General features: G+C 42.0%; 2 protein-coding genes across 2 annotated transcripts in view; one reads left to right on the plus strand and one right to left on the minus strand.

The window, feature by feature from the left end:
- Positions 1 to 16,307: 16,307 nt before the first annotated feature.
- On the plus strand, positions 16,308 to 72,405 carry ONECUT2 (one cut homeobox 2; the record flags this gene model as incomplete). The annotated part of the gene is made up of 2 exons (XM_081316215.1): positions 16,308 to 17,481; positions 72,119 to 72,405. The coding sequence occupies 2 exons, from the start codon at positions 16,308 to 16,310 to the stop codon at positions 72,403 to 72,405; spliced, it is 1,461 nt and encodes a 486-aa protein (XP_081172341.1).
- A 69,805-nt stretch (positions 72,406 to 142,210) lies between these two features.
- The window catches only part of FECH (ferrochelatase), a 25,536-nt gene continuing 23,567 nt past the window's right edge, over positions 142,211 to 144,179 (minus strand). The window contains exon 11 of the mRNA XM_081320516.1: positions 142,211 to 142,414. Within this exon, the coding sequence (XP_081176642.1) occupies positions 142,280 to 142,414 (135 nt within the window). The 3' untranslated portion in view covers positions 142,211 to 142,279. The remainder of the gene's footprint in view (positions 142,415 to 144,179) is intronic.

Consider the following 144,179-nt stretch of genomic DNA (forward strand, 5'->3'; position numbering starts at 1 on the left):
TGCCACCGCTTTAGCTCGGTCGTCTGTTATCTTGCTGACTAGTAGGTAACCTTCAATTTGGCCAAGGTGCGATTCCCAACGCTCGGGAAAACGAGTATCGAACTCACAAATTTGACCGAACGCTGCCATACTGTCTCGGTTCTCCTTCGGCTTGCTTGTGGTGGAAGTTACAACTTCCAGTGACTTAGCTCAGAGCCTCCAGAAGGAACCCTTCCTAAGCTCAGTGACTTCAGCTAGCAAGCCGATCCCATCCTCGTCGCCAGTGGTTTGTCTGACCAAGGATCACGCGGAGACAGCAGGTTCAGCTGTTCGGTTTATTGGGGAACACCAAGGCAAAAACAGTGGGGTTACAACTCCCTTATATAGTCCACAGAATGTTGGTTCCACCAATCACTGGACCCGCAGCTTCCCGCTTGACGGCAGGGCCAATCGTCTGCGTTGGTTCTTGACAGCGAGGGACCACGTGTGGAGCTGTCAAAAGCTGCGCCTGCGTGTTGGCTGCCGGCAATTTGACAGCTGTCAAATTGCCGCGTGCTGAACTGTCAAACGGGAGTTTACCTCACGAACCAATTTCCAACTTGCTGTAATACAACTATTTCATAGGTTAATAATAATTGAACACTTATAACCATAACAGATAATACATATCAGGACTGCTGTGCCAAATATGCTACAAATCATATGGTGAAGTATGCAGACAACACAGCAGTGGTGGGTCTTATCCAGGATGTCAGTGAAGATGCTTAAAGGGAAGAGGTGAAAACTCTGGTGGACTGGTGCAATAAAAGTAACCTGGTTCTAAATGTTAATAAAACAAAGGAGATCATTGTAGATTTTAGAAAGAGCCAGCATAGTCATACTCCACTCATTATCAAGGATGCAGCTATAGAGGTAGTCAACAGTATTAAATATCTGGGGGTGCAGATAACTAACAACCTGAATTGGTCTCTCCACACGTTATCCTTAGTGAAGCGTGCAAACCAGCATCTGCATTTCCTGCGTCGGATGAGGAGAGCACATCTTTCTCCTTCTGTCCTGGCCACTTTTTACAGAGGCACGATTGAGAGCGTTTTAACAAACTGCATCACTGTCTGCTTTGGTGGCAGCAGTGCCTCAGATAGAAAGTCCACACAGAGGATTGGTAAGGACAGCTGAGAAGATCATAGGAAGCTCGCTTCCTGGTATTTAGGATACTGTTTATAACCACTATGTGCTTAGAGCTCAAAGCATTGTTAGAGACCTCACACACCCACTTTACAGTCTGTTTCTGTTGCTCCCTTCTGGGAGGAGGTTTCCAAGTATTTCTAGCAGGACTACCCAATTCTGTAATAGCTTTGTTCCCTATGCCATCCGTCTGGTAAACTCTCAAGATTCGTTCTTCTTGCCATGCACATGTATACATAACCCGAACTAGACTGTTTGTTTCTCTGTGTCATATAATATACAGTATGTGGGTATATGCATAATTCTGTATTTATTTATTTATTTATTTTTGTCATATTTATGTAGTGTATATCAGGGGTGGTGACCCTTTGAGAGCTGTATGCAATGAAATTTCATTTTAAATGTATGCCAATTAGTGTACATTCAAAGTGACAATAAAGTTATTATTCTATTCTATTCTATTCTATTCTATTCTATTCTATCCCTACTCCTACTCCTACTCCTACTCCTACTCCTACTCCTATTCTATTCTACTCTGTTCTGTTCTGTTCTGTTCTATTCTATTCAAGGCTGAGTCAACCTTGAGCCGTTGAGAACTGACCTGTCGAAGTGCTGGCAATCGGCAGTCAGCAGAATTAGTCTGCAATACTGCGTTCTAACCACTGTGCAACCACAACTTAGTAAGCGGGTTGTTAAGTGAGATGCCTAATTTTATGACCTGTTTTCTATGGTCACACAATTGTTAAGTGAATCCAGCTCCCCCCACTGACTTTGCTTGACAGAAGCTGGCTTGGAAAGCTGCAAATGGCGATCATGTGATCCTGGGACACAACTCTCATAAATACATGCCAATTATTTAGTGCCTGAATTTTTAATACTGTGGACATGGGGATGCTGCAATGGTCCTAGATGCCGTGACCAGTCAAAACTCACTTTTTTCAATGCTGTTATAGCTTCAAAAGATCTCTGAATGGTTGTAAGTTGAGGACTACCTGAAAATATATGAAAATATTTGCTTTTATTAATTACAAGACACCATCCAGCCAACATTAATATGTTCAGTGCTCTCACAATTTTTAGTAGGAGCATTAAAAACCTGCACATTGTCCCACTGATGTCACAGGAAATTAAGGCGGATTCCCTATGGCCAGATTGTATCCCAAATTGTGTTCTTTGTTCATCCTCTTTTTTTAAAAAAAAATCTGCATAATTATTGTGGTTAAGAAATTAGTTGAAACAATTCTTTTCATTTTTTTCAACAATGTACTTAAGAATGCATTGCTTTTAAATAAAATGCTTTATTATGTACTGAAAACATAAGATGAATAACAGAATAACGGAGTTGGAAGGGACCTTGGAGGTCTTCTAGTCCATCCCCTTGCTGAAGCAGGAGATCCCATACCGTTTCAGACAAGTGGTTGTCCAGTCTCTTCTTAAACCTCTAGTTTAGGTTTTTTTTCATCTTGATGCCTGAAATGGCTGCAGAAGATCAGCCAGTTGCCATTATGGTATATTTTAATAGAAATACTCAGGTAACAGATTGTGAAAGCAAAATTAATTAATTCTGAAACTCCTCTCCACTGTCTGTGTCTTCCTTTTTTTCCTTGCTTATCAGTCATTTCTATAGCAAAACATCTGGGAAACAATGTCATCAGAATTATCACAAACTGGTAACAGGCAAGCTTCCAAATCAGACATTGTAATCTGGGGGAAAAGGAATCCAAAAAGCCAAAACTGACTCAGAAAAGGAGCTAGGATTTTTGCCCAATATGTACAATCTGGGATTTAATCATTTTCAAGGGAGCACTTTTTGTGGAGTAAACAGCCTTGCAAATTTTACCACTTAAAATGAAAAAAAAAATGTGTGTGAATATGTTTTCCAAGGGAGACAGATACCTTTTAAAATCATCAACCCAAAGGTATCTCCTCTGTGTGTGTGTGTGTCTTGTTGCTGTTGTCCTTCTTTAATTCACTTTAAAGGAGAATGTGTCATTGGCTTTCTCGCTCAACCTGCTGCTGTTCAAAATAAAAGCCGGGAGCACACTGAAAAACTGCCTTTGACTGGCCAGTTCTGCTGAAAGGACCTGACCTTTGTTTTTTTTTTCTCTGCCCGAGGAAGCAAAGGTTAGAGTGGACTCGGCCATCGATGGATAAAGGCAGCTGATTAGATCATCACCTCGGAGATGCTCCATTGAAAGAGCAGCAAGATGCATCAAGGACTTCCGGAGGCTGGTCTCTTCAAGGCGGGAGCCATTTGTATCCGATGACAGTGGGGCGATCTCATAGAAGAGGTCAAACTCAAGTGAGGTCACCAAATGACCAGGAGGGGAGGCGGAAAGAAAGGGAAGCCACTTGGGGCCTGAACTGAAGGAGAGTCTTTTGGACAATCTGCAGATAGGCCTAATCACCTGTTAATGTGTTGCTGGTCAAGCTGTTGTGGATATCACAACTGGTGCAGGCATGCGCGTGCACACACACACACACACACACACACACACACAGGACTTCCCTTGTGCCTGAAAGGAGAGGAAAGGAAAGGAGAAGAAAGAAGGATGAGCAAACAGGGGCCCATTGGATTGGGAAGCTGGACCAGTCTGTTAAGCTCAGAGGGGAAAAAAGCAGAAGTTTGAAAATGAGAAAGACAATTGTAGCAAAAGTCTTGGATGGACAGTAGCCTATTCACCATCTTTTCCTTATCCAAAATATCTCAAGCATATCTTCTCAGTAAAACCCGCCACAATTCTGCCAAGCAGAGGAGTGTCAAAGCCAAGAACAGAAAGGCTTGCACAGAGCTTATTTAAGGCACTTCTGGGAAGGGTTTTAACCCAAGAATTTCCCAGATCTTTACAGGGGATTTTGACTAGTCGTCTTACAAGACAAACCACATGTGTAGAATTCCTGTTCCCATGGTCTTCAGCCAAGATGACCATGTGCATACTGGTCGAGGAGTTATGGAAATCAAAATCCCAGACATCAGGATGGTGCGGGGAGAATGTGATTTTTAATATTAGAAGACAGACATGTTATTCTGAACAATCTAGTTTTGCTAACAACAGCAGGAGCATGTAATGGTGATGATGATCTAATGAGATGGCTCCATGATTGGTTGATACCTGACCTTCTAGCCTTCAATAATAATTTTAGATTTTGTATTGGCTGAATCTTTAAAATTGTATCTATGGTTTGATTATATGCTGCCCAGAGTTATATTTTGTGAGATGGATGGTCATATAAATATGAAAAAGAGGGGGGAGGGAGAAAGGGAGAGAGAGAGGGAGGGAGGGAGAGAAAGTGAAAGGGAGAAAGGGAGAGAAAAGGAGAGAGAGAGAGCTAGGGTTCCCATAAGACATGTAAGGAAAAGCCAGGTTAATGCTGTTGTTCACATACATTATATAGATTATTTAGAGAATTATAGCACCACATTCAAGTGAAGGCAGGAGGGAGGGAGGGAGGGAGGGAGGGAGGGAGGGAGGGAGGAAGGGAAAGAATAGATAGAATTCCGCATGCTGGCTGGAGAATTCTGGGAGTTGAAGTCCACACATTTTCAAACTGCTAAGACTGAGAAACCTTGCTTTAGGGCCATGAGGGTTTGTTCTGCTGTCAATATTTAGCCAGAAATTACACTCTTATCCCTTTCCTCCAAATTTCCCTGGCCTTTGCAATTGTGACTTGGGATAGCCAAGAGGACTGAGAAGGAAAGCTCCCTTCCTTCCTAGCTGGCCATTGTATTCACACTGCATTCACACTTTACCAGGTAGCTAAACTGACACATTTTGAGTTCACACATTTGCACATCAGCTGAAATACCAAAATACCGACCACAATTAACCACAACATGGTTCACATGTTGGGGGAATGCATCTGCTCCAATTGATTTGGTTCAGCCAGCTATGGGGTCACTCTCTCTCTCTCTCTCTCTCTCTCCCTCCCTCCCTCTCTCTCTCCCTCTCTCTCCCTCCCTCCCTCTCTCTCTCCCCCTCCCTCCCTCCCTCCCTCCCTCCCTCCCTCCCTCCCTCCCTCTCTCTCTCTCTCTCTCTCTCTCTCTCTCTCTCTCTCTCTCTCTCTCTCTCTCTCTCTCTGAGACATTTGGCCATAAAACTGCATCTGGGACGCAAGGGAGGGGCTGCCACAGACACAAGACCCTAATGAGGGGTTTTTTTGTGGGGTTTTTTTCTGTTCTCCTTTTCTTTCATTTCTGCCCTCTGCTGTGCTTCTCCTTTTTTTCTCTGGGGCTTAAGGAGCACTCTCCTAAAATCCTGAACTAAGGAAGTAAGTCAGTCCTAGGTCTTTTCCACCAATGCTACTAACCATAATAATAGCAAAACCAAAAGCAACAATTCAGAACTTGTCGCTGTGTCAGCCTTAAGGGGGGTTGCCCATTGATATATAAATGTTTTCATAGTATTCTTGACATTGTCCACAGCAGACGGGCATTTCCTCCTTCGGTGCCCCTTGACCCATTTAGACAACATCATTTACAAAGTCCACCCCTGGAAGGCCTCGCCTTAGCCTGGCATGAATTCCCAGTTTCCTGGAGGGGGGGGAAATCAAATTTACCAATCTGAGCCAGGAGTATAAATGCTGGAATCTGGATTACATTCTCCTTGATGAAGGACCACATTGCTTCCTCTTATACACAGAAACTTTCATTCGCATGCACATCTTATTTTTCCCTCGTTTCTCAATAAAATGGAGTTGGCAGCATTCCAGTATAGGTGGCTTTGATTTGGAAGGACAAGAGCCGGTTGGAAACACACTTGAGTGGTTTATGGGTGGGTGTATTGCAGTTGTAGGTGGGTGGGTGAGAGCAGAGGAAGGAGAAACTTTCTCCCCGATCTCCAACTCTTGGGTTTTCTCAATTCATTAAAACATGATGGATTTCAGCCCAAGTGAACATCCCAGTGGTAGACCTCAGGCTTCGTTCCTGGACGGTAGAAGGGAAGGAGATGAAGTCGGGCCATCAAGACATTTCAGATGTAGAAATTTTAATGGCTGTATCCAAGGTTTCCACTGGGACAATCAAAAGCTGCTCTAAACATCTTACAGATGTCTTCCAAACAATTATTAGTCTTGGCCCTCTGAAAGGTAGGTAGGCAAATAGGTTGGAGGAAGGGAGGGAGGGAGGGAGGGAGGGAAAAAGGGAAGGAAGGAAGGAAGGAAGGAAGGAAGGAAGGAAGGAAGGAAGGAAGGAAGGAAGGAAGGAAGGAAGGAAGATTTGCTGGATTTTATTTCTCTAAATGCAATTTCTTTCTCACAATTTCTTTCTCACAAAGTCAGCATTGGATTCTCCTTTTTCATAAACATCATTGTCAAAAGGGAAGGGAAGGGAAGGGAAGGGAAGGGAAGGGAAGGGAAGGGAAAGGAAAGGAAAGGAAAGGAAAGGAAAGGAAAGGAAAGGAAAGGAAAGGAAAGGAAAGGAAAGGAAAGGAAAAAGAAGTGATTTTCTCCACAAACAGCAACCCCTGAAGGGTCTATCTGCTGCCCGCTTGGAAACACTTCCACTTTAAGGGAGTTAAATTGGTCCCTTTGACAATCAGCAGCAACTTTTGCCTTTCTTTTGAAAAGACAACAAAAAGATTTCACGTCCAACTTGACTGGAACAATGAGACCTCGTGCTGGTTTGCTTCTCACAGACACACACATGCACACACCCCTAAAATGAAGGGGGGGGGAGAAATCAGAGAACTAAATGATATAAACACTATTTTTAGGTGGCGAAAATATCCTATTAACATCGGAGGACTAGATATCAGCAGGGGAGAAAATGTACACACTCTCTATAGGTAAAATAATACAGACAATATTATTTTATTTGTAAAATAATACAATAATAAAATAAAATAATTTGAGCCTCAGATGGGCTGATGGTATATGAGAAAAGGAAAGGAAAAAAAGAGGGGGGGGAAACAGAATGCTCAAACTATTTTTTTAAAAAAAAACTAGAAATAAACCAGAAATATCAAGGACTATGAAACAGTGCACGTATTAGACAAAAACAAGTAAAATAACTGTGCTGCATATAAATCTGGACATATAGACAGACTTAGGGGGAAAACATGAATGTAGTAAAGCTAAGAATATTTCGCTAAAGATCTGCCTTACTCTGTACTTATAAACTATAGGTTACAATAGTCATTCATTCATCATTCTTATTGTAATTGTATTGTATTGTATTGTACTGTATTTATATTATATTATATTATATTATATTATATTATATTATATTATATTATATTATATTATATTATATTATATTATATTATATATTAATTATATTATATTATTATATTATATTATATTATATTATATTATATTATATTATATTATATTATATTATATTATATTATATTATATTATATTATATTATTATATTATATTATATTATATTATATTATATTATATTATATTATATTATATTATATTATATTATATTATATTATATTATAATATTGTTGTTATATATTATAATATAATATAATATAATATAGTATTGTATTATATATTATATTATATTATATTATATTATATTATATTATATTATATTATATTATATTATATTACAATACAATATAATATTATTATACTATACTATACTATTATTACTATTACTATACTACTATACTATACTATACTATACTATACTATACTATACTATACTATACTATACTATACTATACTATACTATACTATACTATACTATACTATACTATACTATACTCTGTGATCCTGTTGTCTGTACATGTGGATTTTAGATGCTCATGAGCCCATTAAATGCATGCACAGCCATCAGCAAGAGGACACACCAGGCCTAAGTAAGACACAATCCCCGAACTATTTTAGGCCACACGAAATTTCATCCAGTCGCTGGAAAATAGAAGTGGGCTAAAAATCCGAGCACGAGGCCAAACAGGAGGCCAAGAAGCCAGCCAAACCTGCGGTGAGGTGTTTTTTGTTTTGTTTTGTTTTTTGTTAACGGGGCGGGGGGGGGGGGCAAAATGTCTTCACTCGTTCCGCTTCTTCTCTCAGAGCGGAAGCTGCACCTGTTTTCGGCTTCGGCTTGGGCTGCTTTAGTCCTCGGCCGGCCGATACCCTCGGTGCCTTTTCCCTTTTGCGGAAGGTGTGCGTCTTTTTGCGCTCCCCTCCACAACCTCGCCTAATTGAGCTATCTTGCTGCAGCGACGGAGGGTTGCGTTGCTACTCGCCCCCCCCCAACCCGCTCTTGGTTTCTTTCTGCGCCCGCCCTCCCCCGGATTGGACCCCGTCCCCGAAGCTTCTTCCTTGGTGGCTCAGAACAGAAACGGGATTAACTTTTTCTGACCTTAAGGGAAGGTGACATTTTCATCTGGCGGGTCTCAGCAACTGCCGCCGAGGCAACCCAGAAACCCGGAGCCAGGGGGAAGGAAGCGGGCGGGGGGGGACCCGCATGAATGGGAAAGAATGGGAGGGCAGCTTTAGCGAAACAAAAGGTGGCCATTGAGTTGCAAAGGAGAAGCTCGGACGACGAGGGAGGCGACAAAGTAAAACCCAACGGGCCTTTCCACCGATTCAAAAGCCCCCCGAAGGAAAGGCGAGGAGACCCGCCACCAACTCCTCAAAACGCCTTTAAAAAAAACAAACCAAAATACGGTGAAATGTGAAAGATCCGAAATGGGCTCCCTCCGCCAGTTATTACCCTTCATAAATACCCTAACGCTCGCATTTCGTGTGGACTAGAAGCTTGGGATGAAACGGGGACTGGCTGTCCGCAAGACCTACTCTGCCTTAAATGTGTTAACCTTTCGGGTGTCAAGAGAGTTTGGACCGCCGGGATCTTCTCGGATTTTGTAGTCCCTGCAATTCAGGGGTGGTGGAAAGCGAGCTGGGAGGGGGGGCGGATTAAGGGACTCCTGCTTTCCTTTGTCCCCAGGATTGAGAAGAGGGGAGACGGTCAGCACCCCGATCCATCCGACAGCTGGCAGCCAGAGGGCCCAGAGGGGCTCTTGGAAAGAGCCGCCTCCCAAGCGGCTTTACCAGAGCAACAAGTTCCCTCTTCCCGGTCACTTTGCTCCTCCACCCGCCCCGTCTACCCTCCAAAACGTGGCTCCTCTTGCGTCCCCTCCGGGCTCCGGCTGCCCTTGCTTTTCCCACCCTCCCTGCCCGCGGGCCGTCAGCCGGCCCCTTCCCTCACCAAGAAAAGCGAGCGGCTCCAGCTGCAAAGGAGAAAGGTGGCCGGCGGGCCGTCAGCCTCTCCCGGTGCCGAGGCTGAGAAAGGCTTTCCCGGCCCGTGTGGGCCCCGCCGCAGCTTCCCCCAGCGACACCCAAGCCCCGCCGCTCCCTTCCCAGGCCCGGTTGGCAGCCCCGGAAAAGCTTTGGCTGATCTTAAGCAAACGGGAGGAGATAGAGCCTTACCCGCAGAGGTAGGAGCAAGCGCGCCGAGGCCCGAGCAGGCGGCGGCCTCTGCAAGAGGCGAAGAAGCTGGCCTGGCGGCCGGCTAGCAAGAGGTCACTAGCTACACGGACTGGATCGATGCCGCCCCCCCCCGCCCCCCAATGCCAGATGGCTTCTGAATGGGGAGGGAGAGAATGAGAGAGAAGCCCTACAAGAGTTCGGATCTAGTTCCCCCATTTCTACAAAGACCTGTAGGAGGCAGAGATGGGTGGGTGGGTGGGTGAAGGTCGGTAGATGGTTGGATGGTTGCATGGTTGGACCGAAGAGAGTCAGAGAACGAAAGGCTGAAATATGTAATATTTTACAATAAGAGATTATATTTGTGTGTATACACACATACATACTGTCTGCACATATAAGCGTGTGTGTATATATATATATATATATATATATATATATATATATATATATATATATATATATATATATATATATATATATATATATATATATATATATATATATATATATATTTGTTTTCGTAGATATATATGAACAGTGTGTATATAAGTGTATAGTAAGTCTATCCACATGTGTAGAAACTTAGTTATAGTGTGAAATCTGCATATGTCTGTATAGTGTATGTGTGTGTAGACAACGTGTTTACATTGTATATGTATATTATATATACAATATGTGGCTAGTATATATGCATATATCTGGAAATCTGTTGTATGTATGAGCATATAACAAATGAGTGTATGCATGTGTGTATACATATTTGTGTGTGTGTTGGTAGATAAGTTAGAGTGTAACACAGCTATATTTTATGTAATTTATCAACACACACACAACTATGATGTGGACAATATTTGCATACACTCATTTATTATATACTCATACATACAACATACACAATATGCACCTGCATGGTAGACATAGGGTGGGTGGTTATGTGTATATAGTGAGAGTTCTTATGTGTTTCTCTGGGAATAGTAGGGTAGGCTGATATTTTGCATTAGCAATCAAAAATTTAAAAGGGGAGTGGTATTTAAGCGAGTACCTCAAGCACACGACCAAGGCATAGGACACTACCCAGTTCCTCGTGTTGGGAATAGCGGTCGAAGGTCAGTTGTCCGGGCCCGGCGGAGTCTCCAAGCCCTAAGATCTCTCGGAGGCACCGGCCCGCTAAAACCCGCCTCGCGGAGGCCTTTGGCTGGGCCTTGTCGGCTCTTGCCCTTCCAATATTGCGCGTTTGTAAAGGCGGTTGAACTTTCCCCCTTGCTTATTCCTACCGATGAATAAAACATAGCCAAGAGAGCGTAAAAACAGGATGCTTATTTCATTCTCGTACATACGAATGGCGCGCAACTGCCGAAGGCTCCGGTTCTTCTTCTCCCAGCTATATTAACAGAAGATCGGGCAGTTCTTCCCAACTGGATGGGGACGGCTTTCTTAAAAATGAACCGGGAGAAGCAGGAAAGGGGAGGGGGAGGGGGGAAAACGCGCAAGGCAAAAGGGATAAATCTCCAGTGCGGATCAAAGCCATTTGAACCTGCTTTAATTATGCGCGTGTCATTTTACTGTACGAGTACTCGATGACACGAATCCCCTGGAACCGACCCTGGGATTAAGATCGGGGGAGAGGACGCACAGGGCGGACGCGGCCAAGATCGAGGCGGAGGTGGGGACGCGCAGCCCCTCACCTTTCAACTCTTCCTCCACGTGATCCTGGGGCTCCCGGCTGCGCTTTCTCGAGACCCCCCTCCCCACCGGCTCGCGCGCGCGCGCTTCTGCCCCCCCTCCCCGAGGAGGGAAAGGAGCCCCGCCCCTTCGGGATAGGATGATGGGGTGTCAAAAGCCGAAGGCAGGCGGTCGAGCCCAAAGGCACCCCCTCCTCGCGCGCGCATTTCCTCCAAGCCTTCCCCAAACGGAGGGGTTCGCCAAAAAAAAGCTAAGAGACTTGAAACCAAGACGCGGGAAAGCCAGCGGAACGGCCTGCTTGACCCAGAGCGACCGGCCAAGCTACGTAGTAGCCCTAGCGTCCCGTGTGAACGCGCTCTTCTTTGGAAGTAAGTCCCATCGAGCCCAGTTCGGCCCATTTTATAAACGCAGACGCCTTTGGCGTAGTCCTTTCGACGCAAGGCACAGCCTGCTGGCCCTAGAGCAGATCAAGGGGAACTTCCGCTCAGGGGCGAAGCGGTCCTTCGGCCACTTCTATCACTGGAGTTGGTCGTCTTCCAGAGCACGAAGGCTGAATCCCGGGGTTTTCCAGAAGTCTTGGGAAGTGGGGGGTGCTTCATTTTTAATAGGCAATATCAGGCTTCTGGTGGAAAAACGGATTCCAACTCAGCCGTCAAAGGGTGAAAAAAATGGAAGGCCAACTTTTTTTTCCCCTGAACCAGCTCTGCCGGAAGTGTGAAAGCTGTGGCAAGGTAGAAAAAAGGTGGTGGTGGTGGTGGTGGTGGTGATATTTTAATATTTAATATTAGCTTAGAAAGGTCCCTAAAAACTTAGACTGGTCCCCAAAATATCCTTAGAATCAGCGATGTGAAATAGGGGAAATTCTAAGAGGCTTTCAGGCAAAGACTTAAAGAACAAACACTGTGATCTGAATTCTTTCTTCCCAAATCCCAATTTAGGGTCCTCCTAATATCTTAAACTGATGTCGGTCTGTTCTAGTCAATTTAAACAGAAAAAGAATGGTAGTATACCTTCTCTACAAAATGCCAACAAGTAGAATATTAATAGCATTGCTTATTTTAAAAAATATAACTAACTTATAAGTAAGAGTCATTCTTATTTAACATTATAATGCAACATAAATGAAGGACGAAGCATTGGTAGTAGGAGCCTAAACGATTATGGGAAATAAATGTGATTTTTGTTGAATCGATCTACAGAAATGAAAATTAATGGATTAATATTCTCATATTCTTTCTCTTTCCCTAGTATGTATGTTGTGCATGTGTGTGTATATGAATGTTTTTGTGTGTACACCTACATATGTAATTTATGCATGGGGGAGAGAAATTTCACAGCCCCTAAAAGCCAGAAAGGCGTGGAAATCTCCTCCATAACTTAGCTGGACAAGGAAAGCCAACTGTGAATTTACAGTTGCCATCCTTATAACCTGGTTATATGTACTGGGCCTGAAAAGTCACTTCCGAATAAGCCCATTCAGGACTACATCATAAGATTTCTATTTTGATTGCATTTTAGGCCAATTTAATCGGAAGAAAATTCCAACCCCCCCCCCCTGGATTTTATTTTAACTAAAGAGATTTAGGGTTTGTTGGTTTTTTTGTTTGTTCCTTTTGGCCAATCTATTCCGTGATCTGTGATCAATTTGTGATCTTTAGCTTTACCTTCGAGGAATCACTCCCCAGCCTCACTTGGAAGCAAATCCCAATTAAACGTACACAACGTACTTCTGAGTAAACTTGGCTTGCAAGTTTCGTGTTGCAGAAGAAGGGGCTCGGCGAGTCCCCTACACACACACACAAAAAAAATGCTTCGGGCTGGCCGGTATTTTTCAACGCTGATTTTGCAGGCGACCCTTCTAATCTCCTTTCTCCGCAGCCCGCCCCAAATTGTTTTCTAAGCAAGGTTTTCTCTAACAGCTGGAAGTAGTTGGAAAGGGGCCGTCTTGAGAAGACCCCCCGCTCTTCCGTTGACAGCTGATCAAAAGAAAATAGGTCACGCTTCTCAAACTTATGCGCCCCCCTCTCCTTAATTGCTGTCTCTTTAAACAAAGGCAACATCTGCGCAACCTCAGCCGGGCTCAACCCTTCTTGGGGGGGGGGGACAACCTGTTCTGACACCCCACGCCTTCCCCCGCCCTCGCGAAGAAGCCGAAACTTTTGGACTGCCGGCCGATTAGCCAAGCAGCAAGTTTCCAAGGACGATTCCCTTCCTCTTACTCAAGACACTCACCAAAGCAATGGAAGTAGACCAGACTGGACCAAAGCGAGCTGTTAAAGAGTCCAAAGTTGGCCCAACCCGTGCCGTATCCAGGGGGATTTACTTTCCTGTAAAGCTAGTCCGAGTTGCCCGCTTACCGGAGAGAGAAACTGCAGGCGCGAGCACTAAGCTGACAAGGATGAATTACAGACTAAAAAAAAGGGAAGCTTTCAATCTGAATACTCAACCAAATTGAGCCTTACTAAACCCAATGAGGTTACTTTTAAGTAAAAGAAACTTAGGACGGGGCTACCGAATCGGCAGATAACACCGAGGGTATTAATAGTCCTGGACGCCCTGCTTACTCAAATGTTATTATTTAATATTGCATAAACAGCAACTTTGGAAGAGGGGAAACATGCCACTGTTGGGAACCCTTCCTTCCCCTGAAGTTATTTTACAGCCATCCGTTTGTGCCGGATTCTGCCATTGCCGCCTCGACCACCACCCCGCTTTTTTTAAAAAAAAAAATTGTGCCGAACTGGTCTCTGAACAACTCCAGGCCCAGGCGCGTTTCCTGGAAAGAGGCTTGGGCCCAGCCTGGACAGGAAAGATTTGAAGGGATTTAATTCCTAACCAATTAGATCAGTCGAATGCAGTCCTCTATTGCATTTCCTACAAGTCTTCCGAATCAGATTCTCCGGCCCTTAAGATTTTTTTACTTAAAGAATAACCTCGATCGTTTAAAACAACACGGATTGGTCTCTTTATTATTATCATTATTATTGTTGTAATGGGTCTAGGCACATTTTTTTGCCCTTCAAACGTAAGAATTGACACACCTTCTGACTGCGAAATCGAAAGACCTTAAAGAAGCCAAGCGACCCAGCTAAGCCTTGAGATATTCCAGTTTTCCCCTTTCGACGGGTGTAACTAACCTGGATAAGCCCAGCCTAAGTTTATTGCCGAGTCAAGGTGCTTATATGCAGGGGGTGAAGAAGACTAAGACATTTCCTGTTTCCTAGAGGAAAGAGGGCCGTCAGAAAGGGAGGGGGGGCGCCGAGGTGCCTTTCAAAGCTCTTCTGTGCTGCCCACGACCAAAGCAGAATCAATAAAATGCACAAGCGGAAGTTAATTGTGAACTGGATCAGAACTTAGCAGCCGTTGCGACGAGCACAAATGTTTTAGGTCGGGGATGCGTTCGATTTACTACCCATCAGGCTGCAAAGAAAGCTTGGGTTAGTAATGTCCCCGGGGCAGAGACCTCCCTTTTCAATACCTAGTACTCGGCACTTCACGATAATGTAGCGTCCGTGGGGCAGATTTCCTTGGAAAGCGGCTTCCATGGTGATTTCATTTGGGCTTCGGCTTGAAACAGCAGTGGGGGCGGGGAGGGGAGGGGGGGCGATCCAAAACAACTCGACCTAAGGCCCGCTTCTGCTTTGCGCCTCTCCGGAAAGAGAGATCTCCTTCCTTGACCTGCACCTGCATTTACGCAGCTTTACCGGCGCGGTTGTTTGCCGCTGGCCTGATCGGAGGGTCAAGCCGGCCCGGCCGAGTCCCGCTGAAAGGCAACCTCGGCGAAAGTTCAGCGCCGCGGCCCCTTCCAGCCGCCCGCGCGGGAGGCGCAGCCTGGCAGCGCTCCGCAGCCCCCGGGGCTGCCCGCCTGCCCACCCCAAGCCCTGCCCGGAGAGGAGAGGAGAGCTCGCCCGTCCCGGTGACCGTGGCAGACGCTCGGCGGGAAGGCAAGACGGCGCTCCAGCCGGCGGCCCGCGGGGCTGACTGAGCAGGGGGGGGGGCTTCTGCGCAAAGGCGTCTCGGAAGGTCTTCCCTCCGGAGCGCCAGGATTTGCAGGATTCGAGCCGTTTGCCTCAGCGGCCAAGTTAGCGCAGAAAGAACGGCCTCCGTCCGCCTCCCCTCCCGACGGGAGGCGAGTCTGCGGAGAGCCGGCGAAGTGATTCCCGCCGCTACTACGGTTACTATTCTTATTTATTGTTACTATTCAGCTTCGGGGGTGTGGCTCGGCCGCCCCTCCGCGATGCCACGGCGGGTCTCCCGCGCTTCCTTTGTGCAAGGCACGCGTCCCGCTTGCGCCTTAAGCGCGCGGCCGACCTCCGGGCCTCCGGCCACCAGTCGGAACCCGCAGGGCGCTGCGTCTTGAAATCCTCTCGCGCTGCTTCTCCGCGCCGTTTGGAGACCAGCGCCCGGGGAAGCTTCAGGCAAGCAAGCTTGAAGCCTCCCGCGGCTCGGCTCCGCCCCTGGCGGCTCGCCATTGGCTGGACCTTCGCAGCTGCGCGACCCCTCCCCCCTCCCCTCCCTTCTCCCCGGCCGGCGGCTCGGAGGCTTTTCCGCAGATTGGGCAGAAGGCCGGTCAATCGAAGAGGAACGCCCGCCCCCACCCCCTCGCGCGCGCGGGAGGGCTGGGCTAGATGGATGGGTGGGTGGGTGGGTGGGTGGGAGGGAGGGAGGCGAGGCGCGAGCGCAACTCTGGACAGCTCCCGCTAGCCCAGCAGAAGACGGAAGGGCAGGCGAGGGCTCGGACATGGCGAGGAGGCAGCCGCGGCGTTGGCCAGGCTGAGGCGCGGCAAGGCCGGGGGCTTCCTTTCCCCCCACCCCGCGGGTACAGCTGAGAGGCCTTAGAGCGACCCCCAACCCCCACCCCCACCCCCTCCCTGCGCGCCCCGGCCGTCAGCCAAGAGGCGGCAAGAGCCTTGATCGGTGGGCTGGAAAGGAGCCGCCGCCACCGCAACAGCAGCAGCAGCCGCCGCCACCGCCACCGGGCGCCCGGAGCGCTCTCTTCCCCGCCTCCGCCCAGCACACCCCTGGAGCCACGGCCGCCGCCGCCGCCGCCGCCACCTCGCCCCATGGACTGAATGAAGGCTGCCTGCACCCCCTATCGATGCCTCACCAAAGAGCTGGAGAGCTGCGCCATGAACCCAGAGCTGACAATGGAGAGCCTGGGGCCCTTGCACGGGCCGGCCGGCCCTGAGCAGGAGTTGATGGGCAGCCCCAGCCCGCACCACCACCCGCCGGGCAGGAGCGCCGGCCCGCTCCGGGTTCATCCGCCGCCGCCAGGCCCGCCGCCTTCCCACCAGGAGCTGGCCTCCGCCTCTTCGCGTTCGGCCATGGTGAGCAGCATGGCTTCCTTGCTGGACGGGGCAGGGGACTACCGGCCGGAGCTCTCCATCCCTCTGCACCACGCCATGAGCATGCCCTGCGACTCCTCGCCGCCCGGCCTGGGCATGGCCAGCACCTACACCACGCTGACGCCGCTCCAGCCCTTGCCGCCCATCTCCACCGTCTCGGACAAGTTCCACCACCCGCACGCCCACCACCATCACCACCATCCGCACGCCCACCACCCGCACGCCCACCACCCCCACCAGCACCAGCGCCTCTCGGGCAACGTCAGCGGCAGCTTCACCCTGATGCGCGACGAGCGGGGTCTCCCGGCCATGAACAACCTCTACGGGCCCTACAAAGAGATGGCCGGGATGGGCCAGAGCCTCTCGCCGCTGGGCAACGGCTTGGGCTCACTCCACAACCCCCAGCAGGGTCTCCACAACTACGGGCCGACGGGTCCCGAGAAGATGCTGAGCCCCAACTTTGAGGCCCACCCGGCCATGCTGACCCGGAGCGAGCAGCACCTCTCGCGGGGCCTAGCCACCCCGCCGGCCCCCATGATGGCTCACCTGAACGGGATGCACCACCCCGGCGGCCACCCGCAGTCCCACGGGCCCGTCTTGGCCTCCAGCCGGGAGAGGCCGCCTTCCTCCTCGAGCGGCCAGGTCAGCAACTCGGGCCAGCTGGAGGAGATCAACACCAAAGAAGTGGCGCAAAGAATCACCGCCGAGCTGAAGCGCTACAGCATCCCCCAGGCCATCTTCGCCCAACGGGTGCTGTGCCGTTCTCAGGGGACCCTTTCAGACCTTCTAAGGAACCCTAAACCTTGGAGTAAACTGAAATCGGGCAGGGAGACCTTCCGAAGAATGTGGAAATGGCTGCAGGAACCCGAGTTCCAGAGAATGTCAGCCTTAAGACTGGCGGGTAAGTGGCTCGCCTGGGGGGGCGAAAGAGCTCCCAAATTTCCAGAGGTGGCTCTCGAGGGGAGGGGAGGCTTGTGTTCACCTGCCTGCGAACTGGCAAGGAAAAGTGCCCTAGACGTGCGGAAGGGCGACTTGACTTCTCCTTCTAAGAGCGCCCGGGCGAGCGTTTGAACTTGGCTGGGTATCCTATGACCCTTGTCTCGCGGTTTCCGCTGGGGATGCTAACAAGACAACGCCTTGGTCGCTCCCCGCTTCACACGCCTTCCCTTTCAGCTGCCTCCGACCTGGGCTTAGAGCCTGGCGCTTCTGTGGTTCTGGAGGGTGACCCCTTCTCTTCCTCCAGATCCCTGGGGTTTAAACCTTCGAGCAGCCGTCGTCAGAAGGCTAACCTCTTCTGGAGGAGCGAGGGTTGCGTTGGGTCAAAGGCGTGTGTGTGTGTGTGTGTGTGTGTGCATTGTCCCAATACTCTCTCTGTAAACTTCTTGAAGAAGGAGTGGGGTTGGTTTCTTTCCTCTCCTCTCCTCTCCTCGTAGGGCGAAGGTACGTCTGCTTGTGCTTTAAAAAGGAGCGCGCTTTTCTCGGCGGCGCCTTCCTAGCCTTTGCGCTCCGTTCAGCAATGAGTGTTTATGTGTGTACCGTTAGACACGCTTCACCTGGGCTGAAAATTAAGGCAGCGTTTCGCAAGATTAACGGGGGCGTCTGTGATTATGCGGATGTAGATTTTCTCCGACGACTCCCTTTCCTCTTTGTCTCAATTATTTCCGCGTATCATTTCAAAGTCGCCGAGGAGGGGGGTTGGTGAATCAATTAAAATTCACGAACGGGTTGTGAAAAATGAGGCGTTGAGTGTTTAAGCCACCAAATAAAATGCTCGAGGGGAAGGGCTTTGGGGGGGAAAGGGGGGGAAAGGAGGGGGGGAGGAAGAAACGAGCGCTATTTTCTGCAGAACAGATTGGATATATTCGAAACGGAGGAGGCGAAGAACGCGAGAACAATCATTTGTGTTGTGGGTACGCTATATATTGTTCTTTTGATGTGTGCCGAGTTGTTTGCCAGCACCCTCTAGCGGCCGCGGTGGGAAGTCGCCTCTCTTTCTATTGTTCTAACTCGGCAAGAGGTTTCGATCGTTTGCCAACCGCTACTGTATGTATGTCTGTCGCGAAAAATACCACCGTAACCCGTTTCGGACAGGGAAGGGTCCGTTTGGAGAAAGAGTAACGTGGCGAGGCTTACGGGGACGCGGAGATCGGCAGTCTTCCTCGCTGTAGCGTTGGAAGGTCTTAAAGCTGTTGAGACCCCGCACAAAAACGCGTGATTTCAAATAAGGAGCCTTGCAAAAACTAGGACGCCGTTCATTCTTTGGCCTCTCGCCTGGTTTGGAACAATACAAATAAAAAACAAAAATAAAAACAATGTGAATGTAATAAACGGGGGAGGGAGGGCGCAAGAATGCACAACCGACATAAACCTGTAATTCTTCCAGCGCCTCGTCTTGCTAAGAGGGTCGCCTGTGTCAAACGCAGCGCGCTGCCTTCTAAATCCGAGGCGATCTTTTGTTTATAAGCTGCAGAGCGAGGCCATCCAGGAATGTTTACAAATGTATTTAAGAAAAAGCGGGGGAGGGGGGAAATCCCGCCTATTTCTGACAATTGCTTCATTCACCTGTGTTTGATGGATTCTGGCCTGTAGCAATTAATCGTTGGCTGGTATTGATTAGTGTGGGGGAGGGGAGAGAAAGCCAGCCAGCGGCTTCCAACGATGCCTTTCGCTGAAAGGAGCTGAGCTCCTAAATCTTTTTTTTTTCCGCCTTCCGTCCTCATCCTACCCCCCCCCCGCCCCCTTCCCTAATTATCTCTTGTACATATTTAGAGGCGCTTGCATCCCCCGGCTGCCTTGCTTGTCTTTCCAGGCCTTGCAAAGCCTGCCCCGGAGGGAGGGAGAGAGGGAGAGAGGGAAAGAAAGAGGGGAGTTTTATCTGGCACGTCTGCCAGTGATTTATTATTAATTAGCATTCCTGCTCGTTTAATTACGAGCCCAGTAGCTCGCTTGTGGGAAACTCACGCTGGTGGTGGGGAGATGCAAACGCTGAGTTTGGCTGTGCTGTGAGCTTGAGCGTTAAGAGGGAGATGTGGCTAGATAGGCGTCCTTTGTTCGTGTGTGTGTGTGTGTGTTTGTGTGTGTGTGTACGCTTGTCACCCATTTCCTAACAAGACAGTTTGGAAATACCGGGCGTCCACAGATGAGCTCCTGCCTCTCTCTCTCTCTCCCCTCCCCTCCTCTTTACTTCCTCCCCCCCCTTTCCGCTTTCTCATTCGGTCTTAGCGATGATAATTAACGTGAGAAATGTCTGAAATGCATATCGACCAGACTTCTACGCGGTGTTATCAGCAAGCCTAATACAAGCGCGAGGACCAGAAAGTCGACCCTTTCCCCCCCCCGTTTATGGTCAGTTCCTCGCTCTCGGGTTAACGCCTGGTCTTCCGCTCTGGTGCTAGCCGCAGGGAGGGAGGTGAAGGATGCCCAGATTTTTTATCTCTCAGAATGCTACAAATAAGTGAAATGTAGTCTATTCCTTGTTGGGATTCCTCCAGCATTCCTGTTTGGAAGCCAGTGTCTTCGGGTGGGAGCTGAAAAGAAATCCTTTCGGTTTGCTTTTTCGGAAGACTTGACCTTCAAACGGCCTTATTCTAGAATAGGCTGAAGAAAAGCCGGGGGCGGGGGAGGAGAGAGGACTGGATCATACTTCAGGGATGGCTTCAGGGCAACTCTTGGGAGCTGCGAGGTGTGGTACCCTGGGGTAAGCGCCGCGGAACAGCTCCATTTCCCGCGGAGGGTTGTGTCTGTCGGCTGTCATGGGAGGCGAAAGTAGGAAGGTTGAAATAATATCAGGGATTCCCACTAGCACTAGTTTGGGTAATGAAACGTCTGCAAGAAAGGTCAGAGAGCACCGAAGACCCCTCATTTCAACTCTGATCAAAAATATTCTCCTTTATTCATCACCACTTTGTCTGCTGGACCAAATATCTGGGCTCAGAGACGGTTTGCGGGCTCAGGGACGATTTGATTTTTTTTTACCGCTGCAATTCAACTCGTGCTGTTTGTTTCCTAGAAGACGTGGCAGCCCTTCCTTAATCGACTGGTGAGGGCCAAGACGTCCACTCCACCCGGTTTGTGGATGCGGCGCCTTAGCCTCGGCTCACTTGTTGCGAAGCAGCTTGGTTCCGTTCAGAGGACCCACGCTGTCCAGTTCAGGGTTGCCACCCTGAGGGCAGAATCTTCCTTGGCGCCCCCTTTCCTACCTAAGTCAATACGAGATTTAGACCCCTTTACTATTCATGGCCCGGAAAACGGGAAAGTCCGGGAAGACCCCCAACTGCTGAAATCACCCTTTGAACGGATGAGGTTTTCTACCCCGAATGCAAAGCCCTCTGCCATCTGATGGTTTCAGATCTTTGGACCAGATGGTGGGGTCCCTTTCCTCCACATCTGCTCCATTTTTCCACCCGGGTTTTCCCCCCCCACCCCACCCCCACGTAGAGAAATTTGCAGAACTGATACAGGGAGTAAATAAATAGCGCCCGTCTGAATATAGTCTCTGCGAAGACCAGCAAAACAGAGAGGAGAAGCTGCGGGGGGGGGGAGGGGGAGAGGTGAAGGAACAAAAAACCCCCTTTTATCAATTATTCAAAGAATTCGCGGTGATTTCTGGTGAGCTGGGCCGAAGAGAGAATAATCGGGGGGGGGAGAGGGAATAGATTGGGGGTGCTCAGCAAGCTGGACCCGTGGCAGTTCCAGCAGCCGAAAGATGGCAGTGGCTGATCTCCAACCTTGAGGACATCCCCCAACTTTGGGGTCGGTCCATTTCCACGCCGCTTCGTCGGGATGGGGGCAAGGTTGCGGGACTGATGGGTTGGAGCGCCTGGTTGAAGAAGGAAGCCTTGCTTTCCCTTCCTCTTCTTCTTCGCTCCTGCCTCCCCCCTCCCCCCCCGGCCTTTCCTGGAGCCATTAAAAATGCATATTCGAGCCCCACAGGGCGAGAAGAGTCGCTTAGATGGGGTTGGTTTCTTTTCATATTTAATGTCGATTTAGGCTCTGCGCCCTGATAGCAACTGCTTTTTTTTAAGGGGGTGGGAGCGTCTGGTAGGTGTCATTTTAACAACAAAACAACAACAAAAATATAGTGCAGCTTTATACCCGACATGTAGGAGAGTGAATGGCGGTGGTGAAAGGTCCCTGGAGCCTCCAGTCTCTCTGAGAAAAGGCCAGTTAATTGTTTTCACCTTTGCGATAAATTACACTTATGCAAAACTAGCCCGCCGGTCTCTTTCCCCCCCCCACTGCCCCCCCTACCCTTCCAGGTCCTCCCTTACCCACCCACTCCCTAAAGTTAACGATTTCCAATTAGGAGAAACATCACAAGGAGAGCGAGAAGGCCGGGAGAGAGAAAGAGGGCCCCGATAAGCACAGTATGTGCAGATTATGTGCCCTATAAGGTAATAAGGTAAGGGCAAAACCTTTCTCCCTTATCCCCAACTTTGCGAATGGTTAGGAATACGAAAAGAGCCCCTGAGCTGGAGTCCCACACTTCTTAACACATAAACGCGCGAGACCCACCCACCCACCCACCCACCCCCCCACTGCCGGACCCGCGCTGATGATCAAGGAGTGGCAGCCTTCTTGGCAAGAACAACGGACAATACTGGCGCCCTTGAGGAGATCTGGAGTAGATTTATTTATTTATTTATTTATTTTATTTATTTGATTTGTATACCGCCCTTCTCCCTAAGGACTCAGGGCGGTGAACAGTGACATAAATAACAGAATGGACAAATATAGATATTGAAAACAAATTAAACCCTAATTTTGCCCAAATGCAGAAGATAGTTACCTTAATCAACACCCGGGGAGGGGGGGGTGCCTCAATTATCGCCCCTTCATTAACCTTCCAGCCACCCACCCCTTCTCCCTCGAAGGAGGTTGCGGAGCGGGCAGACAGGCTCTCCTCTTCCACGGGGCAATTCCTGGGCATCGGGTGGGCTCTTAAACCACAGACGAAACCCCTCCACCCCTCCACCCACCCCCCCCCCCCGCCGTTTGACGCCTGCAACCGCAGCCAAAGCGCTCGCCGCTTCGCCTCCCAGCTTGCAAATCCGCGTGCGCTTCTCACCTTCCGTGAGGTTTACGCTTTATAATTTCCTTTTGCCCTAGTTTTGCTCATGGACTGCTCAACCTGTAGTCTCTCTCTATATGTAGACGGATGAGATCAGTTAATAATGCATAGCACAGTTACGGTTTCAATTAAGCACGTTTAAGTCCCATTGATTGCGAGGGGAGGATTGAAAGGCAGGCTTCAGTCTTCCCCATTGAAATCAATAGGACCTGAAAGTAAAGAATAACTGGACTGTGTCTGGCTTTGTTTATAGCATTTGTTCTACTGAAAGCCTGAGAGTAACCCTCTAATTGGCTTCTTTGGGGCGATTGTATTATAATATCTGCACCGTGTTGCAATCTAACACCATCAGAACATCCAGGGTCCTTCAGACACAAATGCAGCAAAGTGTTAGACTGAAGTCTTTTTTTTTTTTTTTTGCTGTCTGCCACTGAACGCAAAGGGCAGCTGGCGATAGCATGTGTGAATACTCCTTAAGACACCTACAGATCTGTTTGTATACAGGGACCAATTAGTGAAATGATATCTTGTGGGAACCTTTGTTGACCGTCCATTTTTGCAAAGCAGTCTGGTACCCTTACATATTCATTTCCCTGGAGTTTCGGCAGAAGAAGCTATCAAAAATGTCATTTTAAGAAGGACTGCAAAACAGGCTTCCTTTGCTAAGGCTAATCTGAAAGCTACCACCAGAATCTAGATTTAGTGTTTATCTTCCAGTTGCTGTTCAATGACACTTTAAAAAAAACAAAGTCACAGAAGTGTTCCTTAATTAAGGTTTAAAGCTAAAGCACTTCTTTTCTACCTATTTCTCTAATGGCCACAATCCAATAAAACGTTAAGCTGACCTAGATAAATTCAACAGTGTCTTTAGAAACAAAGTTTTAACCAAGTTCTCCCTCTTGGTCTCTGTTAGGCCTGCAACGCTGAGTTCATTTTATCTGAATCATTGCTTGATTAAAAAGGGGACCTTAAACTGTCCAAGGTAAAGAATTCTGTATCTGCTTAGTGAAGGAACAGTTGATTATATATGTGCAAGATCTCCAGAGTACAGATGTGTATCTATTCCCAAACCCATTTCCCTGTGGTCCCTTCATAGAAATCATTGCACATACTGCATAGGTGACGGATCTCAAATTGTTCTTCATGCATTTTTCAGACTCTCATAACCATTTTTAATGTACATAATCCAAATATAATGAGAGAGAGAGAGAACTACCTACTTATGTCTTTACAACGCTATCAGTAATGTTTTTAGAATGCTGCATAGAAAGTCTCTCAATGCCCACATCAAAAAGTCTTGATAACCATACTATTCAGTAATATATTTTTGCCTTTGTGTCAAGGTGTGGAACCTTAATTTCTTTTCATCATAGAAAGTATTTCCCATTGTATTCATGTATGTTACAGATTACACTAACACAAACAGCCAAAAAATGCTTGATGATTCTGCCAGAATTGGAAAAGAGTTCTTAACAAATAGATCAGGTTGTTCTCCGAATGTTTGCCATATTTGTGAACATTATTTGCCAATATACCATCTAAGCTAATGGATGACACAGATTCATTGCCATCTGTAGTCTAATATTAATACCTGTTGTAACTACCTTTTGTTCATGGTCCAATGAGGGAAAAATATTTTAGTAGATCAGCAGCTGCCTTTGGACAGATTGACTGAATACATTAAATCAATGTGCACATTACCCAAAACTCTTTACAGATATTTTTGATTTCTTGGAGACTGTGAAGAAACAAAAGCTACCACTTACTATAAAAATGGACATAGCTCCAGAAATCTTAATGCTTAGGCTGAAGACCAAGATGGTGTAACTTCAAATCCTCACCTAGATGTAAAGTGACAGCAAGAATAAAACAACCTAACACCTGAAAACATTTTACCTGCTTTATGCTCCATGGTCCAGCATCTGCTTCCCAAAAGTATTGATTTTATGGTAGGGCCTAATCTTTCCTTATCATTACCTGATCCAATAATTCACTGGTATCAGAAACAGCCTGGCACAGAGAAATAAACAGATGTACCTTTAACTTTCAGTCACACTATAAAAATTACCCATTAACAATTAAATATCTGGGATCTAATGAAAAAAAGCACATATTTGTTGGGTGTGAACGGGTTTGTTTGTTTTTGTTAACAAATCTAATGCTGAATCTGATGAAAATTTGCCAATTTTTTCATAGCAGAGTTTGCTTTACTGATGCCAGTGTGAAGTTATTTAAATGTGCCTTCTTTCATAGTCATACAGTGTATTTTCTTCTTAGAAATGTACATTATTCATGACATAATTAATACAAAATAATAGCACCAGCACAAACTTTAACCTTCATAACTTGTATTTGTAAAAATGACTGCAAATGGGAGGACCTTGGTTATCCAATAGGTTGTCTCCATCATAGCCAATCAGAAACAAGTTATAAAAATAAGTACCTAAAGACAGCAGAATAAAAGAGATAGAACTTGAGAAAATCACAAAATACAAAGACCTGCAAATAGAAATAGAACTACTGTGGCAAAAGAAAGCAAGGGTAGTGCCAGCAATAACAGGCACGTTGGGTGCAATCCCAAAATATCTGAGCATCACTTGAACACCATCGGCATTGATAAATCATATCAGTCAATTGCAAATGAAGCTGTACTTGGAACAGCTTACATCCTGTGACAATATTTCTAAAATCATCAAACAACAACACCTGCTTATCTCAGGTTCTTGGGGAAAAATTGATAGATGGATAAAAAAGGTTAAATCCAGTCTAAACATTGGCTGATGGAGCAACCCACCAAAAAATAACAATAGTAATAATTATCCGGTCTTGCTTCTAATTCCCAGCAACTGACACTCAAAGATGTTCTACAGCAGGGGTCATCAAACTTGGCCCTTTTATGACTCGTGGAGAGGAATTCTGGGAGTTGAAGTCATAAAAGGGCCAAGTTTGAAGACTCCTGTTCTACAGCTACAGTAACCACTGATAACCTCTTCTTACAGGAAGACAACTTTGCAATATTATATGATTCAGTTCCACATGCTAAAATAATTGGAAACAAGGGCTTAATTCCTTTTCCCCAAGTCAATTTCCTCCTTTGGGCTTGTTTCGGATTCTGAGCAATTCTTCTAATTATGGCGGGGAGGGGCATAGGGAAGATGGAAACTGGAAAATGATTTAATACAGGCTTCCAAGGAAAGCTGCTGCTTGAATGAGGGTCAGAGGTCAACAGCTGAGCATCCGTGTATATGCAGATGCTCCCCAGTGCACACTCTGGGTATAAAAGAGCCCTGTAAACAGCACAGTGTGGCTTCTGCTTTCTTCAAAATTATCTACTGAATTAGGTGTTTGGCAAGAATGTCTAGTGGTCAAAATCAGCTTCGCTTGGATGTATTTGAGTGGGGATGACCATGCTTAAGGATGCCACATTGTGCATGCCAATCCATTACCTCAATAGGAAACATCATTCATCGAAATAATTCCATGCAATTTTCAGGAAGACTTAAGGATTTCTGTGATATTGTTTCTGCATATGTGCACAGGCTGATTTGTCTCAACTCTGGGGGGGCGGGGAGGTTAAATTCTTAACTCTGTTTCTCAGCCTCCTATGTGTGCTGTTGTTATGTTTTCTTTACCCAGTCCTAGAAATTGTCTCAACTCAGACTTCTGAGAAGAGTTTGGAAAGAGAAGTGGTATCTAAAGGCCAAAGTGAGGAACTTTTGAAACTGTTAACCTTGTCCAGGTCTCAGTTTTTGTTTTTTTTTTTTGTTTTGCCAGTGGAGGGGGGGGGAAGAGAGATTGGCTAATGATTAAATCCGAGCAAACATGCCCAGGTCTGAGTTGCAATAGTGACTTTAATCTGTGTCAGTGGCATCTGCGTAACTCCCATGTCAAGATAAAAGGTCTACTTATGAACCTTCACTAGCTTCTGTCCTGTGTATTTTCTCCTCCTCCCCTGTCTGGGATTTTCTCAGGCCCTCAATCAGTGTTTCTCCAATCAACTTGGAGAACTAATTGGTTGGGGGATTCTGGGAGCTGGACTCCACACATCTTAAGTTGCTGTGCTTAAGAAAAGTGCTGTAAATGCACTAATCGGTAAATGCACTAATAAGCTCCTAAGGCAGGGGTTAGGTATTGCAAATAGAGCCCTTGACACACATCTCTCTCTCTCTCTCTCTCTCTCTCTCTCTCTCTCTCTCTCTCTCTCTCTCTCTCTCTCTCACTCACACACACACACCACAGGAGAGATGGCAGTCGCAAGGGGGCTTCTACTAGCCCTTGGACTGCATCCTTATGCTGCTATTTTTGGCCACACCCTGCAGATGCCCCTGCTTCCAGGGAAAGACAATAATGTAATTAATGAAATAATAAAAGACAAACATGCCTGCAAGGCCCGATTGATTTCCCCCCCCAGAGATACTTCCCCCCCACACCCCACACCCCCACACCTCCGGTGGCTTAAAACTCTCTGAGCTAAATTAGTGAGAAGTAGACTGAACTGGCAATCTCGTTCTTTCTGATTCTTCCAGGCTGCTCAAAACCGAAGCACCATTAGCCAAAAGCAAACGAGCCGCTGTTTATTAGCCCAATGTCTGCCGCCACCCTTGAGCTGTTTGGGGATAAGGCTACCACCTTTAGCGCGGGGCTACAAATGCCGGCGCCTGCTTTCTCCGCGGAAAGTTCTAGCTATGAACCGAACTTTTTTCATTATTATTAATTATTATTATTATTATTATTATTATTATTATTATTATTATTATTATTATTATTATTATTATTATTATTATTATTAATTTTATTTGTATACCGCCCTTCTCCCAAAGGACTCAGGGCGGTGAACAGGGCAATACATATTAAAAAACAAGATACAAAAATTAAAAACGATTAAACAAATGCCCATGAATAAGTTAAAACACATTAAAACATAGATTAAAACAGATTAATAAAACCCAACCCCATTATTATTATTATTATTATTATTATTATTATTATTATTATTATTATTATTATTATTATTATTATTATTATTATTATTATTATTATTATTATTATTATTATTATTATTCCTCCTTAAGTAACACCAGCTGCCTGCAATTAGTGCAGGTTCGCATCCCACCAGGCTCAAGGTTGACTCAGCCTTCTATCCTTCCGAGGTAGGTAAAATGAGGACCCAGATTGTTGGGGGCAATTAAGCTGACTTTGTAATAATGCCGCTTGGGGTGTGTGAAAGCCCTAATAAGCAGGCATATACATAGAATGAAGGCTACTGCTAAGCTTGTAAGCCGCCCTGAGTCTTCGGAGAAGGGCGGGATATAAATGGAATTAAAATAAAATAAATAAAAAATTATTATTATTATTATTGCGTTTGAAAGGAAAATAAGGACCACTAGGCCGAAGGGCTGAGGCGCGGGGAAAAAAAACCACCCTCGCTTTGGATGGGCAGCGCTGGGCTAAGCAGAGAAAGTGCCGATCCGCTGCTTTTCAAGCGCCCCTGGTCGGAAAGTGGGATTTTGCGACGGGGAAAAAAAAAGAAAGCAAGCAAATATTTTGGCTGGACGACGACTCGAGACAACCCATCAGCTGGAGAAAGTGACACAGGCGCAGGGGAATAAATAGAGACAAATGGGGCAGGGGAAGGGGAAAGCCAAAGAAAGAAAAGGCAGGCGGGGAGGGGAGGGGAGGGGAGGGTGGGGAAGGGAAATCCTTTTCTTTTCCTTCCCATCCCCCGGGTTGTTTCTATTTATTCCCGTTCGCCTCTGCGCCCGCCGGCCCCCCCTCCCCTGCGCCCGTGTCACTTTCTCCAGCCGGACCTGCGTCTATGGAGGCGGATCGATGCTGATAATGTTGCGAAGATTAAAAGCGCATTAATGCTGGCAACAACAGAGGAACGCGCGGGTCTCCCCTCCCATTGATCGGCAAAACGGAACCCGAGAGCCCGGCGCCTTTCCAGGAAGAGCGAGCGGGAGCGCGCAGGGGCCGGCGGCGAGCGCCTTTCCCAGCAAAACCCATCGTAGTATAGGTCTGCGCAGCCCCATCCGTGCCTGGCCTGCGCCTCTCCTACTCGTGGCCGGCGATGCCGACCCTTTTCCCCTGAACGTCGCGCGGTTGCCGCGGAATCTTCCCTGCGAGGGCCCCAGAACCGTCCAGGCCAGGGGTAGGCAACCTTGGCTCTTTTATGACTCGTGGACTTCAACTCCCAGAATTCCTGAGCCAGCACAGCTGGCTCAGGAATTCTGGGAGTTGAAGTCCACGAGTCATAAAAGAGCCAAGGTTGCCTACCCTTTGGCCCAGGCCCTTCGCCGGCAGTCTTGCGAGGAGGCTTGTCAGGGTCTTTAGAACAATCCCGGGTCGCCTCTCCTTTCCCGGCCCCGGACCTCAGTGGGAGGAATAGCGATTTGGACGCCACGCCAGGAAGAGGCTCAAAACGAGCGATCTATCCCGGGGCCTCTCAAAGGCCCTGACGCCACCATTCTCCCCACCGACTGGTGCAACAACATTTTTTTTTTAACGCGGGAGAGAAGCGATTCTTCTCCACAAGCTACCGAGCTCACCTACCTAGCCTCTTTAAGCGGGGGGGGGGGGGGAGGGGGTTATTTCAATATATATAGTTTATATTTAATATTGGTTGGGCCAACGCCCTGTCCCCTAGCCTAGCCTTCCCTACCCGGAGTTCCACCCCACGCCGCGCGGGACAGGCTCTGCCGTCTTGATTTAGTTAAAGAGCTTAGCGTGGCGGGTGAATCCCGGCTTTACGGGAGAGTTATATGGTCAAATCGTCTCTCTTTCCTCTTAACCGATAGCCAGATCGCATAATCCTAAATCTGCCTTCCTAACTATTAAGCCGCTAGTCCTTTTAAAGTCGTTTTACCTTCGTTAGCTTGTAGAGTAGCGACACGGATTTGAAAGCACTGTATATTGTAACGTGTGTATCTGATTTTTGACCAAAAGTAGATCCCTACCTACCTAATAATAATAATAATTAAAAAAAATATCACGGAAAAAGACGGAATTCAATGCCATTTATTTTCAGATTCACGCGGCAAGAGACGGAGGAGTTAATTGCCTTGGGCAGCATTTCCGTAAGGTGAGCGATTCAAATCTTAAGGAGCTTTTCCCAACCGGATTCTCCCAAACGTGTCCAGATGGCGGGTTTTGAAACTTCTAGTCAGCGCTCGGTCAAGCTCAGGCTGGCTGGAGTTTCTGGAATTTGAAGACCTGGAAGCCTTAACAAAAGAACGCCAGAAGAAAAGAGGGCGCGAGGGCGCCTCCTTTCTTCGAAATCACGTGTGTAGACAAACCGCAAAATTCGTGTGGTAATTCTTGCTGTGCACGTGGCTCGCCGTCTTCCCATGTGCTGGTGATGCGGGCAGAGACATGCGCTGCTCTTCCTATACTAGGGGTAGGCAACCTCGGCTCTTTTATGACTCGTGGACTTCAACTCCCAGAGCTGGCTCAGGAATTCTGGGAGTTGAAGTCCACGAGTCATAAAAGAGCCGAGGTTGCCTACCCCTGATATAGTCCTAGGGCAGGGGTCTTCAAACCTGGCCCTTTTATGACTTGTGGACGTCAACTCCCAGAATTCCTCAGCCAGGCACACTGGCTCAGGAATTCTGGGAGTTGAAGTCCACAAGTCATAAAAGGGCCAAGTTTGAAGACCCCTGTCCTAGGGTGAGTTGCAAAACAGCCGATGGTCACCAGTCGGCAGCAGAGAAAAGACTTTGCTGAAAAGATCTGCAGCTCCGACCTGGTACTTTTATTAATACTAAGAGTTTTACTGAGTCAGTGAAAGATGAGTTTCTGTTCCAATCAATGAAAGCGAGGTCTACTTCAGATCTGGATGATCCGCCCCAACAGATCAGTGGAACCCAAACTCTTTTAAGTCCAATTCCACCAGTTGACCTGGCTGGGTGCTTTCCTAGGATCTGGGGCTGAGTAACAGAGCTTGCCTCTGAACTAAGTTGATCCTTGTTTGGTCTCTTCTAAAGTTGGATCCAGGCTCTGAAGAAACTATTGTAATCCAGCAGATGAGCCCAAGGAAAGAGAGCATTTAAGAGTCTCTTAGGGCAGGGGTAGGCAACCTCGGCTCTTTTATGACTCATGGACTTCAACTCCCAGAATTCCTGAGTCAGCTATGCTGACTCAGGAATTCTGGGAGTTGAAGTCCATGAGTCATAAAAGAGCCGAGGTTGCCTGCCCCTGTCTTAGGGCATTTACAGCAAGCGAAGCCAGGTGTGTATGTGAATATGGAAGAAGTTCATTGCTGTTAAGCCTGTTCAGAAGGTGGGAAGGAAGGGACCATAGTACTGTCTCTGTGTTTACAAAACCTTCCAAGGTAAAGGAACCATCAGTCAGAAATATGCTGCAGACTGGCATTTGATAGACCAGTCATGAAGGCCTTGGGAAAGATATTCAAATGCCAAGATGTATCTTAATCCTAGAAAAATCAGAATCGTGCCATATTCACTATGACACACTCTGGAAGCAAAAGTCTTCCAAAAAGCAAGATAGGAAGCATATTGACCCTTTTCAACTTTGATGTTGAAGAAAACTCCTGACAGGGACAGCCAAGAAAACACACCAATGGATCATTCAACCAATCAACCTAGAGACCTCACTTCGAGGCACAAAGAACCAGGCTAAGATGATCCTTGTTCAGACACATTATGTGAAGACCCAACTCTCTGGAGGAGGCGCTGATGCTGGGAAAAGGGGAAAAGAAAGAGACGAAAAAGATGACCAGCAAGGTGAAAGGATTGGGTTACAGTAATGATGAGTGCCCTGTTGGAGGACCTAAAAGACCAGGTTAAAGATAGATTGTCATAGAGAAAGTCCTTCTATGTTGTTGCTAGGAGTAAAAAAATGACTTGATGGCATGTGTTCAATCAAATGCAATATAAAGGTAATCCTCAACTTACAACAGTTCATTTAATGAGCATTCAAAGTTACAGCAGCACGGAGAAAAGTGATTTATGACTGTTTTTCACATGACTGTTGCAACATCCCCATGGTCACGCGGATCAAAATTCAGACCCTTGGCAGCTGGCTCATAGTAACTTAGGACAATTGCAGTGTTCCAGGGTCGTGTGATCACCTTTTGCGACCTTCTGACCAGCAAAGTCAATGGGGAAGCCAGATTTACTTCACGTGTGTAACTAACTTTAGCAACTGCAGTGCTTCACTTAACAACTGTGGCCAGAAAGGTCATAAAATGTGGCAAAACTTACTTAAAAACTGCCTTGCTTACCAATGCAAATTTTGGGCTCAGCTGTGGTCGTAGGTTGAGGACTACCTGTATAGGGTTGCTAGGAATAAAAAAAATGCCTTGATGGCACACATTCAGTGAAGCATAATATATACTTCTCAGAGCACCTGTAGTTCAGCCTTCCTCCTCTCAATGCATTGAAAGCCTAGGTTCAGGAATTCATGCTTTGGAAGAATTGCAGTGGTGCTGCCAGATCTGGGCAATAGAAATCCAGAGGTTTGCTAGGTGGCAGCCAAGGAACCATGTTTGCTGTATTGCTTTGCTGCCGTCTGGAGGTTACGTGGTCCTGAGAGCTCCAGAAGGTAGCACCCAGCATCTGAAGATGTATGGATTGCAGGGAGCAAGCCAAGCTACCTGAAGTGCCCCCAAAAAGAGCAGGATGAGGAGTGAACAGAATAACAGAGTTGAAAGGGATCGTGGAGGTCTTCCAGTCCAACCCCCTGCATTAGCGAGAGACCCTATACAATTTCAGACAAACAACTGTTCAGTCTCTTCTTTAAAACCTCCAGTGTTGGAGCACCCACAACTTCTGGAGGCAAGTTGTTCCACTGATTAATTGTTCTAACTGTTAGGAAATTTCTCCTTAGTTCTAGTTTGCTTCTCTCCTTGATTAGTTTCCATCCATTGGTTCTTGTCCTGCCTTCAGGTGCTTGGGAGAATAGCTTGACCTTCTCTTCTTTGTGGCAGCCCCTGAGATGTTGGAACACTTGCTATCATGTCATCCCTCGTCCTTCTTTTCATTAAACTAGACATATCCAGTTCCCAGAACAGTTTTTTTTTTAATTCCATTTATATCCCGCCCTTCTCCGAAGACTCAGGGTGGCTTACAAGCTTAGCAGTTCTTCATATGTCTTAGCCTCCAGTTCCCTAATCATCTTTGTTGTTCTTCTCTGTACTCTTTCTGGAGTCTCAACATGTTACGCCTCATAAAGGGTTGTTGTTTCTGATACACTGACACCAAGCAGTTGAGATTAAAGACAAAGTCAAGTCTTTGGTCCCTCCCTTTTAGCAGCTATTGTTTCTCAGCTTTTCAAAGGGAGGACATGAAAGATTCCCCAGTCAAGGCTCAGCTCCATGATTTCTGTCCCCCAATGGTGGCTGGTATCTTCCATGATTCACTGCATGCTTACCTGAGACCTGACCTTACCCCAGTCTGCAGAAGTGGGCTGAAAAGGAAATTATTTGGGAGCGTTTTTATTCAAATCTTAATCCATTATTGCACTCCCACCTTAAATATTAGATGACATAGCTTCCCAAATTGAGGTTAAGTATTCCATCAACTAAAGCAGTGGTGGCGAACCTATGGCACACGTGCCAGAGGCGGCACGCAAAGCCCTCTCTGTGGGCACGCCTGCTGTTGCCCCAGCCCCGCCTCCCCCCGTGGCCCCCTCACAAGCAGCCCCCCCAGGGGAGAGTAGCCCCTGGGCACTTCCTATGTGGAGCAGCGCAGCAAAGGACATAGCAGCCGGGCAGCAGGGACAAGACTCTGCCCTCGCTCCCCGTCGCGTGTAGATGATGCTGCAGGGCACGGGTGGAGGGCCTGGTCGCCATGATGCTGCAGGGCTGCCTGGGAGATCTGTGGCGGGCCGTGGAGATGGTAGCTGCCCGTGTGGGCAGGCAGGATGGGGGCGCAGCGGGTGGGACGGGTGGGCAGGGCAGTTTTTCGGCACTCGGTGTCTAAAAGGTTTGCCATCACTGAACTAAAGCTTCTGCTTTGGGCAACTTGAGCGATGAAATGAATATTTGTTAAACAAATGTGAAACATGATGGGGGGGGTGGGAAATGGGAAAAAGGAAAGCACACAAGTTTCTTTCCCAATGAAAAATATCGTGTCTCTCTTTGTATAATTCGAGCATCATCATTATCGCCAATCTTACCTCTATTGCTACATTCGAACTCTGTATCTCTGCTGTTGAGAATGTAAGTGCGCTGCTCTATTCAGAAGGACGGTAACAATCGTCTAGAAGGTCAAATGGGTTAGAAAAGAGCAGCAGAAAAAGCCAGAGCACTTTGGTAAATTTCTGCCTGCTCTTCGGAATTGATTACTTTGTGTCACGTGGAGTATCCTAGTCCAGTTGTGCCCAATGCATGCAGCTGAAGCTTCCGCCCTCCAACCAAGTTAAATTAAGGGGTTTGAAACTGAAATAATACCCGGGAATAAAATTCTATGTAACAATCACACACACACACACACACACACACACCCTTTACACACATACACGTTTTGAGTAACATGTACAAAAGAGGTGGCAGGATTCCCCTGGCTTCCAATTGGTACCTAAGAGGACCAGTAGAAGTCAGATCCAGGAAACAAATGTAGGCTGGATAACTTGAGGCTGCAGAGAAGAAATCAAGTTGTTAATCTATTGTGTTATGCAAGACTTCCTGAAAATAGGAAGCCAGCATATGAAGGAGAAATTATTTTTCTGGACTGGTTATCTGTTTGCAAGCAAGAACCTTGAGAGCAAGTCTTATTGAAGTCCTTTAGGAATTTGTTTTTTTGAAGTAGAGATGTGCACAGAACATTTTATGGAAGTTGGGTGAGAGTTCAGAAGTTGGTGATCTTTGACTTTAGAATTTGAATTTAGTTTCATCTAAATTTCAGTAACTCTAAATATGCTCAACTGAAAAGACATTTTTTTCTCTCTAAAAGCCATCCTAAAGCAGGGTAGGCTTTCTCCAAAAGCCATCCTAAAGCAGGGTAGGTTATTAGTCCCCTCTCTTAAGGAGGCCCAACTAGTGGGACCAAGAAGGGCCTTCTCTGTGGTGGCTCCCTGCGTGTGGATCATTGTCCCTGCAGAGTTAAGATTGGCGCCCACATTGATATGCTTCCAAAAACTCCTGAAGACATGGTTTTACAAACAGGCCTGGAGACCCCAGGTAATATGGAGCTCATCATGTGATTGGCTTGACTGTTGTCACCAGATGGTGGGGATTCATTGAGTTTTCTATTTGGGGTTTTACTTTTGTAAACTCAACAGTGAATGAACCGGGTAGCCTTGCATATTTTCCTAAATAAATGTTTAGCAGGGGTGACTATAGGATATAGTCAAAAAGGCTGAGATGGCAGCCATAATGGTGTGATTGAAGTTTTGGCTCTTTTCGTCGTGCATTGCATGTTTAGGATCATGATGCCAGGTTATCTGAAAAGCTGCAAAAGACAAAGTCAATTAAGACCAATTATTTAATAGATAATTCCCACTGCATGTCACCAATTTTCTTTTTTCTTTTTCTTTTTTACAATCCTGCTTAATTTGGGGTGGGGTTGGGGCAACGGGGTGGAGCTGAGCATTTACTGGCCAGATGCCCTTCTTGATGCCTACACGGAGTTCACAGCACCACCCTGAGAGAGAAACATCTGCCGTACCTAGGATCAAACTCTCAACTTTCTGAATGGGAAGTGAACTAAGCCACCGTCCTGCTCATGTCAGCAGTCTTCATAATGAGGATTAATTCCACATGATAGTCATGTGTCTTGCATCTGAAGGGCCTGCAGTCAACTAACTGCTAAATAAATTCTTAGTGATGGGAAAACTGTAATGTGTTGCGAATTATCTGTATGCTAATTATCAGATATGGATTGGCCTCCTACATCTTTCATTTGATTAGCAAGGATATCCATCACTCATCGTACTCATAGGCAGCAATACTATCACCTACCCAAAAAGTATATATCATTATTATCATCACGAGCTTTAACTTTGGCTTGGTTTAGGGGGTATTTAGTAAGTTGTGTGAATCTTTTGTGTGAACCTTTGGTTAGAGTAGCAGGGGTGTCAAACTGCCAGCCCGCGAGCCAGATGCATCATGCCGAAACCGCACCCACCCCATTGCCAGCAATGGCAAAAAAGTCACGATATGTCATGACACGTCACGTGACATTGCAAGCTTTACACCCCTGCAGTACAGTATGATGTCAGAAAATGAGTTAATTCAAGAAGCCAGTGATCCCAACATCATCCATGGTTGGTGAATCCTTTCTTTGGCCAGGAGATGATAGATATCTCCCAGACCATAGGTAAAATGCCCCTGGGAATTCTCCAAAATTTGATCCCAATTTTTACTGTGAAATTGAATTAAAATAGGGAATAAGTAATTGAATTAATTTCATTAATTTGGGGGGGGGCTCCACTTGCTTTTTGTTTGCAGATGACATGGGTAGCATCATTGAGACTTGAGGATAAATCTTATTGATTTTTTGGGGGGAGGGGGATTTTCTAGACATTAACATTGTAGACTTGATTGGGCTACATTGTACATAGAGAAGCATTCAGAAATGTCATTTTCCTTTATAGGAGACAAATATATATTTAGCACATTACTTGATCCTTACCTAGCTTGTTTTTTATGCATGCAGCTCTTGGGGTGTCCCTCAACCTCCAGTTGTGGCCTTGGAGCTTTGTAAGGTTGGTTGTTTTTTTTTTAGTAAACTGTCCTAATCCAGTTTAGAATAAGTATAAGTGTAAGCTTTTGTAAGGACATTGAATTCTGGCAGCCATGACTGGACTCCATATACAGGTAGTCCTTGAATTATGACTGCAAAATGGGGACCAGAATTTCTCTTCCTAAGCAAGGCAGTTGTTAAATGGGTCACGCCTAATTTTGTGACCTTTTTGGCTCTGTTTGTTAAGCACATCGTTGGCTTTGCTTGTCAGAAGCTGCCTGGGAAGATTGCAAATGGTGATGACCCTGGGACATTATAACTGTTGTTTCATTGTTGTACTTGCTTAGCATGTTTTTAATACAGTGTCATTGCCACTGTAGTTGTAAATACGTGACTTTGGGGATGTGCAAAGTACTGGTCATAAGTCACTTTTGAGCCGTGGTGGCACAGTGGTTAGAATGCAGTACTGCAGGCTAATTCTGCTGACTGCCAACTGCCGGCAGTTCGATCCTGACCAGCTCAAGGTTGGCTCAGCCTTCCATCCTTCTGAAGTTGGTAAAATGAGGACCCAGATTGTTGGGAGAAATAGGCTGACTCTGTAAGCCACTTAGAGAGGGCTGTAAAGCACTGTGGAGCCATATATAAGTCTAAGTGCTATTGCTATTACTATTTTTCAGTGCAATTGTAACTTTGACTCTAAATCAAGGACGAACTGTAATTATGCAAACTGAAAAACATTCAATCACACATTGCATTATTGCAAACTGTGATCAAGTTCACAATCATGCTAAATTATGTTTGCTTATTGAAGAAACCATAATCAATTCCATTCATACCCTGTACTAAGTTATTGTCATTAATAACCACTCTGGCTGAGTTCTCAGGATACAATAAGCCAAACCCAAATAAAGCACACTATGCAGTACTAATCCCTTGTACACCTCTTTAAAAATTGTAATCAGAAATGGCTATTGGGACTGCTTCTGCATTTGGGCCCTTTATTTAAAAGCAACAACCACAAGCACATTTGCTAAAGAGCAAATCCCAATCCATAAAGATTTCTTTAGAAGTAAACTCATTTAATATTGGGCTATGCCAATTCTTTTTGAGCCTATGATTGGATGAAGATGATAAATCTTACCTTCAAAAAAATGCATTAGCTCTTCTTTTCACATATAGTGAAGTCCATTTATCATTTCTATCTGGGTAGCATTGTGTGAGCGTACACATACGCATGTATTTTAAATTGAAATCAACATATTTCACTTTTAATGGGCATGGTAGAGGCTTCCACTTTTGCACAAGATTTATTCCACTAAATAAATGCAAAGATAGACTCCTAAGTCTCCTCTTACTTAGAAAGTAAGACTGAAGACTCTTTCTTTTAAACTGCTTATTTAAATAGCCTAATCCATTTAAATAGATTGCTTACCAATCCATCCTAGGGGAGCCACTGGGAATACAGCCTGCATGGCTAGTGCACATCCAGAAAACTGGCTAATTTAGTAAGCCATGGTTACGTTAACCGTGGATAAGCATGTCCTAAAAATACAGATTATGCCATCAAACAAAACTTCCCTAAGTGCATGTTAAAGGCAAAGAAGGGTTACTTAACCTGGCTTGTAATTTCCAGCAATGCGCCAGTGCTATTCCTTACATCTTGTTCTGCAAATAAGGCAAATATCTCTAGTTTTAACAGTAGCTAAATAAGGCTTTAATTGGACAACCAAGTGAATTTGGCATATTCAGCTAAAGGCAATGGGGCAGGGGGTGGTAGTTCAGAGAGCTAGGGGTAGTTAACTGGTTTAAAATAAGGCATCTGAGAGACACCCCGATTGTTGCTTTAGAATAAGATGCAAAGTTAAAATATGAGACAATTTGTTTCTGTTGTGCTCACTTTAATGTTTATCACTAAATGAATTCCTCTTACCATATTACAAGATAAACTTTTCCCATCTTGTTCCCAGATGCTTTTAGGCTGCAAGTCTTGGAAATCCCAGCTAAAATAACTATTGCAAAAAAGTTAACATTCCACCGATGCTGTGAACTTTATTCTTTAAGTAAATTACAGAAATAAAATGCTTAATGAAACTGAACAGTTTAATTCCTATTGATTTCCTACCTCATCCCAAGCTTTAGTTCTTCGGATTTTCATCTTTCCTGAAACTAAAGTCACATTGCATTTTTTTTTTCATTTTCTTCATGGAAACTCTCTCCTCATCTACCGCTTGATTTTTCTCTTTTGAAGCCAAGGTGTTATAATGCCTTGATCCCATCCCATCCCATTCTTTTTTATTATTTTATTTTATTTTTTATTATTTTTGTAAGGAGACTGGAAAGATGGTACTGCTATTCCACTGCACGGTTGTCAAGTTTATTCTTCCTCTTTGAGAAAGCAAATGGAAGAAGGAAAGAACAGGATAAGGTGGGAACATCAAGCTTGCATTTCCCAGCTGGAGAGCTAGATACCCTTTCAATCTCTACCCAGCCTCGGAGCAGGGCAGCAAAGACCCTTGACAGATTGCAAGGTTTTGCACAGTGGAAACAAAGGCTGCGTAGAAGGGCTGTCCTTCTCATAGGCAGCTTTGGGATTTGAGCATCTCTGGAGAAACGATAAGTGTAATAATTAGATAACGCTTTACAAGAAAACCAAATGGAAAATTCACATCTTATATATCAGTGATGGCGAACCTTTTAGAGCAATCTAAAAAGTGGCCCCAATCTTGGCCACTTTATGACTTGTGGACTTCAACTCCCAGAATTGCTGGCTGAGGAAATCTGGGAGTTGAAGTCCACAAGTCATCAAGTGGCAAGGTTGGGGACCCCTGTTTTAGAGACTGAGTGCCCAAAAACCGCCCCTGCTGCCTGCTCCACACACACACACACACACCGCTCTGCCGCCCTGCCCCGCCCACTCACTGCCTTCACGACCCACTGCAGCAGATCGCCCAGGTGGCCCAGCATCACCATGTCCCTTCCTGATAGCCCTGCCTAAAACCTCTGCAGGGATTCTATATGGGAGCTTCAGGGACTGTTACAGAGAAGAGGGGGGGTGGGGTAATCTATTCTCCAAAGCACCTGAGGGCAGGAAAGAAAGAAAGGAGTTAGCAAAAAGTCACTCTCCTTTCATCCCAGCAAGAGAACCTTAATTCAGAAGTTTTTCAAAAAGTGGGGAAACTCTACGGAATGCTATCCAGTTACGATCGTAGCTCTAATTGCTAAACAAATATCTGTTTTCTGGGACGTATCTCTAAGAAGCTAATCACAAGCATGAAATAGCTGTTGCCTTCTTAATTGACTCATAGGTTTTCTTGAAACTTGTTTCTTGTCATCTTTTCTAGGACCTATGTTTTAGGCTTTCACAAAACACTGAATAGAAATCATAATAATAGGGCAAATGGAAATCCAACAATTTTTAAGGATTTTCTAAAATACAGAGTGCAATAGTAGTTTTTTTCCTGTGTGCTTGAGGAATTGGCAAAGTATGGAGGAGGAGGAGGAGGAGAAGAAGAAAAAGAAGAAGGAAGAAAGAGAGATTAAAGGGAGATATTAGTATTCATGCCATGATGCACTGTATCATGTTTAAGATGAATTATTCTTATGGAAACAGGCAGACTTTGTTGAGGTTATAAACATACCTCCACCATAATTTAATCATATTTGGACTTTGCTTCCAGTAATTGAATATATATACACATTCAGCTTCAGGAAGAGAATAATTTAAATGTATATAGCCAGTATTGACTTTGGAGCATGTTGTAAGTATTAATCATATGAAATCAGGAAGGAGCAAAATTATATTAAGAGGAGGGGAATAACTGAAGATGATTTTCCCCTTACTAACAAGACAGAAGAGATTATTTCTTGGTGTCTGTTTTCCAAACAAGCTTTGGCATGATTCCCCACACCACATTCTCCCATTTTCAAGGCTTCTAAAGTTGTTGGTTTTGTTTTGTTTTGTTTTTTTTAAAAAAATCACATCTGAAGTTCAGCTGCCTTTAAAAAAAGTTAGTCCTCTACTTACGATCACAATTGAGCCCAAAATTCATGTTGCTAAGTGAGAAATTTGTTAAGTGAGTTTTACCCTGTTTTATGACCTTTCTTGCCACAGTTGTTAAGTGAATCACTGTAGTTGTCAGATTAGTAACACGGTTGTTAAGTGAATCTGGCTTCCCCATTGACTTTGCTTGTCAGAAAGTCCCACAAGGGCAGGGCTAGGCAACCTTGGCTTTTTTATGATTCGTGGACTTCAACTCCCAGAATTCCTGAGCCAGCATGGCTCAACTTGGAAACCTCTCCCTTTCCTCTCAGCATGGCTGGCTCAGGAATTCTGGGAGTTGAAGTCCACGAGTCATAATAGAGCCAAGGTTGCCTAGCCCTGCACAAGGGGATCACATGACTCTGGGACACTGCAACCGTCATAGATACGAAGCAGTTGTCAAGCATTCATATACAAATCACATGACCCTGGGGATGCTGCAACGGTCATAACGGTGAAAAACTCTCATACGTCATTTTTTTCAGGGCCGTTGCAACTTCAAAAGGTCACTAAACAAATTGTTGTAAGTTGAGGACTACCTGTATCTCTTTCCAACTTCCAACTCTGAGCATAAAACTCCTTGAGGAAAATTAAAATATATGCTAGAGCATGGAAGACGCTGGGATCAGCACTGGACCATAAGGTTTCTTCAAGGACAGACAGCACCAGCTGCATTGCTTCTAAGACGGGGTCAGAGAATCAGAGAAACAGCTATGGGTGGTGCTCATCTCCTTTTTATTTGCAGCTCCAGGTCCAATACAATTTCAATTGCCCCCAAAAGGCTGTACAGCAGGGGTCTTCAAACTTGGCCCTTTTATGACTTGTGGACCTCAACTGCCAGAATGAGGAATTCTGGGAGTTGAAGTCCACAAGTCATAAAAGGGCAGGCTTGAAGACCCCTGCTGTACAGGTAGTCCTCAACTTACGCCCACAACTGAGCCCAACATTTCCATTGCTAAGGAATGCAGCCTTGGTGGAGCAGTGGGCTAATGCCTCCTTAAGTAACACCAGCTGCCTGCAATTAGTGCAGGTTCGCGTCCCACCAGGCTCAAGGTTGACTCAGCCTTCCATCCTTCCGAGGTAGGTAAAATGAGGACCCAGATTGTTGGGGGCAATTAAGCTGACTTTGTAATAATGCCGCTTGGGGGGGGGGGCGAAAGCCCTAATAAGCAGGCATATACATAGAATGAAGGCTACTGCTAAGCACATTGGTTTGTGCTTAAATTGTAAGCCGCCCTGAGTCTTCGGAGAAGGGCGGGATATAAATGGGATTAAAATAAAAATAAAATAATAAACATTTGTTAAGTGAGCTTTGCCTCATTTTAGGACCTTTTTGCCACAGTTGTTAAGTGAATCACTGCAGTTGGTAAGTTAATAACACGTTTGTTAAGTGAATCTGGCTTCCCCATTGACTTTGTTTGTCAGGTGGTCACAAAAAGAGATCATATCACCCTGGGGCATTGCAACTGTCATAAATATGAGTCAGTTTCCAAGCATCTGAATTTTGATCATGCGATCATGGGGATGCTGCAATGGTTGTAGGTGTGAAAAATGGTCATAAGTCACTTTTTTCAATGAGGTTGTAACTTTGAACGGTCACTAAATGAACGTAAGCTGAGGACTACCTGTAGTGTGTACATCCTCAAATAAACATACAGAAGACTAAACAGAAATTTTGAAAAACCCAAATTCAGTTGTGAACCAGTCGTAGTTGTCCCAAACTGGGATTTACTATTCCTCATAAGATCTACAATTTAGGCAGTTCTTCACACTCAGATTTGGCTGAACTCAATGACATTTTGAGCAATGTCATACTTAAAATGTCCATTGAGTAACATCTGTTTGAGTCAGCTGCGTTCTTTACTTTCTGATAGAATAGATAAGGTTCTTGGATCTATGTGTATCAGTACTATGTTAAAGCTTGATTTTAAAAGGTTTCTAAGGATTGTCTGCCCATTGATTGCTGAAATAATTAATTCTTCTTTCTTGGGTGTGGAATCTTTAAAGGAGATGGTTAGTGGGGTCCTTGCTTAAGAAACCATCTCTGGAACCAATCATTTTTAACAATTTTCAGCCTATGGCTAATATTCCATATTTGGCAAAGTGAGTGGGGAAATTAGTGCTGTTGCTACTCCAAGAATTTTTAGATGAAATCAGTCAAATCAATCTTCAGTCTAGGTTAAGACCTAACCTTCACCTTGGTTACCCTGAGGGATAATTTATACCAGAGGTATCCAACCTTGGCAAATTTTAGACCTGTGGACTTCCACTCCCAGAATTCCCAGCCAGCCATGATGCCTGGGGAATTCTAGGAGCTGATGTGCATGGGTCTTAAAGTTGCCAAAGTTGGACAACCCTGATCTATACTAAGAAAAACAGAATACAACCCTTGTATCATCTGGCAGCTCCTGGTACTACAGACTTTGCTGAAATGTTTGGGCAAAATGGAATTTGGAAAATGTTCATCCCAATGTTCATCCATTCCATTCCATTCCATTCCATTCCATTCCATTCTAGATTCTGAAGATTGGATTACAGAATTCAGGAGACATGCCTGTTTTGGAAGAAGTTGCAATCTCATCCTCAAGAGCATGTTTTCAGTCTCTTCATTCCACTTTTGATAGATAGGCACAGTGGCAAGAATAGCCTTCTTCAGCTTTAGTGATAAATTACCTGAAATGATGCTATCTGGGGAAAAAAAACTTGGCTGTGATGTCTTTACTTAATTAGACTGGATTGCAGCATTCTCTTCCTGAAACAGCTCTTGAATACTATTTGGGTTCTGCAGCTGACCGAGAATATTGCAATGTTGTTCTTGAGCTGTTTTCTTTAAGGCTCTAAGTAACTCAAAATTTTAAATAGCTTCACTGCTGGTTGCTTTTTGAGTCAATTCAGTATACTCATGATTAAATGTAAAGTCACATATTGCTTTTGTCCAAGCAAATTGTAAAACCATCTTTTCCATACAAGCTACCCTGTGAAATGATCAGAGTGCCTTTTCAATGGTTTATACATATCATATTTCTCATATATAAACTGAGACTGGAAATGATTAATCTAAACTTTTCAAAGTTCTGGTCAATAACATTTATTACAAAGAAGATTAAGGAATAGCATAAGAATTCTAATAAGTTCTCTACTTTCAAACAAGGAACTACACATAAGCAAACTAGGATGGTCAAGTTTTCTCAGGCTTTTTTGACGTAAAGGGGGAAAATATTGTCTTAACCTATTTTGAAAATTACAACTTCTTATCCATTTGAGAACTAGCTATCATAACATATATACATTTGTACTCAACATCCAATTTGGCTTTTTCCGCATGGCTCCTGTTAGAGCTGAATATTGTTTAGAAGAGAGCTGAAATCATATTTATTTTACCCAATTGTTTAATATTCTTTTCATTTTAATTGTTTTATTCTCATTTTTAATAATTAATAGTTTATTGGTCAATAGTTTAATCAATTGTTGCAGGGTTGCCAAGATGTGAAAGATACGGACAGTGTATAAATCTTTCCATTAAATAAAATTTGACTCCTACTGTAGCATTACCCACATATGCGCAACATGGCTTGCATCATCGCCCACTATATCTTCAATCAGCCCCTAAAATATAAAATGGAGACCCCCAGCCATTCAAAAGGCTGCTCACCCCTAGGCTTATAAAAAGACAGAGGACTATTGATAGCCTGTCTCTCAGTAGCAGCTATGCTGGCCCAAGATAGTAAAGATAATTGGTGGATATGATTCATCCCTATTTTTCCCACTAGGCCAGGTAGAAGTGGGAAGTGAGGAAAACAATAAATTGAAGGACATGCCAGCAATCTGGGAGTGAGGCTGGAAGAGACAAGGGGGGATTAAATTGCCCTCTCTAAAAGGGCTCTGGAGCTGCTTTCCTTCCGTTGGAGAAACAGAATGCTTTGCAGTGATTGAGACTGTGCATGACATTCGCCTATATCCGTTCAGCCTGTAAATAGACTCATATTACCAAATGCCAGTACATCTCCAGTTATCTGGAGGAACCCAAATCTGTGAGAACATAGATTCACATCTACTGTGTTAACTGCTTAGATCAGGGGTAGGCAACCTTGGCTCTTTTATGACTCATGGACTTCAACTCCCAGAATTTCTGAGCCAGCTGGCTCAGGAATTCTGGGAGTTGAAGTCCATGAGTCATAAAAGAGCCAAGGTTGCCTACCCCTGGCTTAGATGTTGTGAGAATACGATTGCTTTGTTTGCTGAGAAGCTGATATCCTACTCTTCTAAGAAGAAAATCAATATACAGTACAGCCTAAACTCTTAGAGTAAATATGTGCTGAAGCACATATTTCTGTATTAATAAATTTCTTAGTAAGCTTCCAGAACAGCCTATCTTTATTTTCAGCCAACCTTGAACCAACACACATATTTTTAAACCAAGTACAATTGTTCATTTCTTTCTCTGGTTGGACCTCTGGGAATGTTGCCTGACCAAACAGAGTAGGATAGAGATCGGTTTAATAATTAAGAACTGATTGGCATATTGTCAGGGTCCAATCATACTGCTGACCAAAGTTTGCCACCACCCTTTGGTATTAGCTTCTATTAAAGTAGATTCTCTAGTCTAAACCAAATCCTCCACTTAAAGCTAGAATAATCAGATTAAAATGGAAAAAAATAGCTTTTACTTGTAGGGAACAAGACCTATTGGCTAAAAGGATTCAACTGAAAATAATGCTTTTAGTATATGTGATCTCAATATTTAATGTACCACAGCATTTGAAAGTTTTTACCATGTGGGCTTGCATAGAGTCAGCAAATTTTATAGGAAGATTACTGAAATCCAGAATGAGGCTACATTCAAGGGACAGAATTAAGGCAATAGTTTTAAAGGATAATCTGGCTGGTGAAGCTGGTGGAAAATTAGGAACAAAATCAAGAGGATTCTTTCATTTGAATCAAGGTTCAGACTGGACTTCAAACGATATGTTGGGAGCGGCTTTCCATAAGCCATGTGCCAAACTAAACAATTATAAGTTTGCTACCAGCTCATTCTAATCCAGGGCTTTTCAACCAGTGGTATGGGTACCACCTGTGGTACATTGGCACCTGGCAGGTGGTACGTGACCATCCTAGAAAAGTGGTAGCGGGGGAGGGGAATGAGCTGAACCGGTGGCAGCACCACACAAGCCTGAGCGAGAGATGGCTAGAGCTGCAGGGCTGTCAGGACTCAGTGGAAGCACCAGGATCAGCACCAGGTTCCAGCTGGAATGTTGCAGCATCTCCAGGGTCTTGTGATTTACATTCAGATGCTTGGCAACTGATTCATATTTATGACGGTCACAGTGTCCCAGGGTCATGTGAAGTGACCAAAACCTGCTGCAACCACCCAGCAGACGGGGGGAATAAAAACCAAACACACCCCCACCCCACCCCCACTGCCAATCCTCAACAGAAATGCTCACAACAATGAAAACCTCGGACAGGAGAAAGAGCACGCCCGGCCAGGCAGGCAAATGTCTTGCTCAGCTGTGGCTTGGGGGGCACTTTTTTCAGTGCCATTGTAACTTCGAACAGTCACTAAGCGAACTGTTGTAAGTTGAGGACTACCTGTACTTCACTTTTTTCGTATTTTTTTTTGGTCATCAAGTTTTTGACACCTTGCTAGCTGACTGGGTGGTACTCAGATGTTGCCATATCCTAAAAGTGGTACAATGGGTGAAAAGGTTGAAAAGCCCTGTTCTAATCAATACAGGTATTCCCCATGTATAAAATACTTTCCTTTTTTTAGTACAGCTTTAAACATTTGACATCTATTTTGGAGTCATGGGGGGAACACCCAGCATTTTAAAGTCATTCCTGAACCAGAGAGCAGTGAATGAGGGGAACATCCCAAACTTCAGGGTTAAGGAAATCTGGTTCAAATCTCTGTTTATTTAGGGTCACTTACCATGTCTGATCTTAAGATATCTCCCAGGCTTGTCATAAAGGAAAAAAAATAATGCCATAAAGAAAATAATAATAATTGGTCTCCTTGAGGGAAGGGTGTTACATAAATGTATTACAAATAACAAACCAAATTTGTCATGAAATGTGCTGGGAATTAGCTCCTCCTCCAAAAAATATTAATACCAAACAGTTCACTCAGTGTTAGTATCTACAAAGAAGGGTTGACCATCCATGTTGGGGATCTATTCTTAACATGATTTAATATTATTGTAATACTGCTGAAGGTAGTAACAGTTTGGTTCTTGTTCTGCCCAGTTCTCTGTCATACATACTCATTTTATTTGTATGCCTTCTTTCTTTAAGAAGCTCAATAATTACTACTTAGAGTCAATTATAATTTTATCCTTATAACAACATTCTTTGGGGTAGGTTGGGCTGAATTCAAGAGACTTACCCAAAGTCAATGGTTGACATTTTGGCTGAATGGAGTTTGGGATATGGGGCTCTAACTACTACATCATACTTATTGTCTCGACCCATTGCATGTTTGGTTCATCAGGATGATGATTACCCATTGAAATAAAATTTCCCGGAAAAGAATTTCTTAGTGTTCCTAGTGAATCAACCAACAAAGTTGAAGAATTTCCATAAAAACATTCAGCAAAATCCACAATATTTTCCAGTCTGTAGGTAAAGTAGAGAACTGGGGGATCCTATTTTCAGCCAGATGTTACTAAACAACCTAAGCCAGTTCAGAAAAATAAAATACTTGATTGGTTTGCCACTCTAAAGATGCTCCATTTCAGAAGCTTTATGGCTTTTGGCTAGGCTGGCTGGGAATAGAAGTCGGATTTGAACTGAAGCTTGAGATACCAATTTGGGATGGGTTGATAGAATAATTATTTTAGCAGGTAGAGTTTATCCCGTCACATCTGTCTTAGTTGATTTCACCACAGAAGCCTAAATTTATGTCCAGGTTTCCTCTTCTATATCAACACAGTTTTAAAATCAGAAGCATCCTTGATTTTCTTCCTCCCTTCTAAATATTTCTCTGCAATCTTCAGGATTTTAAAGCATATTCTTTAAACATGCTTTAGTCTTGAAGGTTTGAAATAATTCTTCAGCAGTTCCTATTTTTCAGGCTTTTACAACATAATTCAACCTGCATGCTATTCTGTGACCGCACAATAGCTTAGGCACTCAAAGCCATGCTGATTTGCTTCCAAGAATATGCTGTGAATTGTTTTCTGTGACGAAGAGCTAATAATAAATAATATCCATACAATTTTGAATCTCAGTCCAGGTGGTTGGTCTGCTCTCCACCAATGTGTGTTTTGCACATGAAGATCTGTTCACTTTTTCTTAACAGCATGAGTGCAAATTGTTTTATGACTGCATCTGTTTCAGAAAATACAGATTGACCCATCACCTACTAAATGCTTTGGAGTTGGGTCAGAGGGGCATTTCACCCTTCTCTCCCTGGAGCCTCTGGGTTCCATACTTTCCATTTTATGCAAATTGGCTGTGACCCAAGGACTTCTGGCAATTGTCCAGCGCAATTGTTTTTCCTGGCTTCCCTCTCCTTTCATTTTTTCTTCCAGCCACTGGCTTAAGTGATGGCATTCTCCTGTTTGAGTCTGTTAGAAGGATAAACATAAACATACATTCATTGATTTGCATTTGTTGGAGAGAGAAGTTAAAATGAGCGAGAAGGTCTCCTCTCTCTCTCTCTCTCTCTCTCTCTCTCTCTCTCTCTCTCTCCATGCAGACCCAGGGAAACCTTTTCTATTGATCCTATTGATCGAATCTTTCCCTTTAAGGAAACAGCCTAGTTAAAAGGCACCCCCTCCCTTATGTTCAATAACTTTAGCCTTTATGCCTGCAACAGTCTTTTAAGTGGATTCATCCTAGTAACAATGAATGGTATTTAAACAAGCAACCCATGTTGAAAGGGAAATATCCTGATAATATTTCAGCATAGGTAAAGGTAAAGGTTCCCCAGCACATGCGTGCTAGTCGTTTCCAACTCTAGGGGCCAGTGTTCATCTCCGTTTCAAAGCCAAAGAGCCAGCGCTTGTCCGAGGATGTCTCCGTGGTCATGTGGCCGGCATGACTAGATGCCAAAGGCGCATGGAATGCTGTTACCTTCCCACCGGAGTGGTCCCTATTTTTCTACTTGCATTTTTACGTGCTTTCGAACTGCTAGGTTGGCAGAAGCTGGGACGAGTAACAGGCGCTCACTCTGTTATGCGGCACTCGGGATTTGACCCGCCAAACTGCCGACCTTCTGATCGACAAGCTCAGCGTCCTAACCCACTGAGCCACCATGTCCCTATTTCAGCATAGCTACCCTGAAAAAGAAGGATAATATTTTAAGAAGAGATTGGGTATTTGTCTGGACTGGTATAGGGTCATTTGTAGATACCAAGGCACTGAAAAAAGTGATTTACAACCAGTCCTTGCATTTACAACCATTGAAGTTTTGGTACGGTCACATATTCTCCAAAGCACCTGAAAGCAGGACAAGAAGCAATGGATGGAAACTAGTCAAGGAGAGAAGCAACCTAGAACTAAGGAGAAACTTCCTGACAGTTAGAACAATTAACCAGTGGAACAACCTGCCTCCAGAGGTGGTGAATGCTCCAACACTGGAGGTTTTTAAGAAGAGACTGGACAGCCATTTGCCTGAAATGGTATAGGGTTTCCTGCCTGAGCAGGGGGTTGGACTAGATGACCTCCAAGGTCCCTTCCAACTTATTATTATTATTATTATTATTATTATTATTATTATTATTATTATTATTATTATTATTATTATTATTATTATTATTATTTACAATTCAGGTGCTTGGCAATTGACATGTATTTACAAATGGTTGCAGCATCCCAAGGTCACGTGATCAACATTTGTGACTGGCTTCTTTGACAAGCAAAGTCAATGAAGGAACCCAGACTTGCTTAAGGGCTGAGTGATTTACTTAACTGCAGCAATTCACTTAACAACCAGGACTAAAAGGTCATAAAATCAGGTGCGACTCACTTAACTGACCAGACATTCTGATCCTGATTGTGTTATAAGTCGAGGACGACCTGTATTCTTTCAACAGAAACAAACTAAGTCAGAGCAAACATACAAAGCCGCATTCTCAAACTTCAGCCTTATTCAAAAGAATCCCTGTGTTCCCACACTGTCCCTACAGAGGATCTTAAGAAATAAAAATGGAGGTTGCAAAGCCATTTTTTTTGTATTCATTTTCTCTCAACAGCTGCTCATCAACATAACAGTCTTTCCTTACTTGCAAAGAAGAGTGTAGATTACACGTCAGGGGCTGGGTTAAAAGCTGTATCTTATGCATGCTTTAAAAAACAGCACATATTCAACAGGCAAAAGAAATAAACATTTCTTTTTATTTAAAAAACAACAACAAAAGAATAGGGCGTCCATACTTCAGAAAGGATTTTTTTACTGTATTATTGATGCAGGTATTGAGAAAATTCTGGATTTTGGTCCCAATAGCCAACGCTTTATACCTGGGTAGCTAGCAAATTCTTGGCAGCTATGTCCCTTCAAACCACCTTGATTTGAGATGTGCTTCTTTAACCAAAGTTATTAAAAGAGAGAACGGAATACGTTACCTACAGCAGATCACAATATCTAACTGTATAATTTCACCCCTAGCACCCAATTTATCTCTTAATTTGCTGGGTAGAACTTTTTTCATTCCTTCTGTAATAATGCTATGATGAACAAAACTCTTTGGGGGGTCTTCCATAATTTAATTAAAATTGGGGAGGGTCCTGAGAGAAATTATACAGGGCATAATAACAGCTTAAAACTCTGCCAGAATTTTCCTTTGTCTCCTCTTACACCAAAGAGAATCAAATTGGAGTTATCTTTTGTTTCTTTTCCATTTCTTTCCCAAAATTACATTCACATTCACTTAATGGTACTTACATTCCTTCTTCATGGTTGATTTTTGCATTTTGCTACAGATACCTTTTACCTTTAAGATTACCAGGTAATGCTTTCCATGCATGTCTGTTATGTGGAAAAGTCAAGCTCAAGATTGCAGCCCTGGCAATAATTTGCAAGAGATGGGAAAATTTGATTGACTCTTTTCCCATTAAGTAAGATGCATGCAAGTAGGAGTTGTTCAGTATCCATCACATCCCACAAAATTAAATTAACTTTTAATGGTCAAAATTCAAAACTACCTTCCCTTTTGAGTATTTTCACCAGAAATCCTGTGAGATTTTGAATGAAATCATTATGCAATTTAATGTGAGAAAGTAAACTTATTGAGAGTTTTTAAGACAGAGATTATAATTGTGGATAATTTGGTCCAGAACTTCAAAAGTTCATGAGATTTTAACTATTTTTAAAGCATGTGCATTTTTATAAGATTGAAGATTATTTTCTTTCATTTTTGCATCCTCTTTGAGCCAACAATAGGATGTTTTTGGTTTGGTTTTGCTTTGCTGCTGCTGCTGTTGTTATTATTATTATTATTATTATTATTATTATTATTATTATTATTATTATTATTATTATTATTATTATTATTATTATTATTATTAATTTGGGGGGGTGAAGTAGAAGAGATTTTTGAAAAAAGAACTTGCAAAGGATAGTAGACCAAAATGACTAGTCATATCCATGTTACCTTCCATATAATGAAATATTCTTATGCTTCTTCCATTTCTCTGGGGAAACTATTGTTTGTCTCCACCTTTCTTTGATGTGGGTTTGTTTGCTCCATTTTCGTTTCCTTTTCTCTATTCTTCTAAAAATGAACAAAATACAGTGGCTCTCTTCATTGGTCAAAGTGCTGATGGTGTTTCTTCAGAGTTCAGAGGCCAGGATTCATTTGTGGTTCAGGTTAATTACACAGAAAGCCATTTCCTAAGCTTGGTGTGTTGTTGCCACCAAAGCATAAAGAAATATTCAAGTCAAAGGAGTTGTACCAAATCAGGATTGAACAAATATTTCCTTATTGGGCAATATCACATAGAATTCTCTTTATGATTAATTGCATTGTGAAACTGGCAAGCTTGCCTCATCTGCTTCCTTTTTTATGTTATGCTTGACTGAGTATCTGGTACTCAAGGATTACTTTTTTTGAAAGGCCAAAGCAGAAATTGGAATGGAGAGAAGAAATTGAGATGAATATTTCTGAAATAGACCAAGTGTTTTGTTTGTACAGTTAGTGGTTCCGACTAGTGTAGGTCAATCAGTTAACAATAAAACACCGAGTGATCATCTATACAAACAACTGATAGTTCATTGGAACAGCCAAAGACAGCAAGTTCCTGTTCAGCAGTCTACAAACACCATCTTCTGAATTTATTCAGCTCAGGTTATTGAGCAAAATGCTTGCATAACTTATTTACGTCATTTGATGGCAGAATCATGTTTTTTGATCTGAAGACAAATGGAAACCATTCTACATTTTAAGAATAAATTATGAGCAAAGAGCTTTCCTTCCTTCCTTCCTTTGTTTTGTAAATTAAGTTGGAATTTAGGTAAAAGAAGATCCTGGAGGTATTCAAGGTTAAACTGGAGAAAAATAGAGTATTTTGAGAATATACTTGGGCTTCTGTATGCATTTGTGCATGTCCCAATAACCACCAGAGTGTTATTGACTCCAAAGGTGAAAGATATAAATTTGCATGTGAATGTGAACTTCCCTAGTTTTGCATTTTTGAACCAATACACGAATCAACATATGATTTTCATTTAAAATTAGCACCTTTCCAAATGTTTAAATTCACCATTTTTTTTTTTTTTAAAAAAGTGTTCTTTAAAATAAAGTCCACACAAAATTGTATTGATTCATGAAAATACCATACACAAATTCAAACATTGCTTTAAGGGTAACTGTTTGCAAAAACTGTTCATATGAAGCAAAATATTGGTTGGTGGAAGATAAGGAGGGCACAAATGTTTATCTATTTTTGGTTTTCATGTCATATGACATCTTGGTATGTTAGTTTGTTGTAATTTAATGTTTGTTTTGGCTAGTTTTCTTGCCTTGGTGTGTTTTAATCAACACAGCCAGGTACTTTCAATGAGATATTTCACTGAGTTTTATTGCAGGATATTTAAGATTTGACATTTGAGGCTCAGAACTTGTATTCAATTTCTTAGAAAAAAAAATAGAGTTTAGAATGCCTTCTGTGAAATGGCTACTTGAGTAGAAAATGATGCATTCACATGAAGTGTGTTTTGTAGGTCCAATTCGCCCGTCAGTCTTGAACTTCAAACATAAGAGCCCTGGTGGTGCAGTGCTTATTGCAGGCTGACTCTGCTCACTGCCTGCAGTTCCATCCTGACTTGCTCAAGGTTGGCTCAGCTTTCCATCCTTCCACAGTCGGTAAAATGAGGACCCAGATTGTTGGAGAAAATAATCTGTAAACTGCTTAGAGAAGGCTATGAAGCGGTATATAAGTCTAAGGCTATTGCTATTGCTATATTATTTTTCTTTCAGCCTTTTGTTCTTAAACACAAATGTTTCCTTGTTACAAACTTTGTGTGTATGTCAATTCCAGCTGATATAAACTTATTTAAAAGGTTATATGCAACTTTTAATAATGTTTTCTAGAAGTTGAGAACTTTAGACTGAGGAAAGCTTGACTTCAGCTACTGCTGGTGCAGTCTGGTAAAACTGGATTCTATTCACTCTCAATGGATTCTGTGGTTGAATTCTTCTATTCTTGTGTTTCAGCTCATAATTATTCCATAATTATTTCACACTAAGACAGCTGCTTCAGTTCAATGAATTACTGAAGTAGTGAATTTTGGGTTTTGCATCCAACTGCTAAATCCTAATATAGTTTGGATTATCATGAGCAGATTGTGATGATGTAAGGTGGTATTTTAAAAAATGCTAGTTTGCAGTTTTACTAGAAATAGTTGTGATAGCCTTATGGAACCTTGTTCTACTGGTTTAACACTCAATCTCTCTAAATTCCTAGGTAGTCTTCTGCAACCCTGTGTTCTCCAGGTGTGTAGCAGATCTAGAATTCCATAAATCTCAGCCCAACTAGTCAAATGTCACATTTCCCAAGCTTTTAACGTGGGAATTCAATTCAGGAGAATTCCTAGAAGAGTCTGGGAAATACTCAAGAATTGGGGACAACCTTGTTGGAGGATGTCCAAATTCTAAAGTTTGCTCCAATGAGTGGAAATCTGAGAAAATAAACTCCAACTCAACTTGGTGGGAATGTTAGTAGCAATAGCAGTTATTTGCATTTTGACCCAGTTGAATGCTCAGGTTTCTTTGGGGAAGAGAACTGCTTCATATAAATAGTATTTGTCTGAAATAATATACAGTATGGCCTCCTGCTTGAGCAGGGGGTTGGACTAGAAGACCTCAAGATCCCTTCCAGTTTTGTTATTTCGTTATAGTATTAATCCAGTGTAATATCTGTGTCTGTACCTCCTACATTAGCCTTCCCCAACCTGGTATTTTCCAGAGATGTTCAACGAACTTCTAGAATTCCCAAACATCACCCTGCTTCCTAGAAATCTGGACATTATAGTCCACATATCTGGAGAGCACTAGAGCAGGGCTTTTCAACCTTTTCACCCATTGTACCACTTTTAGGATATGGCAACATCCGAGTACCACCAGTCACCTAGCAAGGTGTCAAAAACTTGATAACCAAAAAAAGGGAAAAAGTGATGAAGTACAGGTAGTCCTCAACTTACAACAGTTTGCTTAGTGACTGTTCGAAGTTACAATGGCACTGAAAAAAAGTGCCCCCCAAGCCACAGCCAAGCAAGACACCTGCCTGCCCGCCTGGCAGCGCTCTTCCTCCTGTCTGAGGTTTTCATTGTTGTGAGCATTTCTGTTGAGGATTGGCACCAGGGGTGGGGGTGGGGGGTATTTGGTTTTTATTTCCCCCCCCCCATCTGCTGGGTGGTTGCAGCAGGTTTTGGTCACTTCACATGACCCTGGGACACTGTGACAGTCATAAATATGAATCAGTTGCCAAGCATCTGAATGTAAATCACAAGACCCTGGAGATGCTGCAACATTCCAGCTGGAGCCTGGCGCTGATCCTGGCGCTTCTGCTGAGCCCTGACAGCCCTGCAGCTCCAGCCGTCTCTCGCTCAGGCTTGTGCGGTGCTGCCACCGGTTCAGCTCATTCCCCTCCCCCGCTACCACTTTTCTAGGATGGTTGCGTACCACCTGCCAGGTGCCAATGTACCACAGGTGGTACCCGTACCACTGGTTGAAAAGCCCTGCACTAGATTGTGGAAGGCTGACATGTAGAATGGCCTGTTAAGGAAATCCTGCTAAACTCAGTATTATTATAATCACTCTAGGAGCCTGCAGACTCAGGTCAGATTTCACCTTTGCGAGGAAGCAACAGAGTGAAATAATAGAGAGAACCAGGCAAATCCTGAGGGCGAAACAGGCCTGTACACTAGAGAAAAAGGTTCTTTTCTTTCTGCATCTTTTCTCTCTCCCTCTCTTTTTTCTCTTATTGGTTACTGGCTGAGATTTGCACATGAAGGGTGTCTGGGACAGCGCTCCTATCTCAAATAGCTGTAGTAATAAGGCAAAATATTGAAAAGTCAACCAGCTGTCTATTGATTTCAACTGTAACAAGAATGATTGCTGGTTATTTGGGAGCAAGTAGGAGATATGAACTGAAGCTGCTAAACTGTGAAATAGAAAGGACAGCCAACCCATCAGGCTAATTGTGATGTACACATTTTGTAGAGAGGGAGCAAAGAGTAGGAATCTCCTTCCTGGCATTAAATGATGGCTGTGTTCACACATCGTTCTTGATGTAGGTACTAAGTGAATCCATTTTCTAGTAGAACCTGGCTTCTATTGAGCCATGAATGAATGGGGTGGATTCACAGAATACACTAAACCATTTGAAAACTAAATAAAATTCACACTGAGAGTCAATTAGGTGGCTAGAATCCAGGAGATTGTGATGCTAGTTACGCTTTGGGCACAATTGCTGGTTGGGTGACCACGAGCACTCACTCTCTTTCAGCTCCAGGAAAGAGACAATGGCAAACCACTTCTGAAATCTTGCCAACAAAACCCCAGGGACTTCTCCAGGCGGTCACCAGAAGTCAAGACTGACTTGAGGATCCTGTTTGTACATGTGGCCCTTGATTTATAGCCAAAATGGAGCCCAAAATGTCAGTCATAAGTCATTGTGTTTGCAATTTGAGGCACCATATGAGCAGATTTGATTTTGCCATCATTTTATGATGGTCATAGAGCAGGTCACCATGGTTGTAAAGTGAATTATTTGGTCAGTAAGTGAATCACATTACTGTTAAGTGAATCCATTCTTCCGAATGGACTTGGTGTTTTTTTGCCGGAAAGTCAGCAAAAAAGTTGCAAATTGTAGTCGAATGCAAACTGATTTGCCAAGTACCCAAAATGTGATCATGTGACTGTGGGGCAGAGATAGCAGTCATAACTCTGAGGATGGGTCATAAGCAGCTTTTTAAAAATCTGTCGTAACTTTAAACAGTCATTAATTAACCATAAATTGAGGACTACTGAATTGGTTTTTAGATGAACAAAGCTATTCAAAGGGGTCCACAAGAATGAGAAATGTCCATGGTGCTGGATTAAATTTTGCATAATTACCTAAAAGATAGAACTTTGTGGGGTGCATTTTGGTAACCCAATCTGAACATCATGGAGGTATTTTTCACTATGGCCAACTCATATCTTCCAAATTTAGGAATAATCCCTAAACTGCAAAGCTTATTTTATTTTTTTCCTAAAAGAAATAATGGTTTCAACCAAAACTGGTTTCAGAAATGCCTCTTACCTGGATTTCATCTGTCATCATTTCTTGGGGATTTAGTTAAATTAATGACATAGAAAAAGATGGGTGCAACCTGTGTGTAGTGAATATGTCTTTTAAAAGCCGTGCAATGGGTAGAATTTGCACAGTGTAGTGGTTGATAGACTGAGCTGTGAATCAGGAAATGCCTGCAGCTGATTTCAGCAAGAAGAATAATGAATATTGATTGGTCTTAATAAGTTTTTGCAAGGATTGTGCATTTTTATCACTTCACTGATGTTAACACTAATGATAATGTGTATTATTATACAGAATAAAGCACAGCCTTCCGATTCACATATTCGTTTTGTTTAAAGCAATTTGATGCATATACTCCTATTTTTCTGCCAAAAATGTTATTCTAGCTTTGGTCTTCCCAGTTGCAATGTATGGCAGTGAAAGTTGGACCATAAGAAAGGCTGAGCGCTAAAGAATTGAAGCCTTTGAACTATGGTGCTGGAGAAGACTCCTGCGAGTCCCTTGGACTGCAAGGCGATCAAACCGGTCAGTCCTAGAGGAGATCAACCCTGACTGCTCTTTAGAAGGCCAGATCCTGAAGCTAAAACTCAAATACTTTGGCCACCTAATGAGAAGGAAGGACTCACTGGAGAAGAGCGTAATGCTGGGAAAGGTTGAGGGCAAGAGAAGAAGGGGACGACAGAGAATGAGGTGGCTGGATGGAGTCACTGAAGCAGTAGGCGTGAGCTTAAATGGACTCCAGAAGATGGTAGAGGACAGGAAGGCCTGGAGGAACGTTGTCCATAGGGTCGCGATGGGTCGGACACGACTTCACAACTAACAACAACAAAAAACATTCAGAAACAGTGTTGCATGTTAGAAGTAATGTTAGGTAGGCTTCTAATTAGTGCCTTTGACTTGGAATAGAAGAATATGAATGATTAAAGTTTTCATAAGCAACTTCCACTGGAGGTATGAATCCCGTTTTAAGAACTACTCATGTGGGTGGGCGAGTAGTAATTAGACAAGGGGCTTTTGTTACCAATACAATTGGTGAGCTGAGCCTGGAACAGAAAACATGTTAGATTGGTCTGTCCACAGCAACCAGGAGTCTTTGTCTAGTGTTGGACTACAATCTTCAGGACCTTGTAGAGGGCCAAAGCCCAGAAGTTTTTCGATGGTGGGCTGGCTCTCTGGCATGACCTCCCATTAAAGAGTCATCTATCCCCAACACTATCCACATTTCTGAAAAAATGAAAGACACCACTTTTCCATAGGGATTGTGGGTTGCGGCATTATGTTTTATCCTTTATTGTACACTTTCATTTTAGATGCCTCTAATAATCCAGGGATGGTGCCAGGATACAAGGCTTGTCAGTGTCTGTCTATCCATCTGTCCACCCATCCATAGGAGATAGGGCCTTTCCATCCATCCATCCATCCATCCATCCATCCATCCATCCATCCATCCATCCATCCATCCATCCAATACATATATACATCTGTATGATACAAGGCTTATCTGTCTGTCTGTCCATCCATCCATCCCTTCATCTATCCATCCATCCATCTCAGTCAAGGGGGCTTATAGAAGGCACATTTTACAGCTATATGTAAAGTGCCTTTGGAGAGTATTTATTAAGTTAAAAATAACAGACGTGCTTAATGTGCAACTAGCTGATGGCAATAAGCAGATATGTTTACCATCCTAGCCTCCCCCTCATGCTATGTTTATTTGTGTCTCCCTTCCCATTGTTTCTTGTTACATAATGGTTTTGTACACAGCGGAGTACTTAACCTAATTTATATCGATCTCAATTGCTCTCATTTGTGCATACTTAATTCAGAGAGGTAATCAAATTGATTTCTGGGGCCCACATTTTAAGAGATTGTACTAACACAGATATACAAGAGCTTGCTGTAACTAAATTACAGGGAAAAGGAAAACATTTTAAACCTTTAGAAGCCTTTTTTTGACAGTCGTTTCATTGCACTCAGCATTACTGACGTAATTGAATTTCCCTTCACATGGAGGTCTGTTTGAAATCAAATTGAGAAAAGGTTTTTTTGTTTGTTTTTTTTTGAGTTCCATCAGGCAGATAACTCATTTGAGCTATAGTCATTCAGCACACATATAAAACAACACAAAATAAATCAATATGCAACCTTTTCTTGTGCAAAAATGTAGAGTGCAAGAGTTAGGGATGAATGGCCTATTGAAATGATTGATTTGCTACGGTTCAATGAGACATTTAAGCCCTGAAATAAGCTGCAGTTCTTAAGCACACATCCAAGGGAGTAACTACACAGTCCCATACATTTCTACTGAATTTAGTATCTCTAATGTCTTCTTGGATTCAGTGAATTGATATCAGTAGGACTATGCCACATCGGTAGTGATGTAGCCTCTCTTAATCCTTTAATACGAATGACTTAAAAATGAAGTAAATGGTCCACCTAAATGGAGATGAGAAGATTTCTGAACTCCTTCCATTTCTGTTCATGATTGTTTTTCCCTGTTGAGGTTTTTTTTTTATCTGTTTTCTGTTTTCTATCCATTCTTGTTTTATTCAAGTAGTCTTCCCAGCCTTTTGGTATAGCATCAACCACAACAACCACTATTAGCATCAGTATGACTTTTCCCCCTCACAATCTCTTGATCTCTATTTAAAGATCTTTATATATATATTTCTATTTTTTCCTATTTATTTCTCATTGACTCTTGTATCTTTAGCTTCCCCTCCTCGTAACCAATACCCCACCTTTCTTCTAGGAGAATAGTCTATCCCAGGGTTAGGCAACCTTGGCTCTTTTATGACTCGTGGACTTCAACTCTCAGAATTCCTGAGCCAGCATAGCTCAGCATGGAAACCTCTTCCTTTCCCCTCAGCATGGCTGGCTCAGGAATTCTGGGAGTTGAAGTCTACGAGTCATAAAAGAGCCAAGGTTGCCTACCCCTGCTCTTTCCAATACTCCCTTCTCCAATTCTTTCTCCACAAGACAACCAATGTGTTTGGTTGTACTAAGAGAGATGGAGTAACCAAAGTCATCCAGAGAGCTTCTTACCTGAACCTGAAGTCAGTTTTCTTAGTTCTAATCCAGATATAAATCTTTATGCTAAACCCATTGGTTATTGAAGCAAGGAAATTGTTGTGGGTTAAGAAGCTCTAGCAGAATACAATGGCTGTGGAACCAGACCTCAAAGTGGATTATTGCTTTGCTTCACAGAGGTGCATCGTTCACTACTGCAGGTCTTCATGAGGTATCATAATAAATTGTAACCATTTTCTAACTGAAGATGGAGAAGTCCAGATCAACTAATGTCAAATGAAACCAAAATAACTAATAAACATGAATATGACTGTGGAAACAGAAAGATCAGTGATAGAAATAACTTAAGCATGAACAATCACCTAAGATTAACGTAATGCCTGAAGTGAGCAACTAAGCCTGTCCTCTACAGAAAAAGGTTCTGGGTACTAGGTGCTACTAGAGAAAAGGACCTGATAGGCTCAAGTTTGACTTAGGCTTCCATCCTTCCAAGGTGGTAAAATAAGGACCCAAATTGTTTGGGACAATAATCTGTAAACTGCTTAGAGAGGATTATAAAGCACTGTGAAGTGGTATATAAGTCTAAGGGCTTTTGCTATTGCTATATATTCTTCACATATTACATCATTCAACTAGAGAATTTTGTGACAAGAAAGGGAGGGAGGGAGGGGGGAGGAAGGGAGGAAGGAAGGAAGGAAGGAAGGAAAATGTGTATTTTTAGCTTAAGTAATCCATGGGCTCATTTAATTATTTACAGCCATGATAAGAACTATAGTATCTGAAGAATAATGTCAAGGAATGAAAAACAAAGGGAAGGGAAGACACCAACTCCATGCCCTGGATGTTTGCAGTTGGGGCCAAGGGGACTAAGTGATGTCATTCACATTATCATGAAAGAGATGCAGATTACTATATAGATTGCTATATACCGTGTTTCCCCGAAAATAAGACCGGGTCTTTTTTTTTTTTTGCCTCCAAAAGAGGCACCAGGTCTTGTTTTCAGGGAATGTCTTCTATACTCACCTCTGGCACCGACAGCCCCGCCCAGCTGGTCCACTTCTTCTGTGGCCAAAGAAGCAGCTTCATTCTGCAGCTGCAGTCCGGCCTGCATTTTGCAGTCAGGCCTTTCTGGAAGGCTTCTGCAGCCGAGTACCGAGCTATGGATTGACTCTATAGCTCGGTTCTCGGCTGCAGAGTCCTTCTGGAAAGGCCTGTGACTGAGAAATGCAGGCCTGGCTGCAGAAGACATGGCAGAAGAAGAGCTGGGCCAGGGAGGAGAGGCCTGGATGCAAGCTAAGCAGGTGCGGGGCACGTGAGGCAGCTCCACCCCCCCACCCCCACCCTAGCTTGATTTTTAGGTGTATGCCTCACCCCAAAACTAGGGCTTATTTTGGGGATAGGGCTTATATTAGGCCCACCCCCAAAAATCAATCTAGGGCTTATTTTCGGGATAGGCCTTACTTTCATGGAAACATGGTAGGTAGTCCTCATTTAGTGATCAGAATTGGGACTGCAAACTTGGTCATTAAGAAAGTGGTTGCTAAGTGAAACTCAACTGTGCTTATTCTATCTATCTATCTATCTATCTATCTATCTATCTATCTATCTATCTATCTATCATCTATTTTAGTCCCATCTTTATTATTTTTATAAATAAGTCGAGGCAGCAAACATACCTAATAGTCCTTCTTCCTCTTTCCCCCCAATAACAAGAACCCTGTGAACAGGTTGCACTAAGAGAATGCCTGGTCCTAAGTCACCCAGTCAGCTTTTGTATCTAAGGCTGGATTAGAACTCATGGTCTCCTGGTTTCTCACCTGAGGTCTTAACAACTAGACCACTAGCTTTTGTCTGTGTTACAGACCTGCAATTATTTTTTTCACCACCGTTTTAACTGTGAAGAGTCACTAAATGAGACAGTTGCTAAATAAGGACCACATCATGTGAAGATGTCATGAAATGAACGATATTGCTTTGTTTCTACTTTCCTTCCATGTCTTTGTTGTCCTTCAGTTTTTCTCCCATTTCATTTAGAGACTATTTTTACTGGGGTGGAATAAAATAATATGCAAGCACAGAGGCTCCAAATACCTCAGAAAGATAGGGTTATGATGTCTGAACTTCCCCTGCTGTCCATTAATTTCACAAGATTAACTAATGCACTAAAAGTTTTAGCACATTAAATGTTAATTTTTCTAGCATTTTGCTACAGTGAGCATCTTTCATTAAAGACTTCATGGTAATTGAACTCAGCTTCCAGTTCATACTTAAAAAAATATTCATTAATCACTCATGCTGTTACATGTCAGTTCAGGAATGAATTGTGCAATTAGTTGATCACAGCTGGAAGAGAATTTTCAAAGAGATATTCTTCCTATTCCTCTTTCCTATTATCCAGAAAACTAGCTAGTGTGGCCCTCAGTCAAGACACCTATTTTATCTTTGTCTCTCCACACAAGACAAGCAACTTTGAGTTTGCTAGCTAGCAAAGAGTAGCATTGGGGTACAAAAACATTAAAATGGTTTGCAGTAAGTGCAAAGCAGATCCTGGAAGTTCAGAAAGGAAATATATGATAGTTGTAGTGAAGTATCTTAGGATTTGCTGCTGTATCAAGGAGATGGATAGAAATTTAATAATGTGGTTAAGTGCTAAGTGCTAGTGTTATTGCTATTATTACATGTTAAAAAAACCAAACTAGAAACCAGGAGACTGGGAGTTCAGGTCCAGCATCAGCCACGAAAGCTGGCTGGGTAACCTTGAACCAGTCACTCACTCTCAGCCCAACCCACCTCACAGGGTTGTTGTTGTGGGGAAAATAGGAGGAAGAAGGAATATTAGATATGTTCGCCGCCTTGAGTTGTTTATAAGAATAATAAAGGTGAGATATTAGCAAACCAATGAACAAGCAAATAAAATACATTTGGATTTGTGAAATCCAGATTCGGAGAGCAAAAAAATTGAAATCCACTTTTCAACTGAAATAAGTTGAGGAATGGAGGTCCACCATGCCAGTGACTTTACTCTGAGAACTTGCACATCAGCTGAAAATTCTACTATTTTATGTGGTTGTTTTTAATTATTGCTGTCATTAATTACTATCTGTAACTCTTTTGGGACAATGACAATAAGGGAGAGTCCATGGTTTAAGATATGAGAGGCTTGTATGAGGATTGGCCAGTTGGAAAGGGTTGTAGCCCAGAGGAAGGGGTGGCTGTTTACTTCTGGGGGAAGGGGATGTCTATCCAATTTCCTTGTAGCTCCCAAATTTTTCAAGAGCATCCTCCCAGTCCTAAAGATGACAATTTTGATGGATGTAGACATGATTGTCCCCAAGATAAGTCGTGTGGCAAACCTAGAGCTGGTTCAACCTACCTTTCAAAGTATCTTGGTTCTTCAATATTAAAGTTTGAATTTGGCACATTTAGGACATGTCCCAAACTCAGAAACATAAAGATATTTGGCTCAGAGGTTGAGTTCCCTTATTCTCTAAATAATATTCCATATTAAGGTATTTAGCCCTTGTGGCATCTTTGATGTACAAGGTTTCTTTATTGTTGATTTCTATTATTATAAATATTTAATGAAATTTTAGGACTTTTTGTATCCTGTCCAATATCCATTAAGATTGGGTAGGCTATGAATATTGTAGTAAATAAATAAATAAATATGGGATCTATTCTGAACCAAAGAGACTCAACCCAGAGTTGAGTTTGCCAGCCCACATCCACTGCAGCATTATTCAGAGCCTCTTGTTCCCAGCCTCCTTTAGATCTGAAGAGAATGACAGGCACAGTTTTGGGTTACAATTATTACATTCCATCATTTAACAGTTTCCTGAGGATGTTCACCAGACAATGGGGTAGACTGGAATTTTATGGCAAAGATGTCAAGGAGCGAAGCTGAAAGTCTTCACTGTCATCTTTGGAAACTGTCATCCAACCAACAAGGAATAGGCAACTTGATGTCCTCCAGTTTCTTGGGACCTCAACTCCCTTTAGTCCCACTGACTGAGTTCAGTATACAAATATCACACCTACATGTATGTGTGAAACTTATATTGACGATTCCTTTTGCTTTCCTGCAGCCATGAGTTCTTATCCCAAGTTTGACATGTCTAAAATCATAGGAAGCCAACTTGGTGCCCTCAAGTCCCTTTTGGCCAACTTCCAAATCCTTCCATCACAATCATACTACCAGGATTTAGGCAAATTGCAGATTTATGGCAATTGTACAGGTAATCCTTGACTTACAAGCATTTGTTTAGTGTCCATTTGAAGTTATAACAGCACTGAAAGAAGTCAGTTATGATTGGTTTTCATGTTTATGACTGCTGCAGCATCCCCACAATCACATGATGAAAATTTAGGTGCTTGGCAACTGGTTCATTTTTATGACGGTTGCAGTGTCCTGGGGTCATATGATTGCAACCTTCTGACGAGCCAAATCAATGGGGAAGCCAGATTCACTTAACGGCCACATGATTCACTTAACTGTGGCCAATAAGGTCGTAAAATGTAGCACTGCTCACTTAACAACTGCCTTGCTTAGCAACAGATGTTTTGGGTCCAGTTGTGGTCATAAGTCAAGGAGGGTGTATATGTATTTTAGAAATAAGAATGTCAATTTTTCTCTTTTTTTAAAAAAAAAACCCTGCACTTCCCTGCACCCCAGGACCTCAGAGATAATGAGGAGGAGGAGGAAGATTATGATGATAGTGATGGTGATGGTTACAATATTTATTTTTGGCATCAAGAATTAAAAAAAACCGCTCCCAAATAACGGAATATCTGCTCAGTCTTAATTCACGGCTAAGAGCCGGCTAGTGACAGAAAAGTGACTCAGAATATTATATGCTGTGCCCTCAGCACAAATTCTTCTGCACTTCCTCCATCATAAAACATCTCACCATAGACAAATGCTTTCTCTTTTTCCCTTTTAGAGTCTCACATATCTGTGGCACACGGGGTGGGGGGGTGGGGGGGGGAAGGGCAATGGAATCAGAGCACAGTGATTTCTTTTCCAGGGTAAACTTAACAGCTAAAGGAAAGTATTTACCGAATTGCACTGAAAAGCATGTGGCTGTTGCATTATTTATTATTAGCAACTGATAAGTATAAAATGCAGGATGCCTCAGGCCATGAATTAGTTATGTGATAAAATAAACTCCCCAAAACCCTTTTAGGAACTACTGTGAATAGGTAAGAGCTCCTGATCATATTCCATAACTTCTCTTGGCTTCTGAAGGAACCGTATTGGAGATAAGCATCATGAATAAATAACCTATCTGAAAGCAAGATGAATGAGGCCGGCAGGGAGGGGGAAATGGGGAATTTCATATAACCTGATTAAACCTGTAATAATCCCTCAGACCCCCTGGATAAGAGGCTGAGGCATTTCCTGGAACAAACTGGAGTCTTTCCCAGCACCTGGCCTATCTAAATGCTACCTCTCAATCTGAAGCGGAAAAGTAACAATAAATAAAAGCAAATGGTAATTTCTCAGAATTCAGGTTAAATACAGGTAATCCTCAACTTACAACCATTTGCTTAGTGACCGTTCCAAGTTGCAACGTGGCCACAAGGTTAAAAAATTATGTGCTTGATAACTGGCATGTGTTTTTGACAGTTGCAACATCCCAGGGTTACATGATCGCTATTTGCAACCTTGCCAGCCAGCTTCCAACTTAACAACCATTTTACTTACTTACTCTGGTCCTAATTGTGGTCATAAATTGAGGACTACCTGTACACAATAATTCAAGTTAAATACACTATGGTTCAAATTCATTCCACATTACTACTTTTACAATATTATACAATAAAGCTGTTTAGGCTTATATACAAATTTGATTTAAGGACTCTTGGGAATAGAACTTGTTCTTGATCTTGGGTTTATAAAGGTACCTTGGTACTCATCGTTAATTGGTTCCAGAAGGTGTGATGAGTACCAAAAACAATGAGTACCAAACAAATCTTTTCCATAAGGAATAATGTAGTGAGTCACAAGGCAGCCGACACCGACAAATTCTAGTTTGTGCGTTGAATGCCAACTGATGAGTACCAGGACAAAAGGCTGAACTGCCTCTGAAACTGTCCTCAGTGCAAAATGCAGCTGCAGGAATTTTAAGTCGAAGAAAGTGCAGAATCAACTACAGGTATTCCTCGACTTATGACCACAAGTGAGCTCAAAATGTACGTTGCTAAGTGAGACAGTTGTTAAGTGAGTTTTGCCCCATTTTATGACCTTTCTTGCCACAGTCATTAATTGAATCACCGCAGTTGTTAAGTTGGTTATTAAGTGAATCTACCTTTCCCATTGATTTTGCTTGCCGAAAGGTTGCAAAAGGAGATCACATGACCCCGGGACACCGCAACCGTTGTAAATATGAACCAGTTGCAAGCACCTGAATTTTGATCACATGAGCATTGGGATGCTGCAACAGTTTTAAGTATAAAAACCCGTCATAAGTCACTTTTTTCAGTGCCATTGTAACTCCAAACAGTCACTCAGGGGCTACCACAAAGAAGAGGGAGTCAAGCTATTCTCCAAAGCACCTGAAAGCAGGACAAGAAGCAACGGATGGAAACTAGTCAAGGAGAGAAGCAACCTAGAACTAAGGAGAAACTTCCTGACAGTTAGAACAATTAACCAGTGGAACAACCTGCCTCCAGAGGTGGTGAATGCTCCAACACTGGAGGTTTTTAAGAAGAGACTGGACAGCCATTTGCCTGAAATGGTATAGGGTTTCCTGCCTGAGCAGGGGGTTGGACTAGATGACCTCCAAGGTCCCTTCCAACTTTATATATTATTATTATTATTATTACTAAATGAATGGTTGTAAGTCAGGGACCACCTGTAACATTGAGTTGGACCTTGAAGAAACTGTTCCTTCAGAGAACCTTCACCTTCCTCTTTGCAGGACAAATGCCTTCAGAGAGGCCATATTTTGGTGCTATTCCACATATGGAACATTCACCTTAATTTTGTGTTCCATCAACAATTTGTCTTTGAGCAGACTAGGGCTTTTGCTTAATTAGGCTGTTAGGTCTTAGGCTGTTAGGTTAGATTCTGTGCTTTTTATATTTTGTAAGCAGTTTTGAGCAACTCTGCTTTCAGAAGGGGAAAAGCAGGGGATTTGATAAATAATAAATAAATGTTAAATAATAAATGAATAAGGCCAGAAGATTCCTTCCCCTTCTGACACCACTCATTGATGGCAGATAAACACCACGTTCAGCAGGCATTCATACACTGCTGCTGGAACGGAATGCCAAAATTATGAAGAAGTAGGAAACCACGTTCAGTTATAAGCATGTTATAAATCCAAAATGATAAAAAGGGCAACATTATTAATTACCCAAGGTGCGATCATATCAACCATACTTTATTAACCCAATTTCACTTAAATTAATTCAAAACAAATTAATTTTCACCTTGACTCCCTCCACTTCTTTATCTTGACCTCATTTACTTCTTTAGCTTCTGCCAACCTAGCAGTTCGAAAGCACGTAAAAATGCAAGTAGAAAAATAGGGACCACTACGGTGGGAAGGTAACAGCGTTCCGTGCGCCTTTGGCGTCTAGTCATGCCGGCCACATGACCACGGAGACGTCCTCGGACAAGCGCTGGCTCTTCGGCTTTGAAATGGAGATGAGCACCGCCCCCTAGAGTCGGAAATGACTAGCATGCATGTGCGGGGGAACCTTTACCTTTACCTTTACTTAAAGGCAGTTGCAGTCCTCAGCCTGAAAATATTGTGCCTTTCTCTTTCACGGTTATACTCCAAAAATTCTCTCATAAGTCATAAGACAGTTTTTTTAGTGCCATTGTAACTTCGAATGGTCACTAAATGAACTGTTGTAAGTTGAGGACTACCCGTATCTTGTTCATTTCTATTGGATATTCTTTGGAATGAGGCACTGATGCAATGTTGTTGTTTTTTAAGTCTTTACGAAAATGTGTTTCCATTCTTACATGCATTTCTCATAATTACATTTTTATGTGTGCCTTGAAGCAGCAGATAACATTTTGCAAGAGTAGGATATTTTTGTAAACTATTGCCTCTATTTGACTGCACCACAAATTTTGGAGTAATGTGAATTTCAAAAAATGATACTTAAATTCTTGTTATGAGATTCCCTGCTAGCCTTATTAGAATGGTAGCATTGGCCTTGCTCCTCCAGCCTTCTGGTTAATTTTCACATTACCAAATTTATCCATGCAGTGTTCTAGCAATTGGAAATAAACAGATTATGATGGGGGCTGTTGTGTCTAAGAATGGCCATATAGTTCTCTGTATAAGCCATTGTTTCTCAATTTTAAAATGTGAAGACTTCAGCTGGGGCTAGCAGCTGGAAATTTCTGGTAGTTGGAAGTCCATACAACCTAAAGTTGCCAAGGCTAAGAAAAACTGGTATAAAGAGAGTTGCAGAAGCAATGAATTGCAATGATGTAATTATTAGGGTTTGTTGCATAATCAACCATATGTTTAGGCTGGTTTTGGCATATTTGTCCACCTATCCTTCCCAAGGACCTGGGATAGGCAGATGTGGATGTTTGATGGTGTTAAAAGTATCACTGCAGGTTGTAAGCTGTCCTGAGTAAAGCTGCCTTTTGCAATTGACTGATGGTGATTTTGTCAAAGCCGATGGTGTTCAACTGGTGCTCCAGTTGTTCTGGGATTTCACCCAAGGCACCTATTATTATCATCAACTTTATTTGCCACCCATCTCACAGTTTGAAAAGACCCCAAGTGACTTACAATAAGATAAAATATACAGATATCCAACCAATATAATATATTCCCCTTAAAATATTCCCCTTAAAATTCTATAGCCAAACATGGAAGTTCATAAGCCTTGTAGCTTTCTAGACTGTGGACAATTATATGAATCTTAGGCTTCACAGATTTTTTGGAAATTTTCTTGAATAGCACTAGAGAAACAATGTTCAGATGCTGTCTAAGGATTGTGTCCAACCTGTGAATTGAGTTTCAAGGAAGAATTGAGGTCATCAAGGAAAGATCTTTTCAAGATCCATCATACAGCTAGGATTAAGGAATTCTGAGCCTGTTGGTAGAATTACATTCTGATAAGCAACTTGGTTCAGTCTAAATCACATCTCAGATTGAGCCATTTCCTGAATTTTCAGGGCTATTCTTTTTTTTTAATTGCGTGCAGGTTACCAGGTTGTAAAAGGCTGATGGTCCACACTAGACTTCTTGATTACAATCCAGGGAATCTCAGGTTTGTAAATGTGCATTTGGCCAAGGGAACAGAACAAAGGGAACAGGAAGGAGAACTATATTACTATAGCTCCATTTTGTTTCCAACTTTGTACGTTAATTGAATATGTGAATGAGGCCTTTATTCAGCATCCTACAGCGGAAAGAACAAGAGACAAAGCATGTTTGAGTTCATAGAAGTAGATATAAAATATTAGTGGAAAGTTTGAGCTGCTAAATTGAAATAACCGTTTTCAGTGCATTTCAGAGCCCTTTGAATTTTTTAGAAGGCATTAAACAAGCTTCCACTTTGGCAAAAGGGCTTCTTTAGATTTGTGGTGATGTCAGCATCAAATATGGGTCTGATGGGGAACATGGTCCATCTTTTCATACGGTCCATCCTTACAAATTTTGTATTATTGACTGATACATTTTGCTTGTCGGTGCTCAGCCTGTGCATTTCTCTTACTGGTAAAGTGAAGCTGCATAACTAGTTTACGATACCAAACATGTTTAGTTGATGTAATGAGATACCAAAGGATTGTTTATTTATGTCCTGCATAGCATTTCCCAGATAGAAAGAGAAGTTAAAATTAAGTCTAGCTGACATCCTTGTGTGTCTAATCACACCTAGCCAAATAAAGTATCCAACTCAATTCAATTCATCAACTCATATTCAGAAATCTCATTGTTGAACAATTCAAATCAACCTATATCAATGTTGGTGAATTTAATGGGAAAGATAATGTTGGCAGTTGCAGATAAAGGATAAATTGGTAAAAAAAAATAACTTCTGTCCCCCTCACCTTCACTAAAGCAGAATGTTTATGCTCGTGGAATAAAAAAATAATCTGGATGCAGATTGATGACTAAACAATATTTGAAGTGATGGTACTTCCGGTAGTTATTTGTATCTAAATTTGCAAAGGTCTATTTTAAGTTTCTTTTCCTGTACATTATGTGCTTATTCTTGTAATGCACACAGGCATATGGCTGATAATTTATGTTCACAGGGACCATTTTAGTACTTATATAGTACACTATGACTTCAGTTTCAAAACGTTATTGCATCCAATATATTCTGCTGCCCTTTCTCAATTATATGGATATGGACAGAAGATGTGTGAACACCTTTCCTCAACTTTATATGTGTTGGCCATAATTTATAATATTCCTGACCAATGTAGACCAATGTAGACACTAGGAGAAGGAAGAAAGGTTGTTGCCCCATTATTGTACTAAATACATCATTTAACAGGAGGTGTGGGGTGGCTCAGAGGCTGAAAGGATGCTGGAGAAGGTCTATACTCCAGAAGTTTGAATACTAGCACTGCGTAACAGGGTGAGCTCATGTCACTTGTCCCAGCTCCTGCCAACCTAGCAGTTCAAAAACATGTAAATGCAAGTAGATAAATAGGTTCCATTTCAGTGGAAAGGTAACAGCATTCCATGTTTCACTGTAGGCTTTGCACTGAGGCATGATATCATGATGGCCACATGACTATGGAAATGTCTTCAGACAGCATTAGTTCAATGGCTCAAAGAAACAGAGATGAGCACCCACCCTCTAAAGTCAGCTACGACTAGCCAAATAAAATTCACAGGTACTGCTTTAGCTTTAGCTTTTACATCATTTAACAGTTGAATCAGGTCTATTTCATCATGTTGCTCGCCAGCAACAGTTTCAAGAGAACGAACTTAACCTTTGCATGTTTACTGAGAAGCAAATCCCTACTCAACTCAATGCAAATTATTTTGTGTCAATGTGCACAGGATTGCACCATAAATTAATTTAGGGCAATGGGCCAAGTGTGCATGACTGGCAAAAAGAAGGAAATGAATCATCTCCAATTCTGTCTGTTATTCTTTCCCCCAACCCTCTCTATTTCTTCTTGTACTATCAAACAAGATTATATGTATGTGAACTTCCTGTTATTTATGTACTGTATGGCACTACTAGCCCTATAAAAAGTGAGCAGCTAGGCTAATATTATGTATACCACCCAGGACAGCAGTCCCCAAATTTTCCAGCTTGGCAGACTGGTAGGGGAGGAGAGGGGATGGTTCTGTGTGAGCAGCAGGAAATGGGTTTCGTACGCGGGTTCAAGTGCCTGCCGCTCATGCAAGTCAAGCTGTGGCACGCATGCAAAGTCACCTGCTGCTTGTGCAGTCTGGTTCCAAAAAGGCCATGGCCCAGTAGTGGGCTACTGTCTGGGGGTTGGGGACTCCTGACCCAGAAAATGCCTATAGGAATTCAAAGTACCTGCCACCTCCTTCAGGACAACACAATGTGGAGAAGACTTCCAGGAGGGGAAATAATACATTCCTAAAATTAATGAGTGTGGGGTGGCTATGGCAAAGAGACACAGCTGTTCATCCTGAGCCTACATGTACAGATTGTACAATCCCATATTACTATCTTGTTTACCTGGATGCTACTTCCTGCATGTTACAGGGAGTCCTCAATTTACAACCACAACTGGGACCAGAATTTTTATTATTAAGCAAGGCAAGTGAGTCACATCTAATTTTATGACCCCCTTTTGCTATAGTTGTTAAGTTGACAATTGCATTGGTTAAGTGACTCATGTGGTTGTTAATTAAATCTGGCTTCTCCCATTGCCTATGCTTGTCAGAAGCTGGCTAGGAAGGTTGCAAATGATGTTCTCATGAACCTAGGACTTTGCAACCATCATAAATACATGCCAGTGGCCAACCCCAAATTTTGATCACGTCACTGTGAGGAATATGCAATGTTCATAAGTGCGAGTGTTATGACTGATTGTAAGTTGAGGACTTGTCAGGTACAAGTAATCAGGAGTATGAGTCAGATTCAAAGCACTAAAAGTTTATTCCTTGCTACCTCTACACAAGAATCTGATCAACTAGCAGTCAAGCCAAACTGATGTTAGATAAGATGAACAGAATTCACAGGGCGGGGGTGGGGCATACTTGGAATACAACCACTCTAAACTGATGATGCATTTAACCCCACCTTCAGCCTCAGCCTGCTCATCTCCTACAGCAGTGTTTCTCTATCTGTGGTCATGGACCCCGGGAGGAGGCATGATGTCACAGTGGGCCCATGAAGGCTTGAAGAAATATTTAAAGATTTAAATCTTGGGTTAAGTCCTGGAGGTCCGTGGCCACAAAAGATATTTATTTTTATTTTATTTTTTTTTATTTTAATTCCATTTATATCCCACCCTTCTCCGAAGACTCAGGGCGGCTTACAAGCTTAGCAGTAGCCTTCATTCTATGTATATGCCTGCTTATTAGGGCTTTCACACACACCCCCAAGCGGCATTATTACAAAGTCAGCTTAATTGCCCCCAACAATCTGGGTCCTCATTTTACCTACCTCGGAAGGATGGAAGGCTGAGTCAACCTTGAGCCTGGTGGGACTCGAACCTGCACTAATTGCAGGCAGCTGGTGTTACTTAAGGAGGCATTAGCCCACTGCTCCACCAAGGCTCTTTAAAGGGCAAGAACCACTGTTCCTGAAGAAAAGGCTGAGAACCACTGTCCTACAGGACTGTCTATAATCACATATTTGGTATTAACCGAAATATATTTATATATTGCAATCAATATCCACAGTCTGCATTATTTATCATTTCAATCAGAAGGGACTGTAATGATTCTGCAATTTGCAAAGCCCAGTTACCATAAGAGGTTTTACCTAGTCTCTAGTTTCCTTGGTATTTTCCGTGTATCATCTGCTCTGTGGCTTGGTTCCTATACACGCACTGATTCTTTTCTTCTCCTTTTCTCTCCCTCTTTCCTTCCCCAAGCATGCAAACGCAAAGAGCAAGAACCAAACAAAGATAGAAACAACTCCCAGAAGAAATCTCGTCTGGTTTTCACTGATCTCCAACGCAGAACACTTTTTGCCATTTTCAAAGAGAACAAACGTCCATCGAAAGAAATGCAGATCACCATTTCACAACAGCTGGGCTTGGAACTTACTACGGTCAGTAACTTCTTCATGAATGCTAGGAGGCGGAGTCTTGAGAAATGGCAGGATGATCTGAGCACCGGGGGATCCTCGGCAACCTCCAGCACTTGTACCAAAGCATGATCAAAGAACCGAATCTGAATTGGGCACAACTCAACTAATATCTATTTAAAAAGGAATGGATTCTTAACGGGGCCCTTCACTGGTGATTTGAAAGCACAATTCTCCTAAACCATAATACTACTTTGCAACACAGGGCATTCAGTTTAATTTAGTTCAGATGAGAATTAGGCTTTGGGGGGTTCTCTCTATCTGTCTTTTCTTTCTCGTGCAGGTCAAAAGTATATTCAAGGCAGACTAAGCATGCCAGAAACAGGAGGTGCTCTCTCATGCCTTAGATCAGGGGTATCCAACCTTGAAGAGTCATGGACTTCAACTCCCAGAATTCCCCCAGCCAACATAGCTGGCTGAGGAATTCTTCAAGCTGAAGTCCACAAGTCTTAAAGTTGCCAAGGTTGGATACCCCTGCCTTAGATTAACTCACAGATGGTGTGATAGAGCCAAGCAAAGTTCATTACCTTTGGGGCTACAGGGAGCAGCCAACAAACAGGCACCCAATTGAACAGAAGGTTCAAACCCAGCTGACTCCATCCATTTTCTAAAAGCTTAGATTCTCCACACTTGTATACCAAAGCAAACAAACACAGAAATAAGCAAATACTGAGCACAAATGTTAACTAGACCTAAGAACACTGGGTTGTAATTTAGAGACTCAGGCAATGTTATGCTGGATACTTTTCAGTATCATCCAACTTAGCCTTTGGGGCTTTTTTCTAAAAAAAAAGGTGTTTATGGACAAGGATCAAGCTTCAATAAGATTTGGTTCCCTGAAGCCAAATTATCAAGCACAAAAGCAATAGATGTAAACAGCTGTGGGTTCTTTGCCTGTTCTTCTAGGACGTGCTCAGAGTTGGGAGGGGGTTGTTAGTGAACATGTTGGTTTCAAGCACACTTTTGCAGGTTTTTCACAATTTCTATGTGTACGTAGTGCAGACTCACACTCAGGAAGCCCGTTTAGATGCTACCACACAAAGAGCAAATGCAACAAAGATCTATGTTTTTTTAAAAAAAAAATAAAAATAAAACCAAACCATTAATTTCACCACACCATTATTATCCAAATAGATTAAGGATATCTTTTTTTTTGCCAAATAATTTTTATATTTCAATTAGTTGATGTTTCAGCAGGAAAAAGAAGCAAATGCCTTCAACTGTCACTCACCATTGCCGCACTTCCTTGAAAAGTGTGGTCCAAGCCTGTTCTATGGATGAAAAACCATCTTCATTTATCACTTCATGTCAGAGAAATGCAACACACCAAAGATGCAGGATACTGCAAACCAAAGACCATCATAATGTCTATATCCTAATCTCATTACCATTTTGTTGTCATTGTCGATTTTGTCAGTTCTTGCATACATTAGCCAACAATGTTGGTCAAACTATGGCTCTTTCAGCTCACCTTCCCAGGGAGCTGAAAGAGATTAGTTTCTCAAGTGAAGTAGCAACGCTAACTTTCAATCGCACTAGGGTACCGTGCTCACCTACTGATGCATAAACACTATTGTTCTCATCAGAGTTCCTCTGGTCAACGCAATGTGCACATTTACCAGTGAATAGCCCCTTTCCTTCGAACACCACTTGAGTGTTCGCTAGCAAGCCAAATGCTGTAACGATCCTTTAAAGACACTTGAGACTCTTTTATGTACTACTTAATCGAAACCAAAGAAACTTTTTCTGCACCTATTTCTTCTGCAACAAACTGTTCCGTTTAAGGGGGGGGGGAATAAAAAGAAAGAAATGAATAATAATTTAAAAAAAAACCAAACAAAACAAGGAAACACGTCAGGAAAAAACAAACAAACCAATGATAACACACTGTGTTTTGACAGACATCTTGGGACATTTTTAGGAAGCAGAGTTCAAAGAAAGGGTTGACAAGAAAGGAAACGAATGGAAAAGCCAAACAGGATTGCTGCTTCATTTGACAACTCAGTAATCTTAAAGTTGAAGATTGTCTTTAATTTGTGCCTATGCAGTTTTTTCAAAAGAACAAGGAACAGAGCAACCGAGACCTCAACAGCTACAATACCAAAGAATGAGGATTTCTCACAACTTTTAGTTCAGTTCATTCTCTCCCCTTGCACGGCTAATAATGCTTTTAGCGCCATTGAAGGTAAATGGTTTCTGTTTCTTTTGAGCAACAACCAACAAACACACAAAAGGGACGACTTTTAAAGTTCTTTTCTTATTTTTCCTAGTTTCTGCTCCCTCATGGAATCTTCTCAGAATTCCATGAACTCCAAGTATAAGTTGTTGGGATACTAAACTAAATCTGGTACGGGAAGGAAAATCTCATCCGTCAAATGCTAATTTTGAATCAAGAGGGCTATGTGATTTTTATGCTTTTTAAAACGTTCATCTAAGGGCTGGGGGGTTTGGAGGAAAAAGTATTATCAATGTAGAAGAAATAATATTTGTATTTGTTGATACAGGAATATGTTAGAAAGAAGCCTCACATCACATAATCTGACCAATGAACAATTACAGGTAGCCCTTGACTTCCAACTACAATTGAGTTCAAAATTTCCATAGCTAACCAAGACGGTCATTAAGTGAGTTGTGCCCCATTTTATGGTCTTTTTTTGCCACCGTTGTTAAATGAGTCACTGCCCTTGTGAAGTAAATCATGTGGTTGCTAAGTGATTCCAACTTTTCCCCCCCCCCTTGCTTTTGCTTGTCAGAAGCCAGTTGGGGACGTTACAAATGGTGATCACATGACCCTGGGACCGTGCAACTGTCATGAATACATGCCAGTTGCCAAGTGCCCAGATTCCGATCACGTGACTATGGGGGATGCTGCAAAGGTTGTCAGGTGAAAAACGATAATAAGTCACTTTTTTTTCAGTGCTCCACTAAATGAATGCTTGTAAATTGAGGGCTACTTGTAGTTCTTCAGACAGTTTGACATCGTAATTCAATGTGATTCAAGTACTATTGAGACATGAAGGCAATCTAAGGCCTTTCTTCTAGATCAGCGCTTCCCACCTAGAAAATTATGCTTCCCTTCTTAATCTATTTCAGTTTATACCCTTTATCCCCCATTCTACCATATTCTCATCTTGCCTAGCACCCCCATATCATAACAGCTCAACACTGTTCTATTTAGTTCCATCTCACTGACCTCCAGAACTCAACCTATAAGAGTCGAGGATGTTAGTCTTTGCTGATGTTAATAAGCCTATAAACCTTGTTCTGAAAATCCAGAATCCTGGCTGCTATTTCTAACACATAATATGGATCTGCTGATGTGATTTTTTTCCCCATCATCCAGAACACACACACAAACACCTGCAATATTTTGTTATCATAGCTCATCTCCATAAAAATAGCTTTAGTCTTCCTCTGGAGTTGATTTTCAGATCTGATTTACCTAATAGGGTTGACATAACTCTTCAAGTTTGATTATCCTCTACCTCCTTCTCCTTCTTATAATCCAGTGAATCAAGGAGGCTCCTGCCTGAACAATTTCTGAATGTTAGCTCATTGTTCTGGACTTTAAAAAAAAGATTTCATCTGATTTTGCCTAGGTAACAGTTCCTACCTATTTCAATCAAGGTCTTTCTTGCTTACTTTCTACAAATTTAGAGACTTCATATCAATAGAACAAAATGGATGCAAAGGGCTTAAGAACAAAAAGGTAGAGTTCGCTTCTTGTTATACATGAAGTTTTGGAGCAATAAATAAGAAAAATCAGAACTTCAACAACCTGCTCCTAAGAAACAACATGGCAGGACTTAGGTTTTTCAGTGTAAGCCTAGCCATTAGATTTACAGCTTCAAATTAATTAAATATGGGTACCTACAGAGTGAAAACTGTGAGCCACCCATTCATACATGCAGTGCTGTTGATTAGTTTTGTTTCATTTTTATTTTATTCATGGCTTCTCAGATTATTGCCAATTCTCAGTTATAGGGTTGCTCAGCAAATTGAGAGTCTTTAAGGGGTTTGCTAGGGCAACATTCCCAAAAGTGAATGGCCACAAGACAAAACCATTGGGTGAGATCCAAAGCAAAAACTAAGTTGCATTTAGTTAAACCTGATTTGAAAAAGAATGACACTAAATTAGGAAATGTTAATATGATTACTCTCTAGGTATTCCCTGTAGAAAGAAAGCCATGTTAACATGCAACGGCAAAAAAAACCCCCAAAAAACCCAAACCCCAGAAATTTAGTGACACCTAAACTAAATTAATGCAGCTCCCTTCATGAATTGCATAAAGGGCCACCATAGAATGACATTCTTTGTATTTCATAATTTTCCCTTTCTGCTTTTCTTCCCATCAAAATTTGGCAAATCCTTTCGGAAGAGCTACAGGGGCACCCCGGTGGCCTCTGGTTGTGCAATTCTTTCTTACTGAAAGAAATGTGTTATTTCAGTTCAAAAACCAAATATTTTTGCCTCTTTTCAAAGATACAGGGAAAGGTAATATACTTATACATTCTCATTTAAATACTTGCTATAATGAATAATCCCAACTCTGTAGAAGGACTTCTGGGTTTCTTTTACCTTCTGAAAATATTTTGATGTCTCTCTATCTACTGAGCAAAACCAGCCATTCTGCCCATAGAATCCAGGGCTTACAAGGAATTCTGGAGAATGGTTTAGGAAGCATAAACATTTCCAGTCAGCCAAACCTAGATGGTTTCACCCTTGCCCAGCATCAGCCAACCCCATGCTCTCCAGATGTGCTATGTCCCACCTTCTCATCCCCTGACGATGATCATTGGTCACGTTTGCTGGAAATCACGGAAGTTATAATCCAACCTACAAGAAGCCCCCTGAATTAGGAAGGCTAACCTGCCTGAACTGTGATTGTAGCATCTATGCAGTTGATCTTCCATGCTGCAGGGAATCATTAGCAGTGATAAGCACACTTGTTTTTTTTCTTGGAATGCCTGTTTCCCATGACACATCTGATAAATGTTCTAAGAAATCCAAGAATTTTTCTCCAGAAAGCCCTCTAAAAATCTAGGATCCACTGAGGCTTTGAAGGCTTCAGTAGATTTACATCTAATGACATCCTTGACAGCTCGATCAAATGATATCCACAGTTGTTAATTAGAGGTTTTCCTTATTGTCATTATCATTGCCAGCCTGAATCAATGCATTGGATTGGTGGAAGCTTCTTCATTCAAGGGGTGTCCAACAATTTTAAGACTTGTGGACTTCAACTTCAACTCCCAGGATTCTCCAGCCATGGCTGGCTGAGGAATTCTGGAAGTTGAAGTCCACAGGCCTTAAAATGTAGTATATACCAACTTTCATATATATCAGATTCCTTCTCTGTGTGCCATTTCTCATTTTCCTAAGTCTCAGTGATGACAAGAGGAGAAATTTATAATAAAAACAGCAACAGCTCAGGCCTGTCTTTGGTCACCCTGTGGTCTAGCACCCTGTGGTCTAGCACTAGTAAGCTAAGTAAAATGTTTAGCCAAAGACATAAACATCTGCAGGGTTAGGAAAAGAACTTATCCCTTATTCTGCTCCAAGAGACTCTGCAATTGGTATTAAAAATAATAGAGCATAGGAGAAATTCACGATGACTCATATTATCCCCATATATATAACATGGACATTCTGTACTGTTCAAGAGGAATTGATGCTATGCTTGAAGCAGAATCTCCACATAAAAGGACACCAGAATAAATCTGTTTGAACCTTCTTCATGGAAAAAGGTAGAAAAGCTATCCACATTCTTCAGTTCTCTACTGATTTTTAAGTAGCTATAATAAACAGAATGCCCACTGGGAAAAAAAATTATTTGAGAAGCCAACATATTACAGATAGCAAGGATGGGTATATTTGGTTTTATCTTAAGTGCTCATACATGTTAGGTGCATTAAGGTAAAAAGGTAAAGGTTCCCCCGCACATGCGTGCTAGTCGTTTCCAACTCTAGGGGCCGGTGCTCATCTCCGTTTCAAAGCCGAAGAGCCAGCGCTTGTCCGAGGATGTCTCCGTGGTCATGTGGCCGGCATGACTAGATGCCAAAGGCGTATGGAACGCTGTTACCTTCCCACCATAGTGGTCCCTATTTTTCTACTTGCATTTTTACGTGCTTTCGAACTGCTAGGTTGGCAGAAGCTTGGACGAGTAACAGGAGCTCACTCTGTTACGCGGCACTCGGGATTCGACCCGCCAAACTGCCGACCTTCTGATCGACAAGCTCAGTGTCCTAACCCACTGAGCCACCACGTCCCTTAGGTGCATTAAAATGAGCTAATAAAAAACTCTTACCATTAACCGGGAAATGAAGCTTTTGATCAGCTAACCACTGGTTTTGTTCTCATTAATTCACTCTTTATACAATCTTCAGAGGAGCAGTTGGGTCAAACCTCATCCCTAAATGTTTCTGTACTTGAAATGATTAGATCAATTAATACTCTTAGTTCATCCATGTTTTTAAGCACCTTTTTCCTGGAGACTAAAACATACAAAGAATGGCTGCAGGACTTGGGTTTGGCTAGTCTAAACAAAAGAAGAAATAGGGGTGACATGATAGCAGCGTTCCACTAATTGAGGGGCTGCCACAAAGAAGAGAGGGGTCACATTATTGACCAAAGCACCAGAGGGAAGGACGAGAAACAATGGTTGGAAACTGATCAAAGAGAGAAGCAACTTGAATCAAGGAGAAACTTCCTGATAGTGAGGACAATTAACCAGTGTGCACTCCATCATTGGAGATTTTTTAGAAGAGGCTAGACAGTCACTTGTCTGAGATGGTATAGGTTCCCCTGCTTTAGCAGGGGGCTGGACTAGAAGACCTCCAAGGTCCCTTTCAGATCTATTTTTCAAAGGACGATATAGAATATTGTCTTTGTTGTACATAGTAAGTTTTATATTTTTAAAATGTTATTTTAAAATGTCATTTTAATGTTATTCAAAACAGTAGAGAGTAAGCCAGTCTGACCTAGATTTCTTAAAATATTTGAGGCAGGCACAGGACATTCATAATTTATCCAAAGGCAGAACCAATTGTGAAATCAAATAGGATTTTAAGATTACTACAGCTTTGGTTCTCTTCATTACTTCAGCATTATGATAAAGCTAGGATTGGTTGTATGGAAGATTTACAGTCTACACTGTATGTAGGGCTGTACATTTTTATGTGGAATGTATTTATATTTATTGTGAAGATAGATAGATAGATGATAGATAGATAGATAGATAGATAGATAGATAGATAGATAGATAGATAGATAGATAGATAGATAGATAGATAGATGATAGACAGACAGACAGACAGACCGACAGAAGATATCCACACATACAAACTGTAGATCTACCAGTAATCCTTATTACAGAGCAGTGTTTTTCAGCTTTGGCCATTTAGAGTATATGGACTTCAATTCCCATAATTCCCCAGCCAGCTTGCTGGTGGAGCCCTGGTGGTGCAGTGGGTAGAATGCAGTATTGCAGGCTAACTCTGCCCACAGTCTGGAGTTCAATCCTGACAGGATTTGAGGTTAACTCAACTCAGCCTTCCATTCTTCCGAGATCAGTAAAATGAGGACTCAGATTGTTGGGGGCAATAGGCTGACTTTATAAACTGCTCGGAGAGTGCTGTAAAGCACTACCGAGCAGTATATAAGACTATTGCAATTGCTTAAAGTTGCTGAGATTGAGAGACACTGCTCTAGGGAAATGGTGATCTTATACCTGAGCCATCAATAGTAATGTTGAAGGAAATACAAAATAAACCATTGCAGATCCTCGTTAGAAACTGAGAAGTAGGCTCTGTTTATTCAGTCCGGAGGCGTATTCTTTTTTTAACGATACATGAAAAGTATTAAAATTTGACATCCTGTTGTAATCACAATTTAGACAGCTCTTTCTAACCCACGTGGAGTCTTTCCCTGTTATTCATCCTCTCTCTATCCATTACATCACAATCCAAACAGCTTCATCTGTCCCTAATCTGGAATTATTTTGCATTGCCTTGTCCTGGTCAGATATTGTATGGTGAGGCTGCTTTCTTTGTCAATGTTACCTAACTATGGTTTTCCCAGGCAGGAACTCAAACAATAGCCCAAGTATAAATGGGATTTTAGGAGACGGTATTTTAAGCATGCTATGTGTCTGTATTGATTTAAGCGTCTGTCTGCCTGCCTTGAGTACTGCCTATTTTATATGCTCTCTTTCTCAAAGGAATTACGGTGTAATAGTATCCCAACATCTCTTTTTACCTTTATACTTGGAGTTATTTTTCATGGGCACATCCAAGATGAATTCAACTTTCAAGAAACCTTGGATATTGTTTAATCATCTGTGGAGGAACAAAGAATGTGCTTGATTACTTCGGTTGAATAGCTTTATTCTCGATCTCTCTTAACTAAAGCTAAATCCAAAGACCTATGAAGGACAAAACCAGCAAAATGTAAAGCTCAGACCGATCTATGGGAATACAAGCTCCTTTTCTTTTGTGTTTTTTTTTCTTTTTAAACCCAAAACCAAACCGAGAAACAAGCAAAAAGACAAGATGTAGAAATGACATAGCAATGGGGAGACAAAAATTCTGCAGCTTCTTTCTTGCTTGTCAGCATATTTAAATGTTTTGTGATCTTTCTAGAGGACACTTGGCCTAGTCTATATTTATTATGGGAATTTTTTTTCTTTGTTATTCTTTAAATGTTTTGCTGGTTAACGACAAAGCCTTTACTTCTATCCTGATATGTTTGGGCTATAACCCATTGTATTGTTGATCAGTTCTGAGATTTATTCTAATTAGGTGGGGATTCAAATCTGAAGTCTTAGCTCTGGTTAAGCATTCATTCCATAGATGATCCTGAGATGCAAACTCAGTCTATCTATCAACTTATACTATAAATATGAGTTTAGCTGGAGCTAAAACTACAGGGATGGGGTCTAATTGATTGATTTTGGTGTTTTTAATTCTTGTTTATTTTAGTTGCAATTCACCTGGATTTGCTTCTGAGCATGTGCCATTGAAATGAATGGATGTTGCCGTAAACATGTCTCAAATTTCAATGGGGCCTGTTCATTGGCATCTTTCAGGAGTCTGCCTTTTATTTGCTAGAGTTAATTTTTGCTTATTTAATGAATCTAGAATTGTAGTGCATCCTAGATGCAAATTTAAAGTTAGCTCACACATTTTATTTGGGGATAACAGGGAATATCGGTAAAGTTTCCAGATTCTGTTACAGTTTCAGGTTACCAAAATAATAATAGCAACAACAGTAATAAAGTTACTAAGGAAAAAAAAAACTCTCACATCCCTTTCCCCAAACTGAGGTATTTTATATATTTTAATCAGTCTCAATGCTTTATAAAATGATCAACCCCTAAGTTATTTAAATTAATTTCTCCTTTTCATCTCACTTAAAAGATAAAAGAAAAAAATAGTGAGGTATACCTTTTAATTATAAATGCCTTCATAATATAACTTATTTATTTAACTTATTCAGCATCTACTAAAGGTGCCCTTATATAGTTTATATTTTATTTTTTTTAATAAATCAATTTAAAGCACTACAATTTATTTACTGTCAGAACAATAGAATTATTATTTCTTCTTCTTTTTCCTTTTTTGGACAAGCAAGGAATATTTTGTCTAAAACTTTACATTCAGGAACAACAGGGGATTTTTTTTAAAAAAAAACAACCCCAAGACACTACAACACTTTGCCTGAACTTTGTGGCTTTTTAAAAACCTAAGCTGGGGAAAAAAATACAAAATAACAACAAGCAAAAAAAAAAAAGTAGGTAATTTTAAGAAGAGAGAAACCCTTAAAGTAGCTGCTTCCAAGAATGAACTTTGTGTGTATGTGTGTAAAACAAACAAACAAACAAACAAACAAAAAAAGATTTAAAAAAACAGGAAAAAGGAAAAAAAAACTTTCTATTTCTAGTGAGAACCAAAGAGGCTACCTCACTTGACTTTTCCATTTGTAATTTTAATCGTGTTGATGATACCAAAGATACCAAAGAATTCTTTCTCTGTGCGGTCTGCATCTTGCTTGTGCTCTTTATAGTTTTAACGTTTTCTCTTTTACATCCAGTATGTACAGCTGCAACTCAGTTACCCACCCACCCACCCACCCCAAAAGAAAGAACGTTAGAGGGATCCTGCTAATTCTGAAGGAGCTGGGTTTTTTTTGTATTTATCTTGGTCCCTGCCCTTTCTGCCCTATGTCCCTCCCATTCTGCCCCAACCTATCAGCTTGAACTTAAGCACAGTCTTCAAGAAGAGAAATTCACTGTGATGCTCACCTATTTCCCTAGAGCCCTAGTGACGCAGTTGTTAAAGTGCAGTATTGCGCCCTGGTGGTGCAGTGCTTAAAGTGCAGTATTGCAGGCAAACTCTGCCCACCACCTGGAGTTCGATCCTGAGGGGGCTCAAGGTTGACTCAGCCTTCTATCCTTCCGAAGTCAGTAAAAGGATGACCTAGACCAGGGGTAGGCAACCTTGGCTCTTTTATGACACATGGACTTCAACTCCCAGAATTCCTGAGCCAGCTTGGCTGGCTCAGGAATTCTGGGAGTTGAAGTCCATGAGTCATAAAAGAGCCGAGGTTGCCTACCCCTGACCTAGACTGTTGGGGGCAATATGCAAATAATGCTTACATTGTAAATCGTCCAGAGAGTGCTATAAAGCCTTATGGGGCAGTATATAAGCCTAAATGCTATTGCTACCCACTTGGAATTGGTAGAAGGGTTGGGCATGCCATCCAGAAGCAATCCAAATAGTACAGATGAAGATATGAATCCTTTATGCACTCACTAGTTGATATTTGAGTTAGCTCCTGTATCTTTGGCTAAATTTGGTTGGGGCCTTGATTGGGATTCCAAAACCCATAGAGAAAATTTTGGAGCTCCTTAGAATAGAAAAACATGCTTGGTGGATTCATAATTTTGGGGTTTCCATTCAAAAGTTGTTGGGGAGAAAGATCCTCAACTCTCTACCCAGAGAACTGTAATCAGACTCACAGTAATCAGTTTGAGCTGTAGGACCTGAGTAGATGTGCTTCAAAGGGAGCTGGTTTAAGAAGTTACATGAAGTTTACACAGTCAGTTCCTTGATCCATCTGGTAGACAGCTCACAGGTTCTCGACCTGTGGTCCGTGGACCCTTGTGGGGGGCTGTAATATCATCACAGGGCGGGGGGTGTCTGAGAAGGTTTGAAGAAAAGTTATGATTTAAATCTTGAGTTATGTCTTGGGGGGGTTCATGGCCAAAGTCCATAGCCACAAAAGATATTTAAAGGGTGAAGAAAAGATTGAGAACCACTGGTCTAGTGAAGTGCCCGCTAGATGGATCAAGGAGCTGACTGTGCAAACTTCATGTAACTTCTTAAACCTGCTCCCTTTGAAGCATATCTATCCAGGTCCTACAGTTCAAGCCACTTTTGAAGCTCAGTTGCAAAAGTAGTTTGTGGTGGGTCCTACAGGAAGATCTGCTTTTCACAGAGGGAAGAGTGCAAAATCCTATTTGATGAGCCGTAAGTAGATTTTTGGATCCCATCCATCCATCCCATCTAGCAGACAGGGACTTTCTTCTGCATTACGTGGAATTAAGGAAACCTATTTTAATGGATCTGACAAAAGGCATGAGAGAAGCTATCCAGAAAGATCCGCTAGTCCCTAACGCTATGGCCCAAAGTTTCTACATCTAAATCTAGGATTTGTTGAAATAAGTACAGTTTTAAGGAAGATATATTTAGCATTAGGATTACTTTTTTTTTTTAAAAAAAAGGTCAGACAGGTTTAATCTTGCTATGAAGCAGATGTAGCCAATGGATACTATTCAGATAGGTTCAGCTTCCATTCCAATGAACTCAAACAGTATAATCAAGAATGGAGGCTATGTATGTTTAAGACTACATCCACACTTAGAAGTAAATAGAATTAACTTCAGTGAGCCATGATTCAGAATATCCATGACTGGATAATTGGACTATATCTTGTTTCAGTTTGTTCAAAGTGCTTTTATGTGTCACTGCACTCAGCCTAACTGAAAGTGAAGTTTAAGACATAAAATTCTAGCATAAGCCCATTTTCTCTTCCAAAGGGAAATGCATGGAGTGATTGACAGCACTAGAATGAACAGGGAAGATCCAGCTGGCCATTTATTTGCTCCCAGAATTCCCTTTTTATGCCAGCTGTTAAACTGCTAAACAAATCCCATTGGAGGTTTCTGGGAGATTTCAGAAGGTTCATGAACCCAGATAGATGCACACACGTGTAGACATACATACACATGCATGCATGCACACACATATATTCAGACACATATACAAGCGTGCACATACACTTAAAAATATAGTATGGCTGCTGCCACCTTAGATGAGAAGCATATTAATCTCCTGGGACAGTATACCAAAATGAGATTGCTACTCCTTTCACCTCCTTTATATAGGATTTTGAGAGCATCTCATGTGCTTAATGTAGTGAAAAGAAAGATACTGAAAGACAGCGGTCTCATGGCTAATGCAAGTCTTCTAGATTTATTCCAACATGGATAAAAAGAAATTTAATACTACCATGTTAATTAGACTGAATCAATGACGAAGTTAAAAATGAACAGCAACAAAAAAATTTGTAAAGTTAGAATCTTGTGTTTTAGATTATAATAATAGCAATAAATGCAGCAGTGAAACAAATAGGAGTAAAACTATTGAAACAATAGTAATAGGCTGAACATGCAAAAAAAATATCCATAAAATACACTAAAACAGTCTCTTCATCCTAAACAGTGGCCAGCTGACTGACCAAAAGTCCTTGTGAAACAAAAGTAATTTATATGGAAATCTTATTTATCTATCTCATGCTGAATCACCATAAGGGATGGAAGTCTATTCACCACCTATTTGGACTTCTAACAAAAACATTCAAAATGGGAACTTTAATGGAAGCTTCCCTACCAAGGCTGGTAACAGAGAGGACATATTAATTAGGACATTTTGTTTAGCCAGCTTTAGGATAGAAGTGGAGCCATGTTGTTGGAGAAGTCAGAGGCAGAAGTAGCAGCCTATTCTAGTGAGTTTTTATAGAATAATTTTATAGAAGAGACATGGTAAGTGTATTGAAAAGAAACACAGTTATGTGATGACTTATTTTTCTTTTAAACCAAAATCCACAATGCTGTCATTTAGTAGTTTGCAACTGAATCTGAGCAGCATAATCATGGGGAGGCCTTAGTAATCTGTAGCTGAAGATGCTGTACCTGTATCACTGCTTTTTTGAACAACATTAGAAAACAACACATTTAACACTATGGCAACTTTGACTTTAACAAAGCCCATGCAACACGTTCAATTTTTTCTAGCTTTTCTAGCCTTGTTTCATCCAACAGGGAGGAAAAAAAAATCAACCCTGAAAGATTAAATAACTTTGTCCAGTCTCTGGTTTTTGAATGATTTCCTCAAGGATCCTAAAATTTTAATAACAAAAGGGATACTAAGGTGAGATTCAGGATAGCAAAATATAAAATATCTACGGACAAACTGAAAGGTGATAATTCTCTCCCCACAGGATTATTTTGTTCCCCTCCCCACAAGCTATTTGCAGTTAGAGTACGACTTTTTTATTCCCACACAAAGTGTGCTCTTCAACAGCCAAAAAAAGCCCATCCTTCCACCATTCATTTTTGCCTTGACGCATCCTACCCTCTAGGTAGCATCTCTTCCTCTCTTGGGTCGTACTGTGCATATTTCATGGCAATACGCCTTCAATCTAGAGCTATAATGATTCTCAGGATGCCTTCCAGGGGTGGAAGGCAATGTTAGATCTTTCTATTAACTTTCCCGGTCTCCTCTCCTGCCTCTCCTACACACTTCCTGTCCAGGAAGGGCCAGACATTCAAATACAAGAAAAACATCAAAATTAGCAGGACTTTTTGACGGCAATTGCTTTTTCTATCAGACCCGTGCTTCATGTGCAAAGTGTGAGTTTACCACAGGACGAGTGCCTTGCTTTAACCAAAGCAACGATTTTGCCAGTCTAGACCTCTCTGTGCTTTTGTTTTGTTTTTTTTTTAATTCTTCCTGTGAATACCTCAGCGTCAACTGGACCGCCATATTGAAAGGGGTGGTCTTATTGTACTGTGGTGCTTTGCGATGCAACCCTGCAAAGAACATGGTTTGTAATAATAATACCAAAGGTCCTTTTCCTCTCTCCTTTCTCTCTTCATGGTTCCAAAGCTTTAAAATATAAACTTGGGCATGTTGGCAAGGCAGACCGCTCAATTCCTTACCGAATTTTCTCAGATATACCTCATAGATAATAGTGTTTAGAGTAATGTTATTATAGCGTATGTAATAAATTATTCACTTGTTTCATTTTGGTAACTGTGATTTAAAAGAAATTTTAAAAAAGCTTTATACGTTTTAGGTTGTGCTTTTGTAATAGACAGGAAAAAAAAACGGTGCGCTTAAAGTTGTATGTAAGTCTTCTTCCTTTTGGGAGTTTTATTTATTCCGGATTGGGAAAAGTTGCAGAATGAGCCCAAAGTTTACAGTTTTCATATTTTGCTGAAGAAACAATCTGTGTTAATTTGCTCTGTTGGGAAAAAAAAGTATGATTATTTTCTACATTTGTGCTACTTGGTCTGAACAATTAATTGTTCTGTGTTTAACAGTGTAGTATTATAATTAGCAACTCTTATGATTTCAGTGCTATCATTTTGATGCATGAAGCAAAAGAAAAAACTTAGCAGTGTAATGCATTGTGGTTCTTAATAGCAACTATTTTTTTTCATTTGGAAATAAATGTTTCCTTTTCATTTAATGAAATTTCATTTATGCATGAAGCCTGTTAGCGGTTGTGGAGCAGTTTTGTGTATACATGCATTTAGGCTGTGAAAACGTGCACAGTTCTGTCTCATAAAGTTGAAATAGCGATTTGCAAACACGAGACATTTTCCATTTTGAATATGCATTTGGACCAAGGCACATTTCAGAAATAAACATATGTCCAGTACATATTGAATTTGACTTACAATAGTAGAAATTAACATGAACAAATAAAATTAGCCAATAGCTCCCTTGTTTCTAAGACAGACAGTTTTTTATGTGTGGTAGTTTTGAAAAGTCACCTTTTACTACAAATGAGTGAGCTGTGCATTTTTTCTAACACAAAAGGAGTTCCTTTGGCTTTATGGTAGATAACAACAATAATAACATTAACTAGGAACATAGTTCCTATGATTGCAAATTTATACAGTGATGGTGAGAACTGGCAGTGTTTTCCAGAATTCGCGGGGAATGACCGACCATGTTCATATGTTAGAACTATGCTCCTTTTGGGCAGGGACTGTAATAAGACAGTCAGCATTTGGCATAAACCACCGGAATTAGCAGGGTCTGTTACAGTGGTGTCGTCTGCTGTGACTGGCAACAAACTGGATAATTCAGCCTAAACACAACACACAGACACACACACACACACACACAACCCAGCACAGTTTTAATGGTTATTCATCTACCTTGCCTATGCAACTGGATCTTGGTTCTCTAGCATGTTTGAAGAGTGTTTGTTAAATGTTCTATTTTATTTTCCTTCTCCCTCTCCATAAGGAGTCATTTTTAGACCTTTGCCAACAATGTACAGTATCCAGGTCTACAAATTAAGATTGAGCTATATATTCGGGGGCAGTGAAGACTAATGAAGAGTATTATATTTATCTGGTGAGACTTTGCTGATTTGAGTTCTTAATACAAAAGGGATTTTTAGTGAACCAGTCCATTGTCTGGGAAGTGAAGCACCAAGCTAGCCTAGACATATAGATGTAATAGGCTGCTTCCAGGGATCTCCCATGTTAGGAAGATCATTTTGGACACTCTTGTGCAAACTGTGAGTGTATGTCAAAATGTTTGTGACTTAAAAGAAGCCTTGAGTGTATACCTGCACCACACTGTCTACCATACTAAGGCACAACATTGGAACCAGCCTTGATCATTGCAAGCCTATTCTAAAGAGAAATTTGAAAAGCATATGGATTGTCCTTTATAGCTGGGCTCTCATCAATTCAAATTGCAAATTTAGGTTCTCACTGATACAAATTGCAAACTTTCTTCCTAAAACCTACCTATTCAACTGCACCATAAAGCCAAAAAACTGCTAAGTACACTTTACTTTGTCTAGGAGGGTGCAACTTAGGAATAGGGCTGTGTGGATCTGCCATCCAAAACAGCGTCCAGCCTGTTTATATGTCTCTTGTCATTAAGAATATACTGGACATGTGCTTACATTAGTGCAAAGGAGCATATTTTTTATTTGGCCTTATAATAGTAGATTGTGATAAACAAAACTTTGTACTACGGTCTGTTTATTTTTGTTTTCCTATTTCTCTGCCAAAGATGGTAATGGATACAAGGATTTTAAATAGGTTTTTTGTAAGACAGTTAATGATTGTAATAGTGTTAAAACTTCCCAAAAGCTTTATATGTTCTTCCGCAATAAGTAAACCAAATATTTCTTTCAAGTAAATTCCAGTTATGCTAAAACCAGATTCAAGAATCATAATTCTTAACCAAAATGCAGTTGTTGCAATGTTTGCATAATCTTCAAATGCATTTTTATTCTTTCAATCCAAAGGATATAAGGGGTATAAGAAAACGGCCAAACCTGCAGCTTGGAAGCAAAGCGTAGATTGGCCCAGCTTACTATGTTTTGCCAAGAATACTTGTAATTTAAGGTATATTTTATAATGCCGTTATATGTCTTGGGGTTTCTGTTTTGTTTTGTTATTTCTGTTTTTTTTTATTTTTTATTTTGTGAAGGTGATATGTTAAATCGCGTGTTCCAAACAAATAAAGTAGCTACAGAATGAATGTTATTTTATTATTAAATGGTTTTTACTCAATTTTTTGTGCCAACAGACATCCTTTACCTTAATAACAAATTACTGTATATGTGTCAAAGTCTTAATTTATAGTTCTTGATGTGAAAAATAAAGAGAAAAACACGTATGGTTTGTCAAAGTTGAATAAATGAAAAAAAGTCTGCCTTTTTTTGCATCCTTGCACAATGAAAAAAGATAGACACTCTTAGATGTGGGTTTTGAAGTTAGAAGAAAAGATACAATAAGAGCCACCGAAAGCATAATATGGGATTAGGAATTAACCATCTCCTCTGAACAAATTCAATCTCCATTAGGGCTCAAATGCATCAGTGGAAGTCCCTGGACTCCAGGTTTGTTCTATTTAAGACAAATAGTGTACCAATCATTTAAATTGTGGTCTCTTTTTTACTATTCTCTCTGAGTTTGATAACTCTTTTCAAAGAAAACTGTTTCAGTGATTATCTCCTGAGAAGGTTCCTTGCATTCACATTAAATAAAGGGGAAATTTAATTATCCTGTCTTCATCTCCTCAAGCTTCAGACATGAGACCATTCTTTCATGTCAAACTTACTCAAACAGGAGTGTCCACAAGGTATGCTCAGAACATGAAACATAGAATCACAGGCCTGGAAGGGACCTAGTCCAACACTCTGCTCAAGGCACAAGCCTTGTACCATCCCAATCAAATGGTTATCCAGTCGATTTTTGAAAATCTCCAGCGATGGAGCATCCACAATCCCAGAAGGCAAGCTATTCCAATTGTTCTCACTGCCAGAAAACTTCTCCTTGCTTCTGGATTGGATCTCTCTTTAACAAGCTTCCACTAGTGTAGTTGGCAGCCACAATGGTGCGATTGACGCTCTGCCTACTTTTTAACTGTGTGGCAGAGCTTCATTTACACTACAGGTAGTCCTCAACTTACGACCACAGTGGAGCCCAACATTTCTGTTGCTAAGTTAAAATTTGTTAAGTGAATTTTGCCCCATCTTACAACCTTTGTTGCCACAGTTGTTCAGTGAATTACTGCAGTTGTTAAGTTAGTAACACGGTTGTTAAATGAATCCGGTTTCCCCATTGACTTTGCTTGAGAGTGACTCAAAGCCACAGCAAATGTCATAAATATGAGTCAGTTGCCAAGCGTCTGAATGTGGATGACATGGCCACAGGGATGTTGCAATGGTCATTAGTGTAAAAAATGGTCATAAGTCACTTTTTTCAGTGCCATTGTAACTTTGAACAGTCACTGTTGTAAGCTGAGGACTACCTGTATTATGGCCGCCATATTCTTTTTTAATCACATCCTGAAGACATCCGTCTACTCCGATCAAGAAACTAAAGCATTCAAGAAAGGATCAGAAATATAAAAGGGAGAAAAAAGGCAGGTTCTTTTTCTTGGCCACATTACAATAGTAAGAGAGACTCAAAAGCACTAATCCAAGGAGCTCTAAACCACAGGAAAAGTCTCTTTTACAGAAAGCAATTTTTTAACGCTACAAAGACATCGCTTTTTCAAGGAAGTTGCCTATAGCAAGCACTGCGACTAATGGAACTTTTCAGTAAAAGTGAGATGAAGCCTCTGAAGTCTGGACTCAATTTTGCAGGAAATACACCTTTTTTAAAAAAAAGAAATACATTCTTATATTCCCAGCTTAGTTTAGTAGCTATATCTTTTCTTTTCTTTTTTTTGAAAAGGATATATTTCCTGCAAAACATCGCTCACAAAATATAGATGTATTTGTATCATACATAAAGAAAATATGAAGGACATCCTCAACTTACAAGCACAAATTGGGATCTGAGATCCAAGAGAGATTCAGCTACTTCTGATTATCTTCTGAGCCTTCTCCATGCAGCAGGGGATGGTCAAAAAAAAAAGTCAAGATCCAAGTAGATCCCGGTGAAATATTTCAGAAGAGATATAATGAAGGTCAAAACTGAACTTAAAATATTTCCACAGGCATTTAGAGCAGTCATGAAACTTATAGAACAATGAGAAAAGATTGGGAAATAGAAGGAAGAAATAAAGAAAGGGTGGGTTTCTTGTTAAAGAGAGTTTCTGGATCCAATCTGGGTCAGTCACCGGGACCAGATATTTAGTCTTCTAAGCATTGAGACTTGTGCTGGAGCCCATCCTCAGGAAACTTGTCTCTCACCAGAATCTCACCGGAAGTTCCCTGAGGATGGGCTCCTGCAAGAGTGAAAGTTTGGAAAACTAAATCTCTGGTCCCAGTGACCAACCCAGATTGGATCTTGCAATATTATCCTGGGAACATGTACATTCACCTTCATTTATTGCTCTGAATGCTACATGCCAGGTGAAAATAGGATTTGCATTTCATTAACTTGCATTTAGGGGTTAGCATGGGGTATAAATCTATCTATTGGGGCAGGAAAATATGGTAAAAATCTGTTTGTTCTATATGATAGTCCTCGAGAATCATGGAGGCTGACCATCATGGTTGTAACTCGCAATGGCCATAAAGCGGGTCAGTCATGTGACTGATCTGATTTAGTGATTTTTTTTTGTGCTCATTAAGTGAATCCATGGTCATTAAACAAACCAATGGTCCACTATGGGCACAGTTTTTCCAAAGAAACAGAAATAAATGCCGGGTTTTGGCAAAACCACCATAAAGTATGGTCGCATGACTGCAGAACATTGCAAATGGCCATAAATACAGCCTGATTGCTGAGCACCCAAAATGCAGTCACATCACTGTAAGGTGGTGGTGGTCTGTCAGAACTTCGAATCTGGGTCATAAGTGCCCTCCAGGTATGTACTTTGGAACTTCAAAGGGTCACTAAGAGACTGGTCATAAGTAGAGGGCTACTTGCATTGTTATTTTAACAATTGAATGCTAGACATGAATAGCCAGCACCTTATTTATAGAAATTCTGGTTCTCACAGCCCAGCAGCCCATGCTCAATCAGAAGATACTTCATCATGGACTACAGCATGTGATCAAGGATGGCTAGATGAAGCCACAATCTTTATAAACCAGGGGTCTTCAAACTTGGCCCTTTTATAACTTGTGGACTTCATGTCCCAGAATTCCTCAGCCAGAGTGTCCAAAAGTCATAAAAGGGCCAAGTTTGAAGACCCCTGTTACAGACCTTCCAGTCACCACAAAGGAGACAGAATGGTTGTTATTTTCTGTCCCACTCCCCTGCTAATTTTTCTAACAGAAAAAATAAGAGAGAACAGGATGGCACATTTGAGGAATTTAACACCATGGACACCTTAGTTACTCCCACCAGTCACTTATTTCTATTAATTTCCCCCCTCAGTTTTTGTTTTTTCTTTTCTTCTTCTCACATGAGTGGTGAACACTGAAAGAGCCATAGAAATGAAAGACTTTGTTATATATGGATTCTCTAGGACTTCATGTTTCAAGAATTAATCTATATTAATTTAACTTTATTCATGAGTGGATCTATTAAGGATTAAATCTAATCTGTTTGGATTAATTGACTGAAGTGATGATGCTTGGTATTATGAGGACACCTTAACACCACTAGCACCCACACCTTAACACCCAGACAGTAAAGCATGCCATGGGCACAAAGCCAATAACTGTACCTTATCTAAATAACACAACAGGTTTTGGAGAAGCTGTAAGGCAGGGGTGTCAAACTCAATTTCATTGAGGGCCGCATCAGCATTGCAGTTGCCCTCAGGGGGCCGGGTGGGTGTGGCCTGGGTGGGTGTGGCCTACTGGGTGGGCGTGGCTAGAGTGCGTATGGCCTACTGGGTGGGCATGGCCAGCTCTACATCATTTGCATCAAGGGTGCCTATGGGGGCCTGGGCAGGAATGGGACAGATCTGAGGGTCTCTGGCAGGAGGAGGGTCTCTGGGCCAGGGCCAAGGCAGCGGGGGCCGTTCCCTCACTGTTTCCAGGATGGCTTCGCGGGCTGCATGAAACCACTTCGCGGGCCGGATCTGGCCCCCGGGCCTTGTGTTTCACATGTCTGCTGTAAGGGAAGATCTATCTTTTAACAGTTGAGTGAAGCCAAAAAGGAGAAGAAGCCAAGTAGTTACCTAAAGTGGATTTATAGATCTACAAGATCTGAACTGCAAAAATCTGGATGACCACTAGGGGGCAAGAAGAGTAATTCTTTGCTGCCATCTATCAGTCATCTGCATTTTTGCAGCCCATATCTGGGACCCCTAGAGAACCTTCATTTTACTTTGCACAGAAAAGCCTCAGATCTATCTCAAGTGGCATCACACAGAAAGGAAGAGAAAATGTTGAGTAATAAGCTTCCTTTTGCTTTCAGTACTTTTTTTTCAAGAACCAGTATTTAAACAAAAAAGCATTTCTAAGAAGAACATTTGAAAAATAGCACACAAACATAAAGACTCATGCACATTTCCTTCACTTCATTTGTCTCTAAACAAATGGAGTGATGCTGCCTTCCTTGAATAAGGCGATGGTACACCCCCTTGTATGGAGGTCATTCTTAAACCCAATAGTGTTGGATAACTCTGCTTTTGGCCTAATCTCTCAGCCAGCAGAAGAAATCAAAAGGTGATGCCTTACTAAGGTAATGGTAAAGGTACCCGCACATGCATGCTAGTCGTTTCCGACTCTAGGGGCCGGTGCTCATCTCCGTTTCAAAGCCGAAGAGCCAGCGCTTGTCCGAGGACGTCTCCGTGGTCATGTGGCCAGCATGACTAGACGCCAAAGGTGTACAGAACGCTGTTACCTTCCCACCGTAGTGGTCCCTATTTTTCTACTTGCATTTTTACGTGCTTTCGAACTGCTAGGTTGGCAGAAGCTGGGACAAGTAACAGGCACTCACTCTGCTATGCAGCACTCGGGATTCGACCCGCCAAACTGCCGACCTTCTGATCGACAAGCTCAGCGTCCTCACCCACTGAGCCACCACGTCCCACGAAGTCTTACTAGGTACACCGAATAGGAAACACTGCCAGATAAGCTAATTCTACTTTATTGTAAAGCAACTTTGACAGAAACATGCAAATCTCCTGCCATTACCTTTACAGCTCAAGAACGTAGTGAATGGTCTCTGCTAGCTGCTTGCTCCATCCATTATGTTGGTGGGCTCTGCTCCATCTTATCTGATTGCTCCTTAGGCAGCATAGCTTCACCTGGTCTCCCAAGGTCATTCTCACATACAATTACAAGGACATAGGACAAGCAGAGTGGTTGGAAAAGACAGACCTACAGATATTGAGGGCTTGAGCCATAAAGGTCTATACAAGCAATTCTCATTTAGCAACCATCACTGGGACCAGAAATTTGGTTGTTAAGCAAAGTGGTCACTAAGTGAAACAGTAACTGTGCTTATGTTCTTATTTCAGCTTTCCTTTGCTTTACAGACCTTTGAAGGTCATAAATGTGAGGATGGGTCATAAAGTTAACTTTTCATTACCAACATAACCATGATGGTAATGAGGGCTACCTGTAAAGATCATGAGCAGCCCTTTGAATTGTATCTGGAAATCTACAGGTAATCAATGCAGCTTCCACAGTTCTTTCAGATAGGAAAGAGACTTTACAAGGATTCCTGAAACTCTATTGTTGTAGCGCAGGGGTGTTAAGCTGCCGGCCCACGGGCCGGACGTGTCACCAAGAAATCACGCCCAACCCATTGCCGGCAATGGGGGAAAAGGTCTGATACGTCACGTGACGTCACGTGATGTCGCAAGTTTGACATGTCTGTTGTAGAGTGTCATAACAGAATCTTGAAAACTTGAAGAATTTTGTCAATTCCCTCTTATAGAATAGAATCAAAATGGGGAAAGCTTAAGATTCTTCCTCCCTTTCTTCTCCCTTTCATGGCTAAGCTGGTGCATATACTGTATAAGAGCTGTTTAATACTTTTTTCAAGACCATCTCTTTACTCTTCTATAATAAAACTCTCTTTTTAGGACTCTGTAATCCCTTAATTCGTGGTAGAATCAGGGCAACTAGATGGAGCTGAATGTTTACTGGACAGATGCCCTTCCTGATGCCTATGCAGAGTTTGCAGCAGATATTTTCTCTTTGTTCTGTTCTGTTCTGTTCCGTTCCATTCCGTTTTATTCCTATTCCTATTCCTATTTATATTTATATTCATAAATAAATATATACATACATAATATGGGTTTAGAATTCTAAGTTGGCTTTCTAATGAGACTCCATTGTTAATGCCAGGGTGGGGGGAAAAACAAGTTTCATTCATTTACTAGATTTGGGGAATGCTTTTGAGTACTCACACTTAAAAAAATATGTAATTCTTTTCTCTTTGCCTTGTTATTTCCTCAGTATTCAAGGTCTCAGATGTTGAATTTTGAAGACCTCTGGTACAGAGAGCCTTCGCAAAGCTCAGGACTAGGGAAAAATGCAGTCACATCTGCTTCTCCAGTATCCAAGCTTTTCCAGGCTGAGAGGGACTAAAAGTAATACAAGCTGTAGAAGCTGAAGAAAACAGAAATATATTGGTTATAGCTACACCACACATTTCATGAAAATCCATATTTCATAAGATCACACTAGACTTGTATTCCATCACTCATTTTGTAACCATGAGTGACAAGGAGTTGCATGAAACCAAATCCTTTTTGGATCTAGGAGAGTAAATAATGCAAAGTGTTTTCATTTACTTCACTGGAAAAGATACATTTACAATTAGCCAAGAAAAGATAAGAGAAATTTCTATCTAGGACCGCCATGCAGAGGGGCTGAAACCTCAGTTCAGCATAAAGCTGTTCTCAGCTAAAGGAAGTTTAGGTTTTACAGACAAGGTGGATTAACCTGATTGGATTTGAATTTATTATACCACCCAAAGAACAGGACTGCTGATGATTTCCAAGACAGTCACAGAGTCATAATCATAAATCTGGTGGGCTCTGTGTTCTTCATTCAGGCAGGGCTAATAGAATACAGATTTTGTATTGATTGACAAATTTGAGCCCAGTTTTCTGATCTTAACTATTCTTGGTAACTTAAATTGGTAAACAGTACTCTGGCATTTAAAGCCACCTCTCTCAATATTATAATATTGATTTATTAAATCTCAATGTTGTAGGTCACAAGGCAGTTTCTCTCTGTAGCAACACTGCTGGGACCTTTGCCTGATGAACTTCTTTTTTTCAGAATCTCAAGAGCCTCCTTGTGGCTTGCTTCCTAAATCTCTGAGCTTTCCTTGCAAAGATTTAAAGGGCAAGTTCCACCAATCATCCACTCTCGGAGAGAGAGAAAAATGAACATCTCTTCTATTGTAGCACAGGCTTCATTCTTCACTGCCTCCTTGTGAGAATTCCATGCAAGTTGTTTATTAAAATATACACTCAGACATTCATTACTTATTCATAGCTTGTTGTTTGTAGAATGACTTAATCATTCACGGTGTCAATTAATTGTTAATTGGTCATTAAGGATGAAGCCTTTATTTAATGCATTAATAGTAACTCTTCTACCTTTCTCCCAAGACCTCAGAAGGGTACAAGTCTACGACACTGATGGCAAACCTTTTAGCGCAGGGGTCCACAAGTCATAAAGTGGCCAAGGTTGGGGACCCCTGTTTTAGAGACTGAGTGCCCAAAAACCGGCCCGCTCCCTGCTCCGACCCCCATCGCTGCTCTGCTGCCCCGCCCACCCGCAGGGCCCGCCCACCGCCTTCACGGCCCGCCACAGCAGATCGCCCAGATGGCCCAGCAGCACCATGGTGGCCACGTCCTCCACCCACGTCCCACAGAATCATCTGCATGCAACCAGGCATGAAGGGGGAGTCTTGTCCCCGTGCCCAGCTGCCATGTCCTTGGCTGTGCTGCTCCGTGCGGGCCACACCCAGGGGTGACTCTCCTCCGGGGGACTGCTGGTGAAGAGGGGGCTGTGGGGGGAGGTGGGGCTGGAGCATTGGTGTGCATCCCACACAGAGGGCTCTGTCTGCCCCCCTCTGGCACGCGTGCCATAGGTTCACCACCCCTGGTCTATGACTTTCTCCTCAATTTTTTTTGCAATATCTTTGTGAAATAGGCTGAGCTGAGCTGGCTCAGAACCATCAATATGCTTCCATGGTCATAAACCTGATTTAAACTTGGCCTTTCCTGCACCTGTTCCAGCACTGTAATCACTATCCCACTGTATCTCTTCAATCTGGAAAATGTGGCCCCCAACCTTTTGGGCACCAGGGACTGGTTCTGTGGAGAGACGTTTACCTACGGACTGGAGGGGGAGTGGTTTCATGTGCTGCCTGCATCCCACGGATGGGGCTTTGCTTGTTTGCGCGGCCTGGTTTCTGGCATGCTGCAGTCCTATGCCAGTCCACGGACCAGGGGTTGGGGACCCCTGTTTTAAAGGGCATTCTTATATCCTAACTTCCTACGCACCATTTTTGTGTTTCACTGAGGACGACCATTCTGATCACAAGGATAGTTTACAAATTTCACTCTCTTGCAGAAACCACTGACCTAAATTCATGTATATTTAAGGAACAATCGTAAAATGTAAAATTTAAGTATTTTACATAAGATGTAAACCAATAATTAAAGCAAGACTAATTACAACTAAGTAAATCCTTGAGGTAATACATTAGGAACTTCAGCAGAAACACCTTGAATATGTTAAAGTTTCAAATTTAATGTAAGGATTTTAAATCTAAGAGCTTTTCAGCTATTTCTGTTTCCCTGGATGGGCCTATCTATTAATCCCAGTTGAGCTATACTAGCTGGTTAATGGTGAAATATGAAAACTAATTTCAAAGCAACCACTTTTCTAAATGGCTGAAGACCAGGTAATAATTTCTAAAATACTGTTTTTCAGACTAGCTGTCAAAATAATTTACAATTCTCATGCATTTGTGTCAGAATACAAATTTAGGTGGAGAAAACCTAGTACAAAAACTGATTTTTTTTGTATGGAGATGCTATCCAAAATCCAACTTGATATTTGATAGACTTCTCAGACACCCACCTGTCTGAGATGTTATAGGTTCTCCTGCTTGAGCAGAGGGCTGGACTAGAAGACCTCCAAGGTCCCTTCCAGCTCTATTCTATTCTTATATAGCTAGCTTTCCCACCCTTTCCTCTACATCTAAATCTATCCTTGAAAGTTCCTTCCCTCTCCAAGGAAACTTCTCAGGTTGTATGGGCATTTGTTTTCAGCATCCATTAGATTACCATAAAACCTTGATGTAAAGGACTAATGGAGAGAAAGGGTAATAAATGAAATGTCCATGAAATGGTAAATGGGCATAAACTGGTCATAATATATGTAAGGTGACGCAAAATATATAAACCCACACATTAACATGTAAGGTAATGTATGGAGAATGCATCTAAATCTGTATTTTGCAGTGGGATGGTGATAACAAATCTAACTCCCTCTCCACTCCTATTCAACATCTACATGAAGATGAGATCATCCATCACCACAGGCTGAGATATCGTCAATATGCTGATGATACTCATCTGTATATCTCAGCCTGTGGTGAGTTAAGCGATTCCATGACTTCCCTTTTGCAGTGCCTGGAGGCTGTTAGGGGCTGGATGGGGGGGAGCAAAGGGTTAAAACTGAACCCTGGCAAGACCACGTGGCTCTGGGTTTGGGGTTCTTTGGTCCATGGAGAATTGCCACCTTCGGTCTTGGACGGGGTGGCACTGCACTAAACACACCCAAAGTGTAATCTTGGGGTACTCCTGGACTCACAACTCCTGCTCTAAGAGCAGTTGGCAGTCGTGGCCAGGAGGGCCTTTGTGCAACTGCAGATTGTGCATCAGTTATGTCCTTTCCTGCACCAACAATCCCTACTCACGATCACTCATGCCCTAGTCACCTCCCCTCTTGACTATTGCAACACGCTGTACATGGGGGTGCCCTTGAAAAGCATCCGGAAGCTCCAGTTGGTGGAAAATGTAGTGGCCCACATGGTTTTCTACTGCACATATATTACCTCTCTGAGGGAGCTGTATTGGTTGCCAATTTCCTTCCAGGTGCAATTCAAGATGCTGGTTGTTACCTTTAAAACCCTTCATGGCTTGGGACCAGGTTATCTGAGGGATTGTCTCTTGCCGGTCACATCTACCTGACCCACTAGAATGGGGAGGCAAGGAATGTTGCAGACCCCATCCCCAAGGAAGTACATCTGGCAGGACCCAGAAGAAGGGCCTTCTCCATGGTGGATCCCTCCCTCTGGAACAACATCCTTCTGGAAATTAGACTGGCCTCCACTCTGACACTCTTTCATAAGGCCCTGAAAATTTGATCCTGCCAGCGGGCCTGGGGAACCCAGAGTGTGACGGAGCCCATTAAATGGCTGGTATGAATGTGTGATGTTGCCGGGGTGAGGGTGGGTGGGGTACTTTTATATTTTATTCATCATTTTTTTATTTCTTTTATATTGTATTTTTATGTCCTGTAAGCCACCTTGAGTTGCCATGCAAGTAGGCAGCAATATAAATTTTCTAAATAATAATGTAATGCTCATAACATTTAAGCACACACTTTATCTATTATTGGGGGGAAATTGTTATTAAACAAAATATAATTTTTTTCCTTTACACTGAAAGCCATTGAATTGAGATCCATAAAATCAAAGGTCTAGTGTACCAGCATAGGAGACAAAAATTCTCATTCCACTATACCAATATATACCGATATATTAAAAAGGGATCAATAAAAAGCCTTGCTTTATGCTTTTGTTAGTGTTTGTTAGTGCTCTGTGGGCCAGTATTTGTATTCATAGTATGTTGTTAAAAATAGAGGGTTAAGCTGAGATGTCCCAACTATGACTATCCAAAGGCAGAAACAAATACACAAACACACCAAAGAGATTTTTGGAAGAGCCTTTTTTTATTAGATTAAATACTTAGAATAAAAAAGCAATCAAATGTGGATGTACCTTTATAAAAGCTGACAGATTCTCATACAAAAATCAGAATTTTCTTCTTCCCACTGATCCAACGTAGAGAAGATATTTATTGTGCATGTTGGTGACTACATCTAATAAGCTGATTTGGCTATAATCTTTCTTTATAAATTTGAACATATTAATTTAAACTGAATAAAATAATTTAACCACCCTGTAAGAATGCTATGATATTATGTATGTGTGTAAACAAATTGGCAAGTAAAATAAGCATCATTGTGGATTAAGGTGTGTGTGTGTGTGTACTCCATATATACATACACATACATATACATGCATTACATTCTTATACAGAGCCCTCTGTGGTTTAAAACTCCAAATTAAATATTTGCCCATTTTAAAGCAGTCACTGGCAATTATAGAGGGAAATGGGTAACCACGTTAATTTTATCAGAGGATTGTCAAAAATGTCAGCAAAAAAAGATACCTATGTAATTCACCCAGTATCTGCATCCGAAAATTGTTGATTTCAGAACTGAATCCAATTAAGTCGCCAGATTTATGGCCATCTTTCTCATTGACTGCTGCATCTAACTCATTCCACTTATATCAGTCATAATCAAATTTATTTTGCTTGAAAGGCGTCTTACATTGTTTGCATAGTTGCAGCAACTCTTGAAGAAAATCCATTAATCTCTCTCTCTTTTTTTTAATGACATGTTTTCCTAGGGAGTTCCTGCTGGCATTCTCTAATTTTATTTTATCAGTCCAGGTGTTATAATTGCATAGACCTTTCTTGACAGGATAGAGATTATGATTTAGTGTAAGCCATTACGTCTCCATCTTCTGTAATAGCCTTTGATTTTTTATGTTTTGAGGAACAGAGCATATAAGGACATCAGCCAATTTTTGGTTCAGATGCAGTGACCACTGGACTACTCTCTTTGTCCCTAGAAAGATCCATCTACCCAAAGCCCTTTTTTTCCAGTGGATGGCATATCTGGAATCGTAACTGATGTAGCACTGTGATTAGAGAATAACTACCCTGATATAGATCATTCTAGCTCTCCTTCCTTGTCAACAAAGAGAAAGTTCTTATTCAGGTCTACCATCAAAACAGTGAGATGGTTAAGGAGAATCAATCTTCTCAACCTAGCAGGCTAATAATAGCACCAGCAATAGCACTTAGACGTATATACCACTTCATAGTGCTTTATTTATTTATATATAAAATTTATTGGCCGCCCATCTTACCATAGGGTAACTCTGGACAGCTTACAGTTACCTATAAGCTAAAACATAAAAAGTTAAAAACAAACATTAAAAGCAAAGACATATGGAGAGGGTCGGGGTCCGTGGTGGCAAACCTATGGCACGCGTGCCACTGGTGGCATGCAGAGCCCTCTCTGTGGGCACGCACGCCATCGACCCAGTCCTAGGCCTTCAGCTGGGTTTTATAAAACCTTTTCACTTTAGGCCTCTGCCGCCGTGTGCAAAAAAAAAGGTTCCATCAATCAATCAATTTCAACTTCTCGTGGGGAAAAAAAGATCTCGCAAAGTTGGAACTGATTGATTGAACTTTTTAGTCCCACCCAGTCTGCCGTTACCACCACAGCCACGCCCACCCAATGGGCCATGCCCACCAAATTGGCCGCACCCACCCAATGTCACTGCGTTTTTAGGTTTTGTCAGTAAGCTCCTTGCAGTTTGTTTCTTTGCAAGTTGAATTGTTATCTTATCTTTGTAACCATGGTGAGTGTCACATGTTCAGCCATGTATTTTGTTTGGTTTTATATTTATTACTGTGTGTGCAGGGTTTATTTACTCTTCTGACAGCCCAGACGGCACAGGACAATACATAAGTGGGTTTTGGGTTGCAGTTTGGACACTCGGTCTCTAAAAGATTCGCCATCACTGGCCAGGGTGGAATGAGGGGGAGGTTGGCTCTGTTATTACTCAACCACCTCCATTGTGCTGTTTCCCCCACTGGGGCCCCAAGCCGACAGGCAAAGACACATCTTTAGGCCCTTACAAAAAGATAGAGTTGGGGCCAACCTCACATCGGGGGGGGGGGCAAGATGTTCCAGAAGTCCGGAGCAACAGTAGAGAAGGCCCTCTTCCTGGAACTCACCAAGCAGAATAATTGGGCTGACTGGTTCCGCAGGATCCCTCCTCTGCTGGCGTGAGTGGTACGGGCCAATCCCAGTGGGGTGAGACATAACCTGGACCCTTGAATTGCACACAGAAGCAGACTGGTAACCAATAGCAATAGCAAATGCACTCAAACCTACTGTATATACTGCTTCATAGCATTTTATAGCTCTCTCTAAGCAGTTTACAGAGTCAGCATATTGCCCTAAACAATCTGGATCCTCATTTTATTGACCTTGGACGGATGGAAAGCTGAGTCAACCTTGAGCCAGTTAGGATTGAACAGCTAGCAGTGAGCAGTGAATTAGCCTTCAATACTGCATTCTAACCACTTCGCCACCATGGCTCACAGAGCAGTAGTATTACAGGGACCATTCTTGGGGCACCCAAAACACTCTGCACCAACTGTAGCTTCTGAATGCTCTTCAAGGGTTACCCTATGCAGAACACATTTCAGAAGTCTAGTTGTGAAATGACTAGGGACTGAATGACTGAGCGCAGGGAATCCTGTGTTAGAGACGGTTTATAGCCCTCTCTAAGTAGTTTACAGAGTCAGCCTATTGCCCCCAACAATCGGGGTCCTCATTTTACTGACCTCATAAGGATGGAAGGCTGAGACAACCTTGAGCCAGTAAGGATCGAACTCCTGGCAGTCAGCAGAGTTAGCCTGCAATACTGCATTAACCACTGCGCCACCACGGCTAGTAATCATCATTACAGAATGGTAACTATTGGGAAAATAGGTGAAATTCAAAAATCACTCTATTTGAAGCAAGGAAACATATCCTTCCTAAAGGCAGCAGTTAAATTATTTGTCATACAGATGTGCCTAGCTGCTAAAGGGCATTTTGGTGGTCATCAGAAATCAGCTTGATAGCCTCCTTAAGCAGAAATAACAATAGTGGAGAACAGTCACCCCATTGTAACTTAAGAACTACTTTACCACATGAAGAAAACCACTCCATGATTTTCTGGAGTGGATGTCTGGAAGTAAACAAATGGCCTCGGAGAGGATCTGAAGTGGCAATTACTGACAAGATCAATTCACTACATTAATTACCCTGCCTGGCTTTGTGAACCAAGATTGGCAGGTCCTTTTTCTCAACACTTCCTCATCCTGTTGGGAGCAGGATTAGGTCAAGTCTACATAAGACACGAATGTAGAGACAATTTTTTTTGGTGGGGGGCGGGACATGCAGGAGTAATATAAAACGTCTCATTCCAGGCTTCAGGAGTCATTCCTGTGCTTTCTTTGCTTGAAAATCTTATCAAATCCCAACATTAATTAATAATTCCAGGCCTCTTTTTTAAATGCTGATTTCTTTAAACCTTCTAAAAGTTTTTATTTTATACCAAAAAGCATTGAAAAATGAGACCCTCTGTCTGCAGTCCAGGAGCATACATTTCACTACTATTTCCTTCTATGTGTTTTGGACAGGAAGGAAAAGAAATTATTTTTAGTCTTTGTCTACTCCAGACATGTCAAACACAAGGCCCGGGGGCCAGATCCGGCCAGCGAAGTGGTTTCATGTGGCCCGTGAAGCCATCCTGGAAACTGTGAGGGAACGGCCCCCACTGCCTTGGCCCTGGCCCAGAGACCCTCCTTCTGCCAGAGACCCTCAGATCTGTCCCACTCCTGCCCAGGCCCCCATAGGCACCCTTGATGCGAACGATGTAGAGCTGGCCACGCCCACCCAGTAGGCCATACGCACTCTAGCCACGCCCACCCAGTAGGCCACGCCCACCCTGGCCATACCCACCCGGCCCCCTGAGGGCAACTGCAATGCTGATGCGGCCCTCAATGAAATTGAGTTTGACACCCCTGGTCTACTCTATCACATCAAGTTTGTTTGTTTTTATCATTAAATTTATAGGCTGCCCATCTCACTGTTTCAGTGACTTTGGGTAGCTTACAGAATAATGAACAGATAAAAAAGATAATACAAAACAATAAAAAATTAAGAAAGATTGATAAAGACTACAAACCAAGCTTAGCTTAGCTTGCTATACAGATAGTCCTCGCTTAACCACTGCCCTGTTTACTGACCAGAGTTACAATGGTACTGAAAAAATATTTTTACCCCAAGTCCTCGCACTTATGACTGATGCAATATCCCCATGGTCATGTGACTAAAATTCAGGTATTTTGCAATTGGTGGGCATTTGCAACTGTTGCAGCATCTCACAATCACATGATCACTATTTGTGTGCTTCACAGCTGGCTTCTGACAAGCAGCGTCAATGGAGAATCTAGCAGTAGAATTGCAAATTGTGGTCATATGTCTCACTTAATGACTGAAGGTGATTGGCGCATGGTTAGAATGACCAGCTCAAGGTTGACTCAGCCTTCCATCCTTCTGAAGTTGGTAAAATGTGGACTCAGATTATTGGGGGCAATATGCTGACTCTGTAAACCTCTTAGAGAGGGCTATAAAGCACGGTGAAGCGGTATACAAGTCTAGTACTATTGCTATTAATGACTGTGGCAGAAATAAGGCTGAAAGTCCACTATGGTCATGGCTTTTATGACCACATCATTTAGGGACATAGTTACTGAAAGAAATTTCCCGACAGTTAGAACAATTAACCAGCAGAACAACTTGCCTCCAGAAGTTGTGAATGCTGCAACACTGGAAGTTTTTAAGAAGAGATTGGACAACCATTTGTCTGAAATCGTATAGGGTTTTCTGCCTGAGCAGGGGGGTTGGACTAGAAGACCTCCAAGGTCCCTAACAATTTTATTCTATTAAATTATTGTTAAGTGACGATTGCCTGTAGTTTCTCATATGCTTTTTGATTCTATCCATTGGTTGCCTTACAGCAGTGCTTTTCAATCTTGGCAACTTTAAGGTATATGGACTTCAACTCCCAGAATTCCTCAGCCAAATCTCCTTCCTAGAGATGAGACAGAGTGACTGCCCAGTCATCCAGCTGGCTTTGTGCCAAAGGTGGGACTAGAACTCATAGTCCACAGGTTTCTAGCCTGAACCACTTCATCAGGAGTCTTCAAACGTGGCCCTTTTATGACTTGTGGACTTCGACTCCCAGAATTCTGCCTGGCTGAGGAATTCTGGGAGTCGAAATCCACAAGTCATAAAAGGGCCAGGTTTGAAGACCCCTGCTCCAAATTGTCACCAGTTCTGTGATTTTAGGGGTGCAAAATATTTATTCTTATAAAGGTGCCAAATATCCTTCCTTATGAAAAGTCTCTGCCTTTAACAACTGTCTAACAGACAAAGCTTCATGTTTTACAAAGCCTTGCCTTAATTTTCCAGATCTTTTGTCAGGAAAGAGGAAAAAATGTAGTCGCCTCAGGCAAAATATATCTTCTTTCCCAGCAGAGAGACAAGAGATTGGACAGAAAATCTTTCTGGAATGTTTATAGGTCTTCTTTATATGGGCTGTCATTATAACCACTTAGCATTAGACTTCAGAGCCTAATTAGTCTCCTCTCAATGTATGTATTTAAAAACCAGCTGATATGAAATGTTTCCCATCCAATTACTTTCACAGTCCCCATCCTATCTGAAATACCCAAAGGCTAGAAATATCTATTTACTGTATTACAAATTAGGAGACAGTATAAAGTACCAGGTTTCTTTACACCTGAAAAGAACTGCACTATTTCCCTGAATATCTTAAATTTAAGAAGAGCATATCTAAATACCAAAAGCCCCCATAATTCTCCTGAAGACTTGAAGCATTTTCTTTTAAAGAGGAAATGCAACTCCGAGTGGGAAGGATTGAACCCTAATTCTAACAGTTTAGGCCAGTGCTTCTCAACTTTATGTTGTGTGGACTTCAACTTCCAGAATTCTCCAGCCAGAGTTCCAGAGGTTGAAGTCCTCACATCTTAAATTTGCCAAGATTAAGAAACATCCATCTAGGGAGAGATTTCCAAATTTACCTGTCCCTTGAATCTTCCATCTAGCCAGAATGTTTCCTGGAGTGTGCCTGCATTCCCAATGAGAAGTAGCAGCTTCAATTGGAAAAATTGCATAGGTGAAAGGAGATATTTTTTAAAATCTACTCTGACCTGTACAACTTCCTCAAATCTAAAAAATAAAGCCATATCGGAGATGCAGCATTGTTTGGGTTTGTGGGGTCCTTGGTGCTCTTTGAGCTTCGTTGCTTCCTTGTAGATGTTTCATTACCCAACTAGGTAACATCATCAGGGCTAGGGGAGAGTGGGGTTTGCTCTCGATTTATATAAAAATGTCTTGCCTTGTCAGTGTTGGTGGGAGTGCCTTAGTGGTTCCTTGATTCTAATTTTCCTAGGCCTGAGAGAGACTGTCTATCCCAAAGTCACCCAGCTTACTTTTATGCCTATGGCAGGACCAGAATTCCATATCTCCTGTCTTCTAATCCAGTATCTTTAATCGCTATATCAAACTTTTTTTAAAACAAGATCTCTCTCTGCACACTATTGTTCTATGAGGAGTGTGCATAGCTACTGCTCTTCAGAAAACATCTAAGATTTCCACATGAGCAATTTATAGCATCATCCACCCATGGCAATAGAAAGCCCATCCACATTGGTGCTATATCATTTGCAGGATAGCAGTGATAGGCTATAAATAGTTAATGTGGAAGTGCTTACAGATTGTTTCAGGCTGGTAATTTAAGTGGGAAGCTGGAAAAAGACAGCATTGGCAGAATCAAGTTCCTTTCTAGTGAAATCAGAAATCCTAAAGCAGAGATAGATCATCTTTTGCTACTCATACCCATTTAATATGACCAGAGAAGCTGATGCCCTAGTAGTCCCTTGTCAGAAAAAGCTACAGTAGCTGTGTCAAGAAAGAAAGAAAATCCCAAATCCACAGTCTATGCCTTTATTAGGTCACCTGATTTTTCTTTGTTTTATAATAGATGCAAAAGGTTAAGCTTCATAGAACTCTCCATCAAATCAAAAAGTTAAAAAAACAGAAAAGGGGTTAAAGAGATGCTGATCTTCAAGCTATATTATATATTTGATAAATATATTTATAAGATACATTTTGTATCTTTTAGATTTGTATGCCACCCATCTCACTGTCAAGCAACTCTGGGAGTCTTAGAAACTTCATAAAAACAAAGACACAAAACATTAAAACATTAAATATTAAAATGCTCAAGGATAAAATAAATTTAAAAAACCAGAATGCTACAGGGTGGAGGTGCAATCTCTTTCCTAGTCTACTGACCACCTTCAACATATCTAGAAATGTAACATAAACAGAATACATGCATGAAAATTGCACCCCATCAGATACAATGTGGGATTGTCCCATTTTTTAAAACAAGAAAATAGTCGCCTCGGCAAGTTGGGTGGCATTCAAGTTTGATAAATGAATGAATAAAAATAAAATCCATCTGTAAAAGTTAAAAAGGATTCAGTTTCATATGTATCATCTAGGACTCTTCTACATTGCCACCATTCTCACTCTCCAACACCATCAAAGCAGTTTGTGGGCAATCTGTAATTGCTGTTGCTTTTGCCAACTTCAGATGCTGTGAACAAAAACCTGCAGGATCAAAAATCGGTTCATCCGACAGGGCATCCACAAGTGAAAGTGAAATGGGTCACAAAGATGGCTGCATTTGCACAATTGGTACTGCCATCTTGACTTGTTTTATGCTCACACACACACACACACACACACACACACACTTGTGGACATGCCTGCTTCTTCAATGCTACATACACAAGACGAAGAAACCAATCCCTGACTTTGCATACAAACTAGTTCCTCTTGTATAGACAAGGAAAGCTGACTATTTTATTCCTGGGATCTGAAAAAAAAATCCTATCAAGCTAACAGAATCAGAAATCCAGAATTAGAAGGTGAGTTGATGGAAGTGTCCTTTCTGATAGGAAAAGAGAGTCACAGCATCACCTCAACAAAGAAGAAGAAAGTCTAGCTTCACAGAGCTTTAGCTACATCATAATTTAACTGAAAATAAATTGGCTCTCAGCTTTCCAGCACTGGTGACTTTGTGTGAGCTAAGGTATCTTGAGTTCCTTTCGAACCTGAGACAAAATCCAGGTGCAAAATCCAGATTCCTTGGTTAGTACCTTCTCCAATCAACCTCAGTCAGGGGGTGGAGTGTGCATTCTTGAGAACCGTGATGGGCACAGCTAAAATTTCAGAACAGTTACCATTTCTACATGTGTAACTTTCATTTGGATGCCAAGTCATTGTTAGAAAAAGATAATGAATATTTGAGTTGGACAAAGTGAAGGAATAACATTAACACTTAAGAGAAATGTTCCCAAGTCCATAATTCTCTATGTAGTTTGAGTTTATATCATTTACTTTCAATATATATATATATATATATATATATATATATATATATATATATATATATATATCTTTGATTTAATGCCTTGGTAAAGTATCCTTCCTTCCTTCCTTCCTTCCTTCCTTCCTTCCTTCCTTCCTTCCTTCCTTCCTTCCTTCCTTCCTTCTTCTCCCAATCAGTTGGATGTTTACCAGGTTATGGGGGAATATAATTTATTTGCACAAACTCTATTGTGTAGCATTCAGATTTTTATAAACTCATTCTTTTTGCCATTCCCCATTTAGGAAAGAAATCTCCAGTCTAGCTTATCATCCTTTTCAAATCCTTCTCCTTATGTACTCTTCAAAACCTGGATACAAGGACTGTAATAATAATTTTCAGTAATGCCACCTAAAATAATAATATAGAAAGGAGCACCCATTCATCACCCAGGAAACTCCTTTCCCTCTTGGCTAGCAAACATCAATAATATTTTTTTAAAAGAGCCTTCTAGGACAAAAATTACATTTCTGTCATACTGTTGTTTCTATCAGTGTAAGGTCATGACATTTATACTCCATTCCCCATTAACATTTTACACTCGGTGCCAGCCAGATTAACTTCACTTTGTGCAATCACTCTATTCCTGTGACCTTGCTCTGGTCCCTTTGCTTCTTGACCCGACAAGATCTTGCATGATTATTTCAAGTTTAGTTGCTTTCTTACTTTTAATAGATGTAGGAAGGAAATAAGCCAGAAAACCCACCAAAAATGTGACCTTGAAGGGAAAGAAAGGACCATACCAAATAATAAATACTGTGCACAGAAATGTTATAGAAAGGTTTGATGAGCTCTTTCAAAATGCTAAGATATTGTTTTTATTGATTTGTTTACCCCAATCATTCTTCAAAGACAGAATTGGGTGTTTGGCTGTAGATGCAGTCAAAACAGAGAACTGGGACAATGTTTAAAGGGTCAGAAATGGATAACAGCAGTTCTTGTTTTCATTTTTAAAAGGAGACTTCTGCTCCTTGCAATTCAGCAGACATTTTTAAAAGCAACAGCAGACCTGAGCAAATGATGGTAGCCATCAGATAGACCTTAATCTATCACATAATGAAAAAATGGATAATCTTCAATTGTGGCCAGTTTCCATGTAGGACCCATCAGGATCTATTATAGCACAACTTGTTTGTTTTGCCAACAAAACATTGAGAATATCAGCATTTGGCAACTATGTGTGAAATCTTAGGTTTTTCCAGATGAAGATATGGTTCCATTTTTCAGTGAAATGAATCTCCTTAGTGATCTGATGGAGTACTTTGTGGCTCGCAGTTGTGTTAAATTACATCGTATCCTGGTTATTTCCCCAATGGTGACTGGCAAACCAGAGCTGCTTGTCATTCACATGTTGTCTGGTTCCCTATTAAAGAGAAGAGTCAACTCTGATCAGTTTCATTCCCTCTCCCTTTGTCCACCCCATCCTGCAAGAACTGCAAAATCCTGCAAACAAATCAGAACAGTTATCCCAGAATCAATTTGATTGAGGCAGTACATAAATACAGCATTTTAAAAAAATAAATAAAGAAAATGGCCTGTCTTAATATCCTGTATGTTTTGCAAGAGAACGATGGGATCACAGAAATTCAGATATCCTTTTGCACAGTGCAGGATTCATTAAAAAAATGTGAAGAATCTCATAGATTGCCTTGAAGCAGCTTCTTTAGTCTGAGGGAGTGAAAACAATGGTGGTATGGAAGTGTTATGCATACTCACATTAGATGAGGCCATTTTTATTCTTTGAAGATGGGATTTCTATTTTAACAAAAGGGTTACCTCTTACTCCAGTCTCTTAGTACCTGAAAAGTCTTGATCTGTATCCAAAGAAGAACAGATACAGTTCTTGAAGTTTAGGTAAAGGCAAAGGTTCCCCCACACATGCGTGCTAGTCATTTCCAACTCTAGGGGCCGGTGCTCATCTCCGTTTCAAAGCCGAAGAGCCAGCGCTTGTCTAAGGACGTCTCCATGGTCATGTGGCTGGCATGACTAGACGCCAAAGGCCCACGGAATACTGTTACCTTCCCACCGTAGTGGTCCCTATTTTTCTACTTGCATTTTTATGTGCTTTCGAATTGCTAGGCTGGCAGAAGCTGGGACGAGTAACAGGCGCTCACTCTGCTACGCGCTCACTCTACACTCTGCTACCATCTGATCGACAAGCTCAGCGTCCTAACCCACTGAGCCACCGCGTCCCTTAATTCATTGATTAATGAACTAGTCAATGAAGGCACACAATGTAGATTTCCCCACTATGAATCCTAATTAATTTTTATAATCTACCCTGGTGATTCACAACCTTTTCTTCACCACATACCCCTTTAAATACCGTTTTTGGCCATGCACCATGGCCACGGACCCCTAAGACTTAACTCAAGATTTAAATCATAACATTTCTTCAAGCCTTTGCAGATCCCCTGTGATGACATCATGCCCCCCCCCAGGGTTCCATAGATCACAGGTTGAGAACCATCGATCTACTCCATAAGTAAAGTTATCGTCTAGGGAGATTTAAATAAAAAAAATCCACACCAGAAGACTTAGGAGATAGAAAGCTTTTCTGAAAGCATTTCTAGAAGTGAAGAGGCCCACAATTAGCATTTAGCATCCCTAGAGCCAATGTCCTATTCTCTTGTAGGCTAACAGAATGAGTCCAAACAAGTAGGTGTCACCTATTGAAATGGTGACACCAAATGCATCTAAGTTATCATTACTGGAACTGAAACTAAAATGTTCTCTCTTCAACCTAGAAATGGGTTAACAGATGGGTTTACAAAAATCCAAGTCATTTTATTATCTGCATACATACTGTAGGACAGTATTCCACTCAAGTGTTTGTTCATTTTGTTCATCGTTAAACACAGAGACGCACGTGGACAGACACTTTACTTCTTGTAACATCGGTTAACATATGGAAGTTTGATATGCATCTTGATATTGTTGTTGTTGTTAGTTGCGAAGTCGTGTCCGACCCATCGCGACCCTATGGACAATGTTCCTCCAGGCCTTCCTGTCCTCTACCATCTTCTGGAGTCCATCTAGGCTCACGCCTACCGCTTCGGTGACTCCATCCAGCCACCTCATTCTCTGTCGTCCCCTTCTTCTATTGCCCTCAATCTTTCCCAGCATTAGGCTCTTCTCCAGTGAGTCCTTCCTTCTCATTAGGTGGCCAAAGTATTTGAGTTTTAGCTTCAGGATCTGGCCTTCTAAAGAGCAGTCAGGGTTGATCTCCTCTAGGACTGACCGGTTTGATCGCCTTGCAGTCCAAGGAACTCGCAGGAGTCTTCTCCAGCACCATAGTTCAAAGGCCTCAATTCTTTGGCGCTCAGCCTTTTTTATGGTCCAGCTTTCACTGCCATACATTGCAACTGGGAAGACCATAGCCTTGACTATACGCACTTTTGTTGACAGGGTGATGTCTCTGCTTTTTAGTGTGCTGTCTAGATTTGCCATGGCTTTCCTCCCAAGGAGCAAGCGTCTTTTAATTTCTTGGCTACATGCATCTTGATATAAATTGTCCAAAACCATTTTTCCCCAATAGACTGATATCTAGGTTTAGCTGATGTAAACTCTTTTAAAATAACAACAATAACTAGTTGTATGAAGTACTTAATAATATACCTACTTTTCATATGCATGTTTTTGGATGCACAAAGAAAGATTCCATTGCGGCTAGTGTTAGTGTTACTAACAGGGATATTCAGATTTGCTGCCTATAGAAATTCTTCTGCATTTCTCCTAATTGTGTGAGTTTGCACAATAGACTTAAGTCAGTCAATGTCCTAGTAGGGACATGTGGTCATCATCCTAAATTTCTATATTACCTTGGGGTAAGAGAACGGGGAGAGAAAGGTTAATTTTGTTGTTGTTTATTGTTGGTTAACATTTTGTGGGAACCCAGCCTGTTAGGTTAATCTACGATCCGATATAGAAAATGGTTCACTGACCCAGTTTAGCAAGGTGTACAAGCATAGCCAATATTAAGCCAACTGAGCTATTAGGCAGTTGAGGCAACCTTCTGATTTGTATGCATAGCCAAGATTAAGAAGTAACTTTTAAAAGTATGTTTCAATGGGGGGGTCAATCAAGACAGGGCAGTAGAGGGAAAGCAATCATACTATGGGCCCCAGGAGAGCATTTTGTTCCTTTTAAATTCTCCTCCAGCACTTATCTTCATATCCTCAGAGTACGTCTTTTGAAAACAACAACAGGACTGGCAATCAGATTTTATTCCCTCTCTTTCCTCTAAATATAGGAATATAAAAGCAATTATAAAATTTGGAATAGTGGTTGAATGGTAAGCCACCCTGAGTCTTCGGAGAAGGGCAGGATATAAATGGAATTATTAAAAAAAGTGTTAGTTATGACAGCTAATTATGCCATCTCAATTTCAGATTCTTAAATCTAGAATTAAAAATTATCCATTTGGAAACCTGATGGCAAGCTACTGCAGCAAGGGCCTTCTTAAATCTGTCTTAAAGAAGATATTTTGTACCAATAAAAGAGAAGATTTGTAGCTTAGGGTTGAACTTAGGAGTCCTTGGTGCTCTCTGAACTTGGTTCTTTTCTCACAGATGTTTCATTACCAAAACTAGTCAACATCTTCAGTGCTAAGTGACCTAGTCAGGGTAGTGAAACGTCTGCAAGAGAGCAACCAGGTTTAGACCACCACTGACCCCACAAGATATTTTGTTTAATATTTGCTTTCCTCCTGTCCTGCTCATGGTTGATTTTGAAAATTGTAAAGGAAAGGGGTGGGGGGGAGTTGTCTGCCTGCCATGGCATCCACAGGAAAAAGTCAAAATGGGATTTGTGATCATGAGATCAAAGCCCCATCCTTTGGATGGGTGTAGGACATCAATACACATACAAAAGAGATGGAGGCTTTCATTACTGAGCCAAGGTGGCACAGTAGTTAGAATGCAGTATTGCAGGCTAACTCTCCTAATTGCCAGCAGTTCAATCCTGACCAATTCAAGGTTGACTCAGCCTTCCATCCTTCCAAGGTCGGTAAAATGAGGACCCAGATTGTTGGAGGCAATAGGCTGACTATGTAAACCCGCTTAGAATGGGCTGTAAAACACTGTGAAGCGGTATATAAGTCCAAATGCTATTGTTATTGCTATGACATTGTCATGACCTTTGGGGCCCCTCTTCTGAATACACTGTCATATACAACGCAACACAGGCAAGCAACATAATTCAAACATACAAGTAATCCTCAGTCTCCAACGACAATTGGGACCAGAATTTCTGTGGCTAAGCAAAATGGTTGTTAAATGGGTCACACCTGATTTAATAACCTTTTGGCCACGATTGTAAAGTGAATCGTGCAGTCATTAAGCAAATCCATCTTCCCCCACAAATAGCGATCACAAGACCCTGGGATGCTGCAACCATTGTAAATATGTGCTGATTGCCAAGCACCCAAATTCTGATCGGGTGACTATGGAGATGCTGTGATGGTTGTAAGTTTGAGGAGTGGTTGCAAATAACTTTTTTTTTCACTTTTTTATTTTTTAAAAAAAAAAAATTATTAAAGAGTTTTACAGAAACAAGATTTTACAATATATCCCCAAATCCCCCCCAGCCCAAACCACCCCACTTCCCAGAGCTAAATACAGGATTATAGTTATAATCATATTCTAAATAAGAATTATCCATAATATACAATTAACCAAATTCATAATGTGCTTTAACTCCCCTTTAACATAGATACATACAAAGTACTAACACTAACAGCAGCACGGTTACTGGTGGGACAATATTGGAAGAAGGATAGTTTGCCTACTATAGAAGAATGGGTGTTTAAAGTTTCGAATCTTGCAGAAATGTCTAAGATTTCTGCTTATTTGAAAGATCATTCACAGGAAAGATATATTTCAGTTTGGAGGAGATGGCAAATAACTTTTTTCAATGCTATTATAACTTCGAACAATCACTAAAAGAACAATTGTAAGTTGAGGATTACCTGTACAGATAGTCCTCGATTTACAACAGTTCATTTAGTGACCAAAGTTACAACAGCACTGAAAAAGTGAGTTATGACCGTTTTTCACACTTACAACCGTTGCAGCATCCCGGTGGTCACGTGATCAAAATTTGGATGCTTCTCAATTGGCTCGTATTTATGATGGTTGCAGTGTCCCGGGGGATCATGTGTTACAACCTTCTGATAAGCAAAGTCAGTGAGGAAGCCAGATTCACTTAACAACCTTGTGACTAACTTAACAACCTCAGTGATTCACTTAACAACTGTGGCAAGAAAGGTCGTAAAATGGGGCAATACTTCCTTAACAAATGTCTCACAAACAGAAACTTGGGGCCCAATTGTGCTTGTAATTCGAGGACTACCTGTACTATATACTAATTCTCCATCTCAGGAGAATAAGCTCCACAGAGCAGATCTTCCTAAGAGAACAGCTGACTTACAATGTCAGGGTCCTAACTGTAATGCAACGGAGTGTGAAAACCACACATTGGGCTTCTTTACTCCCTTATGCAGTGCTTTTTTTGTAAAAGAAAAAGGTGCCGGAACTCACATATGTCATACAAGCCACCTACCTTGCCTACCCTACAAGGTTCCATCCAAAAAAGGTGCCGGAACTCCATTCTGAGCGTTCTATGAGAAAAAAAGCCCTGCCCTTATGTAGCACCCTCTCCAGTTCTGAACAGAAGCAAGACAAACATTTCTTTTCAGGGCACGTGGCCTTCTGCAGGAAAAAAAAAGTGGGGAGGGGCTTTCATCCTAAATAAAACCCCTCCAAATTACTCCAGTGTGCATCTCTTGGAGCAAAGTAGTGGCAGGAAGCCATACCATATTAAAACAGTAGATTAAAACAAACAAACAGCCTTTTGGATCCGATTCCACATTGCTTTCCTAACGTCCAACAAAAACCCAAATCAAAGGCAGTAAAACACAATCGTAGGACGTAATGGTCTAATAACTCTGTGGTAAAAGTACTTGTGGGAGTAGACTGCTCTCAGCTCAGCGTGGGTTCCAGGATGCACCACAAGCTTTAAAATCCACAGCACCGAGCACTCAGGAGCATTACTGCATAAGTGCTCGTTTAAGACTTCCTCCGAAATGCAACACGCTCACTTAAGAAACGTAATTAGGCCTCAATTGCGGGTGAGGGTTCACACATTGTGGATCATCCTTAAAAATGACAGCGTGTGGGGAAGTGGCGGGGGGGGGGAAATAAATGACCTAGAGAGTTCTGAAAGGGGCATAATGCTACATTGCCTGTGGAGAAATCTCCATTTTATGACCTAAGTGCGGATCATCCCATCAAATGAGGGAAAGGTCATTGTCTTCTTCCCACATCATTTGTGTAGGGATGCATGCTTATCCCACAGGAACATTTAAGAAATCCTTTCCTTTTTTTTTTCTCACATCAGCTCAGCATAGATTTCTTCCTGGAAACAACAGGAGACAGGGTAGCCTTTGTGTTGTGGCCATCTTGACTTTTTTTAAACTGCATCCTGCAGATGCTCCTGCCTCCAGAAGCACAAATACCCATACCTTCCTCTCATCTTTTTCTACAACAAACCTGTGAGGTAGATTGGACTGAGAGATAGTGAATGGTCCTAAATCACCCATTGAGCTACAATGTCAGAAATAAACTGGAATCAGGTGCTCCATATAGCTAGTTCTACAACATACCCATCATTCATAGTGAACAGGACCCACCAGATAGGTTGGATTCTGAGTTCCGCTATAAATTATACAGTCAAGGAATTCCAGACTTCATGTAAATAATGGAGATGTACAGGTAGACTGCGATTTATGACCACAATTGAGCCCAAAATTTATGTTACTAAGCAAAACATTTATTAAGTGAGTTTTGCCTCATTTTACAGCCTTTCTTGCCACAGTTGTTAAGTGAATCCTGTAGTTTATGTTTATGTTAGTATCTTTATCTTTAACATGATCATTGAGTGAATCTGGCTTCCCCATTGACTTTGCTCGTCGGAAGGTCACAAAAGATGATCACATGACCCCAGGACATTGCAACCAACATAAGTGAGTCAGTTGCCAAGAATCCAAATTCTTCAGTTGCCAAGAATCCAAATTTTAGTCACATGACCATGGGAAAACTGCAATGATTGTAAGTGTGAAAAATGATAAGTCACTTTTTTCAGTGCCATTGTAACTTTGAATGGTCACTAAACAAATAGTTGTAAGTTGAAGGACTCCTTGTACGTGTAGTTTGGGCATTTGAAATTACTTTGCACAACCCTTAGAGTTTTTCTTTGGTAGCAGGGTTTAATAGAACGCAATCTTCGTAGTCATAATACAAAGCGTGTAACAGTGAATTGCCCTAATTCTTTTAATTTCCTCTGGTAGTGGCTGGTGGCGCAGAAAAGAAATATGGTTGTGTAACTAACAGTTTGGGATATATCAAGGCAAGCCTAGAATCACCAAGTGAGGAAGAAAAAATCAGGATTCTCATGTTGTTCTAATGCTGCTGTAAAGCCCTAAGAGCTAAGAATGGAAAGAACAAAGAAAATATCTTAACGTGGCTAACATATTGTTAAATTATATTAGACAAATATGTTTTTTTCTTTTACTTTTGTGAGTTATTTTCAGATCTGCCCAGAACACTTTATTTATAGGATGGATCAGAAAACTGGTGGAAAATTGATTGCAGTGTGAAATACCACTTTTTCTACCTTTGTTAATTAGTTCATTACCTTGGTAACATGTTCCCCTTTGCTTGTGCAAATATTTCAAGGTAGAGGGATATTGCTGGGCTTGAAAAATGTTCTTTTATGAAGCTATTTTTCCATACCAGAAAAAGAAGGCAGGGCTGGCTGACAACATACACTTGGTTACAAATAGCAGCACTGGAACACTGAGGAGTCGATGAAAGATCATTCTCATCCATCCATCACTGATGATCGTGATGCCATTAAGCGAAGAAGATTTTCCTCAATTTCCTATCCTGTATTGACAGGCCTTAATGCTGGGTCAAATGTATCAGTTTCTGCTGGTTGCTGGTTTGGAAGCATTATCTGTGGTGGAGTGTAGAAGTTAAAAGTTCCTGGAAGGAAGTAATTTTACCTTATATGGGCATATGTGGGACAACCATGACCTGGATGACAGAGAATGTCCATAGATACTTACAGATGGTACCCAACCCCAACAATAGAGATAGACAAATCCTATAGCAACAAACGTTGGAAATGTCATGAAAGAAGAAGGAATGTTTTTTCACAAGTGGTAGGCATATAAAAAACCTGCAAAATACTGGAAAGACTTACCGGTACATACATTATGCAGGGAAAAAAACTCGGAATTTAAATTTGAACCGAAGCCGTGACTTTTTCTCTAGGTCTAACCTCAGAAGTAATTAACAAGGAACATCATAAATTAATGAGATCTATGCAAACAGTAGCAAGAACAAAATTTGCTTAACACTGGAAGAAAGACATAATTCTGACAACATATGATTGGGAGCTTGAACCTGAAGAATATGTAGCAATGGCAAAACTAAGACTGTGTATACACACACACACACACAAATACATTTCAGCAAGAAGCATGTAGCATAGCAAGTATAATTAATTAGTCTGGCTTCTGAAGAAGCCTACAAGTCTACAAATATTACATACTGGCAGATGCCTAAAAGGTGGGGGGAGGCATCAGAAATACAGTCATTCTTTTTATTATTTGTTGCATAGTCAACCAGATGTTTAGACTGGATTTGGCATTTTTATCAACCTATCTACACTTTCTGAAAGACCTGGGATAGGAAATGTTGTTGTTTGTTGATGTTAAAGATACCATTGCAGGATTTAAGCTGTTCCAGATAAAGCTGCCTTTTGCAATTGACTGATGGTGAATTTGTCAATGCCGATGATGCTCAAATGGTGTTCCAGATGTTTTGGGATTCTACCCAAAGTGCTTTTTACTGTTGGTACTATTTTTGCTTTCTGTTGCCACAGTCTACATCTATTTTATTCTTTTTGTCTTTTTTCTCTTTTAGTAATTATTTCTGGTTAAATTTCCTCTGTTAATTTTTCCCCCATTCTTAATATGCATGTGTTTATGTATGCTTGTGTTTGTGTATACACACATGTACATATATGTACATACATACTGTACATCCATACTAATAAATATAGGAAGTCCTCGACTTACAACCGCAATGGAGCCCAAAGTTTCTGCTGCTAAGCAAGACAGTTGTTAAGTGAGTTTGCCCCATTTATGAACTTTTTTGCCACAGTTGTTAAGTTAGTAACAAGTTGTTATGTGAAGTTGGCCTCCCAACTGACTTTGCTTGTCAGAGGTTTGCAAAAGGTGATCACATCATCCTGGAGCACGTTGCCAAGCAACTGTATTTTGATCACGTGACCATGGGGTTGTAAGTGTGAAAAATGATCATACCTGTAAGTCACTTTTTTTAGTGCTGTTGAATGGTCACTAAATGAACTATTGTAAATTGAGGACTACCTGTAATACAGGAAATACTTTATTAAGAAATCAGCTTAAGATCAACACTTCTATCATGTAACAATTCTTTTGATGTGAGTTGAAGAGGTTCTTTTTCAATGTTACATTCAACTTTGGATGAAAATGTCAAAGAATTCCATGCTGGTAATATTGTCACCCTAAACTGACATTAAGAGTGATAGAAATTTTTTTCCTTCTCTTTTTCTATTCTCAATACTCTATAAATACTCTTTAAATACTCTAAACTATTTAAATAATATATCCAGAGTCACTTTTTGTGAGATGGCAGTTATATAAATGTAATTATTAAATGAATAAATAAATAATTTTCAATCATATTATACAAACATAAATATACTGAAGCAATGTAGTGTATTGTAGTGCATTAAAACATATAAGGAACGGTTGCTGGAATTGGGTATGTCTAGTTTAATGAAGAGAAGGATGAGGGGGGACACAATAGCAGTGTTCCAATATCTCAGGGGCTGCCATAAAGAAGAGGGAGCCAAGCTATTCTCCAAAGTGCCCAAAGGCAGGACAAGAAGCAACGGATGGAAACTAATCTAGGAGAGAAGCAACCTAGAACTAAGGAGAGACTTTCTGACAGTTAGAACAATTAACCAGTGGAACAACCTGCCTCCAGAAGTGGTGAATGCTCCAACACTGGAAGTTTTTAAGAAGAGACTGGACAGCCATTTGTCCAAAATGGTATAGGGTTTCCTGCCTGAGCAGGGGGTTGGACTAGATGACCTCCAAGGTACCTTCCAACTATTATTATTATTATTATTATTATTATTATTATTATTATTATTATTATTATTATTATTATTATTATTATTATTATTATTATTATTATTAGGCTTTGTAACGACATAACAAAAAGGGAGAATACAACAGCTTGACTGGGTTGGGAGAGTTCATTTTTGTTTGGGATATCATGACCTCGGGATATAAGGCCAGAGGAGAGATTTCTACATATCATGGCCCTTTTCAGACCAGATTGTGGTTCTTACAATCTCAGCTTCACTTCAGGATTTCACTTTTCTGCTGCTGTATAAGGTTTTCTGGACCTCTGGGGAGGGCAAATGTGCCTTTACAGGCATTTCTGAAAAGATCTTTGAAGCCTTGACATAAATCAACACAAGTTAATTTTTAGAAATTGGGGGAGGTGGGGCGGTAATAAGAAAACAAGAAACTTCCTATCTATTCCACCGAGAGCTGCTTGTCCATTTCTGAACACTCACAGCTTCCAGACCACCAGAAGCATACCTTCCAAGCTTTGTTTTCCATTATTATTATTTTTCTGAAAAAATTTATTTGTTGCTTTGTTTTTGACTATAATTTGTTTGGCAGTGTGTAAAACAAAGAACTGAAGAAGCTTCTTGGATGAGAAGTGAAACATCCTCAAGGAAAAACAAAGTCCAGTTGCCTTTTGAAAAAGCACCTTTGGGACAACAACGACCTGGATGCCTGAGGACCTCCATAGACAGTGTATAAAGAGGTCAGGCAGCAATCACAAAGCAAGGAATACAGTCTGCTCCTCTTATTCCAAACAGCCTTTCTTTCGCCTCCTGGCAGATCAGGTAAGTGCTAACGCTGGAGCTGGGGCCAATTTGCTTGAGGATTTATTTATTTTTAAAGGCAGCTCTCATCTTTAAAAGCTTGCCAAGTGAACAGCATTTTTCTCCCCTTGTCCCTTCCTTTTGCTTGTCTCTCCTTCCCCGTTGTCCTTCCCTCTCCTGCTTCTGTCTTTCATTTCACCCATTATCTGTAAAAACCAATCACTCCTAAGAAGATCCCTGAGAATCTCTTTTCTTCTGGACCCAGTGACTCCCGTAAGATATTTGATCAGAGAGGAAATGTATGGGGGATGGGCAGGAGGATGGAAAGAAAGGAGAAACGTGCCATCACTCATTAAGGAACATCTCAGTTACCAAGCAAAATTGAGAGGGGGGCAGAAGGAATAGCCAAGAGGGAAGAAAATGGAAACATTTGCTCCTAGAATAGGCAGCATGCATTGTACTGTTAAGTATATAATGTGTGATCTTCCACAAGCTGATGTTCTTGAGGTGCTTTGGATTCAACTTTCCCCATTCCCATCCACCTGATTCTGACTGGGAAAAATAGGAAGTACAATGTACCTTGAGGTCACCAGGTGGGAGAGGGCTGGTACAGTGGGTAGATGACCAAGTGGAATCACGAAATGTCTGCATAAAGTCCAACAGACTCTAGGATGATCCTATGTCATATTTTACAGAAGACAGCCCTTGACAGGAAGGGCTGTTCAGTTGATTTTGCACAGAGTATTGTACTAAGAGAGGCAGAGACTCAGAGTCAGGTGCCCATCAACTGTTGGCCCTTGTACCACGGGCTTAAACAAACAAAGATCACTGGATCACAACCTTCTCATTAGGATTCTTTTTCAACTTTATCTCTAGGTTAGACAATGCAAAAGTTATGCATTGTTTTTATTTATTTCCTGTTTAATTGGATGGCTATCCAGAATGACTTTCCATGAGATGGACAGCCATATAAATGTGATAAGTAATAGATTAGATAGATAGATAGTGAGATGTATTCATCTGTTAATGTTATTAACTGTTCGTTATTGTTATATCAAGTTGAACTATTGTTAAAACGCTACGTGAGGTAAATCACCATTGACAGTTGTACACGCGGCAATTTGACAGCTGTCAAATTGCCGGGAGCGACTACGCAGGCGCAACGTTTGACAGCTCCACACGCGGACCCGAGCTGTCAGAAACCAACGCAGACGATTGGCCCATCCGGCGAGCGGGAAAGCAGCGGGTCCAGGATTGGCGGAGCCAACTGACAGCGGGCTATAAAAGGGAGCTGTAACACCATTGATTCGCCTAGTGTGTACCTCAATAAATCTAAGTAGCCGAGCCTGCTGTCTTCGCGTGATCCTTGACCCACGTACTAACCACTGGTGACGAGGGTGGGATCGGCTTGCTAAGCTGAAGTCACTGAGCTTAGGAAGGCTTCCTTCTGGAGGCTCAGAGCTAGTCACTAGGAAGTTGTAACTTCCACCTCAAGCAAGCCAAGGGGAGAACCGAGACAGCATGGCAGCTTTCGGCCAGATACGCGAATTCGACACCCGATTCCCCGAGCGTTGGGAATCACACCTAGGCCAAGTTGAGGGGTTCCTGCTGGTTAGTAAAATAACCGAGGACCGGGCTAAGGCAGCAGCTCTCTTATACCTGAGCGGAACCGCGGTGTACGACGTAGCCGTCGGTCTGTGCAGCCTGGAGCCAGTCGCGCAGGTAACCTATGCTGAGCTCACCGAAAGGCTCAGCAAACACTATATGCCGACCCATTCCGAGATCTACTGGAGGGTCCAGTTCGCGAAGCGTCACCAAAGACCAGGGAAAACGGCAGCCGACTTCGTAGCGGGAGTAAGACAAGCCGCCAGATGGTGTCACTTCCCGGACCTGGAGGACCGGATAAGGGACCAGCTGGTCATCGGTCTCCGAGACAAGCACCTCCAGAGGAAAATAATGGCGAAACCGACCCTGAATCTAGCTGAAGTCACTAGGGAGATTCAGGCATACGAAAACACCCACTCCAAAGATTTCGCCAAGGTCAAAAGCAACCAAACCGGGGCCGTGAACCAAGGGGAAATAGTTCCCAGAGACCAGGGGGAACTAGAAGACCTCACCGACGTGGACGCCATCCACCGTCGATTCGAAAAGCTCCAAACTCGGAAAGCCGATAACAGGGAAGGGGCGAGACCCAAAAACAACAACCGGGAGCCCCGAGTCACTTGTGCAAGCTGCAGAGGAAACCACATCAGATCCTCCTGCAAGTTCAGGAACGCCCGGTGCCACAACTGTGGAAAATCGGGCCACATCAAAACTGCATGCAGAAGCCGCAACCGCGGAGAGCTCCATGAAGTCGAGGCAACGTCCCCAGGTATGACACCCCGGCCCAGACCAAAAACCAGGCCCCCCAGACACCTAGTACAGGCCATTAACAAAAAGGTAGGAGGGGGGGAAAGCCACAATCTAACCCCTAAGGTAAAAATTAAAGCCAGGTTACAAGGGGTACCTTGCGAACTGGAGGTAGACTCCAGCTCGGCAGTCACCCTAATCTCAGGAGAAACCTTCAGAGAAATTTGCCGAAAAAGCAGGAGGCAAATCCCTTTAAAACCACCCCAGGTGATCCTGGCAGACTACCAGAAGTCCCCAATACCCCTGAAGGGCCAAGCAAAAATACTTGTGGAAATTAAAAAATTCCGAGGACCCCTTAGCGTCCTAGTGACCCAAGAGAACAGGTCCAACCTAATCGGACTGGACTGGTTCAGGGCACTAGGCATAAAACTGACAGGCATCAACAAAGTACAGGCCGCAAGCCTTGAAGACGTCTGCAAACAATTTGCAGACGTCTTTGACGGCTCCCTAGGGACTTACACAGGCCCCCCGATCACCCTTAAGCTGAAACCAGAGGTGCCACCCATAAGGATTCGGGCACAAAGGGTCCCATTCGCCCTCAAACAGAAGATTGAGGACGAGCTGGACCGCCTTGTCAAAATAGGAGTCCTAGAGCCCACCGACGGAGGGACCTGGGAAACCCCTATAGTGACACCTATAAAACCTAACGGCCAAATTAGATTATGTGCTGATTATAAAGCTACTCTAAACCGGGCACTCAACGCACATGCTTACCCGGTCCCCGCGGTGAAAGACGTCCTCTCTTCTGTCCGGTCCAGCGCCATCTTTGCCAAACTTGACTTGGCGCAGGCGTATTTACAGCTTCCAGTGACTCCTGAAACCGCAGATGCGCAAACGATTGTAACTCACCGCGGGGCTTTTAAAGTCAAACGCCTGCAGTTTGGCATCTCGGCAGCCCCAGGAATCTTCCAAGAAGTAATGGAAAAAACATTAAAAGGGATTCCTGGGGTATGCCCCTATTTCGACGATGTTCTCATCGCCGGAGAAAATAAGGAAAATTTAGCAGAACGCCTGTCAGCAGTTCTGACCAGATTCAGAACGGCAGGTCTTAAACTTCACAAACAGAAATGTCAAATAGGGGTTTCCTCAACGGAGTTTTTAGGCTATAAAATAGACGCCCACGGGGTTCACCCAACAGATGCCAAAATCAAAGCCATCAAAGCCGCCCCCACACCAAAAAATAAGCAAGAGTTACAAGCGTTCTTAGGACTCTTGAACTTTTATCATGCATTCTTACCCCACAAGGCTACCATAGCCGAACCATTGCACCGCCTGTTAGACAAGGGACGCCCCTGGCTCTGGACATCTGAACACGATGCCAGTTTTAACATACTCAAAAACGCCCTGTGCCACAGTTCTACAGTCACATTGTTTAGAGAAGACCTTCCCCTCTGCATCGCCTGCAATGCATCTCCGTACGGGATAGGAGCAGTATTAAGTCATCTCCTAGACTCAGGGGAACAAAAACCTATAGCGTTCTATTCTAGGACCCTTACAAAAGCAGAGAGAAATTACGCCCAAATCGACAGGGAAGCTCTAGCCATCGTTGCTGGAGTCAAAAAATTCCACGACTACCTATATGGTAGAACGTTTACTATTTACACCGACCACAAACCCCTTCTGGGCATATTCACGTGGAACAAGCTAACCCCGCAATACTCTCACCTAGAATACTTCGATGGTCGACCTTCTTGTCGGCCTATTCGTTCCAATTGATCCACAAGCCAGGGAAAGAATTAGGACACGCAGACGGCCTCAGCAGGCTGCCCCTGCCTAATTCAGATCCGGACCCGGCTCCAGCAGGGCGTATTTTGGCAATCACAGAGCTTCCGGATACCCCCTTGACAGCAAAGGACATCTCCTCAGCTACAGCCACTGACAGAATTTGCAGCCGAGTATGTCATTGGGTCTCCGCAGGATGGCCAGCCACTTGCCCGGGGGAGGAATTTAAACCATTCTTTACGAGGCGACACGAGCTGTCAGCCCATCTAGGGTGCCTCCTTTGGGGAAATAGGGTGGTAGTTCCCCAGAAACACAGAGAAAAAACCTTACTGACACTACACGAGGGCCACCCCGGGATCGTAAAGATGAAAGCCCTAGCAAGGAGTTATGTGTGGTGGCCGGACATAGACAGCAACATAGAAAATTATGTTGCCGGCTGTTACCCATGCCAATTAACAAGATCAGCTCCAACTCAAAACACACCACACAGATGGGAGGCAACCAAAAACCCTTGGTCCAGGGTCCATTTGGACTTCGCGGGACCATTCCAGGGGCAAACATTCCTAATTGCAGTAGATAGTTTTTCAAAATGGCTAGAAATCGCCCCAGTCCATAGCGTCACCACTGCCAACACAATCCAGGTTCTGCGAGGGTTTTTCGCAACACACGGCCTCCCTGACACCCTTGTTACTGACAATGGACCCCAATTTACCTCTCGCAAATTTCAGATATTCACGAGGGGCAACTCTATTAAACACATTACATCGGCTCCCTTCCACCCCTCCTCCAACGGGATGGCTGAAGTCATGGTAAGATCCACCAAGGACGCCCTCAGAAAAATAGTGCAGGGCAACTGGCATCATCGACTCTCCCAATACCTTCTCGCCCAGCACACCACGCCATGCACCACCACGGGAAAATCACCAGCAGAACTACGATGGGGACGAAGGCTTATCACTCGCCTGGATAGAATGCACCCGGACAGAGGCAACATTGAAACGGAGCAACCCCTACCCTCGAGAACATTTGCCATCAGCCAAAATGTATGGGCCCGTAACTACACAATTGGGCCAAAATGGCTACAGGGCACCATCATCGACCAAACAGGACCACTCTCATACGTTGTACGCACACAACACAACGGACAGATCCGCAGGCACATAGACCAATTAAGAAACCGACAACCCCAAAACATTCCCCCACCAACCCCGGCCCATACATCACCCCCAGGAATGGAACCCGGGACCCGTCACCTCCCCACAATCAACCAACCCACACCGGGGGAAGGGGAACAAGAGAACGGCGAAACCCCGAGACGCTCCTGCCGGAGAAGACAACCACCATCATATTTACAGGACTATGAATCGCGGGGCAACACACAACAACAAAGGGAGAAGAATAGCACCAGTTCCGGGGAGGGGTAAGGAGTGAGATGTATTCATCTGTTAATGTTATTAACTGTTCGTTATTGTTATATCAAGTTGAACTATTGTTAAAACGCTACGTGAGGTAAATCACCATTGACAGTTGTACACGCGGCAATTTGACAGCTGTCAAATTGCCGGGAGCGACTACGCAGGCGCAACGTTTGACAGCTCCACATGCGGACCCAAGCTGTCAGAAACCAACGCAGACGATTGGCCCATCCGACGAGCGGGAAAGCAGCGGGTCCAGGATTGGCGGAGCCAACTGACAGCGGGCTATAAAAGGGAGCTGTAACACCATTGATTCGCCTAGTGTGTACCTCAATAAATCTAAGTAGCCGAGCCTGCTGTCTTCGCGTGATCCTTGACCCACGTACTAACCAGATAGATAGATGATAGATAGATAGATAGATAGATAGATAGATAGATAGATAGATAGATAGATGAGAGAGAGATGCCTATTGTCTGTGACACATTATAGTTTTTTCATTTTCATTTTTCATTTGGTTCATTCAAAATTGTTCAATGTTGTATATATGTATATATCTCATTGACAAAGGGAATCACCAAACTCCAGCACTGTCTTTATTCCTAAGCAGGTTTCTAGATTTATAGAAAACCAAAATGGTGCCTGGCAAAGTCCTGTCAAACCCAACTCTTCCTTTGAAAAATGTTTGTTTCCCTAAATAGGAGCAAAAAAAAATTGGGTCTCTTCTGAGGCACTTTTTTGTGACTGGCTATGTTCATCCTAGTAGTTCTTTTGCTTGAATGTCCAATATTCAAAAAACACGCCTGCCTCTGGAATTGAATATTAAAATGGTGCATGAAGAATATTCATGTTGCTGTGCCTTGTATGACATACCGTACTGCTCTGACCTCTGGAACGAAAAGAGAGATAGAGTGTAAATCTAGCAATTAATAATAAAGGTAAAGGTAAAGGTTCCCCCGCACATGCGTGCTAGTCGTTTCCGACTCTAGGGGCCGGTGCTCATCTCCGTTTCAAAGCCGAAGAGCCAGCGCTTGTCCGAGGACATCTCTGTGGTCATGTGGCCGGCATGACTATACACCAAAGGCGCACGGAACGCTGTTACCTTCCCACCGGAGCGGTCCCTATTTTTCTACTTGCATTTTTACGTGCTTTCGAACTGCTAGGTTGGCAGAAGCTGGGACGAGTAAGAGGCGCTCACTCTGTTACGCGGCACTCGGGATTCGACCCGCCAAACTGCCGACCTTCTGATCGACAAGCTCAGCGTCCTAACCCACTGAGCCACCGCGTCCCTTACGCAATTAATAATAGCAATTAATAAATTAGGTGCGTGGGTGGGTGGGGGAGGGGGGAGGGAGAAAGATATACTGTGATCTTGTTATGAGTAGATCTAATTCTTTTCTTCAGTCACAATCATCTTCACACCTGCAGGAAATTAAATATTTCCTCCTTAACTCATTAATCACAAGAAGAAAGCTTGGAAGTCCAACTTAGAGCCATGCCATAATACAACACCCATCAGACTCAATGATTTTGCAACTCATTTGGACGATAGATGATAGATAGATAGATAGATAGATAGATAGATAGATAGATAGATAGATAGATAGACAGATGAATAGATAGACAGACAGACAGACAGACAGACAGACAGATAGATAGATAGATATAGATATATTGATACATATATACATACATATATACATATACATATATACATACATACATATATATATATATATATATATATATATATATATATATATATATATATATATATATATATATATATATATATATATATATATATATATATATATATATATATATATATATATATATATATATATATATATATATATATATACTGATATATATAAGATATAAGATTAATTTATAAGATATTTTCTAGGGAACATATGTACAAAAATATGCAAATCCTACTTTAGATGTTCCAAATAAATCTTTTTTTTTCTTCTCTCTTTTTTTTATCTGCACTCCTCTAAGATTTAAAACATTAGCTCATATAGGAGAGCCATTGTTGTTTAGCCTTGAGACGATTGTGTGTCTCTGGACAATTCTGACAAAACCCAGAATTGCTTCCCGCAATGGCACACCTTCTTCCTTCTTTATCGGTGAAAGCCGCCTGAGCATTTCTGATGTCTTCTAATCCACCATGAAGCTGCAAAGAACATTTTGGACAACAATGAACATCCTTGCTCAAAATGGTGAGCTTTCAAAAATACATATGACGGACAGGACAGAGCCCAAGGTCTGCAACCAGCACTTAATTGCCATGCTCTGGTGGGTGCCGTTTCCTCCCTCCACCCTGCACAGTACATTATCCTGTTATTCCACCTAGAGCGTATCATGTGATGCAGCCTTAAACTCTCCTCCTTGGAGAACAATGGGAATTACACCCTCGATGCCTTTGCCTTCTTCATTGGCCTCACGACCTCTTGGCCTCTGCAGTTCATAGGTCATCTCAGGCAGCAGGCAGGCAGTTTTTGATGTAACCTCTGAACTCCAGAAGAGAAAAGGCTGTGAAACCCTGAGAGATGATCCATCTCTGGCCGTTCACAATAAAGCATGCCATTCAATCAGAGCACCACTCACAAATTAAATGACACTGCTCTTCTCACTGCTCACTCCTGCATTTCAATGCGCCTTGTGTATTGGGGACCCAGAAAGGGGGTTTGGGAGAAGAAGGAGATACAGGGGAAGGTTACCCATGTGGCCCAGAAGCAAATCTGGAGATGCAAACGAGTCCCACGTATAACAACAGAAGGGCTTCAAATCTGAGAATGGCCAACACAAGGATCTTATAATCAGTTGGTTGCAGCGGGTCCGATGGAGGAGAGAAACTGCACATTGGCTAGAGCCTGCTAATGTCACTGTTGTTAATATCACTGTTGTTCAAGTCCAGACAGACTATCCACCATTTCCAATAGCTGCTGCATCATTTATGGAGCTCCAAATAACCCCTGTTAATGTTTGAAAATAGAGAAATGCCCCAATTCAGATGCAAGGCTATTTCTGCCATTGGAGAAGGTGAGGAAGTTGATCTAAGATAGGAAACTGTCAAATATTGAGCTGAATTTGAAGAGGCATCAAGTAGAGTTGGTAGTTCAGGCATCCAAAAATAGCCAGGATTTATTTAGCTCAGTGTTTCTCAATCGTGATAGCTTGAAGATGTGTGGATTTCAACTCTCAGAATTCTGAGAGTTGAAATCCACACATCTTCAAGCTGCCATCATTGAGGGACACTGATTTATCTGGTAAGCTTGTAGGGTCTCTTAGCCAGGGAATAATCTTTCATGAGCTGTCTGTGGCATTATACAATCTAAGCAAGAATTACTTTCTGCTGTGGTACCATGCAAAGAGAGGTGCAATTCACGCTTTTATCCCAGAAATAGCTAATGCTCTGTGGCATCTTGAAAATTCAAAGGACAACATGAATCTCTAATTGGCATGGCTGAAGGGCAGTGAATGCCAGCCAGCTTCTTCTGGCTTCTTCTGGCTCACAGCCTCTGTGGGCAAGGAGAGACCCTTTGACAAATATTTACCCCCAAATATTCCTTATTTGGGATCAAATCTACCCAGTGGTGGGATTCAAATATGTGAACAACCAATTCTCTGTGCGGATGCTGGTTCTGGAAGTCCATTCCAAAGTGGTGCAAACTGGCTGAATCCCACCACTGAATCTACCCAACGGGGCTCATTTCCAAGTAACCACACCTACATTTTTTATTCCATGTTACAATAAATGCCATGACAGCAGGATAAGATGAAATAATTTATCACAAGATAAATTCACAGAGGAACATTATTATTGCAGCTCCTATACTCATATAAAACAATTCCAGTCCAATTTTCTGTAATATCTGCTGTTTCTTTTCTTTTTCTTTTTTCTTTTAAAGTGCCTTGATATTTTAGATACTTGCCTGTAATTCTCTTTTAAGTTTTTTTTTAAAAATATGGCTCAAAACTGACAGACAAAATCTATTAATAATCTCTTTAACTACTGCAATTAATATAATAATTTATATCTCAGGATAACCCATTGTAAATAAAATCCTGCTTTTTGTACATATTCAGTGCACATGCAATATACATGTAGATAGAAACAACTTAAAATCCTGAGTCTTTCTTCATCCTATTGTTACCCCATTACAATGTAATTTGCCTTTTGGTTTTTAAGAGAATTCTGTTCTATAGAATAGATCAAAAGGTGTCACCGTTTTTAAAAGTAGAACAATAAACAAAGTAACCAAGCTAAGAACTGGATTAAAAGAACACAGTCTACGCATCAAAAGCATTTTTCTTCAGGTGAATTTCAAAAATGGTGATCATAAGTTAATCACATATCACAATGCACAAATAATATGTGCATTCAGGGGATGCATATTTGTATCTAAATGTATATCCTATCCAAATGAACTTCTATATGTTGTGGTCATTAAAATTAATTCCCTATTTGCATTTGGTTGCAGATCCCAATTATGGGAGTTGTTCCCGATACACATGAGTAAATGCACTTCATGCATTAAACATCTTCTCTGAGTCAGGATATAATGTGCTACCTCCAGTGCTATTGGGTACTTTAACAAACTACTGTTTCATTTTCTCAGACTAAAAATTCAATGAATTAATAATATATATTGAAACACTTTGATACAAAAAATTGCAAGAAGAGAAAGGATTGCCATCTCTTTATATACCATTCTTCTTCATTCCCCATAGTGCTCGGATTAATTTGCTTGGAAAAGCTGTACCTCATGATTTGTCAAAGCATCTTCTTGCTTCTGGAATTTGAGAATTCTTCATCATTTTTACAGATCTCAGCCAACAGCAGCAACTTCAGATTATCTTTTGCTATTGGCTTTTGGAGCATTGTTTAATGATAACCAGCAATATTCTAGAATTGAGATTAAATCTACTGAATTGAGATCACAAGGAAATGGATGACCAGTAAATGCCATCAAAGAGATGTACGGTTCTGCAATAACATTTTGGAGAAATCCAGCAACTCTGGCAACATGGATTAAAATTAGGTGGGTGGGCAAAGTTAATTCTCCATGTGCTCCCCAAATGGTGCCTCAGAGGCTTTTTGGAATAAAGAAAACGACAGAAAACCCAGTAGCTATTGTGTTGGCAGCAGACTTGGAAGCACCATTAGATCATTCCAAAAGTGCTGTTCCTTGGCTTTTTTACTTGAAAACGTTTCACTTCTCATCTAAGAAGCTTCTTCAGAATAAGTCCAGTTGCCTTTTGAACCACACCTCTGGGACAACCATGACCTTGATGATTGAGAGTCTTCATAGACATTTAATCATGATTCAAAGGAGGCCTTGAAAAGTTAAAAAGACTTCTAGATTATGATTCTAGGGATTGGGTAGAGACCAACCCAGGAAAGCATCAGACAGTGTTGATGCAGCCAAGCTTCTTATTTCATTTGTATGGTGGTTGGGGAATTCTGGGAGTTGAAGCCCACGTACCTTGCCAAGGTTGAGAAACATTAGCTCAGAGGGATAAGCAGGAGCAAATTAGCTCTTGTACCTTGGACAGCGTTCAGAACTGCCAAAATTAGCCAATGAAGCTTTCAACAGCCTGAGACTGTTCATGGCCTATGTGTTAAACTGTGGTCTGGTTTTCAGACCGTTATTAAAGGGGATTATGCACAGCCCTTTCTCAACACAGGACAGCAGTAGGATTTTGTTTTTCCTTCTCACATCTGCTTTTCATCAAGCATATTGGACTATAAACCACTAAACCAACACCATGGCCCAGGATTATAGGAATTGTGCTTCAACATATCTGCAGAACATCAACCAAACAAAGGCTTTTCCTGTTAAGGAAATGGAGAATGTCAAAGTAGAAAATTGGGAAATATATAAAGAATCGTGCCCAAGCTACGCCCCCTGTTGGAATAGGTACTGAGGTAGGCAGCTGCACACATTTTATTAGAGCTAGTTTGGTGTAGTGGTTAAAGTGCTGGCCTAGAAACCAGGATACAGTGAGTTATAGTCCTGCCATAGGATGAAAAACTGACTGGGTGAGTTTGGGTCAATCACTCTGTCTCAGCCCAAGCCATCCCATACAGTTGTTATTGTTGTGGAGAAAACAGGAAGAGGGAAGAATATTAGATATGTTTGAGTTATTTATAAAAAATAATAAAGGGGAGATAGATTGATGCATGGATGGATGGATGGATGGATGGATGGATGGATGGATGGATGGATAGATAGATAGATAGATAGATAGATAGATAGATAGACAGACAGACAGACAGACAGACAGATAGACAAGAGATAGATAGATGTGTGTGTGTGAGAGAGAGAGAAAGAAGTGATAAATACATATAGAGTGGTTAAGGCACTTAGAAATCAGAAGACTATGAGTTCAAGTCCTACCTTAGGCATGAAGGTCATTTGGGTGACTTTGGGCCAGTCACTCTCTTTCAGCCCAACCTATTTCACAGGATTGTTGTTGTGGGGAAAATAGGAGGAAAAAATATTAGATATACTATTTACTTATAAATTAATGAGTTTACTTATAAGTTATTTATAAATAATGAAAGCAGGAAAAAAAATCAAATAAATAAATAAAGTAAGTAAGTACAGGTAGTCCTCAATTTATGACCAGTCACTTAACGACCATTCAGAATTATAACAAAGCCCATGCCCAAAAGCTACTTATGACCTGGTTCTGAAGTTCTAACATCCAATCCCCCACCTCCCACTCCTGTGGTTAAACGTGGTTGCATTTAGGTTGCTCAGCAACCAGCCTGCATTTATGACCATTTGTAGTGACCTGCACTCATATGACTACAATTTACAATGTATTCACCGCAAACCAGCATTGACTTCTGTCTTCCGGCAAAGAAGACTCCATAGCTAACAATGGGATTTGCTTAAGAAAGCAGTGTAAACAATCGCCACAAAAAAGGTCATAAAACCAGATCCAATCCTGTGGTAACTCATTTTATGGCTGTCATGGCTTACAACTGTAATCGCTGACTCAGTTATGGTCATAACTCAAGGAGTACCTGACCTAACCAATTTGGAAATGCCAGAATTAAAGACGACATAGAAGCAGACAATATTACATGCATTCTTGATTAAACGTAAAAGGCCATCCAGGGCTTAGTGAATTTGAATTCAGCCCCCGGAATGCCTTTGCTCCATAAACACACAGAGCAGAGATCAGTAATGAGAGTTCGCTAATGGATTGGCTTAAGTATAGGACAACTTCCCATCACTGTTCCAGAAAACAATCAATCAAGCACTTAATTTTAAACGTAAAAACTAAGCTGCCTAGAGACTGTTAATAGATAACCAAATAAATTAACAGTTGTGGGTGGGTTTTCGTTGGAGGCAAGGTCAAATTGCTTCCTATCACACACACATACGCACACCCCTTGCCATTTTTTTTAAAAAAAGTTCTTTGTGAATGCTGTCCTGGGGGGGGGGGGTGAAGCTGATTTTAGATAAGAGGCTGGGGGATCTGGGTGAGGCTTTCCTTTCCAGAGACCTCCTCCTGATTGATCCACAAAAGCCAGAAATTTAGGAATAGAGGACCACCTTCTCAAAAAAGAGCTCCTTGGCTCCTCTCCTATCAGCTTTCCCATGCTGGCTTCAGTTTCAAGGGGATGTCAGAAAGTTTGATAAGGTGGTTGGACAGACTTAGCAGCAGCAGCCGCTGTATATAAGAAGAGATTTGAGCAGGGGCCACCAGCTGAAATTCTCCCTTCTCTATAGCTTCCACTGCTGCACTGAAGCACTTACATTTTAAGGGCAAGGTCTCAAACACAGATCCTGTCATTGCCTCATGAGGACTACTTCCTTAGCCTTAGAGCTGCAGCCCTTAAGCCTTTTCAGCCAGTGATAAAAATAAAAATAAAAATCGGTGAGTCAAAAACACAGAAAATGAGAAGTATCAGAAAACCTACTTTTATTTAAAAAAAAAACAAAAAAACCCACCAAACAATACTTGCAAAACAAAGTTGCTTAGAAAAGAGCTGTGAAAAAGAGATCCACCACGCATCGTATCACTCGGCTAGCAGCATTTTTCATTAACCGTTACAGCAATATCTGGTTTTACGACTGAGCTGACACGCAATCTTATTTCAAGACCGTTTATAAGGTGATACAATCTTATAATGGGGCCCATCCCACAAAGAGTTGTCCATATCCAAGCTTTCTTTCTTTCTTTTCAGCTTATTGAGCAGAGAAACCTTTTGATATTTTGATTTATTTATTTATTTATTTATTTTTCTGGTCAGCCTTTTCTTCTCATCTGTCTCTCCCTCTCTTTCTGTCTAGCAATAAAGGTGTCCATATGTGTCAAAAACAAAAGTCAAAATGGCAACGTATGGGATTGGAACGCCATAACTTTTTTTTACATGTATCACAATGCGCAGAAAGAAGGGTGTGTTGTGTAGTGGGTTCTGGAGAGCAGGAATGACACCGAGACAATGAGTACAGCATGGAAGATCTTTATTAGGTGGAAGTGACTGTACTGGGGAATAGGGGTTACCTGTCCTCCTTTTATACCTGGCCAGGTGAGCAGCCGGCCAATTGGTTTGAACCTCTGTTTCTCGCCGAAACTGGTTTCCCGCCAAAACAGATACAGTTCAACGCCTCCTGGTGGTGACTGCTATGTAAGTGTGTATGTGTTCTCTTCACCTGGATACATAACAGGGTGGGCCTTTAAGGACAGCTTGACATTTTTAACCTCCTTCCTGCAGGCAGACTCTTGCCTACCAGAGAGATCTTTGCTTGCTGAATGGCTGTCTCTCCCATGAAAGAGTCCCTTGTGGCAAAGCAACTGGAGTAGGATCTATTTTTTGGCTCCAAACCCTTGGTCCTGAGCCAAGGGTCACCTCTTAGCTCCCTCTTTCTGGCGCTGTCTCAGAAGCACCGATTATGCAACATAGATGTGTGAGGGAGCGGGGTGGGGTTTGTTCCTAGAGGGGTCTCTAGGACAACTTGATATGGTCAACTCAGCACAGTCAATTTGCCACAGCCAACTCGGCATGGTCAATTCACCACAGCCAACTCACTGTGGAAGAACTTGCTACAGCCAATGGACAGTGACGAGTTGGCAGTAACAAGTTGTCCCGTTCTGTCCTGGAGGGTAGCAATCCAAGCAGTGGTGGAGAGGCTGTTGGGAAGGCAGTGAGTCAAGATGGCGACTGCCATGGTATGATTAAAGATCCTTCTAAATAGACAGAATTTGATTAGTGGGGTCCTTGGTGCTCTCTGAGTCGGTTGCTTTCTTACACACGTTTCATTACCCAACTAGGTCATATCATCGGTGCTAGAAGGAAGGGGGGTTTGTTCCAGTGGTGGGATTCAAATATGTGAACAACCCGTTTTCTGTGTGGATGCCGCTTCCAGAAGTCCATTCTGGGCCTGGGCAACAAAACATTAGCTACCGGTTCTGCCGAAGTGGTGTGAACTGGCTGAATCTCACCACTGGTTTGTTCTCATTTTATACAAAAGGGAGATGCCCTAGCAGTGTTGGTGGGAGTGTTGCTTTCTTCTTAGTAGTTCCTTAATTAGGCTGTTGTTTACTGTTTGAATACTTGTCTGAGTTGATAGTTCCCAGACTGGGGTATTTTTACTGCTTGATTGTTGACCTGGTCTTAATCTCTGCTTCACAGGGTATTGACTGCTGGCAGGGAGGTGTGCATGGGGGTCAAAAAAAGTCAAGATGGTGGTTGTGAATGATATCACCATTCAAAAGAGACAGTCAAAAAGCTAAAAAGGAAACAAAAAGTCCAAAACACGCTGCTCATCCGTCCTCACTGCCAAAGCCTTGTCCCTGGATGGCTTTCTAGGTTCAGCCAGAGCATCTAAACAGCCCTTGGCATCCTGGTTGTGTTGGACAGAGCTTCCTGCAAAGTATTGCTCTAGAAATAGTTCGGAGAGTCATGACTTTGGAACCCACCCCCATAAGCATATTTTCAGTAAAGTTTGGCAAAGTCTCCTAGGCCTGGTCAGCACTGTATCATATACAGCCACAATTTGCTTAACAGTAATTTGTTGAATAGGTCACCGTGATCTAGGTTTATGTTCATGCTAAGTCATAAGCATGAACATAAGTCATAAGCATGAACATAAGTCCTGAGTGCCACGTAGCAGAGTGAGCGCCTGTTACTCAACCCAGCTTCTGCCAACCTAGCAGTTCGAAAGCACGTAAAAATGCAAGTAGAAAAATAGGGACCACTACGGTGGGAAGGTAACAGCGTTCCGTGCACCTTTGGCGTCTAGTCATGCCGGCCACATGACCACGGAGACGTCCTCGGACAAGCGCTGGCTCTTCGGCTTTGAAACGGAGATGAGCACCGGCCCCTAGAGTTGGAAACGACTAGCACGCATGTGCGGGGGAACCTTTACCTTTTACTAAGTCATAAGTCGCAGTTGATATATCACAGCAGCATGACACACTAAGCTGAAACCAAACAAACCGAACTTCATGGTTTATGGGACCAAATGCAGTCAACTTTATTCACCCAACAGACTGAGCACAGAAAGACCCTTATAATGTTGGAATCCCTACAGGAGAATCATTCACCCTCTCACACATCCAAGGGGTGAATCCATCCAGGTGGAAACTGTACAGCTTAAAATATGCTTCACAGTCCATCTCCATTGCATCTTGAAATCTTTCAGAGGTCAGAGCAGGAATGTCCTAAATAAATTAAGCAATGGCTTTGTCCCACCAAAAATCAGAGACTTTTGCAATTGTTTGTTGTTTAAATTTTCCCTCTAGGATCTGAAGGATGAGCATGCGGCGTCTTCTAGGATATATGGCTTATTTCATTAGCTGGGAAGACACCTACAGTATTAACCATCTCTTCCTTACAAGCCAGAACATTTAAAAGAGGAAGATATTTGAAGAGGCAATTTACACGGTGATTCTCTCAGCTCTTCTTTTTTCAAATACCAATGGAGCCACGTTATTATATCGAGGTTGCTGAAAAGATGCCAGCCACAGCCCTGTGGCAAGAAAAATGTGCGTGCACTAATTACATGCTCCCTTCTAATCAAAAAAGCCACCAGCAATCTTCTCTCTCTATCATTGTCTTGTCCGCTGGAAGCTGGAAAATTGTTACCCACTGTCTGGGCTTATAGCAAAAACCAAATGAACCGAGCAAGCTGGAGTTAGATCACTGTAGCTAATTATACATAAAAATGAAGCCTTAGATACTGTATCTCGGGAGCATTTGATGAACCACTATTGTTCATATCAATGAACAATCAGAAAATATTGAAATTCAGATGACTGCCTGCCTGCCTTTCATAAGGCCTTGAAGACTGGTCTCCCACCCACCCATCCCCCAGGCAAGCATTGGGTCAGGAGCATTTGTGAACCCATCTGGACTGACTGTTGCAATTGCTGAATTGCTCTGGGCATAATTTATTTCATGTTTTATTATTAAAGGTGATTGCTTTTTTTCTTGCTTTTTCGTTGTCTTAATTACAGGCCACCCTGAGTCATTTGTTGGGGGGCGGGGGCAGTTATATAAATGGACCAAATGGAGGAAATAAACAAACACGACAAAGCTAAAGCCAGCGATTTTTTGTCTTCCCTTTATGCTGCCCGGGTAAGAATTCAAAACGTTTGGATAGCCATTAAGGCTTTTCCCTCCGGAAAGCTCAACTTTGCAGGCTGTCTTGCAGCAGGCATATTTACAGGTGATCCTCGGCTTACAACCATTTAGCAACTGCTCATTTTTTCAAACTTGCAATCGTGGTAGCATTCCTATAGTCATATGATCAAAATTCAGACTCTTGGCCATTGGTTCATATTTATGACGGTTGCCGTGTCCCCGTGGTCATGTGATCACCTTTTGCGACCTTTTGACAGGCAGAGTCCATGAGGAAGCCAGGTTCTCTTAGCAAATGTGTTTACTAACTTAACAGCTGCAGTGATTTACTTAACAACTGTGGCAAGGTCATAAAATGGGGCAGATGTCACTTAACAAATGTCTCACTTAACAACAGGAGTTTTGGGCTCAATTGTAGTTGCAATTTGAGGACTACCTTATTCATATTTCTCACGAATAGGAAAACTTTCAGAAAATACAGAAAGGAGTAAATAGTTTTTTTACAGAACAGGAGCGATCTGAAGAAGCTTCTTGGATGAGAAGCAAAATGTCTTCAAAGAAAAACAGCAATGTCCAGTGGCCTCTTGAAAAAGCACCTTTGGGACCTGGGTAAATTACTTTTAATGATGGCTCGAATATGCTCAATTGTTTCCAGAAGTGTAGAGAAACATGCAATATGGAATTGAAGCATCCAGTAATTGGTGCAAGGCTGTTTTATGGGAGATCCGGTTATGCATCATAGGATCGCAGAATAGGGTCACCCATTACAGAAAATTCCTTTTTCCACAAAATTTATTTCACATGTTCATCTTGTTCTAGGACTCATTTTTCCACAAACGACTCTTGTGTGACTTCGAACGACATGTCAACAATTTCGAACGGGAGAATGGAAATCAATGATTGCCCTCTTTTATGATTGCAAAAAAGAAATAGGTATGAGGTTGAATGGGAGACTTATTCTCTGCCAATTATACAATGCCCGAAGAATTCCCTTTCTCTGTATTTGAACAATACATTTGGACATTTCTGCGTTAGGCTCCTAGACAGCATATTCTAGTTTATATGCTAGTGTCTGCTTTTCTAACTTCTTCCAGGTTGACGTGTTAATTATTTTATTAGATAACTTCACGTTTATATGGACTGCAATTTACAATATATATTTTTTGCTGGAAATTGGTGTTTACTACCAGTTTCTTTCACACTGCACTTTTCCAAGGAACCAGGAGAAAAAAACCTTCACACAAAGACCAAAAACACGTAAATTTAAAATTTTCAGAAAAATAATTTTAATCTCATGACACCTTAAAGACTGACAAATGTTATCACATAAACTTTCATGAGTTACATTCCAATGAAGTAAAGGTAAAGGTAAAGGTTCCCCCGCACATGCGTGCTAGTCGTTTCCGACTCAAGGGGCCGGTGCTCATCTCCGTTTCAAAGCCGAAGAGCCAGCGCTTGTCCGAGGACGTCTCCGTGGTCATGTGGCTGGCATGACTAGACGCCAAAGGTGCACAGAACGCTGTTACCTTCCCACCGTAGTGGTCCCTATTTTTCTACTTGCATTTTTACGTGCTTTCGAACTGCTAGGTTGGCAGAAGCTGGGACGAGTAACAGGTACTCACTCTGTTACGCGGCACTCGGGATTCAACACGCCAAACTGCCGACCTTCTGATCGACGAGCTCAGCGTCCTAACCCGCTGAGCCACCGCGTCCCCTGCCAATGAAGTAGTTACCCTAAAACACGTCCTACAATAATGGCTGTATTCGCATGATATAATTAACAGGGACATGAACAGGATCGCTGTGCTTTGCAGGTATCTACATCCAGAGGGCTGTGTGGTTCAAAAGGGGAGCTTGAACCCCAGAGACCTAGTTTGGTTTGGATTAAAGTGTACTGCCACCCCATGAGCCTTACTGAGGAACGTCATGACCCAAAGACAGAGCAGTTGCCCAGTTCTCCAAGGAAAAGTGTTTGTGTTCTAGAGCAGCTAGATAATCTGAGATTTATATGGCTAACTCACTGCTAAGACACCAACTTTCCATACCCATGCCAGCTTTCCTGGCACAAGGCTAATGGGATATTAGGCACTTTTGGAGGATGTAGCAAAGGACCCTGCATTTGAGGGGGAGAAAAGGCCACAGTGAGGCTTAAAAGTTTGCAAACCCTTTTTGCATATAACAGGGGTGGCGAACGTATGGTACACATGCCAGAGGTGGCACTTGGAGCCCTCTCTGTGGGCACGCGCGCCATTGCCCCAGCCCCGCCTCCCACTGCGGCCCCCTCACCAGCAGCCCCCCTGGAGGAGAGTCACCCAAGTGCGGCCCACACGGAGCAGCGCGGCCAAGGACATGGCAGCTGGGCAGCAGAGACAAGACTCCGCCTTGTGCCCTGTCGCACGGTTGATGTTGCGGGGGGGCAGGCGAAGGGTGTGGCCGCCTGGGTGATCTGCTGTGGCGGGCTGTGGAGGTGCTGGGTGGCCCTGCAGGTGGGGCAGGCTGGGGCGGAGTGGGCAGGGGCAGTTTTTGGGCACTCGGTCTATAAAAGGTTCGCCATCAGTGGTATATAACATTAATTTTGGATTATTTTCAATGAATAAGTAGACAAGTGTAAAGGTTTTGGCTCAGATATTTAATTGGGTTCTCTTTACCTTGGCTTGGGACTTGTGTGGAGAACAGATCACATTTTAGTTCCTATTTCTGCACAAGTATTGGGAATTCAAATGGGAGATGAATTCCACCCATCTTAGTGTTGTTCAGACTGAGAAATACTGAACTAATACAAGACCTCCTGCTATTTTCACGACAAAAGACTAATATAGCAATACCTTAGAAAACACTACTTTGCAAACACAATTGGGACATTGCTTCAGTTCTGCATGGTGAAAATAGGAAATGGAGACTGTGCACAAAAAGAAATATCAAATTAAAAAATATATACTTACTATTCTTTTTAAAAAAATTATCTATACATTAGATGTCAGCTGAAATTATTGGAAAATTAAAGCAGTTTCATCATCAGACTCTTATTAATTGCAAAGCTCCAATGCCAGATCTGTTTGCCTAAAAAAACACCACTTACCAAAATGGCAGAATTTTACCAAGAAGGTTTAACTTAAATATTTTTGACAATTATTTTTGTGAAAGGCTTTATGGAAAGACATTCAACCTGCATCCTTGGCTCAAAACCCTACAGTTGCAAGAAAAAATATGTGAACCCTTTGGGATTATGTGGTTTTTTGCATGAATTGGCCATAAAATGCGCTCTAAACGTCATGTAAGTCACAACAATAGAAAAACACAGTCTGAAACACACGTTTGAAGTTTGCAAAAGAGCACCTGGATGTTCCACAGCACTACTGGCAAAATATACTGTGGACAGATGAAACCAAAATTGAGTTGTTTGGGAAAAACACACAACACTATGTGTGGAGAAAAAAAGGCACAGCACACCAACATCAAAACCTCATCCCCACTGTAAAACATGGCGGAGGGAGCATCATGGTTTGGGGCTGCTTTGCTGCCTCAGGGCCTGGACGGATTGTTGTCATTGATGGGAAAATGAATTCCAGAGTTTATAAGGACATTTTGCAGGAAAATGTAGCATCATCTGTCTGCCAACTGAAGCTCTGCAGAGGATGGGTGATGCAACAGGACAATGACCCAAAGCATACAAGTAATTCAACAAAACAATGGCTTCAACAGAACAGAATACGCCTTCTGGAGTGGCCCAGTCAGAGTCCTGACCTCAACCCGATTGAAATGCTGTGGCATGACCTTAAGAGAGCGATTCACACCAGACATCCCAAGAATATTGCTACACTGAAACAGTTTTGTGCAGAGGAGTGGTCCAAAATTACTCCAGATCGTTGTGCAGGACTGATCTGCAACTACAGGAAACGTTTGGTTGAGGTTATTGCTGCCAAAGGAGGGTCAACCAGTTATTAAGTCCAAAGGTTCACATACTTTTTCCACCCTGCACTGTGAATGTTTCCATCTTATCTTCAATTAAAACATGACAACAGCTAATGTTTGTGTAGTATTATTTTAAGCAGACTGTGTTTTTCTATTGTTGTGACTTACATGACGTTTAGAGCGCATTTTATGGCCAATTCATGCAAAAAACCACATAATCCCAAAGGATTCACATACTTTTTCTTGCAACTGTATATATGGTCCTTTTAGAATCAAGCTTCCCTCTCTTTTGAGGAAGGGTCAATTCCTACGAAGTGAACAGATTTTCTTCAACATCACTCTGGCACAACAAGGTTAGAGCACTTGTCCCAAGTAATCAAAATTTTGCTCTCCTTAAGAGGCCATCAAATTCTAAGAACCTCATGCATTCTGTTTAATTTTATAAAATGAGGATTTTCAGCAACTCAGAAGACGAAGCCCTTAAAATGTGGTGTCCCTTCCAATGCAAAATTCCTCAAGAGAAAACCAAAGCAGTGGAAAAAGTGGTAGTAGCTCTTTCAACCTCTGCAAATCCTACTTGGAGAGAAAAACGCAGACCTGAGAGGGGCAAAAGAAGGCAGAATAAATGGGCACTTTTCACAGAATCTGTATTATCTACTCCAGCCAATGACCCGATAGCATCTGCCAGTATACATTTTCACAATATCTGACTAGTAAAAAATGATTTGGTCTTTCGACAAGTGGGATTCACACAAAGCGGGCAACTGAGTGTTAACTGCTTGGAGCATAGTTCGTTCGACTTGAGGTGTGAGCAGACCAAATCTGCCAGAGCCTGAAAAGGATGAAAAAATACATTTAAGTAAAATGATCACAATAAATTTCTAATCTGCTAGCAAGCTATTCTATAAGCAAATAATACTTTAAGCATGACGGTGGTTAGCGTGATTATTGATATACACATACCTATACATACATACAGTTCTCAACTTACGACCACAATTGAGCTCAAAATGTCTGTTGCTAAGTGAGACAGTTGTTAAGAGTTCTGCACCATTTTACGACCTTTCTTGCCACAGTTAAGTGAACCACTGCAATCAAGTTAGTAACAAGGTTGTTAAATGAATCTAGTTTTCCCATTGACTTTGCTTGTCACAAAGTCATAAAAGGGGATCATATGACCCCAGGACATTGCAACCATCATAAATATGAGTCAGTTGCCAAGCGTCCAAATTTTGATCATGTGACCCTGTGGATGCTGCCATGGTCTTAAGTATGAAAAATGGTTATAAGTCGCTTTTTTAAGAGCTGTTGTTAACTTCGGTCACTAAACAAGTACTTGAAATGGAGAGGGAGGGAGAATACCAATGACCAACTAATACTTAAAAAAGGAATCAGCAAGAATTTGCTAATCAGAAGTTTTCCATTGTTTTTCAATACAATATTGCAATCTTTTATTTATACCCTTGTTTTCATACTTTTTATGTTTAAGAACTCAATGAAGCAGCAAGTAGGGAGCCAGAACAAGCTGTCTAAGTGAACATCCTCCAGATGTTCTGGGATTAAGAATTCTAATGACATTTCCAATATATCTGGAGGGCCCCCAAATTGGATTTGACTCTGAGCAATATGCAAGATAGGATTCCATAAACACAAAAATACAACAGGTCCCAAAATAGGAAATGTAAATGAGAATGAACAGTGGTGTCAGTAACTGGAGGGAAAAAAAGGGGCAACTCTGGGAAGCTAAGATATCACTGGGGCCCATATCTGCACCCATTAGAGCCTGCCAATCAGAGAACTGATAGAAGACTTGCCTACAACACGTGAAAACCCTATAATAGGCATATCACACTTTAGAACACGGGTGTCAAATTCGATCGCATCACGTGATGTATCGTGACGAATCGCGATGTTTTTTGCCTTTGCAGAACTGGGATGGGCGTGGCCTACACCTGACACATCCGGCCCACAGGCCGCCAGTTTGATACCCCTGTTTTAGAAGAAGCAAAAGAAGCTGCCAGAATTCCTCCATCTAGGCCTGCTTCCATGGATAAAGTGACCCCACCCACTTGGTAATCCTCAGCCCTCCAAAAATGGTACACGTGGCCACCAAAGGAGAACCATTCCTGCCAGAGAAACAGGAGTCTACCTGTAGTGGTTTCACTGGAAAATTCCACATTTCTCCCTCACTGAGGGAGATGGGCGATTCAGAAATATGAAAAATAAATAAATAAAATATTTTTTGTTCCTCAGGGAAATGGGTGTGGAAAACGAAAATATTGGCTATTGTTCTTTTATGCAAGGTTTAGGCTCAGGTGAACCGAATCAGGCCTCATGGAAAAAGTATTGAACCAAAGTCTGTGCTATGCTTAATTTTGCAGTTTGCAATTGTACTTTACTTAACGTGAGTTTGCTAAGCTTGCTTGCTTTAAACATATTTAGAACATAAGGACTGGAACAGAAAGAAATAGGGAACTAAAAGTAGCTGATGGATGCAAGTTCCAACATACACGGGTATATGAGGAAAGTTATGTTCAGCAGAAAGTCAGCAGAAAGCGTAAGATTGCAGAAAGTGTAAGATTGCTGACCATCTGTCT

Source organism: Vipera berus, assembly GCF_964194415.1.
Source record: "Vipera berus genome assembly, chromosome: 2".
Lineage (NCBI taxonomy): Eukaryota > Metazoa > Chordata > Lepidosauria > Squamata > Viperidae > Vipera > Vipera berus.